At 37.6% G+C, this 144,179-nt stretch overlaps 2 protein-coding genes across 4 annotated transcripts in view; one reads left to right on the top strand and one right to left on the bottom strand.

Annotated features, from left to right (window-relative positions):
• LOC120526593 (dynein heavy chain 5, axonemal-like) overlaps positions 1-33,531 on the bottom strand; it is a 259,504-nt gene extending 225,973 nt beyond the window's left edge. Inside the window, exons 1-6 of the mRNA XM_039749755.1 lie at positions 33,141-33,531; positions 22,850-22,992; positions 19,233-19,472; positions 7,950-8,101; positions 6,961-7,134; positions 6,253-6,457 (exon numbers count right to left, since the gene is read on the bottom strand). Coding sequence (XP_039605689.1) covers positions 6,253-6,457; positions 6,961-7,134; positions 7,950-8,101; positions 19,233-19,472; positions 22,850-22,992; positions 33,141-33,276 — 1,050 coding nt within the window. The 5' untranslated portion in view covers positions 33,277-33,531. The remainder of the gene's footprint in view (positions 1-6,252; positions 6,458-6,960; positions 7,135-7,949; positions 8,102-19,232; positions 19,473-22,849; positions 22,993-33,140) is intronic.
• A 19,174-nt stretch (positions 33,532-52,705) lies between these two features.
• Positions 52,706-123,862, top strand: LOC120525486 (protein SOGA3-like). Of its 3 annotated transcripts, none has more exons than XM_039747827.1 (9): positions 52,706-52,792; positions 56,163-56,948; positions 57,255-57,479; positions 60,222-60,380; positions 64,483-64,554; positions 68,922-70,088; positions 79,745-80,071; positions 88,275-88,320; positions 97,608-97,694. In XM_039747827.1, exons 2-7 carry the CDS (start codon positions 56,211-56,213, stop codon positions 79,853-79,855), a joined length of 2,472 nt encoding a protein of 823 aa, XP_039603761.1. In that variant the 5' UTR covers positions 52,706-52,792; positions 56,163-56,210; the 3' UTR covers positions 79,856-80,071; positions 88,275-88,320; positions 97,608-97,694. The 3 variants fall into 3 exon arrangements, with proteins under 3 accessions (XP_039603761.1, XP_039603760.1, XP_039603759.1); XM_039747826.1 differs by having other exon boundaries at positions 68,922-70,097; XM_039747825.1 differs by lacking the exons at positions 52,706-52,792; positions 56,163-56,948; positions 57,255-57,479; ... (3 more) ...; positions 79,745-80,071; positions 88,275-88,320 and adding exons at positions 95,747-96,360; positions 103,878-104,129; positions 106,251-106,589; ... (1 more) ...; positions 107,758-109,108; positions 123,144-123,862 and having other exon boundaries at positions 97,608-97,775.
• Positions 123,863-144,179: the final 20,317 nt, after the last annotated feature.

Below are 144,179 nucleotides of genomic sequence, written 5' to 3'. Positions count from 1 at the left end.
TCTGCTCTCAGATCCCTCGCAGCTATCCTTCTCAGTTCCCAGTACAGACCAGACTTGCCATTGACCCGTGCTCTGCGACTGCTCTCGATGATATCCAGGGTGCCCTGTGAGATGAAACACTTCCTTCTGGGAACACTGGTAACACCAACACAGCCCTCAGCATCCTTCAGGGTCTTGTCACGGAAGATCTCCCACATCACATTAAGATTGACAGTCGCACCCAAATCTGCAAGTTCCTCACACAAACTGCGTGCAAAATTGTTTGAAACAGCTGGGTCTTGGAGTCTGGCCAAGTCCAGGCTCATTTTCCTAGTAGGTGGTAACCTACTGGACCTAAGCTGGACCCTAAGAGTAGGAACAACAAGTCTGTAGTCAGAATTCACAAACGGGGCACTTCTGTAGACCCTGCAGTTTTGCAAGAGCCTCCAGCATCTGCACACGAAGATGTGATTGAACTCCTTCAGCGCACCACCAGTATTGAAGTATCAAGTCAAACGATGCGGTTCAGGGCACTGGAACTAGGTTCAAATGATTTGCAGCCCCTGACCTTTTGCAAATTCAAGGAACATGGAGCTACTTTCACCATGGTCACCAGACCCATGGGGACTGAGACAATCCTCATAGCCAGCCCTGTCAGTGCCAGTGGCTGAGCTGAAGTCACCCATGACCAGAGGAGTGTCCCCTGTTGGGCACTTATCAACCACCAAGCGAAGCTGCGAATAAAATGTCTCCCTTGCTGAGACATCACTCACCGTGGTCGGAGCATACACTGAGACAACAGACAAAGCACCCAGGGAGTCTAATAATACAGAAGTTGAAAGGAGTGACATTGGACACCATAAGAAGAAGCCAATCAGCTACTCTCTCAGTATGACAGCCATCAGAGCGACTAGACTAATAAAAGTTGTATCCACCTACAGAGATCCGGCCAGTCCCCAGTCTGCGTACCTCAGAAAGTGCTGCTGCTGAAATGTGGAGTTTATGTAGCTCCTTCGACAGCAGAGGAAGATGAACATCTTGCCAGAGAGACAAGACATTCCATGCGCCTACCTGTATGGGCCACCTGAAATTGGGACCTGAGTGCAGATGTGCAGCAGGCGACGCCTCAGAACCACACCAGTTCTGATTCCCAACAGACCCGACCCCATTGGCTCTCCAACGGTTTCAACTCTTCCCGAGGGCTTTCCCCCATCCCCTTCATGATGCGAGCAGCAGAGCTACTCCCACAGAGAGCAAAAAGGAGTCCTTTCTGTCATCTCGGAGCTGTGTGAAGTTTTTTATGGTGGCTATAGTGCCAATCCTGCCACCAATCCCCATGATTTCCCTGCAAGTTGGAAGACCGCTTGCTGGGATGGATACAGTTTAACGGCATAACCAGGGCATTGAAAATAATCCGTTCAAATGAATTAACATAATTCTCAAGCCGTCTTGGCTGGGGATTCTCGATTTCAAAGCACTTTTTTTTCTGCACAACTAAAATTTTCTATACACAAAAATCATCCATCCTTTATTGCTTCATGATCTGGATTACTGTTAAATGAAACACTGCTAATAAGAAACGACAGAAATCACCATTCAGCTTTCCGTCAATGATAAACCACATTTCACATGTAGGTCGCCACTGACAGATACACATAAGAAAGATGGACGTGTGGAAGTGTCTCGTAAAGTCAGAAGAAAGAAAAAAATTAGACTGCAAGATATTTGTAAGGTCACCTGCTGAACTGGTGAATTCAGTTAGTATAGATCATCTGATGACAATTTCTGTTATTCCGTATTGGCAGAATTTCATTTAAGAGAAATCCAGATTAGGAAGCAGTAAAGGATAGACAATTTTTGTGTATTGAAAATTCTAGTTGTGTAGATAAAAAAGAAAAAAAATGCATTGGAATCGAGGATCCCCAGTCAAGACGGCTTGAGAATTATGTTAATTCATTGGAACGAATTATTTTTAAGTATACAATTCATCTGAGTGGATTTTTTTCTTTTCTGACACCAACAACGTACTGTAGAGCTTATGTTTATTAGGATGTTTAAAAATACAAAAAGAACATTGATAATAATTAAAGCTGTTAATGAAAAAATAATATAACTAAATATAAATGTAATATAAAATAATACATTAAATTCCAAAATAAATGATATATATAAGATAATATTGTCATTTCATTATTACATACCAGCACACTTTGAATGTTCAACTGAAATGTCTCAACTGGCTCATAATGTTTTTCTTCCTATATTAAATGTTTTCCAGAGAGGAACATGCAGGATCCAAGAATAGATAGAGCCACTGGAGTTTGCAGAAAAGTGGTTGGAGCTTTTTCCCAATAGAAAACGAAGAAAGCACTTGCTGATGCATAAGAGTAGCTGAACTTCCAGAGCACAGTCTCATCAACAAGTCACCAACAAGATGGGGTTCAAGACAGCACATCATAGAGAGATTGAACAAAAAATGCCATTTGTCACACATTCACTTCAGACAAAAATACAGGTATCTTGACCCTACCTGGCAAGATGTTGAGGTGCTGTAAATAAAGCACTTGGCCCTCTTCTGGACTTCACAGATGCTCGTTTAGGTGAGCAACTTAAAACCTGTGTTGGACTTGTTTAACACCAAAGTCCTGGCAGCAATCCATTCTAGGGTATCTGAACACCAAGTACCCAGTTTGGCATCAACACAGTTCAAAAACAGTTACAATAATGATGACAAGATTGAAGCCATTACAACAGCAGCTACAACAGAACTCATGGCTATGGTAACTGAAGAAGACAGCCCAATTGGTGCAGGTGATGACACCAGGGAGGGAGCAAAAAAAAAAAAAGTCTTTTGGCAGCTATTTAAAAAAAAAACAGGAATTCAGAGAAGGCGAGTCTATGCATATTGCCATTGGAAAAGAGATCAAGAGACACTTGATGATACTTGAGGTGGACAGTGATGTAAATCCACTTGAGAGTTGGAAAACACAAGATGTACATTTCCCCAAATTGTGGAAACTTGCAAAAAAAGAACCTTTTCATCCCTGCCTCAAGCAGCCCTTTTGAGAAGGCTTTCAGCAATAGAGGAAATGTTGTAATATGTAACCGTGCTGTTCTGAAGCCAGATGCTGTGGACAGACTGGTGTTTCTGTCACACAACTTCAAGTTTCCTCAGTAGAATTTTACAATTGCTTTACTTTTCTGATATCTTTGTGCAATATTCTACTGAACTTGAAGTTAGTAATTTGTTTAAAATGTTATAGATTGTTTTTTTGTATCTTTTTGCAATATTGGACAGAACTTGTTTAAAAATGCTATGGATTTTTTTCCTGTGCAATATTTCACAGAACCTTGGATTTTTACACTATAGTATAATACAGTATGTTAGATTTTTGTTCTGCTTGTATGCTCCACAATTCATCTTACAGCAGAGCAGTTTATATTTATCCAGACTGCAATATTGATGCCCTGTAGTTCAATTATGATTAGTATTTTATTCCCTTTGTATACATATCTTGTTTACTTTAAGGGTAAGTGTCTGTTTAAAATGCTCTCATTATAAAAGTTTTGTTGGACTTAGTCTAATTTTTTGTGTAAATCCTATAGGCCACTTTGAAATGGTTTACTTATACTTGTACTGTTTGATTTCACTAATACTTTGACTGGCAGTTTTAATGTTTTTGTGTTATTTTAATTCTTTTTTACGCAGTTTAAGTAAATAAATAAGACCTGTTTTCCTTAATTGTTCTTTCCATTAATCTAGTAAGCTACAATTAATATCATATTAACAAGGCCAAACTAGATCAAAAAGACTTTTACAAACATGTTTATAAAAGATGCAAAATATTGTCCAACTATCATTATTGTCAAAGTCCCAGAAAATATATAGTTTTATATAATATAGATATACAGTATATATATTTTTTTGCCAATATAGCAAAACCCTATGTCACCCTGTGTTCCTCCTCCTTCTTAAAATATGTATTCACCACCGCCATTTCCATCATTTTGCAAAGTCAACCACCTTCTACTTAAGCATTTCTCTTCTTAACGCCATTCCTGACCATCACCTTCTCAACACCACTGTTCCCTTCATCAATGTGCCCATTAAGAATCGCTCCAATCACCACTTTTTTTATTTGGGTATACACTTCACCATTTAATCTAATTCACTCCAGAAATCTCGTTTCTTCTCCATCTCCTATCACACTTGCAAAGCATATGTGCTGAGAGCATTTAACATTACCCCCTCAATTTCCAATTTTATGCACATCATCACTCTGTCAGATATTCTTTTCACCTCCAAAACACTCCTAACATACTCTTCCTTTACAATTACCCCTACATAATTTCTCTTCCCATCCAAACCATGGTAGTACAGTTTGCACCCACCTCTGATATTTCAGGCCTTACTCCTTTTCCACTTGGTCTACAGTATACACAGTGCATCTACCTTTCTCTGCTCTATCATATCAGCCAGCTCTCACCCTTAACCAGTCATAGTAACAACATTCAAAGTTCTGACTCTAAACTTCACACTTTTTCCCTTCCTTCTCTCCCATTCTTTTTGACCCTGCTTCCTCCTCTTGTTCTCCTTTGCCTTCTTTGCCAGGAGGTGCATAGTTTCTACTGATACCCTGCTGGACAGCAGCACTGGTGGCAGTTGATGGTAATCAGAGCTTCGACCTATCCGGTATGGATATTATGTTTCTCATGGTCACTTTTGATTTGGTACAGGTTTTATGCTGGATGCCCTTCCTAACGCAACACTCCCCAAATTACCCTGGCTTGGGACCAGCACTAAAACTGTGCCAGCTTGTGCGACCCTGTTATATATGGAATAAAAAGTTGTATTATATTGCAATGCACTAGCGCTGTCCATTTATATTTTGTGCCTTGTGTACGACAACTACCAAAATAGGTTCCAGCCTCCTGTGACCCTGAACTGAATTAAGTAAAGTTGATAAAATTATATTATATTATTATTTAGCAGGCTATGAAGCAATACTCATCAACTAAAGAAATAATGAGCAAATTAAAGACTTGTTTCCCATAGAATGACTCAGCATCACATGCCTAAGCCCCCTCTCTAAAATTTAACATTCACATAATCTAATTTTGCCTGAAGCTACAAAATCACTGTAAAGTACTTTTATTGTTGAGTGAAAAAAAAATGGATTTTTTGTCATTTAGTTACAGCGTACAATAAATAAATATTACAAATAAAAAAGGCAGTATTTGACTTTCTACATAAGAACATAAAAATATGACAAACAAGAGGAGACCATTCAGTGGAAGGATGTTACAGTAGCTACATCGTGAGCAGACTCCTAATATCCACTGAGAAGTACCCAGGATGTATTCAGGAACCAGGAAAGTCAACACAGTGGCTAACTGCCTGCTATGGGGAGAGCACAACCACACACACTCCCTTTACACAAAGTGGCAGGCACCCGACACCCCCCAGGATGGACACATGCAGAGCAAAATGGGAGTTGTGGTCCCATGGGTCTGTCCTGTTGGATTCTGTGGGGTTCACAAGTGGAAGATATTGGATATTAATGATATAAGGGTCCTGTCTGATCATGAAGTGCTTCTCCAGGGCAAAAGATTAAGCACCAGAAATACTCCCAGATCCAGAGGTAAAAAAGAGCCCTCCACTTGCCTCAGGGGAGTTGGTGTTGGGTATGGAGGAAGAACAAAGCTCACCTGGGAGGAGTGGAAAAAAGAAAAAAAAGTTCTGCTGTATTTTGAATAAAAGAACCCTGTATGAAGAAATTGTTTAAATTAAAAGCACTTTAGCTGAACTGGGACTGTTGTGGTGCAATTGTGTCTGGCAGTTTGGGGCTCAGTGGTGCCACCTACAAGCCACATTTAGCTGATAGTGAAGCAGTCCTAATATCTCATCTAAATACCTCTTAAAGGTTGTCAGGGTCTCTGCTTCAACTACATGGCTCGGTAGTTTGTTCCAGATTCCAACAATTCTTTGCATAAAGAAGTGCTTTCATATTCCTAAATACTCTTCCTGTTAATTTCCACTAGTGTGATTTACCTTTAAGTTGAAATAATTCAAGTCAAATGGCTTTATTATCATACCATCCATGCACAGTATTGTAGCATATAGTGGAGAAGGAGCAAGGTGCTAATGAACTGACCCCAGCTCTTTACAGTACAACATGGGCATAACAAATACAGCTGGAAATGTTAACCCCTTAACTGCCAGTCAAGTCAGGCTTCCTTCTCAATCACACAGTATTAGAAACTATTTCTTACCTTTGTAAGCAGCAGACCTAAATAACCATTTCGTGAAAGAAATCGGGAGACTGTATCCATTTGCTTGAAAGCAGTAAATATTCCTGGTAGAACAGTATTCATCAAATTTGCTGGGTTGTTTTCATTGGCTAAGGCTTCAAAATGACGGCTGAGTGCTTCAAGATATTTGACTTTGCCTTTAGTGTCATTTGCTATGTCTGTAATGCTATATAAATACATTAAAAAAAACTTTGCCTTAGACTTCTTACAGTAATTGCAATAATATGGGTAATAAAGGACACAAGGTTCACTTATTAAAGTTGATAAACAAAATAAACCCTAACAGACAACAAAATTTACAGCTGAATGAGGATCATTTAGTGTGACAAGTTCACTTGGTTATCTAATAACTAATATGTGCCAATAATGCATCCATATATGCAGGTATTTTAAATTTATCTAGTTATTCTTTTAACTGAATAAACTGTTAGACTGTTCAATATTGTCATCACTTTTAATTTAGAAAGATTTTTCTGGTTTCTCCATTAAATGCACCTCCACTTCATGTATTGGGTTTTTAACAAGAAATAAATTAACCCTCGGCCATTTAAGATCATTATCATACAGCTGAATGCCGTAAGTAAACAAACAATGAACAACATAGGAGAAGCTTCCAAAGTTAACTAAGATGTAGCAATCTGTAATGACATCTCTGTTATGAAACATCACCTTATGTCCAAGGCTTTCCACTTTTTCAGAAGACGTGATTTAGTGGCAATGAGCAGGCCAATGACATTTTTACATTCTTTCCCTTTTAGTTGCTCCATGATGGATTCCAGTGTCCTTTGCCTCCTCCTCCATCGATCAAGTTCAGTTATGGGAGTGGTATTTATATCTAGAATCCTACGATAAATACAAAAAGACTGTTAAACACAACAACTTTTAAAAGAGCAACAAATGTGCCATGCCTTTGTCAGTCCTACCAGGACAACATCAGATCCAACTTATAAACCAGTTGATGACAGTAGGGTATATGACCAATTTAGAGTTTAGTGTTGCCAATTAACTGAACATAAACATTTTTAGAAAAATGCTAATTGACTAATTTCCAGCAGACTTCTATAAGTAATAATTTAAGATGACTTACTTTATTAAAAGGATATCATAGTGTTGTGCTAGTTTTTGATGTGTTGTTCTTTAATGAGATACTACAGTTTTCTCTAATATTGTGCATAGCAGATTCAAAGGTGAATCAAAAATGAATTAGGATGGAGAAATGCAAGACCAGGGCTGGTCCATACTGCCAAATTGTCACAGTCTAGAAATCCCTAGGGGTCCCATTGCTCTCCATGTAAAATCTTCACATAGAGGAGCTGGACCTGAACCTGGGGTCTTTGAATGAGTAAGCAACAGTTTTTCAAGTGGAATTCAAGGAGAGCTCCTTCTGCCCAAGTCAGTAAGCAAGTCCCTGCAACTGGGAGTGTGTTATACTACACAGTAGCAAGTTCTCTCTTAGTATTGCTACCCACAAAAAAAAAGGGTAAAGACAAAGACTTTGACTAACAGGAATTCTATACTAGATTAAATAGTTTAAAAAAGAATGGATAGTATGATAAAAGTTACATTTTAACCCAGCCTTCCACTAATTTGAGATATTTAAATAATTTTGAAACATGATGCCATTTGTCTCCATTGAAAAAGCAGCTATTGAAGCTCACCTGTCATCTCCACCTTCTTTAAGGATTTCTTCAAGTGTTTTCATCCAATCCGACAGAATAGTCTCGTTTTCACTAATGATTTCTGAATCAAAGACCATCATCCTCTGTTGCATGAGCTCGGCACTCACTAGCCGTACTGGTCTCTTTAAAATCTGAAAAGAAGAAAAGAGATATATTCACAGCTGTTTTTCTAAAAAGTGCTAAGTGTGCTAATTAGCAAGAGGGGAAAAGGGCCTCAGTTTAATTAGCTCAGAAAGATTAAGCTTTTGCAGAGGTGGGTAGCTGCCAAATATTTTTTATACATAGCATAAAGAAAATTATTACAAACACAGACAAAAACATAATTAAAATAACTGAAACAATCACCATTTAATATATAACGATTTCTCACTCTTACTTGTAATAGTTTCTGAAGTCATTGTATACTCCTACAGAACAGCACATTATACTCTAACAAAAAACTCATTAAAATATATATCTTGACTTTAAGCTTGTATGTACATTTTTCAGAAACACAATCTTTTCACAATAGTCTTTTATTAATAATATGTCAACATATGTCTGTTTTTTTTGTGGTTCAACTGCAATATTGAACCCTGCTTTACAATCCAATTATTATGTTAATGTTTTTGTATATACAATTGTTTAGAACATTATAGTCTCAGTGAAAGTATACTACAACTAGTTTTACTTGAATGTTACATGTTGGAGAATCAGCCTATTCTCTGTACAGTGTCTATTTCTTACAGCTTTATAGCGAAATTGATTTGTATGAAGGTACACTAGCTAGATCTCTTCTGTGTCAGAAGATATACTAGACAAACAGACAATTAACTGAGCACATAGGAAGTGGGGAGGCTGATGGTGGTGAGAGATAGAGAGCCCAGTATAAATGGAGGCAGACTGAATAAAGAGAGAGAGATGAGGAGAAGCGCACAGCATAAGACCAGATCTAAATGAAACCCTGCAGAAAAAATAGAGGTACAGCATACAGGACTAAGAACTCACCTGTGCTTTCTGTCTCCCTTGGGGATAAGGATTTAATTAGCCTTTAGAAGCAAGTAAAATTTGTGGTTAGGGTGATAAGTGTATCAAGGTTAATGGTTTCAAATTTATAGCGCTCAGCTAGATGCCTGTCTTTTAATAAATATTCTTGCTGAATGTAAGTTTTTTTTTAAATTATCTGATAATTCAGTTGATACTACCTACTTACTTACAAAATGCCTTAATTATTTTTTATTTTATTTATTTTTTATTAATTTTATTACAATCCATACAAAGCAATCAAGTTTTTACAAAGAGAAAAATTAAGTTAAGAACAGATCGATCCCCACCCTGAGAGAGAGAGCAAGCCAAACGGCGTAAAATTTAAGGCTTTTAAACATACCTAAATTAATAAATTCTCTGTGCTTTATAAACTTATTTTAAAATATTACTGATTAGATCCTGCCATGTTTTGAAAAAGTCTGTACAGATCCTCTAACTGAGTATTTGATTTTTCCAATTTCAAATAATATAACACATCAGTTTCCCACTGACTTAAAGAGGAGAGTTTGGGTTCTTCCAGTTTATCAGAATAAGTCTGCGTGCCAAAGTGTAGTGAATGCAATCACAATTTGTTTGTCTTTCTCCACTTTAAACCCTCTGGAAGAACCCCAAACACAGCTGTTAATGGGTTAGGAGGGATTGTGAGTCCAAGGCTGTCTGAAGGTAATTAAAAATTTTGTCCAGAATAATGTTAATTTGGTGCAGGCCCAGAACATGTGACCTAGTGAGGCTGGGACTTGGTTGCAACGTTCGCAGGTTGGATCATGCCCTGGAAACATTTTGGAGAGTTTTAGTCGAGACAGATGTGCTCGATATATAATTTTGAGTTGTATAATTGTATGCTTTGCGCATATGGAGCTCGAGTGAATTCTCTGCATTGCTACTTTCCACTCCTTTTCTGATATATTAATTGAGAGATCTTTTCCCAGTGTCCTCTTGGATCTTTGAAAGGAAGGGATTGTAAAATGATTTTATATATTGTAGAGATGGAGTCTAAGTCCTTGAGATTGAGCAATATTTTTCCAGCATGGATGAGGGTGCAAGATGAGGAAAATCTGGAAGGTTCTGTTTAACAAAGTTCCTGATTTGAAGATAGTGAAAGAAATGTGTAGCTGGAATGTTAAATTTGGAATGTAATTGTTCATAGGATGCAAAGACGTTGTCTATATAAAGATCTCTAAGCAAGTTAATTCCAAATTTTTCCAGATATTAAAACTGCATATGTTTGTGAAGGTTGAAAGAGGTGGTTCTCTTGCAGGGTGCCACAGATAGAAGCTTCTCCGTCTTAAAATGCTTTCTACATTGGTTCCAGATTCTAAGTGAGTGGAGCACAATTGGGTTATTAGTGTATTGCCGATAGCGTGTGTTTATTGGAGCACAGAGCAAGGAATACAAAGAAGTACTGCAGGATTTTACTTCTATTGCGGTCCAAGCCTGTGTATGTTCCTCAATTTGTGTCCAGGTTCTTATTCCTGTATATTTGCTGCCCAGTAATAAAACTGGAAGTTAGGTAGAGCCATGCCGCCTTCTGCCTTTTGTCTTTGTAGGGTCGCTCTTTTGATGCGTGGATGTTTTGAATTCCAAATAAATGAGGTTATTGTTGAATCTAATTGCTTAAAAATGATTTATTAATGTATATTGGGATGTTTTGAAATAAAAAGGAGCTTAGGAAGAATATTCATCTTAACAGTGTTAATTCTTCCAGCTAGTGTGAGATGAAGGGTTGACCATCTATGCAAGTCTTGTTTAATTTTTTCCATGCAGACGCTAAATTTTGTTGATAAAGAGCTTTATGTTTACTTGTGATGTTTACCCTAGGTATTTAAACTGTTCTGCAATGATAAAAGGTAGGGTGTCTAATCTAATATTATATGCTTGAGAATTCACTGGAAAGAGTACACTTTTATTCAGATTAATTCTGAGACCAGAGATCTTTTGAAATTCTGTGAGTGCTGCTAAGACTGCAGGCACAGAATTTTCTGGGTCCGATATATACAGTACCATGTCATCTGCATATAATGAGATTTTCTGTTCCAGTCCTTCTCTGCTAATCCCCTTTATCTGATCAGTATTTCGACAATGTATTGCCAGTGGTTCAATGGCAATGCAAACAGCAGCGGTGACAAGGGCATCCTTGTCTAGTACCACGTTCTAGTTTAAAGTAGTCTGAGCAAATGTTATTGATGCAAACTGAAGCTTCTGGGTTAGTATACAGTAATTTAATCCATGCACAAATGTTGGGCCAAACCCAAACTTCTCCAAAATAGTAAAAGGTATTTCCATTCAATCATGTCGAATGCTTTTCTGCATCCAATGATAATAATATTTCTGGGGTGTTTGATTTAGTTGGTGAGTATATTACATTAAACAGGCGTCGAAGATTTGAAGATAAGTGCGGCCCCTAATAAATCCAGTTTGGTCTTGTGATATTACGAGGGAGCACTTTCTCCATCCTTCTAGCTATGATTTTAGAGAGTATTTTAACGTCGTTATTCAGAAGTGAAATTGGTCTGTATGATGCACATTGTAATAAGTCCTTATTTTGTTTTGGAAAGACAGTGATTAGTGCTTGGCGAAAGGTTTGTGGAAGAGATTGGTTATCTCTGGCTTCTGTAAATGTTGCTAATAGGAGGGAGCTAGCTGAGCGGAGAATTTCTTGTAAAACTCTGCAGGGTAGCCATCAGGGCCTGCTGCTTTTCCACCTTGGAGTGACTTTATAGCATCTAGTAATTCTGATAATGCCAGAGGTTTATCAAGTTCCTCCACACTAAAGCCTCTATTTGTGGTATCTGTAATGTATCCAGAAATGCATTAGATTGTGTATTGTCTTCTTTAAACTCAGTAGTATATAGGGATTTATAGTAGTCTCTGAAAGTGTGCATTATATTTTTGTGTTCGATGATTTTATCTCCGTTCGTGTTAGTGATTACGAGATTGCGTTGCACTTCTTGCTTGTGAATTTGTTGAGCTAAAAGCTTATTAGCTTTCTCTCCATGTTCATAATAATGATGTCTGGATTTGTAAATTAGTTGTTCAGTTTCTTTAGTTGTCAAGAGGTTTAATTCTGAATGTAGAGCCTGCCTCCTCCTATGTAGAGTCTCGCTTGGTAGTCTGGCATGTTCTTCATCTATTTTAGTAATTTCGCTTTTTATCTCTGCTACTTTCTTGGCTCGGATTTATTTCTGTGGGAAAGATATGAGATAATCTGTCCTCTTAAGAAGGCCTTAAGAGTTTCCCAGAGTATTCCTGCAGAGATCTCAGGGGATGTATTTGTCTCTAGAAAGAATTTGATTTGTTTGGATATAAATTCAGTACAATTCTCGTCAGCTAATAGAAGCGGTTGAGCGCCATCTGCGGGTGAGTGTATGGGGCTTAGTAATTTTAGCTCCAAGATCATAGGTGCATGGTCAGAAATAACAATAGCATCGTATTTACAAGATTTAATCTTAGGCAAGAAGTTATTGTCTATAAAGAAGTAATCAATCCTTGAGTAGCAATGATGTACTGGTGAGTAGAAAGAATATGTTCTTGAATTTGGGTTTAAAAACCTCCAGGGATCTGATAAGTTGTGATCAGTTATAAACTTTGTAATTATCTTTGCGTGTTAGATGCCGTTCCCCTGTGGAGGAAGTCCTATCTAAAAGTGGATTTAGAACACAATTAAAGTCCCCAGCCATTATAACTTTATGAGTGTTCAGATTGAGAATGGATGCAAAAAAATTTAGTATAAATTCCTTATCATCAACATTAGGTGCATAAACATTCATCAAGATCATTTTACAGTTAGTTAAGTCTCCCATAACCATTACATATCTCCCTTCAGGATCCAATACTACATCTGATGCTACAAATGGTACTGTTCTATGTATGAGAATTCCCACACCTCTAGTTTTCTTTGTAAAACTAGAATGGAACATTTGGCCAGTCCAGTCTTTTGCAGCCGGAACTGATCCTTGCTTAGTAAGTGGGTTTCCTGTAAAAATACTATTTTAGCATTTAGACCTGTTAGGTGAGAGAGTACTTTCTTTCTCTTTAATTCGTGATTCAGGCCTTTAACATTCCAGCTTACGAAGTTAACTGTCCCATCATGGAGACACTGATTCTGAGTTTTTGATGTCATTTTATAGTCTTATTATAATTATAAAGACTGAGAGGATAGATTAGGTATAGATCAGGGGCCTCATGTATAAACGGTGCGTACGCACAGAAATGTTGCATAAGAACTTTTCCATGTTCAAATCGCGATGTATAAAACCTACACTTGGCGTAAAGCCACGCACTTTTCCACGGTACCTCATGCCTTGTCGTACGCAAGTTCTCCGCTCGGTTTTGCAAACTGGCGGCACCCAGCGTCAAAGCAATGGTACTGTTCCTGTGTGATTACTCATTATTTTCATGACGCGGCTTTATAAATACACTGAAACTAACCGCATATTGTTTATTAGTGTAACGCATCTGATTGTAATTAACTTGTAACGATATAATGGTCCAGGGAACAGCCATAGTATTCCAAATACCATAACTGCTTTAGCGTTGTTACTCTCACTTCTCCTTCTTCTTCTTCTTTCAGCTCCTCCCGTTAGGAGTTGCCACAGTGGATCATCTTTTTCCATATTACTCTCACTGCACGACTCAGAGTATTTATATCACTGTATCTGAGTGTGAATCACAGCAGCAGCTGATCGGAAAGAGAATTATCGGTATACAGCTTTAAGGACACGCTGTCTCAGCCACTGCAAAACGTTTTAAAGCCTTTCCTGTACAGACCTCGCGGTTCAGAAACAGTTTAATCCCAAGAACTTTAAATGAACTCAATCAATTGCTCCTTGTAGAACGGTTTGTACTTATAAGTACAATCACCCCACTGTAAACTTGCACTACAGTTATAATATCTCACAACCTGGGCCACTTTATAAAGCGCGTATTTACATATGATGACGATATCATTTTTAAGGTGAAATGCAGCAGAATATGTTTATTATATTATACAGATAAAACTTTAACTTCATTTAAATAATCTATATTCTTCACTGGGAGTGTCGTGAAGGATAGAATAATTAAACATGTACTACGAAGATATTTCAATGTTCTTTAAACGTTTTGAAGAATCGGGCGCTAAGCTTACAGATGGCTTAACGTCTATTACAGAGCTGATTGTATGGCGAACGGTTACTTGGGGAAAGAAAAGCAAGGACTCTTGGGGCTACGCCAATATATATTGAATATAAAACAGAAAGAAAATAACAACACAGCTAAAACGCAGCAACAAATTTCGACAAAAGATAAATGCTTGTCATGAGCACGAGGCTCATGAAACACATGTTTAATAATGTGCTTTAGCTCCTATCATCATGAAAATGACATCACGTATACATCTCAGTATTTTAGTTATTCAGAAAGCTGTAATATCACAAATGTAATGGACTCTGTGTCCTGTTGGAGGAAGAGAGCCAGTTTAAGAAGCAAGTAGTGATTCACACACATAGATCACATACGAGTAGAAGATCAAATACAAAACAAAGCATTTAACGTGCTACTTTAATTACGATGTGATTTGAGAAACTGGTTGATTAAACGATTTTAAGATGAAGTTTATAATCTATACTAATAAAAGGCAAAGCCCTCACTCACTCACTCACTCACTCACTGACTCACTGACTCACTCACTCACTGACTCATCACTAATTCTCCAACTTCCCGTGTGGGTGGAAGGCTGAAATTTGGCAGGTTGATTCCTTACAGCTTCCTTACAAAAGTTGGGCAGGTTTTATATCGAAATTCTACGCGTAATGGTCATAACTGGAAGCAGTTTTTCTCCATTTACTGTAATGGAGATGAGCTTCAACGCCGTGGGGGGAGTTTCGTGTGACATCATCACGCCTCCCGTAATCACGCAGTACATAGAAAACCAGGAAGACCTCAAAAAAGCGCTCAAGAAAACATGCATTATATAATTGAGAAGGCAGCGAAACAATAAGAAGCGAGTTCTGCTACTTCGGAAACAAAGCACGATGTAAACCTACACTTTAAATTAAGTTCATAGACAGGCTGCCGCTGGCGTTTGTAATTTAGTGCCTGCCCATATAAGGCCATCCGTCAGCGGCAATCCAATAGCAAACTGCCACGGGTAAATATTCACGGGTGAAGGACTGTGCTTATGGAGAGGAAGATGAGATGGTCAGGGTGGTGTTTGACACAAACTCAGCGAAACTGCCAGAGAAAGTTTTAAGTGCCAGGACTAAGGTAACATTAAATAAAGCTATGGACATAGCACGAGATGGCACCAGCACAGCTGGGAACCTTCGATGCAAGTACACCGAGTGGCTCACGTGAACTGATGCAGTGCACAGATAAAAAGAAACAGTTCCAAAGAGTGCTGAACAAAACCGAATTACACAATTGAAAAGGCAGCAAAAATATGAAGCGTCTGATAAGCATATTCATAAATGCAGCTACTGTGGAAACAAAGCACACGGTGGAAAAAGTCAATGTCCCACTAAAGGAAGACAGCGTAAAAAAAACCCGTGCATGCAGTTTGTCACATCACAGATAAAAAGGAAGACGAGCTGTTTATTGATGCAGTAAGGAACTAATCGATGAATGAAACCTCTTATCTTTACAACGATTGACAAACACGGAATGTAACTTGAACACATCGCACAAATACGAGCCTGATTGAAAGAAATAATGATAATCAAATCCTTGATGACAGCAACATTCAATAACACTCACAAAACAATTACTGTATATTGACAATCATGTTACGTTATTTTTAAAATGTTCCCTTTTCTTTTTCATAACTTCTACTTCTCCACTGCGATACACGGGTATATATATAAATGTATATCTATAGCCCGATCTAAAATACATACTTTAGCATAGACAAGCGGTGGCGCAATTGTAAAGTCTTCGCCTCTAACGCCGACATTCGAGGTTCGATTCCCGAGAGGGGATGTACTGACTATGTAGCGCTACCGATTCATTTTACCTTCCCATCTCCTTGGTTTGGGACGTATGAAAAATATTAGGTTAACGCAGAATCATGTTACGTTATTTTTAAAATTTTCCCTTTCTTAGCACAAGCACAGTTGAGAAGCTTCGATGCATGTACTCCATAACGCGTTAAAAAATAACGCATTTAATCACACTTTCAATTCCAAGCAAACGGGAACTTTTGTCAATGCATGATTTCCTGGTACATCCATTACACTGATGCACACATCACAGCTACAAAAATGTTAGAGTCGGAATAAAGCGCGTTCCTACGACTGATCATTTCGACTACCGGCGAAGCCTTGATAAAAGCATGGTTTTGTGCACACTGAAAAGCAAGCAAAATTAGATGCATTACAGAAAGCAGACTTTGTGGCTCTTACTGGGGATCATTGGACTTCCGTGACCGTTAGTAATTCCAATTACATCTAATTACAAAATGTTCAATGATCACACTGTTTTAGCCTAATGTACAAAATAATTTTGGCTAATGTTACTCAGAGTTTAAAGAGTAAGCTGGTCAAATTACCTTTTATGTTTCTGACTTATTTTTTTAAGAAGAAAAACTGCACTTTATGGTGAAATTTTGGTTATTATTATTTAAAGACAATACTATTCTGAAAATGTACTTAAAGTACTTAAACTACCACTTTATTTTTAAGTCTGCCCAATTTTAACCAGGGATGATATTTTTGTTTCTGTTTTGAATTCAAATGCAGTTTAAAAGCTTTTTTCAGAAATTAAAACAGCTTCAGTTTACAATATTCATGTCCATGTCTATTATTTGATTCTGTCGCCCACTAAAACCGTTTTAAATAAAAAAAAAAACATTTGCGATTTGGGGCAAATTTACGTGTGCGATTACATACGATTAATCAAGATTAATTCTTACACAGCCTCTAATTAATTGGATTAATTTTTTAATCGAGTCCCACCCTAATATATATATGTAGATATATATGTAGATTTGTATATATATGTGTATATATATATATGTATGTGTGTATATGTATATATATATAACTGTATATATATATGTGTATAGATGTGTATATATATATATATGTTTATATGTATATATATGTTTATATATGTGTCTGTGTGTGTGTGTATATATATATATATATATATAAATATATATATATATATATATATATATATATATATGCCAGCAACACTCATGACAATTACAAAACAATTACATTGTCAATCATGTTACGTTATTATTAAAATGTTTCCTTTTCTTTTTACTTCTCGCTGCCAATGCAGCTTTTTTTTATATATATATATATATATATATATATATATATATAAATAGATAGATATGACAACAACACTCATATCAATGACAAAACAATTACATTAACAATCATCTTACGTTATTTTTAAAATGTTTGCTTTTCTTTTCATAACTTTTTAACACACTACTTCTCCGCTGCGAAGCGCGGGTATTCTGCTAGTGTTCTACTAAATGACAAAATAAACTACGTGATTAAAGTGGAAATGTCGAGATTGAAGTTGACATTTCGTGCTTTTTCCCCACCGTGTGCCTTTTTTCTCTGTACCCTAATAAACTTTCATATGACACTCAGACAGTGGGCTTACAACTCTTCTTTTCACGGCAACTTTGATATGTGACTTCTTTTTTATTTCCGGCACTGTGCGATTTTGTGAATGTGAGCTTTCAAGTTTCTCCAACACGCTATGTCACTCGATCAACTTCATTTTGTTGATTATACCACGGTTTATTTGAACAAATAGTATGTTTTTCCTTTGCCTCCACTTGGTATTCGCTGAAATTCTTATATTTTCCCCATGCTTTTCCCATTGTCTTTTCACAGAAGGCTGCGCTTAAGGGCGATTTATATGGATTTGCATATTCAAATAGGCGTAATTCTGGGAGGATTTGGGGCGTTACATAATGCGCGTGCACGAGCGTTAGTTTTCACGCTGATCGGGATTTATGTAGCGGAAGAATGTGGAAGTTGGAGTACGCACAGATTCCTGCATCTGGATTTTTCTGTGCGTAAACACATTTCGGCTTTTGTGCTTACGCCATGTTATAGTGCGAGTTCTACGCACGGCGTTATACATGAGGCCCCAGGCCTGTTAAATGCCTTAATCTTGATGAGACTGAATGAGGACTCTTGACAGTTGATCCTCGAGCTGAGAAATATGTATGTCTTGCTGATGTAAAATCTTATTACTGCATATACAGTAACTCTTATTAAAAGTAGCACTGCATTTATACAATAGCATTATGTTTATACTATAACAAAAATACACAATTCTCACAATTAATAGATTTTTTCAAAAGAAAAATGTGTTTTTATAATTACTTTATACAACACATACTTTACATATAGTGTTAGAAAATTGTACTAGCTTGGTATTTAGCCATTATGAACCAGCATTTGTCAGGTCCACAAAATTATTCAGTGACTTTTAAAAAAATATCTAGTATCTATGGATATATATATATATATATATATATATATATATATATATATATATATATATATATATATATATATATATATACACGTATACACACAATGTGTGTAATTATTAGTGTGCTCTTAAATGGTCTTCATTCATAGGGGCATGGGAAGTGTAACCTGTCTTTCTGTTTACTCCCCAAAGAGGTGGAAACCACTTCCATATGTGTCTCAGATCTGTAAACCCCAACAATGACTACTGGTCCTTCCATTAATAAAGGTACTTGATATTTACTATTAGTATGATGTTGAGGCAGGAAGGCAGGACAGACTCTTCAAACTAGAGAGAAACAGAAGCAAACAGAGCTTCCTAAGAAAAGCAAGAGGATTCTTAGCATGATACCTGACAGTATATATGCAAGACTTACACACTGTACAATAAAAAATAAAACAAGGCCTAACTGGTTTCCTAACTCTCTATTTATGTTCACATTTCAGATTGCTTTATTATATTTACATGTGTGTGTACGGCATGTGAACAACATACAAGAAAGGTACAGTGATATGTACTACTACCTCATAGCTCCTGAGAAAGGACACAGCTGAAAATTATTCTTAGGCATTATTTTATGAGTTCACATGACTACTACATCCTATAGATAAAATAAAGAATGTCAAACTACAGTTTTTTCCTAAAAAATAAATTTCACTGGAAAGAGAGTGAATTCTACAAAGTATGCAGTATGCACTACTTCCTACAGTATTCTTTGCAAGTGAATCTGTTCTTCTTTTACTGGAATCTTACCTGTTGCTTTTCAGATCTTGTAACAGCAGCAGAGTCATGTAGTACAATTGCATATTTGTCCAGGCTGGATAGAAACTGAGCAACATTAGGCTGGCTACAGATGCCCCAGTCTTTCTGAGCTTTCAGCAGAGGAATATATATATCATTCACAAGGGATCTCAGACTATCAATGACACTCTTCCTTATTTCTCCACAGAAAATATCTTGTTCCATTCTAATAGGGTCGATATCAAATTGTGTCTAAAAAAGAAATAAGCAGTTAAACAAACAGTATTTAATCATCAATTACATTAATTTGATGTGTCTCTGAGCTATCTAAAGTAAAGTTTGCTTTGCTCTTTTTCAATAGAGGAGGATTTATGTTTAACATGTTCATCATAGGCCATGAGGTAAAGGAAAAGAGAGGATGGGTGACATAAATTAGGAAATAATGCACAGTCAAACACAGTCCCAACCTGATCACTTTCTCTGCCAAGTCTAAATGCAGAGTCTTTCAAGCAACAATGTTTCTGGAAAGAAAAGAAGAGTGTGCAAGAAAAGAATTATACTGAACATTTAACTTATATTATCTACCTACAAAATTTTCACCCTTGACAATATTTACAGTGGAGATTGATGTGACAGGACAGTACTGCTGTCTAAAAGGGCATGTTTCTGGAGTATCTGTTAATAGTGCTAATTTGAGCTTCTTCATAGCATTTTGCTGTTTTATCTGGTTTCCCCTTGTTCAGTTTGCTCCTTTAGTCAATAGTTTATTTTATGTCTGAATAAAACTAAGATTAATTGAGTGCCAACAAGCTCACATATTAATAACTTATTGCACTTGAATCTGAACAATAATAAGTCAGGTTTACAGATGCATACGAATACAGACTATTAAAGAAAATCTTCTGGGCATTATAAAGCAAGAAAGACCCATTCCTTCATTAATAAATCTCCACTCATAATCGAGAAACCCCCAATATTCAAAAAAGGCATGCCTATATTCTACTTGAAACAAGGATTGGTCCAGTTGTCAAGACTGTGCAGCTTATATAATAATAATAATAATTCTTTGCATTTATATAGCGCTTTTCTTACTACTCAAAGTTCTCAGCAATTGCAGGTTAAGGGCCTGGCTCAAGGGCAAAACAGAGCAGAGTCCCTTTTGGCATTTACAGGATTTGAACCGGCAACCTTTCAATTGCCAGTGCAGATCCCTAGCCTCAGAGCCATTACTCCGCCAATAGTGTTAAAGGAGAGCGAAGAGGATGCAAAAGCCCTACTTCATTATTAGCCTTGCCTGCATTTTAGGTAGAGTTACATACCTAGGTTAGAGCAACTTGTAAGATGATGGTCAGGACCAGTAAAAAAAATGTATAACTCAGGTCTCTAAATTAAGTAAAAAAAAGTATCAGAAATTAAATATTGAATTCCCTATACAACTCTGTAGCATGTATCTATCCATCCATTTCTAAACCCATTTCACTAGCGCAATACAGCAGTTAAGTCAACTCTAGAAGGGACATCAAGTTACACTAACATACCAAACCACATTGAGACACACTTGTACAAATTAGAATTGCAAATCTGAAAGAGAAAATCCAGGTAAATACAGCAATAGTATGCACACACTGTTCAGACTTCAGCCAAGGCTTAAACCTGTGGTCTACGTAGCATATGACAGCAATATGGAAATGTGTGCTACTGTGCTGCCAAGCATGCCATTATGTACCAATATCTGTAAGACAACTTTTAATTTTTTGTCACTTTTTATGAATGGTTTTAAAATTCTATTTTTTTACACTATAGTGTCTATTTTTTCTGCAATTTATTCACTCATTCAAATTATATTAATAAATATATAATGTGCACCTAATTATAATGAATTAAGAATACAAACCCTGATTTTGGGACCATTCACACTTGAATGTTGTAAATTTCCAGCATTTGTTTAGTATTTTTCAAGATTTTTAACGGCTTTTTGCATGTGTTTTAGCCATTTTCGAGTGTTTTTCCTGACTTTTCAAAAAACATTCTGCAGGGAAAATATGATTGACATCATTTACATTTTGTACATTGTGAGGTGTTATGGTGTTGTGAGGTGATTGTTGAACCTCTAAAATGTCTTCTATGACTTTACTGCTTGTAATCCTGGCAGTCACAGTACTGAAGGGCAGGTGTCCTTAGCATTGTGAGTGCACATACTGGGTTCACTCTGTTTTGCATTAAAAGGAGTCAAGAGGACAATTGTGTACTCTCTATGAAGCAGGCAGCACCCCATAAAATTCCAGGGCTACATATGGGTGTCGACAAATATGTAAGTAATGAAATGAAAAAAAAAAAAAACATTGCATTATTTGCCTAAAAAGATTGCTTACTATAGTAGGTCCAAAATCATCCAGTCATCTAGGAACAGCTAGTGAGGAAGTGGTTATTGTGCAGTGGTAATCAACTCAAAAGAATTGAACATATGTTATATTCATATATACTTAATCCTACATGGGCTTAGGGGTAAATTTAAGTCACAGGGAGCGAGTGATTATTGTAGCAGCACTGGGTGAAAAGGCAAGGAGCAAATATTCTGGATGATGCACCAATACTTTTCAGGGCACAATTGCACAACCAAGTAGTAAAGAGTGTGCAGCTCATAATCCAACAACAGATACCTATTATTAAAGTATCTGTTTAGTTTTAATTTAGTTATTTTCTAACAACAGTGTGATCTGTTGGAGCAATGGCTAATGTCCTGCTAATGTTCAGTTGGGGGTTCAGACTGGGTATGGAAAAAGGAAATGGATGTTATTTACTACACGAAGGACTAAAACTTATTTTCATGAAAAGTATTACCGACATATTTCCAGTATTCAGCGTTAATATAGGTAATACTTCAAGTTAAACTTACTTACTAATACTGATCAATGCACAATTACACAAGGAGAGAACATGCAAACCCTTATACAGTTGGCTCTGTAAGGGAGGAATATCAGCTCTGCACTACCACTCTGCCTATATGTTAAAACATCTGTAGTATACTTGGAACTGATTAAAACTAAACATATACCTATAACGTTTGTTGAATTCTTGTCATTTGATTGCAAGATACGAGTATGCATGCACTTGACCTCTCCCTCACTAGCTGTCACACCAATTAACGAAGCACTTACGTGCACAGCAAAACCACCATTTTGTTTGTTTTAGTTGCAATGAATTGCTTCCCTCTTGACTTCTTGTTAAAAAAAAAAAAAAGCTTCCAAAGTCCTCTGTTTTTTTATTTAGGAGCATTACCATCGATTTCAGTGGAATAAGAACAAGCGTTTTCCTAAAATGGTCATTGCTAAACTCTCGGATGTCAAAAGTATATTGAGAATAATGTTAAATAACTTTTCAAGCGGTTTAGGAGCTTTCTGGTCCTGTATTCCAATGCCACAAAAATGCTTAGTTGTGATTGGGCCTTTAGTGTTTAGATATATATAAGATATAGTTTGCTTAAGATTAAAGCCTACAATAATACAGAAAACAGTACTTGTCTCAAAGACATGTTTTGGTGTATTCAAAGATATGTGCCTATTGTTTCTTATCTATTTCATAGCTTCAAATAAAATTACTGTAGAGTGGATATAAAATGATATGCTTACCTTGTGTCGAATAAAATAAAGTATATGGACATTCTGTGAATCTGTAATCTTATCCAAATTTTCTACAATGTTGAGACTGGAAAGTTGGATCTCCTCCTGGTTTTCAGTACTGGCATAGAAAAACAGCTTGCCAAGGCCATCAGCTGTCAAAAGATTTATAACATTATTATATGATTTATGAATAATGCTTTATTAACAACAGAGACAAAAAGAGCTTCATATAAGAAGAGTGCAGCTCCAGCCACAGAAACCTTAACCACTGTGGACCTCAACTCCTGGAGCTCTGTACTGTTAGACAGCTGACAGTGCAGAAGAAAGACCTAAACCTAACCCAAGGTCATTGATCAAGTGACTAGACACTAAAACTGTACAATGGTAAACTCTCCAAAACACTTTAAGAAGCAATTGCTTTCCTTGGTTTTCATTGATCTACAGCAAAAACTAGAACTGTAGAGTTCCTCACCCTGTTTCCAATCATTACCCAAAGTGTATGGCAACTAGTGAGGACGGGACACAGATTATAGTGTAAATTGAGAGCTGCAGCTCTTGCATTGCTGCAAGTTTCTGTATAATGCCTTTTGTATTACCACTCTTTTCCAAGGCAGAACTTTTACTTTATTTTTGAACTGACTGAATTTTAACCTAAACATTTCACACTAAACTATAAATCATTCTGCTGTACACCTGAGGTGATAGTCAAAAAATATTGATGAAATCAATAAATAATCAATGAAAATCAGAACAATGCATCATTCATTGCAGCTTTAGTCAAATTAAAATGGATTTCAATGAATGTAAAAATTTAGGCAAAATTCTGGAAGTACATGAAACAGATGACACTAAGAAGAAACACTGATTTCCCATTCTACTGCTGCACTATAGACCAAAGGGTGTGTTATTAAAAGCATTGTCAAATGTCAAAAGGCACAAGTATACGGGCAAAACTTCAACATACACTTAGATATCCATTGTGAAGCCCATGGCATGTACAGCCACCCTAACCCAACACAGACAAGCAGGACACAAGTTTCTCCACAAAGCACACATTTTATTTACAGATGGGGAAATGTTTTCTTCTATCATCACAAGAGCACAATACCTACAACACCAAAGCACAGTTCTTTTCCTTTCTTCTCTTTTTTTTTTTGTTTTCTCCTCTCCTCACAAGCTTTGTCCACCTCCTCCCAACACTGGCTCTCTTTTTATTCAGCTGCTGGGAGTGCTCCAGGTGGCACATTAATGTTACCTAGAATCACTCCCAGGTGTGATGGAAGTCCACTGTAGGACTCTGCAGCTCCCCCGGTGTCACCCACGGAACCCAACAGGGCTGTACCAAACTCCAACTCCCAGCGTTTCCTAAAGGAATCCGTGGTGCCACAGCTGCCCACAAGGCCTGCCCTCGAGCATCCTAGGAAAAGTAGTGCCTTGCAAATGCTCTCTCTTCTGGTCCTGCTATCTAGTTGAGTAATGGCTGTGGCTGCCTGTCACACCATGCAAATACACAGAGCTATTTAACTGTTTCAAGGCAGGATGGTATTTGCATTGCTCCTTCAGAATCTGATTCCATTACTGGCAGAAGTTTCTTAGGGTGTCAGAAAAATGGAATTGCTAAGTTCCTTAAAAAATACATTCCACGTTCCTTTGTGACGACGGTCACTAGAAGCCAAGTCATTCAATCCAGATAATACAACACTGAAGAGAGTTATTAAGAAAGATACCCCCAACAACCTTCAATACCTGTATTGAGAAATATATTGTATTAGACTGGAACAAAAAACTTCAGAAACAAACTGCTTCATGCCCAAAGTATTATATTACTGCTGGAGTGGCACCTTAGATCGTAGGTGCACATACTGCCTATATATACACCACCACCCAATCTGAGAGAGTGTTGCAAGGTCAACATGGATACATAAGTGGGAAACTGTGGAAAGCAGCTATTAAAGTCATTATTTAAATAAAATGAAATGTACATACAACAAAGCATTTAGACAATATTATAGTAACATACCATTCTCAGTCCAGATGAAGTAAATTGAAGGTTGCAAGAAGTTGGGGCTTATCCTGATACCATTAGGCACCAGGATAAATATTTATAATTTACACAGAATATCTTCAGAACTTGATCACTATTACTCATCACTAAACATCAACTCTGCCTGCTATATTTGGGCTAAATATGGTATTATGCAGGCCCAGGGAGGCTGGCTTTCAGTTAAACTGTGCCATAATGAGTAGGTAGTATACTGTATGTTAAGCCACTGTTTTGAACATAAACTTGGGAACTATCTTTTCTAAAGCAAGTCTGTTAATATTTAAAACATATCACATTATCAGCATTTATGAACCTGTAATATGAAATAAACAGTATGTGAATGTAAGGTGTAAGGTTAAGGTGTTATTTAATGGAACCATACACAAGTGGCACAGTGGTAGCGTTGCTGCCTCACAACAAAGAAAAGAGGGTGCAAGTCCCATGTTCCTTGTGTTCCCAGTGTGGAGTTTATGTCTCCCCATGTCTGTCTGTGCTTCCTCCAGATGCTAGGGTTTCCAACCATAGCCTAAAGGCACACAGGTTAGGTGGATCGGTAATGCTAAGATGGCCTGTGTGTGTTCACAATGTAACAGACTGGCACCCTGTGTAAGCAGGCTAAGAAAATGGATAAATGGAATCATACTTAACAAAAGCTCAAAATTTGGGCTTATTTAGTTTATTTTAGCTTTCAGTGCAGAACTAGTTTCACCTAGCCTTTTTTGATTTGTATAAAATAAGAATTTATATGGCGCAGTTGACACAACATTACTTTCAGTCCTGTATAATGTGTCATTACTTGTTAATTTATCCATTTAAAAACTAACATCACATAAAATAATGTGCTATTGTACTTTTTATTCAAAGAAAATGAGAGTCATTCAGCTCGAAAACTATGAAACACTGCCATATTTATGTGTAAAGAACAAAATCTGAAAAGCAGCACAACATCTACTCTAACGAAAGGTGGGTTGCATAAGAAGCAGAAACCATGAAATCATCAACACCCACATTATCCAAATTAAAAAACCCAAAGAATTTACCTTTTATTTATTTACTTGGCCCTTAATGTCCCCGCCGTTTAAAATTTATTAGTTGAGCAAGATCAAAATATTAAGAAAGCAGCAAAGACGAAGATATCAAAATAGGTTTTCCAGAGTGCTGAGTGCAGAGTGAAACAGAGTGCTGTCTGGAGTCACTCTAAACAATATATACGACAAATTAGAAAAGTATTTTTTTTCTTAAAATGATTTGAGTATCAAGCATTCCCAAAACAAACATGCCACTGTGGCAGGCACTTAATGAGATTGAGCCTTCTTTTGGATACATTTTGAATTACTTTTGTCTTGCCTTCAATGCAACATTGTATCATTGAATTTCACCTTGCTTAGGAAGGAATTATGATGGATTAATCTTGTCCATGGCTGAACTCCTTTCAGTATTTGAAAGTCTACTTAAAAGGACCTGTTCTCAATGCCACCTTAAATCATCTAGTGGTGCACTCTTTGAGATTATTTATGTCATTGTGTAAATGCTGTCCATTCATCCATCCATTATCCAACCCGCTATATCCTAACAACAGGGTCACGGGGGGTCTGCTGGAGCCAATCTCAGCCAACACAGGGTGCAAGGCAGGAAATAAACTCTGGGCAGGGTGCCAGCCCACCACAGGATGCACACACACACACACACACACCAAGCACACACTAGGGACAATTTAGAATCACCAATGCACCTAATATGCATGTCTTTGGACTGTGGAAGGAAACCGGTGTTCTCGGAGGAAACCCATGCAGACACGGGGAGAAAAATGCTGTCCATATATTCATTATCATTTGAAAGTAGAATTTCAATTATAAATATTGATGAGCGATTAGGAAATTCAGGCAGATTTCTTTTAAAGACATTTCTAATTTGCACACTGTAAAATATTTTGTTTAAAGAATCATTTTTCAAATGATGTCAAATGATGAAAACACATTGTCAATAAAGAGGTCTCTCTAAAGGTCAAGATACCAATTAACGTTAATGAATTAAATACTGTACAGTTTAAGGATGGCTGGAATAAATGATCATTATAGGACAGCAGCTGATAGTAGATTCTCTGTTTTAAAACATTTAAAACCTCAAAGTCATATTTTGACCAAATAGATTACTGATTTACTGTTTATCGAAATGGGCGCAATGGCACAAAGATACATCTGTATGTTTCGATCATGTTATGCATTTAGGAACCTTTGTTCACCTGATATGCTAGCCCTTATGTCCCTCTTTCTTTGTGCTTCTTGTTACCATTGTTCATTGGACATTGTAGCCCTCATGTGGACACTGGAGGACATTGATTTTAACAATATTAACTTTCCAACTAATGTTTAATTCATTCCTTCAGATGACAAAAATTTAATTTGAATAGCTCTTTAATTTTTTTGTAGCTATAACCTCTAAATATTTGATCTGGTTTGAGACAATCAAAGCCAAGCAAACCAGTTTAATTTGACATACAAGTGAATTCATAACACTGAGACTTTAAAGATCAACACCCGTGGCTATGACAAGTATGGATCAGGAATATCTATGTCATCATCTTATCATAAAAATGCATTTCTTCAACTTCTTCCTTTATAATCCCCTTACCCATTGGCTAATTATGGAGGTGGATAGTCAGGGATCAAGAGCAAATGCAATAAACAATTATTAGAAAATTGACAGTTCTGTCTGGTTTCATGTTCCACAGAAAGTTAAGAATTTACATTATTGATACAAAGAGATTCTTCTAAGCTGGAGTGTAATAATTGAATATTTGTACATATGATACAATCAATTCCTGTTCTGCACAGTAAAGTTAAAAAATATCCCCATTCAGTTCAGTAAAGAGTTTTTTTCTAAATCCAGAGACGGCATAACTTGTCAAAGCTCAAATGGAGAAAATATACTTATTAATCCTACTTTTAACAAACCAGTTTCATCATGCGATATTACAGAAGGAAGTACTTTATATACTCTTTTTCTAAACTTTTACTAAAATAAAGATATCTTAATTCAGCAGACAGAACGGTCTATATGTTGCACATTTTAAGAGTTTTTTATTCTTCTTTGGCAAAATAGCAGACACCTGCTTTAGTTTTTTGGGCAATATGTTATTTTTTGTTATTTCCTTTTACATAGTCAGCATTAAGAGAGCTATTTAAGAGAAAGCTTTTTATACAACTTCAAAAGATAGCCATCTAGATCTGTTACTTTATTACTTTGAAATTAATTGATAGCTTCTTGGATTTTACAGAGATTAAATGTATCATTTAATTCTTCTATGCAAAGTACATTGGGGTGTGACAAGTTTATTTTCTTGATAAAATTGGCACACAAATCACTTTCATTATACTACAATGTGTATAAAGTTAGATGATATTCCTTGAATATGTTATTTATATATTTATTTGTATTTACTAATTTTAGTTCCAACTGAGTTGTTAATATCTGAAATTGGGATTCTGAACTCCCCTCTCATGTGTATGTTGAGCTCAAATCTTAATAACCTTCTTCTGTGTTAATGATGAGTATTGTGTGGCTTAGGAATTAGTTTTCTGTTCCGCTTTTGTTATTAATGACAACCGTTTTTGCATAATGCAGCACTAGACTAGTTTTCATATTCCTGCTCAGTTTTGGAAATTTCACTAATTATTTTTCAAGCATTTTTTACTTGTAATTTATTTTTATGCCTTACATATAAAGTGATCTGTCCTTTGGATATACTTTAAACTTATTCCCTCAAATTCCTTCATACACCTCAGACATTTATTGGCCTCTCTGAAAATGATAGCTCACATAGAGATGAATTTAATAAAAACTTTATCCACTAGTATTAATGGGCTGAGTGGTAGTGGAGCTTTAGAATTTGACTTTCATAATAACAAAAACATGGTCAGAAATAACAAGGATATTGTAGCTGCAGGATCTGAAAGACGGCTGTAAGCTGTTACCTATAAAAATGAGTCAAACTTTGAGTAATTGTGATGGACTGGCAAAAAACGAATATTGTCTCAAAAATAGGGAGAAATGTCCATTTATCTAACAGGTTGTGATTCTTGATGAAATATAACATTATCATGGCAGTGGTAAGTTGTACTTGTAGTTGTAGTGGTTGACGTGTTGATCTAAAGCAGGCTATATATATTAGATTCAATTAGATTAGATTAAATAAACTTTTTTAACTCCAAGGGGAAATTTCGAATGGACAGTAGTGAGTTTACTTACTACAGAATGTACTGTGTCTGTTGCGATTGCTACACCTGCTGAGGACTGAGACTGAGGAATGTAAAATTCCAGCACAATGGCACGTGAAAACTCTCTCTGCATATAATACAGCTGCAAGCCCACCACAGCCAGCTAAAAATTTGGGTGGCATATTTGTGTACTAATTGTAATGTGTCTGTGGTTGCACAATTTTTAATTTACAAAAACAACTAATCCATCTACTTTTTCCCTAACATTTTCTCTCCTGCTTCTCTCAGATCTTATGATTTTAAATCCATCCAATGCAACCTAGATGTTCACAGTTTCAGATCTTTTCTGAATTTGCACTATTTTAAGAGCTCATCCATTCAATGTGTCAGTGATCATACATTGCCAATGATGACAGAAGGAAGGAAGGAAGGGTCTGTAACTTCCTCTGTTATTTTCTTAGCATCCTGGTTTCACATCTGCTAACTCTTTTACCTTCATCATATTAAACCTTCTGTTCATGAACCAAATGTAAAAGTTTCAAAGTCTGATATCCAGTTATGACAGACACTGGTTAAAACTATTGCAAGATTACACCATAATAACTGAATATTCAAATAATTTTGATGAGAACAGTTCATTCAGCCTAACAAACCTTAGTAATTTTGTTTGTCTATTTTTCCAAAATAGCATCAAGTAGTGATCTGTAAATACATAAAGTGTCACACTCTCTAAAACACTACTTTGTAGAAATTGACCCTTAACAATTTTCTGTCTGTGTCCTCATATATTTGTTGAAGACCCTAATGTAAAATAATAATTAAGATAATATAATATAATAAATCATTTCTTCAATAATTTAAAATATCTTCAGTCACGTCACCTATTAATCTCCATTTGCTTAAACTGAAAAGGATCAACCCTTACAAACTTTCCTCACACCTCATAAATCTTAGTCCTGGAATCACCTTGCCTCTCTTCTCTGGACTGTCTCTAGCACAACTGCACCTGTTTTGGAAAATGGAGACCAATACTATACAATGTACTACAGATGAGACCTAACAAGTGTATTAAACATCTTAAGCATAATTACCTCTTGGCCTGAAAGCTACACATCATGATCTATACAGTAATCTAACATCCTATCAGTTGTCTCTTGTCTGTTAGATTTAAATAAAAAGAGGAAAACAAACCCAAACAAAGGAGAACATTATCAGATATTATCGATTAGATGATACGTCATGAGGCCCAAACTGAATAAGGGATGGGTTGCCTACCAATGTTTAGAGAGATGTTGTGAAATAGTGACGTAAACAAATGCCAAGACATAATAGAAACAAGGTTTTTTACATTGTGCTAAACAAATAAAACATATTAAGTGAACTATATTCAGTTTCTCTCCTTTTTGTTTTTAACCCAATAAATGATAACTACTGCAGAGTTAGATATCATTTGTTTTTTAAAAAACCAGGATAGAAAGGAGAGTAGAGAATTTAACCATAGGCAGATCAGATGTAGGACATATGCCCAGTGGTATAGCTCAAAATCAAGAAACTAAATCAATCAGTCTGAGCTGCTATTATTCTTCTTAATAGTTTCTTTACACAGTCTGGATGTAGACTGTGATGAGTCCACTACAACTCGTAGGTCTTTCTCATAAATTGTATTTTCAAGTTTCAAACATCCCATTATGTATCTTACATTTTCACCTAATATGTATAAACCCTTACATTTACTGATATTAAATTTCATCTGCCACAAATCTGTCAGTGTCAGTATTGTGCCAAGCAATTGCTGATTCTAGATTATATCCCATTTCACCTAGTATCTGCAAACTCAGCCAGCTTGTTTTTTTATATATATTTTGTATCTATATCTTTTACTTCTATGAAAAACAACAGAGACCCTAGCACTGATCCCTGAGTGACACCACGTTTTAACGCTAACCTAATTCTGAAAAGTTCCTCTCAACATAACCATTTGCTCCTGGTGTTTAAGTCAATTTTGTAAACATCTATACAATTTGGCTTTAACTACCACTTCTTTTAGTTTAATGGCTGACTTCTCATGTGGTACCTTATTAAACTGACACTAGCATGCACCTCACCATGCTGCAGAATGCTTGGGAAGGGATAACTACCAAGTCAGGGAGACAAATTGATTCCCCAGAAACCCTGCCAACTTTATTTATTTTTTTGTTGTTGTTGATTTTATATACTTTAATAAACCCAGAGGTTAAGTTGTCTTTTCACACGACCTTTGCTGGTTAGATCACAGTGTTATCCATTGTAAAGCACCCCAGGAGCAATTTACGAGTTAAGGGCCTAATGGAGTAAGATCCCTTCTAACAGTAACAGGATATGAACCAGCAAATTTCCAGATACCAGCAAAGATCCTTAGCCACACAGCCACCACTCCATGTTAGCTGAAGTTAATTTATATTTCTAAATTAAATTTACATTTAATATACTATTATTTTCTTTCTCATACAGGAGCAGTTTTTTTTACAATTTACACAATTTTACTTAATTGTGTTAGTACATAAATAGATATGTGCACTTATATGCTTTATGTTACTATTACTATTTTACATTTATTGAGTCATAATAGTATAATGATTATTATATAGGGATATACTGAATGTAAATAGTTACTATGTTATAAATCTGAATATTATTTATTCTGACATTGGGTCAGATTGGAAAAGTGTTAGCTCTTGCCTTGAAGGATAGTCAGGGCTAATGTTAAACAACTGGACATTAACATCAAAATTTGACTGTTATATTATTTGCATAGGGTGGCACAGTGGTAGTGCTGCTCTTTCTCAGTAAGCAGACCAGTGTTCACGTTCTCTCAGCATTGTGTTTACAAATTCTCCCTGTGTTCAGCTGGGTTTCCTCCAACAGTCCAAATACGTCCATGTTAGGTGAATTACAGATTCTATTTTGACATTAGCTTATGTATGGGAGTGTGTGTGTGGGTGTGTCACCCTGTGATGGACTGGAGCTCTGTTCAGGGATTGTATCCTGTTGGGACAGGCTGCAGCTTCACTGCACCCTGCTAAGGGTAAAATGGGTTTAGAAAATGGATAGATGGAAGAACTGTACTTGCATTGGGTTAAGCTATCTTTGCCTCATCTACAAATAATGATTCGTATTCTTATTTATTTCTTGATTCCCATTTATTTATTGTCTATGTGTGTTATTTATGTCAGAGCATGTCATTTGTGTTGTATTTGCAAGAAAATGACATGCTCCCTATTAACCTGTACTGTAAATGAATGTTAGTAAAACTAATAAATGGACAGATGCCATTCCATACCTAGGAGAGACCGTGGATTTTATTACTGGCTTGGGTGTTATGCCGTAAAATCTCCCAAAATGGCTCAGTAAAACTGACATAAATGTAAGATGCATTTAAATACTTTACTTTTTTTTTTTTTTTTAAAAAAACCCACTTTGCCAACAAAAAGCTTAAGTGAGTCACAAACCCATTCGTAATAGAAATAACAGCAGGACACTGTTGCGTTGGTTTTTCTGACTGGGTTTTGTTTGTTTTTTTTTTTTTATCTTTGAGTTGGTGGAAAGCATGCAGTCCTTCCTATGTTTGAGTGGAATTTAAAAATGTGTTGCCTGTTAGATTCATAGATAACATCAAGCTGGAGTAAGCGTGTGTGTAACTTGTGATATGTGAAAGTCTCACTAAGCTTGGTTATTGCCGCACCTGTAAAGGAAAAACTGACTCTGAAGAACTACAGGTGATTTAAGACCGATGAATGCTTGCGCTAAAAAGAAAGCACCGGTTTTACCCACATATCGCTGTACATTTGTTTACGAAAAAGTTAAATGGAAAAGGACGGTTAATCACACCGCGTCCTATGAGGACATTCAGTTTTATTCGAGAGTACAGCTTTTATTAAGTACTCGGCTTGTTATTTAGTTTAATGTGGCATTAGTTATATCAAATAGAATGCTTCCAATATTAACAAACAGTTGACACAAAACAGAAGTCTGCCAGCTCGTTGCAGAGTAGTCGACTGACCTTTCAAGAACTCGTCCACCAGCTCGAGGTGTTCTGGCTGTGTAAAGAAGCTCTCAAGCTCCGTCGGGCTGTCCTTCCCACACACACGGAATGTTTCCTGCACTTTGGTAGCGATCCACCAGTGTCTTTCGTCCATTTTAAATCTTAGTATTTGTACAAGTTTGCGCTTGCCTCCCGAAGCCGGTGCTTCGGCAGTGAGTTTTCTAAGTAGGCATAGTGCGGCGGCGGCTGTTGTCAAGGCCACCGGTAAACAGCTTCTTAGCGCTTAAGGGCAGCCTGTGTGTTGTGCGTCGCGAATGTTTGAAAACGGAGTGTTAGGATACAATACAGGGAAACTGGACAGGCTTTTCAGGACAGAGTTGACGAGTCACCGCAACCGCGGGCATGTGTACGCGCGCGCAGCCGTGAGAGTGATGTGTGTGGTGTTGGTTTTTGGCGCGCGCAGGTACGCAAGTTCACGAGCTTCATTCATTTTCGCTACGTCTGTCGACCAGACCCACAGTTGGAAGGATTCATCATAGAGAACAGGACGCTTCATTCATTTTTCGCATGAGTTCCTACCAAACTAAAAAAAAAAAAAAACAAAGCCAACTGTGCACCTCAAAGTAAGATCTAAAACATTATATGTGGCAGATGACTTCCATTTAATAAACACGCCATAAATGCACCATGACTTACTGCATTCAAACAAAACAATACAAAACATTATTGCTGCGCAGGAAAAGACACTGCAATAACTCTTTCCATGCAGTACAGTTAAACTTGGCTTTTCCAAAAATCAACATCTTACTGTAAGAACATTGCTAGAACTGACGTGACATACAAATGCATCTCTCTTTCATGCCTCAGAAAAAAAACATTAGTCTTTGAACCTTTGCTGACATGATGTGTCACATGCGGCACATCGATTGACTTGGCTGATTTCATTGATATAGAAGTGGCTACATCGATTTTGCATCTGAATGAATGACTTATTTTGTGTGTCATGGCAGTGCAAGGAGTTGTACTGTAATCGTACGGCATATGAATTTTTTTTTTGATCTTCTAACTTCGTGATGAAGTTTGCATGTTTTCCCGCATTTCATACAGCTCTCTCTGGTAAGTCTGTTTTCCTTCCATAGCCCAAAGATTATTAAAGTGGGTTAATGTCATTAAATTAACTTGGTGTGAATAAGTGTATCCTACAATCCCCTGTAATGGACTGACAACTCCCTTAGGGTTAGATCTTGCTCTTGAGAGCTGCTCAAGTTTGCACATGACCTTGTAGTGGAAAAAGCAGATTTAGATATGGTTGGATCAAGTTAATAAAGGTTATGCTGATTTCGTTGTATATAATTAGGCTACTTTTCATCAGATTTTAAATGTGTGCCATAGTCTTAGAAATGCACTTGATGTGGGAGAGAAATTTGTTTAGCAATGAGTATAAGACAAAATATATTTCAATATTATATATTTCTGTATTTTATTGGGAAAAAAAAACTTTTAGTCCCTTGAGCGAGCACTCTTTAAATGGAATCTGCAAAACTGTTCATGTGGTGTTTCCAAAGTTTTGATTGCTTATGCAATGCAGTTCACTCAGACAAGTCATACAAAATGCAGTATATGCATCACATTTCTTTGAAACATTCCTGTCACAAAACATTCTAATAAGACACAATTCTCCTTGTGTTTCTCTGTGAAAAAGAGTTAAAAATGGATGAATATAAATATAATAAATATTACATTATTATTATGTATTGTATTTGTAATGAATGTAGTAATAAAATGCATTGCATTTTTCATTCCAACTAACGGCACCTCACACACATTAGCACTGCTTTTATGAATTCCATACCAAGTTGCATACAACAGAGATAGACACTTGTCCTTTTTAAGGTGGATAAGCTTATTTCTGTTCGTATTGGCAGTTATTCTTTGTTAGACAAATTTTGCATTAATGATGGAAGAGCATCATCTGTTTTAATGTATGTAGTAATAAAATGCATTGCATTTTTCATTCTGTCAATTAGCATGACTTTTATAACTCCCAAACCAAATGGTATATAATAGAGACAAAGCAACAAGATGGATACATAAACACATACAGTCAGGTCCATAAGTATTTGTACAAGAACACAATTTTCATAATTTTGCCTCTGTACATTATCACAATGGATTTGAAATTAAGGATTTTTTAGTTAATATATACTTTTTTACAGTTGGTATATAATATTTTACAATTTATTACAAATATATTCTTATATGAAGCCATAACAGAATAAACTATTATCTATAAGGGAAAGGACTAAAGGTAACTCAAGGGGTAATTAAATGTACCTTAAAGCTTAAGCACATGAGGTCTGCCTCACCTTAGAGAAACCAACAACTTGAATTTCCATGGCTAGAATGAGGTAAATTAGTAACAAACACGCCTCTTGAGAGCAAGGATAAACTAATGGGAAAGCCCAAAAACGTCTCCTATGAAGCAGCGTTAAGATCAAGAACAGTCCGCAGAACATCCCTATTAACAAGGCATTCAGATTAATTGGTGAGTTAACAGGAGTTTGAAGATACTGGTGGCACAATTTGATTAGATGAAATAATAAAGCTATGCATATTAATAGTCAGATGATGTGATGTTTTAGATGAGGTAATGGTAATAGAAAAGTGTAAAAGCAGATGAGTTGATTAATTGATTGCTCACTTGATGGACTGAGACATTTATGTATGATTTGTGTCAATAAAGAAATATTCTATATTCTCATCTGGGCTCTGTGGCTGCCTTCTTTAAAGATAGAGGAAACATTTATTCCATAAAATAATAAAGTAAAGAAGATGTGATTGAAGTATAGACTTTCAGCTTTAATTCAATGGGTTTGACAAAAATATTGAATGAGCTGTTTATAAAACAGAAATTTTTATAACTAATGGTCCCCCTATTTTCAGGGTTCCAAAGGTATATGGACAAACTAACCTAATCATAAATATGTTCATTTTCAATATTTGGTTGAAAATAATTTACAGGCAATGATTACCTGAAGTCTGAAACGCATGTACATCTCCAAATGCAGGGTTTTCCATCCTACTGATTTTTTACAATGACTTTACTGCAGCTGTCTTCAGTTGTTTCTGCCATCAATTTTATCTTCAGCAATTGAAATGCATGTCCTATCATTTTTGCAGCATTTGACTGCATCTGAGCAGATAGTTTAGCCTTGTACACTTCAGAATTCATCCTGCTACTTCTGCCAGCAGTCATATCATCAATAAACAGTAGTGACTGACTTCAATTCACAGCTATGCATGATCATACCATAACACTGCCTCCACCATGTTTCACTGATAACGTGGTATTCATCGTATCATGAGGCATTTCTTCTCTTACCTATACTCTTCTCTTTAAAACATTCTGGTATACTGTATATTGATCTCTGTTTCTTTTGTCCAAAGAAGACTGTTCCAGAAATGGGCAGGCTTTTAAAAATGTTTTTTGGCAAAGTCTAATCTGTCCTTCCTATGCTTGAGGTTTACCAGTGGTTTGCACCTTGTGGTAAGCCCTCTGTCTTTAATTTCATGAAGTCTTCTCTTCATTGTAGACTTTGGCAATGATAGGTCTACCTCCCAAAAGTGTTCATGGTTTAACTAAATGTTTTGAAGGGGTTCTCCTTCAACAAGGACATAATTCAGCAGTCATCCAGCACAGCTGTTTTCTGTTGTTTTCCAGACCTTCTGGTGTTGCTGAGTTCACCAGTGTGTTACTTCTTTTAAAGAATGTACCAGATGGTTGATCTGACCACTCTTATGTTTCTGTTGTCTATCTAAAGGGTTTGTTTTGTTTTCTCAGCCTAATGATGGACTGCTTTTACTTGCATGGACAACTCTTTGGACCTTATTTTGAGATTTCACGAAGAAGGCTTCTAGATGCAACTTCCACACTTGGAATCAATTCCAGACCTTTTGCCTGCTTAATAGTTAATAAAATAACGAGGGAACTGCTCCAATCTGGTTATGGAACAGCTTGTCATTTAAATTTCTATATAATTTTGAGCCCATGGAAATGGGGGCTGCTATGCTGAAAAATGACTGTCATTCACAAATGGCTCGTGTGATGTTATTGATAAATACCTTAAAAAAAGTTGAAAGTCTACTCTTCAATCACATAATGATTGCTTAATTTCAAATCCATTGTGGTAACGTACAGTACCAAAATTATGAAGTGTGTCACTGTCCAAATACTTATGCACCTGACTGTATACAGATACTTGTCCTTTAATTAAGGTGGATTTGCAGTGTTTAGTTCTGCTGTCTCACAGATCCAATGCCTTTGGTAGAATTTCTGTACTAAGTTGTTTTCTGTGTTGAACTTTGAATATTCTCCTCATGTCTGGGTGTGTTTTCCTTCCAACACAGTAGCTTTTTCTCCCACATGCCCAAGATGCGTTTCTTGTATTTTGTATATGCAGTGGTAGATCCTAGTATGGGTTTGATGGGAGCTCTTTTCAAGCCATTAATTGGATGTCATCAAGAATAAAGGACTGAAATCCCTGCACTTCAAAACAGAAAAAGGTGAGAAATTGGTACTGTAGCATTGGTTCTCAAGTTCACTCTAGCGGACCCACTGTGGTTGCAGATTTTTGCAGTTTCACAAGCATAAGCAATTTTTGTTGTAAATTCACCTCATTGATTAATTAGCTGCCTTATTTATTTTTATTTTTATCTTATATTTTATTTATTTTTTATCCTATTGATTTTGCATATAGAAAAGTTAGTGTTAATTATATATTTAAAAGAAATATTTGTTTATTTCCCATATTTTTAGATGTTTAATATTTTACTTTGTTTTTCTGTGGTGTTTGCTTTCTTAATTGCATCCAGCGATTAATGAGAAGCTTAGCACATGCCAGTGCAAATAACACAAAATGCTAAAGGGCAGCTATTCTATTGTTGCCCTGGTGTGTGCTTATTAACAAATAATGGCATAAATAACCAAAAAAATGCAAAAAAGAAAATATTTTAAATCAAAAAATGAATTCTTATACATCTAATACACATATTCCTGCTTCACTGAATAAAATCTGAGCATAAGTAATTTTTAATTTATGGATTTATACAAAAAAGAAAAAACACAAACCAGGAAGTTACGGCTTGCTTAATGAAGGCTGAAGTCCGATTAAAAGAATAGATTGGTTGAAATGAAAATTTGCAGCCTTGGGGCTTTCAGGTGTGATCTTGAAACCCCCTGCTGTAGAGAATTTTCTTTTTTTCTTCAAATAAATAAAAAAGAGAATTTTTTTTTCTCTTAACTTGTCAAAAACTTTTCAAATATTTTCAACTTTTTGTCTTGTGGGATATACCCTGTTTATAAAATGTAATATATATAGTTCCACGTATCCAAAGAGCGACCCTACAAAGACCTAAAGCGGAAGGCGGCATGGCTCTCCCTAACTTTCCATTTTTTACTGGGCAGCAAATATACAAGCTATAAAAACCTGGACATGGACACAAATAGATGAACATACACAAGCTTGGTCAGCAATAGAAATAAAATCCTGCAGCACTTTTTTATATTCCTTGCTTTGTGCTCCAATAAATGCAAGTTATCGCCAATATACTAACAACCCAATTGTGCTTCATTCACTCAGAATATGGAAGCAATATAGGCTCTGTGGCACCTCTACATGATCACCTTTTTCCACCCTCTCAAACATATGCAGTTTTTAATGTCTGGAAAACGTTTGGGATTAAATCACTTAGAGATTTGTACATAGACAACATCTTTGCATCCCGCAAACAATTACATTCCAAATTTAACTTTCCAGCAACACATTTCTTTCACTACCTTCAAATCGGAAACTTTGTGAAACAGAACCTTCCAAATTCTTTTCACCTCCCCCCTACCTCTATGTCAGGAAAAATATTGATCAGTCTTGAGGACTGAGACAGCATTTCTGCAATATATAAAACCATTCTAGAGTCCCTCCCTTTCAAAGATCCAAGAGGACAGTAGGAAAAGGATCTATCACTCAACATCTCAGAAAAGGAGTGGAAGGTAGCAATGCTGGGAATTCACTCAAGCTATATATGTGCAAAGCATACAATTATTCAACCCAAAATATATATTAATAAGCACATCTGTCTCGCTTAAAATTGTTCAAAATGTTTCCAGGGCAAGATCCAACCTTCAAAAGTTTCAATCAAGTTCCAGCCTCATTGAGCCACATGTTTTAGGCCTGCACCAAATTAATATCATTCTGGACCAAATCTTTAAATGCCTATCAGACAGCCTTGGTGTCACAATCCCTCCTAACCCATTAACAGCTGTGTTTAGTGTACTCCCAGATGAATGTAAAGTGGCGAAAGACAAACAAACTGTAATTGCCTTTATTACACTATTGGCACGTAGCCTTATCTTGCTCAACTGGAAGAATCCTAACTCTCCTATTCTAAGTCACTGGGTAACTGATGTTATATACTATTTGAAACTGGAAAAAATCAAGTTTGTACTTAGAGGATCTGTGCAGAACTTTTTCAAAACCTGGCAGGATTTAATCAATAACATTTTAGAATAAGCTTTTAAAGCACAGAGGAAGCAGATTCTCTCCACTTTTTTTCTCTCCATTTATTTTTATTAACTTATTAATTCATCTATTTACTTATTTTTACTTATTTGTATGGAATGTTGTGTGATTTCAATAAAATTAAAAAAAATAATATACGAGGTGTGGCAGAAAAGTAATGAGACTGGCAACGCTGCACTGTTGTCCTTGATAGATCATAGCTCAGTGCGAGTTTCAACTCCTTCCGTTAACTACGTGATTTTTGTGACTGCTATTAGCGAGTTGTGTTTTTGGTTGTGCGTCAAGCAAAATGGAACAGCGGAATTTGGAGCAACGTTGTGTCATTAAACAGCAAGTGTGACGTTTGAAAAGTTAAAACAAGCCTATGGGGAACATTCTTTATCCCGAGCTCAAGTTTTTCGCTGGCACAAATCATTTTTGGAAGGCAGAAGACACGTTGAAGATGAACACCGTTCAGGCAGGACTTCAACTTCGAAAACCAATGAAAACATCGAACGTGTGAACACTCTTGTGAGATCAGACCGTCGTTTAACATTAAGAATGTTGAGTGAACAATTAAATTTGAACAGATTTACCGTTCATCAAATTTTGACTGAACATTTGCACATGCGAAAGGTCTGTGCCAAAATGTTGCCGAAAAACTGCCCTCTCCATAACAGAATTTTTGACCTCAAAAGGCATTCCTGTGGTTCCCCAGCCCCCTTATTCACCTGACATCAGTCCGTGTGACTTTCTCCTAAACTGAAAAATGTCCTCAAAGGACGTCATTTTAACTTTAAAAAACATCCAAAAGAGTGTAACGGACATGCTGAAGACCATACCGGTTGAAGACTTCCAGCGCTGCTACCAACAGTGGGAACAATGTCTCCATCGGTGTGTAGCTGCCCAAGGTAACTACTACGAAGGGGATAACATTGATGTTTGAAAAAAATAAAAACTTTGGTAAATAAAAAATCAGTCTCATTACTTTTCTGCCACACCTCGTATGAACATGGATATGAGAACAGTTGTTCCAAAGTGTTAATATACATGTATCAGAGGTACAGAGCAGTTAGAAGTAGATTCTGGTCTTTCTGCCTGGTGTTTTATTGTTTTGTGTCTCTGACCCTGAATTGCGATAAGCAAGCTTTAGACTTACTGTAGATAACATGGTTTTGACAATGATATGTTACCTACAGTATATAATGGAACACTTGTAATGTTATACTTAATCTAGCTTTGTCATATAATGTATATTGTGTTTTTGATTGTGTTTGCTTTAGTTATGTCTATGTATGTAACATCAAGCGAAATTCATATCCCAGTGAAAAAGCTCAAGTTCAATTACGTTTAATTAAAACAGTAATATGATTTTATGTAAGACAGAGTTCTCTCATTTATGACTTTAACAGTGACAGTGGAATTCTCCACCACTCCATAAACTGATCAGAGGAGAAACCAGTTACAGGATACAAAAATATATTATCAAATTTCTGAAGCTGTTTTTTAATTATTGGGATGTGGGTTTCACTAGGAAGGAAAAAAATCCCTGTGTGAAAATTAGCTCACTAATCTCCAGTAAATTTAAATCTTCAACTAAATTAACATGAACATTTTTAGAAAATGTGAAAGGTCTGGAGTATCTGGACAAAATGCACATGGATAAAGAAAAAATATGCAAACTCGATGTGACAGTGCGGTGGCTGGAAGTTGAGCTGGAGTAGTAAGACAGCATTACTTATATTGTAATACTTTAACAACTCGCATTTGATTCCCAGCTTCTTATGGTCCAAATACATGCTATTAGGTTGAAGTAAGTGCAGCTGTGTTTGTGTTTATGTTTCTCATCATAGACAGGAAACATATTTAGAGTTGGTTCCTGAAACATGGAAAACATGAGATTGAGAAAATTGATGGATGAGTATACTACAAATGCACGGAACTACAAAGTGATACAACAGTTACTGCCACTGATGCATAGCTCCAGGAGCCTAGTTCTGTTCCCAGCCTTATAGAGTCTGGTAGATATTGAATAAACCTCCTCTTCAACTGTGAGCGGTATTCCAAGGACATTTCAGACAGGTTCAAGGTACAGGAAGCTTGTTGATGTATCTAAATTGGCTTACTATGGGGTGTGGGTCAGTGCTATTTGATAGACTGGCATTCCATTAAGGTTTGGTTCTGGCATTGTACCCAATACTGAAGAGACAGGCTACAGTTGTCTGCAAATTGGTAATTGAAAGTTTGGTTACAGAACATTGATGAATAGTTTCCAAAGTATTCAACAATGTCAGCATTTACAGCTTTAAATGTTTTTTAGTTGGTAACAATGGCGGAAGTATGGGAAAACACTGAAAGAACTACACTTTAAAACATTTTGCATTAAATGAAATTGTTAAAGACCTCTCCAGTAAAACTTTATCTTCTGTGGAATATCGGGACATACAGCTACCCAAACACAAACAGGCAGAGAGACTCAAGTCCAAAAGCAATACACCCTTTAATTTTTTTTGTTGCCCTTACAGCACACAATGCACATAATTCTTCACAATAAAGCTCTGTCTCTTCTTTCTCTTTTCTTGTCTCTTTCTCTTTCTCTCGCTTTTCTCTGCCACCTTCACTCCTCTCCCAGCAAGTGTTGTCCTCCACCTCCCAACTCTGAGGCGGCCTCCTTTATAGTGCACCTGGAAGTATATAAAATCCTAAGCCTAAAAGTGCAATGATTTAATGTTACGTTCTTATGTCACGTTTTTTGTCATGCTTTAAATTGGTCATATTTTAAAACCTACATACAGTGGCTTGCCCCCTTGAACTTTTCCACATTTTGTCACATTACAGCCACAAACATGAATCAATTTTATTGGAATTCCACGTGAAAGACCAATACAAAGTGGTGTACACGTGAGAAGTGGAACGAAAATCATACATGATTCCAAACATTTTTTTACAAATAAATAACTGAAAAGTGGGGTGTCCGTAATTATTCAGCCCCCTGAGTCAATACTTTGTAGAACCACCTTTTACAGCAATTACAGCTGCCAGTCTTTTAGGGTATGTCTGCTTTGCACATCTAGAGACTGAAATCCTTGCCCATTCTTCTTTGCAAAACAGCTCCAGCTCAGACAGATTAGATGGACAGCGTTTGTGAACAGCAGTTTTCAGATCTTGCCACAGATTCTCAATTGGATTTAGATCTGGAGTTTGACTGGGCCATTCTAACACATGGATATGTTTTGTTTTAAACCATTCCATTGTTGCCCTTGCTTTATGTTTAGGGTCGTTGTCCTGCTGGAAGGTGAACCTCCGCCCCAGTCTAAAGTCTTTTGCAGACTTCCAAGATTGCCCTGTATTTGGCACCATCCATCTTCCCATCAACTCTGACCAGCTTCCCTGTCCCTGCTGAAGAGAAGCACCCCCAGAGCATGATGCTGCCACCACCATATTTGACAGTGGGGATGGTGTGTTCAGAGTGATGTGCAGTGTTAGTTTTCCGCCACACATAGCGTTTTGCACTTTGGCCAAAAAGTTCCATTTTGGTCTCATCTGACCAGAGCACCTTCTTCCACATGTTTGCTGTGTCCCCCACATGGCTTGTAGCAAACTGCAAACAGGACTTCTTGGTATCTATCTATCTATCTATCTATCTATCTATCTATCTATCTATCTATCTATCTATCTATCTATCTATCTATCTATCTATCTTATGGTTTTCTGTTAACAATGGCTTTCTTCTTGCCACTCTTCCATAAAGGCCAACTTTGTGCAGTGCACGACTAATAGTTGTCCTTGGGACAGATTCCGCCACCTGAACTGTAGATCTCTGCAGCTCGTCCAGAGTCACCATGGGCCTCTTGGCTGCATTTCTGATCAGCGCTCTCCTTGTTCGGCCTGTGAGTTTAGGTGGACGGCCTTGTCTTGGTAGGTTTACAGTTGTGCCATACTCTTTTCATTTCTGAATGATCGCTTGAAAAGTGCTCCGTGGGATGTTCAAGGCTTTGGAAATCTTTTTGTAGCCTAAGCCTGCTTTAAATTTCTCAATAACTTTATCCCTGACCTGTCTGGTGTGTTCTTTGGACTTCATGGTGTTGTTGCTCCCAATATTCTCTTACACAACCTCTGAGGCCGTCACAGAGCAGCTGTATTTGTACTGACATTAGATTACACACAGGTGCACTCTATTTAGTCATTAGCACTCATCAGGCAATGTCTATGGGCAACTGACTGGACTCAGACCAAAGGGGGCTGAATAATTACGCACACCCCACTTTGCAGTTATTTATTTGTAAAAAATGTTTGGAATCATGTATGATTTTCGTTCCACTTCTCAAGTGTACGCCACTTTGTATTGGTCTTTCACGTGGAATTCCAATGAAATTGATTCATGTTTGTGGCTTTAATGTGACAAAATGTGGCCGAATACTTTTGCAAGCATAAATATATGTATATATGTTTGGTATCATTTGGTATATGTTTGGTATCATTCTTTTCAGAATTTATCGAACTTTAATGTGATGTTGTTAGATTTAGAAACTAAAAAATATCAAGAACTCATGTCCCGCGAGACAAAAGAGCCAAGAGATTTAACCATGCCCAGGGCCGTAAATAAAAGACAAAGAGTAGGACAGCTGCTGTAGATGCTTTTAAATGTTCGAAGCACCGTGCAAGATTCAGATCATGCAGCACAGCAGCAGCAGCAATCCAGCTGCTGATCGAGCAAAGAGGAGGTAAAAAAAAAACTGCATTTGTTTCCCATTGTGTCACCGTTTAAGAGGAACGACCGCATCTCCTTGGGGTACGTTCAGCCACCCTCTTCACAACGCAAGCGGCAGAGATGCAAAGTGCCTGGCGCAAAGCGCAGGCCTGGGGGGGTTGGCAAGCGAAGCGAGCAGGTGGCAAACCCCTAGTGTGTATATATATATATATATATATATATATATATATATATATATATATATATATATATATATATATATATATATATATATATATATATATGCTGTATATATTTTTTTTAAAAGCACATATACGTTTATTTTAGAAAAAATATATACAGTATATGCATATTTAGACTTGTGATAGCTATATGTAATGCAAGACAATGATGGATTGCTATCTAGGCTGAGATGGATGATGTTCCCTTACACAGACAAGAGACCAATATAATGGAAGGTCATTGGGAAAATGCACTTTGGGACCATGCCATGTGCTGTTCTGGTACGATGGGTGGCAGCATCCTTTCAGTGTGGCTCAAATTTGGACACCCACAGTGTTACAAAAGGTCCATTGGTGCTACTGAGAAGAGATATCAGGCCCCCAATCACATGAAGGTACTGCCTAACCCTGGAGTGCTTGTCAGATGATAACCATTATACCAGAAGGTCTTCTAGGTCTGACTTGAAAGGTATCCTCTCTGCTTCAGCCATGTGAGCTAGGAGTAGAGTTGGAAAAGTTTCATAAGTAGTGGAAAAGGAAAAGGTAAAATAGAAGAGAATTACATTGACTTGTATTGTTTTGTGTGTAGAAGGAGGCTGTTTGAAGGTATATCTGTTAAATAAGAGTATTTTGAACTTGGTACATGTCTTGGGTTAGTTGTGATCTGAGTTTGGTGTGTGGGACACCCCCTATTTTCCACAACAAATATATTTACAGTCAGCGATTTTAGGGATTGAATTTGCATATCTGAGGTTTATAATGCAACTTTTTAACCGCTAGACTAAACATGAAGCAGATTTTTTTTACTGCTTGAGGGAGGCTTGTGCTACTGTAGTCACGATATCTTGATATATTTTGATGAAATTGCCCTGAAAAATAAAATTACTCAAAATGCATAATGTATGAATCCTGGACTAAATTGCACTTAGAGCAAAATAGACTAGATACACATTGTGTGAAGCAGTCATTTTTTTTTGTGCTACTTGTACAGTAAGGGTCAGAATGAGGTGATTTCAAGTCACCTGTTTCAGGCAGAGAAATAAATAATATGCTCCAATGAAAAAATTAATCCCAGTTTTGAAAGAGGCTAACTCTGGCAAAAATCTATATTTCAAGGTTGAGGCTTCCTATACACCAGGGGTGGTGAACTCCAGGCCTTGAGTGCCGCAGTGGCTGCAGGTTTTCACTCTTACCATTTTCTTAAGTAGTGACCCGTTTTTACTACTTCTTTTAATTAACTTGATTCAGGCAAAATAATTGTTTCTTTTTCTTTAATTACAAGCCAAACAATAATGAGACACAAAACAAGCCACCACATGACCAGCTCCCCTGTGCCCATTACACAATATCTGAAATTAAAGAGAGGTGATGGTCTTGGTAAGGTTGATCTCTCAAGGCACCAAAAGATTTTGATGGTGCTCTTTGAAAGAACAGAAAAACAACAGTTTTTGAAATGTGTGCTGTGGCAGAATGAGAGCAGCAACAAGCCATGGAATTAAATAATGGGTTTAATTAACAGCAAGAACTGGCTTTTCATTAAGAAAGTGATTGGAGTGAAATTGGTTGGAGTTTGAAGCCCCAGTTTAGCTGGTCATCTGTTAGCTCGTTTCACCTCTCATTTCTGCTTGGCTGTCATTTAATGAAGAAAGGAATCAATTCAGAGGGCTGAACTCTTCTAAAAGGGCTATTAAAGTGATGGGGAAATAGTTAATTAGCAGTGAAAACTGGTCACTGATTAGGAAAAGGGTTGGAATGAAAACCTGTTGCCACTGCGGCACTCCAGGCCTATAGTTCGCCACCCCTGCTACACACCAATATGTGAACAGCGGTTATTTGCCATTCTGTGCACACACTTTTGTCTCTTGTCTGTTCTGTTGAACAATTCCAGCCCATTAGCACTTGTATATGTAGATTTAGGTTTAGTGTTCATTCACAATTAATGGCAACAGCTACTCATTATGACAAATGCTTCAGTGTTTCCTGTATGTGCCAAGTTAGGTTGTACTTAATGTATGGTGTCATAAATGTTGTCTGTTATTTGTATTGCCTTACTATCACTAGTTTATGGGAGACATGCGAGTAACAGTACCATAGTATTGCAAACACCACAATAAATGTGGCTATGTAATTTAAGATAATTATTTGTTCTGTCTTTTTGACTCCATTAAACTGTTTCAATTTATGAAATAGTTACAAAAAACAAAGAATGTTTCAGATGAAAAAAAGATAAAACAGAATACTATAATGCTGCCATGTGAGGCTTCAGCCTCCTATTGCAATGCATTGGGTTAGGCAGGTCTGAGAATGAATGCATGTACTGTATGTCTGAAATACTGTATTGGATTTGAGTAGATAGATAGATACTTTATTAATCCCAAGAGTAGCACATTAATGCAAACTGGTTTTAATTCAGTAGAATAAATCATTACTGTTTGTATCTCTCTTAAATGTCCAAACATAATACAGAAGGATCGAATGAACAGAGATTGCTGTAAAAACATTATAAACTGCTTAGTTTCTGGATAACAGATATCAGTATCTCTAGTCATTTCTGTCAAGACATTATTAATTCACATAAACTGTTATCATCCTCATAAATTCTACTCAACTCAACTGATCCTTTCCACATTTGCACTTAGGTCTTTGGAGCCTAAAGTGCTTTCACAAACATTACAAGTTTGGCAGAGATATTTAGTTAGTGTTTCTTTTATAAGCTTTTCAGGAGAATTGTCAGGATGTAGCAGCATTTTGTACACTAAGAGTTAAGATCAGTTGCCAAATTTCACAGAGCTGCTCATAATTTGAAGTAGAAATACAAATCTAAATCAAAACTGTATTTTGCTAGAGCACAAGAATCTTATGAAGTCTTCCATTTATTTTCACAAAATTTGGACATTACATTAATTGCGCAGCCATCTTGTATAACATGGCTAAAATGATATCATGAATCAGAAGGCAATTGTATCATGTGCCTAGCAACTATGTAGCATCATATCAATCAAACAAACCTGTGACAACCAAGAAGACAATAAACCCAAAATGGCAGCACCTATTAAAATGAAAATATTTGCTCTGAGGATGTTGATGGAGAAGTTTAGAGAAGGCCAGAAGGAGTTGCATTGCGTCTTTGTGGACGTGGAGAAAGCATATGACAGGGTGCCTCGAGAGGAGCTGTAGTATTCTATGAAGAAGTTGGGAGTGGCAGAAAAGTACGTAACAGTTGTACAGGATATGTATGAGGGAAGTGTGACAGTGGTGAGGTCTGCGGTAGGAGTGACAGATGCATTCATGTTGGAGGTGGGATTATATCAGGGATCAGCTCTGAGCCTTTCTTATTTGCAATGGTGATGGACAGGTTGACAGTTGAAATTAGACAGTAGTCCCTGTGGACTATGATATTTGCTGATGACATTATGATCTGTAGCGATAGTAGGGAGCAGCTTGAAGAGACCCTGGAGAGGTGGAGATATGCTCTACAGAGGAGAGGAATGAAGGTCAGTAGGAACAAGACAGAGTACATATGTGTAAATGAGAGGGAGGTCAGTGGAATGGTGAGGATGCAGGGAATAGAGTTGGCAAAGGTTGATGAGTTTAGATACTTGGGATCAATAGTACAGAGTAATGGGGATTGTGGAAGAGAAGTGAAAAAGAGTGCAGGCAGAGTGGAATGGGTGGAGAAGAGTGTCAGGAGTAATTTGTGACAGACGGGTATCAGCAAGAGTGAAAGGGAAGGTCTACAAGACGGTAGTGAGACCAGCTATGTTATATGGGTTGGAGACGGTGGCACTGACCAGAAAGCAGGAGACAGAGCTGGAGGTGACAGAGTTAAAGATGCTAAGATTTGCACTGGGCGTGACAAGGATGAATAGGATTATAAATGAGTACATTAGAGGGTCAGCTCAAGTTGGACTGTTGGGAGACAAAGTCAGAGAGGCGAGATTGCATTAGTTTGGACATGTGCAGAGGAGAGATGCTCGGTATATTGGGAGAAGGATACTAAGGATAGAGCTGCCAGGGAAGAGGAAAAGAGGAAGGCCTAAGCGAAGGTTTATGGATGTGGTGAGAGAGGACATGCAGGTGATGGGTGTAACAGAACAAGATGCAGAGGACAGAAAGCTATGGAAGAAGATAATTCGCTGTGGTGACCCCTAACGGGAGCAGCCGAAAGAAGAAAAAGAAGAAGAAGCAGCACCTATGAAGAAATAATCTTAACAAAATGAATTTTCTTATTCCTGGCTAAAAATAACCAAGGTGAGCACTGATTCTATCTGAGTCGTGCATCTTCCTGAAATGTGTGAAATCTTTCCATTTCTTTTTTTTACCTGTCAGATTATGAACAGGAATACCACAGGTCATAATAAAAACTATAAAGTTACTTAAATGCTTATTTGTTGATAAGACATAAATGGTTGATGAATCCCTTTTATTTTTCATCCATCCATCCATTTTCTAACCCGCTGAATCCGAATACAGGGTCACGGGGGTCTGCTGGAGCCAATCCCAGCCAACACAGGAACCAATCCAGGGCAGGGTGCCAACCCACCGCAGGACACACACAAACACACCCACACACCAAGCACACACTAGGGCCAATTCAGAATCGCCAATCCACCTAACCTGCATGTCTTTGGATTGTGGGAGGAAACCCACGCAGACACGGGGAGAACATGCAAACTCCACGCAGGGAGGACCCGGGAAGCGAACCCGGGTCTCCTAACTGCGAGGCAGCAGCGCTACCACTGCGCCACCATGCCGCCCCTTTTATTTTTCAAATATTACTTAAAGATAGAGTAAGAGTGAGAAAGAGATGCTCATCTCCTCCAGACATCTACATTTTGTGCTGCTGTCATTCAACCAATGAAGGTAAGTGATGTTTTATTAAATGCCTAATTTTAATTGCCCCAGAGGATGGTAGAGCTCAGTCTCTTTAAATAAATTTGAAACAGTCTATAGTGCAAAATTATTTAAAGTTCAATCACTTTAGCAATAGCAGTAATTTGTCTCAAAACTGTTCTGAATATGTGATTTTTTTTCCTCCACCATTTTCAAAACCTGTTTATCAGACATAAGTCAAAAATAGCCTTGAACAGAGCATTAGTCTATTACAGAGGACAGTCATTCGTGAGTCACCGATTAATCTGCAGTGTAGAAGGGAGAACTAGAGTACACAAACCTAAACAGACATAGCTGGAAGTAGAAAAACACACACAAAAAATGACAAGGCAGAGATTCATACTCCATCTCTTGGGTCTGAGAGGCAGCATTGCCAACAACTGCACCATTCACTGAGCCACCCTTTTAAAAATGTACTATCAGTTTATTATGATACTTCTGTAATGAGTCAATGATTTTTTTACTTTTGCTGTTTTTTTGAGTTGTAATAATCTGAAAGTTGTCATAGAATATGAGAATACGTATTTAATTTCAGGTTATTTTTACATAATTTCTCAAGTTGCTATGAAGTGGAGGACATTTCTGTAGATCACAGAAATTCCTTAATTGAACAGTGAAAGAAATCATAGAGTGAATCAATAACATTGTTTTTGGTGCAAATAGTATTAACAGATTTACAATTGCTTCCCATAGACTACCTCCATAATCCAGGATTGGTTCATGCCATTCTCCAGGTACTGCTGTGATAAGGTAGTGTTAGAGGTATGTGCCTTCAACACTAAATCGAATTGAGAAAATTCATCAACTGAGAGGATGGAGAGAGAGTTATTTTTTTCTAGTTTTAATCCAGAAATAATATTGTACAGTATGGTTATAAGAGAATGTGTACATCCAGTGGTTTGTGCTAGAAGAAGTTAAGCAGTTAAATTAACATTTATGATAAGAGGTTTGGGAAAGAAGAGGAAACAATTCAGTCCATAAAGCTCATCTGGATAGCTTATAAGTAAGTTCCCTAATATCTCCAGTATCTCATCCAGATACTTGTTAAAAGTGGTCAAGATTTCTGTTTCAGACACTTTGTCGTTTGTTCCAGATTCCTTACAACCTTTTGTCTAAAGAGATACTTCCTGAATTCAGTCTTAAGCACATTTCTTTCCATTTTCTCTGTTTACTTGAGTACTCTATTCACCATTTATAGTAATTCCTAGAATTTATGGATAAACTTTATTCATGCCTTTAAGAATTCTGAACCCCTCAATTAGATCCTTCTCACACAGCGTTCACTACTCAAAGACAAAAGAGCAGGGCATGCTCATTTTTCAAGGCTGCAGCCACCTACTCTTTTCTGCAAAATTTCTAGTAATGCAATTTGATGGTTGTAGCATGGTTACCAGACCTGCACACAATAATCCCAATAAGGTCTCATTGATGCATGATATAGTCTGAGCATAACATAACTTGATGCACATTAAAATCAATATATATGTATATGTATATACTCGGCAAAAAAAGAAACGTCCCTTTTTCAGGACTGTGCATTTCAACAATAATGTTTTAAAAATCCAAATAACTTTACAGATCTTCATTGTAAAGGGTTTAAACAATGTTTTCCATGCATGTTCAATTAACCATAATCAATTAATTAACATGCAAATGTGGAATGGTCGTTAAGACCTTAACAACTTACAGAAAGTAGGCATTTAAGGTCACAGTTCTAAAAACGCAGGACACTAAAGAGACTTGTCTACCGACTGTGAAAAACACCCAAAGAAAGATGCTCAGGGTCCCTGCTCATCTGCGTGAACGTGCATTAGGCATGCTGCAGGGAGGCATGAGGACTGCTGATGTGGCTAGGGCAATAAATTGCCATACCCGCACTGTGAGACGCCTAAGACAGCGCTACAGGGAGACAGGAAGGACAGCTGATCATCCTCGCAGTGGAAGAGCCCGGATCTCAATCCCATTGAGCACGTCTGGGACCTGTTGGATCGCAGGGTGAGGGCTAGGGCCATTCCCCCCAGAAATGTCCAGGAACTTGCAGGTGCCTTGGTGGAAGAGTGGGGTAACCTCTCACAGCAAGAACTGACAAACCTGGTCCAGTCCATGTGGACGAGATGCACTGCAGTACTTCAAGCAGCTGGTGGCCACACTAGATACTGACTGGTACTTTTGATTTTGAGCCTCCCTTCATTCAGAGACACATTGTGAAACATTTTTAGTTTATGTCTTATGCTGACTCTTTTAGTGTTCATACAAATATTTACACATTAAATTTACTGAAAGTAAAAAGTTAAAAGTCAGAGGACGTTTCTTTTTTTGCTGAGTATATATATATATATATATATATATATATAGTGGATGTGTGTGTGTTTTTACAGTAAACCAAACATTGCTCCTGCACATTGCCTAGTACTAGACAATGAACCGCCACCCCACCCCAGATCCATTCCTGTAGATTAGCTTTGTCCGTTTTTTTGTCCGTTTCTAATCAATATTCCTTTTGTCTGTGTTTTTCAATTTGCATTTTTTGTTTAACAATAATAAATCAGCTGTTGTTTTCAGTTAAGTTTTCTTAGCTTTTTATTTGTATTTTTGCATCCATCCCTTTTCTGAAGCTGTTATCGAGTGCACAAATGCCTATTACAGCAGCAAACAGTCCAAGGCGAGGTAACGCCCTTTTATTTATTGATCGATTTTATTATATATTCCAACAATTATTAACAGTAAATACAGAATAATTCTCTCAGTAATCAATTCACCAATCTGCACTTCATAAAACTGAACAAGAACCTTAAATGTGCATGTGCATTACTAGAAAATGAAGCAGATATATATGCAAATGGTAACTAAATTCGTAAAATCAATACGTGGAACATGTGTTTCTCCAATTATGATGTCTATAATTTCGCGAAGGGCAGCACATTAAAAGGATTATTTCTCCTAGGGTGAATTCTCAGTTCTAGTAGAAACTGAAGTGGCAGGACTGAAATGACAGATGGAGCACATGACTAAAATATGCATGTTTCACGTTTGAAACGAGACAAGAGAAAACGAGACGAGAGAGTACTGCACATAAGATTAGAGGAAGATTTTTCCCTGGTGTCTCGTTTTTTTTTTTTGGCATCGCCTCCTCTGTTGTCAGGGCGCTTTGCTCGTTGCCAGTGACGCCCACTTCCGATCATGACGTCATGTAATGAATATTAACGAGCCTTTTTTTCCTGGTGGTCATGCAGTGCCTGGTACCTGGTGTCAGCATCTTATCTGCCTCCTGTCAGTGCTGGAATAAAGCCGGTAAGTGCCTTTTAAACCTATATGTAGTGTAATGTAACACACTTAGATAAGCATGAATAAATGGGTTATAGGATCCCTAAAACAAAACCTTTTTTGTATATATATTTATTAGGCAAAAACTGACCGTACAGCGTGCACTGCACTTAACTTTATAGCGCGCAGTAAAAATATGAATACCTAACTACTTCAATGCTGTAGTATTTCGAACAATTATTGTTTTACTTTATCTTTTTTATAGTTTAGCCTCTACCCTGGGAAACCTGCAGAAAAGCAACGTCATGACATTTTGTGTCACGTGACGTTCACAAGGGGTTGTTCAACATTTAAGCAAAATCGCATATTTTAAATGCCTTTATTGAATCAACCGTTAGCTACTTATTTATAGCTTTTGTCGAGAGGAGTTCAGCTGTTGAAATCATATTCATTGTTTTAGACTCTAGATACGAATACAGTTCCGTAGCGATGGTGACAGTTTAGACCTGACAGCCGCGGTATCAGTTTGTTCTTTTAGCAGCAGTGTATATTTTGCCAGTTTATCGGCATGTACAATTCCGGTACCAGTCTAGAGTGATCATCCCTACGCTAACCAGTGAATCTCCAAGCAAAACAGAAATTTACACAAGAAAGTAAAAGGCAAAGTATACAGTTAAGTCTGCAATCTCATTTTACGTACCTGTTTTTTAAATTAAATTAAATTCTGCAGTCAGTGGCCATTGACAGGGCGATATTGCATAACCCGTTATAAAATCGAGTGCTGCCAAAGGAGAAATGGTATTTAGCCGAGCACTTAAGCTCTTGAAATAATGTGCCTTTTCTTCCTGGACCTGTTCCAAGCATAACGGAAAATTGCGTAACAGAATAAAGTGAATTACAAATCTCTCTAACTCAGTTTTCTTTCCGAAATTAATACCAGTGTAATACTATGGATAACATTTAGTAAAAATCAAAACAAGGTGGGTAGCACTGCTACTAACGTGCATGAAGTACAGTTCAGGTACTGAACTTTCATTTTTTATGTGCTCCCTTTGTTTGCTTGGGACTTCGGTATTCTCCAGCGACTCGGAGACCTGCCCTTAGTTTGATTGGCAACTTAAAATAGATGTGGTGTGTGTGTGTCTGAATATGTGTGTCCTTTCATTATAGATTAGTATTCTGTTCAGTTTTGACTGTTAACCTACACTGTAAAAAGTGTGTTTAGAACTGGAACAAATCAAAGTAATCTGTTCTAATCTTTAGTTATAGTCATTTGATCTTTAATTGAACTTTTTTTATTTTATAAGAAATTGTTATGGTAATTAAAAATAAGACACAAGCATAAATTAAACATAGAGCATATGTTTTTGTTTTTAAAATATGATGTTTATATGTTTAAGTTACAATCAACTGACCTCATGTTAAAAATAGTAATGCAGTTGTATGGATGGTTTCTTGTAGAACCACTGCCTGATAAAGACCCATTTCATTCTGGGATGTGTTTTTGGCATTTGGAATTGGTCCTTCAGACTTTGAGAAGGTTCCTAATATTTGGACAGAACAAAAATTTTTAATGTATAGTAGTCTACCTAACAGGATGCTGACAGAGTAAGAAAACCTGAATTTAGTCCATGGCATTGTGTCCTTTTAAAATCATGAATCCAGTGGTATTTGACAAATAATATGTTCATGGCTATTTATGGAAACTGTTAGATCTAAATAAAAATAAAGGTTCTTTCTGGGTCATTCATGTGGATGGTTCTTGTGGGAACAAAACATGATGCATCCTATTGCCTCACTTCTAATAACACTTGGGCATTTTTATTGTTAATAGCGTGGGAGCTATGCCTACAACACCTATTGAATAAATTGTAAATTGGATTGATGAATGAATATGTTTAAGCTAGTTTGATGTCCTACTGGGTTGGTTTGCTCCAGTGCCTAGACCTTAATTATATTCTAGTGTTTGTGTTGCTTTCTTCTTGGGGTGCCTTGATTTCCTTCATGACACATTTTGTAGGGTTGATCAACAACTTTAACTCACCCTGTTTAATAAATCTGGGTACACCATGCACCATTGACTCCAAGCTATACAATTTCCTTCCTTGGCTGGAAGAGACCTTGTACTGGGAAAGTATCAAATCAAATCAAAATTTATTTATAAAGCACAATTTTAAAACACCATAAATGTAAAACCAATGTACTGTACAATAAAATAAAAAATATATCAATAATAAATCAGTAAAACAAAGTGCAGAAATTACATAAATACTAAAACAAATAAGTTAAAAGAACCGATTAGAAGATAAACAATTTACAGAAAAACTATTTATATGAAAAAAATTAATACATTATTAATAAAATTGATACCAGAGTTACTCATATACAGTTAAAAGCAATTGAAAACAAGTGTGTTTTAAGTCTAGATTTAAACTTTTGGGTTGATGATGCTGACCTAATTTCAATTGGCAGAGCATTCCATAACTTAGGTGCTAGAACTGCAAAGGCACAATCACCCCTTGTCTTCATCTTAGACTTTGGCACAACCAACAATTGCTGTTGAGAGGAATGTAAAGAGCGGACTGGTGTATATGGAACCAGCAACTCAGCCAGATGGGATGGAGCAACACCATTTAACGACTTATAAACCAAAAGTAAAATTTTAAAATTAATCCTAAATTCAACTGGGAGCCAATGAAGCGAGGCCAGAATTGGAATAATGGACACAGCTTTCTGAGACCCAGTAAGAAAACGAGCAGCACCATTCTGAACCATCTGCAGCCGAGAAAGATGAGATTTACTGATTCCAGAATAAAGTGAATTACAATAATCAAGGCGCGATATTACGCAAACATGGCATACCTTCTTCAAATCAGAGTGCCCCAGAAACGGTTTGACTCTAGTAAGCAGTCTAAGCTGCAAAAAGCAGCTCTTAACAATTATGGTTGTTAGAGGATAGGTTTTCAGAGAGTATGTTAGTAGATGGTAGCTTTTTAAAGACTGAAGCATTTTATGTCAACATATGAAACCATTCCATTTTAGTTTATTCTAGTTTCATTATGGGTACTTTTTCCAACAAGGAAGTTTCATCTTTCACTATATAATTTTCACTAGGTTTTGAAGTAAATTGAAAATGTCTCTCTCCTTTTTTATTTTAGTCTGAATAGTAAATGGTCAGAATACAGGAACACTCTTTCAATTTATAAATATTGTGCTTGAGCTATGAGGATCCAACATAATCATTCCTTTAGATATGAAGTTTCACGTTTTTATTTCGAGTTCCATCTCTGTGACTGTAAACTTAAAACCGTCAAATGTCCATTTGACCATATCCAAAATCCAACGGCTTGATTTTTTGAAAGTAAAACATAGTCTTAGAGTTTTCCTTGCATTTTAGGTAAATTTGGGATGGATGACACACAGCTGACTGTGTTCAGATGACAACATGAATTCGGCCGCAAGCGGCGCTGCTGATTCTCGTCAGCCAGACAATAGCAACAGAAAACAACAGCGAGCTTCATCACCCGCCAGATTAAAGGATGCTACTTCAAGATTAGCCTCTAAAAACCCGGCAACGCCTAAACCAGGTAACTGGAAACAGGGGCTTAAGCAACAGCGTGCTTCTGCCCTTGGAGCTGTAGCTGGTAGTAGATTTCAAGGCAGAGGTGCCACGGCGGCTGTCCAGAGTGCTGGTGCTGAAAGCGGCGCATACAGCAACGCTACGTGCAGGGCGGAGGCAGGAAGGAAATGCAACGACGAAAGAAATAGCTGCCTTTCTGAACCTCGGAACACAGACATCATACCTGTCAAAGGAGATTACAACAACCGTGTCGTGTCCGATCAGCCAGCTGGTGCTTCTAAACCGTTAAAAACCAAGCCAAAAATCACGCAGAAGGGCGGAGGAGATACGGCCGCTAACAGCAAGCAACACAGTAGCACCGTGTTGGGATGCGGAGCCGGCTTTTGGAAGGAGGGATGTCTGCAATCTGAACTGATCCAGTTTCACATAAACAAAAGGTTAAAAAAGGAATTCAAAATGCACACCAAAACGGCGAACGTTCAGGAAGGCGACCAGCAGCTGGAGGCGCCACATGAATCTGGAAACATGGAGACTGTGACAGAACAGGAGCAAAACCTGCAAAATGAAATCGAGAAACTGGTGGAAGAAAATGAAGAGCTCAAGGTATGCATTCGATTTATTCCAGTGTTTGCCCTTTACTTTGCAACGAATATGAAATAAAAAGAGCATTAAGTTAAGGTGGCTTTGCAGTTCAGCCATTAGGCATAGTGTGATGACATGGCAGTATTCTGCGCTCTGTTATCTAACACTCTTCATTTGTATTTTACGCACCTTTGCCGAGGCGAAATTAATTATGAACCACTCATGCTCTGTTTAAATTATATCGAAATATATTTGTTTATTACTTGTGTGTCCGTGATTTGGGAACCTGGCTAAAATATGTCGGAAACTGCTTTCTTCCTGGATCAGAGTGAAATCGAGGAGATGCGTACAGAGATGGACGAGATGAGGGACAGCTTTTACGAGGAAGATGCGTGCCAGCTGCAGGACATGCGTCGAGAGCTCGAAAGGGCCAACAAGAACTGTCGAATTCTGCAGTACCGTCTACGTAAAGCAGAGAGGAAACGCCTACGCTACGCAGAGACGGGCGAGGTCGATGGGGAGCTCCTGAGGAGCCTGGAGCAAGATCTAAAGGTAAAGAGGAGGATCCTTCCGCCAGCCCGCGTCATCCGCAATAATATTTTGGTGTTATCCTTTTCTTTTCGTTGTTAATATTTGGCATTTGGTAGCGAATATACACTAACATAATATCATAACTTGATTTATGTGAAAAAGAATAGTGCGGAGCAAAAGAAAATGCACTTTTTAAAGAAATTTTATGTTTGCTTGCTTGTTGAAGCAGCAGCAATAACCACTGCCACCAAAGGGTTGGAAAAATAATGCATGCTGTACACTGACATTACTTATTTTAAAAAGTCTATTCGTTAATCTTGTGTTAAAAATTGTGCGCGTTATCCAATAACTTGAGACATCCACTTCAGCAGCAATGACTTGGGAAAGCATTATCTGTAAATGCTGCGACTTTATGATCTACTTTTGGTATACAATTACCTCAAACTCTGTGATTCTGAATGCATTCTAATACTGTGTGTATAGCTTTCTTTAGCTGTAGCACAGATCAGGAATTATTATCAAGCAATCTCTTCATTTCCAGCTATTCTATGACAGAATTGCTTGTACTGTTTTGAAGTTGATTCTATTGTGCGATGCCATTTTGGTACAGCTTTTGTTTTAGTAATTGTGCAGATAGTCTCACACTGTTCTCACTCTCCTCCAGGTTGTCTTTCAGTTTTTCATATTTACTTTATTCTTATTTGTGATAAAAAGTATTGTGTTCATGAGAGAGAAAAAAAAAACAAAACATTTTTTCTGTTTTTTAAAGGAAAAACACATTATGATATCCCTGGAGCATGTTTGGAGTATTTTTGAAAAGATAGGTCTGAGTGTCTGTCATAAAGATTACGTGGACTCTGAAATGTGAGAATGAATTGATCAAGTGTTAAAATCTTAGGAGTAACATGCACTCCTTAATTGAAAGAGCTGATTAGGTTTTAACTGAATTCTTGCTATTCAGCTTAATGCTTTTAAAGTTCAAAGTTTTTAACCACTGCTCAAAAGTTTACAATATTTGGCAAATGCATTTAGGACTTTGAAAAGAATACTTTTTTGAATTCTGAGTTCAGCCTAAACACCAGGCTTTGAGGTTTTAAAATTTAATATGCTGTATAGTGCTAGTGTATCTTGCATATATTTTATTAAATTCACACAATATTCTGTATCCATGTCATAAACAGAGAGAATTTTTCATGCTGGCCTCATCAGATTTTTTGTTTTGTTATGGTATTTTAGCTGTATTGATTAGTTTGCATATAGAATTCTTTAATTGTTAACTTTTTTGCTTTATAATAATAAAGTAGAAATGTTATATAAAGTAAAGTTGAATGACTAAGGATGGACTCATGAACTCATGATGTTTTCATAATATCTTCTCCCTCCCATCAATGTGAACAAACAGAAACCCAAATTTACCAGACGAGTTTATGTTTTGACATTCAATATTAAGTGTCACATGCGCAGAGTATAGTGAAATTGTTAGTTGAATATCTGATCAACATGGCAAACCTCAGGTTCTTGAACATTAAGCATTTACTAGTAAAATTTGGGCTTTACTTTGAAACCTGTAGGTTACTTCTTTGTCAAGCATGATTTATGAAACATGAAAATCTTAAAAAAACTGGCAGCCATCACAGTCCCTTTTATCCATGGCCCGTTTCGTAACAAAGAACGGTTGTTGAGTAGGAGTTTTTCTTTTGCAGTAACCTATTACTGATAATCCTGTGACACTATGGTGCATGAAATCTCCAGTTAATTTTCTATTTCTGATAACGCTCATGCTGGCACCCCCTACCATGCTGCGTTTAATGAGACTTGCCCATGTCACTTTTCTAACACAAATGACTGACTGTTGCCTGCTTATATGCTTTAACTTGTCAGCCTACCTACTGACTGGTACCTGCCTGCACATATGACATTGTTACTGACTGAGCAGTCCAGTCACCTGGAAGGACAGTACTGTCTCATGGCTTTTTTCCAAGGACAACAGTGAATAATTTACTAGTTCTTCTATTTTTAAACCCCCACATGGCCCTGTTATTAGATTTTATTTGTAATTTATGCAACAGGATAGGTCTGTTAATTTGTGTTAAATTATGGTGGGTGAAGTGCTGCTCAGCAAGTAGAAAACCTTAAATATTCAACATTATAATGACTTTCAAAATATCTGTTTTCTTTTTAGACCAGGATTGACTTCACAAAATTCAATACTAGGACACATTTCACTTAATAATTCCCATTTACTAATACTGTACTGGAAGCGGATGAATTCTTCTAACTGAGAGCATCTCAACATAATTCACAGTATACTGCAAGATGATCTGTTAAAATAAAGTACAAAAGAGCTTATTATATTTAAATATTCTTAACTAAATTTTTCTAAGAGCATTATTGATTTTGAATCGCATTGTGTATTTTAGTATAAGACTATGAGTTCTACAATTTTATGATAAGGTTTTATTTATAAGGACTATAAAAGGAAATGTCTAAATGGCCAACCTGACCCATAGAATAACACAAGTATGTTCAATGCAGGTGCTGGATTGCTGCAAAAGATGACTCATGCATTTAGTTCTATAAAAGCTGGCAGTTCATTTCTCTGGATGGAGTCAATAAGGAGATGTATAATTGAGCTGCACTTGTAGGAGAAGTGAGAAGAATTAGACAAACCTTTTAGTAGTTTGTGTGCCTCTATACCAACTCACATAAAATTATAAGAAGTAATTTGTGTTTCTTGATGTGAGTATTAATTTGTTTTTTCAGGTGGCCAAAGATGTGTCTGTGAGACTTCATCATGAATTAGAGAATGTAGAAGAAAAACGAGCAAAAACTGAAGAAGAAAATGAAAAACTACGGCAACAGCTCATTGAGGTGGAAGTTGCCAAGCAGGCTTTGCAGAATGAGTTGGAGAAAGCAAAAGAAGTAAGTGATTTCTAAAGCAACTGGAATGAATGTTGTATGTTTTATGATAATAAACTGCATACTTTGTTTGGGGTGCTTGGCAAACAAGGAAATATGATAACAGAATATATTTTTGAACTCAATCATGCTTGTTGTATTTATTTAAGTTTTTCTATAACTTCAGTTAGTTCACTTTTTTACAATTAGCAGAGACAGCGAATGGCTAGAAGGTGACTCAAAGAAATTGTATCTGTCCCTATTAAGAAACTTAGTAGCATACAAATTCAGCATTCAACTGTCTTGCAGACAAAGGTCTTGTGCCTTATATTAATTATAGGCTAATTGCCCTTCCTCTTCTGTTGTCCCGCCATGTACTTCTTTAGGGCAATATGATCAAAAGTGCAGGCTTTTCACTAAGCCGTTGAAATTCCTGGGTTAGGCTGGTACATGTAAGAACTGTGCATTTTTGGAAAGTGTCATGAGTAGCTCACTTCTGGTCCCTTCCTTAAAAGACAGCAGAATAGACTTTGAAGTATCCAGACTTCTCCATGTACCTTTGTTGGCTGTTTGTCAACCTATTTTGCACAAAGAGACAGACTGACACGGGGCCAGATTAGAGTTCCCATTTATAAACAAGTTTTTGGGATGTTGGAGGAAATCTGGAGTGAAAGAGAAAATCTAATCAGATGCCAGGGGACAATGCCATTTCCACATACCTGTAGACGCTGACTAGACCTGGTATTTGAACATAAGACTCTAGAATACTTGAGACACTAAAGCTAGTCATTTTATTACATATACTGTATATTGTTTCATTTTTGTATTCATATGTCAATTTCATTGTAGCTGGAGAATTAGATTATTTGGAATTTATAATGTAAAAACTAAGTACATTTAATTCATTTTCATTTGACTATTCAACTATAATTCAAGTCATATGAGCACAAAGATCAATCTTCTGGTAATAAAACAATGTAACATTATATTCTTATGCCCTTTCAATTTGGTTTAGTGCCGTCAGGGCCAGAGCCTATTTTAGCAGCATCAGGCACATACCAGACACCAACCCTAGTCAGAGCAACCTCTGTCACAGGATCATGGGGCCAATTTAGTTTTGAATATGATCCTAAAATGCATGTCTTTGGGATGAAAACCAGAGTACACAGAGAGTAATCACTGCAGACATGGGGTGATGATGCAGGTATTCGAAGAATATGCAACGGCACAGACAATGACTGAGCATGGGATTCAAACCCATTTGTAAATTGACCCTATGTGTGAGTCTTGGTGCATGTGTGAGTGGCCTTACAATGGACTGACACCCAGATTCATGAATAGTTCCTGACTCATGCTCAATGCTGTTGGGATAGTCTGTGACCCTGAATTGGATATAAGTTTTTTTGAGACTTTTACATTAAAGAAATACTCTGCTGAAAACTGATGTAATTTGTAATATTCTGCTTACCCTGTTTTCTTATTGTTGCATCCAAAATCCAATTTTAATCTTAAGTTTTCATGGAGAATGGAGATTGCATAGTCATGAAACTTATTCAAATGAGATCAAACTTTTGAAATGAACACAGGTCTCTTGACCAATGAACGAGGGAGAGGCAGATCTTCAATTCAAAGGTTTGATCTTCTTTGAACACATTCACATTCATGATGTCATACAACCGGACAACTGATATGTGGATTATGTAACACAAGTAAGTAGCTTACAGTTTTTTTCATGGACATTTTAATATTGTTTACCATTGTTCAGTATTGGCTCCACATTCTCCCCATTGAAGCCCGTTGTATCATAAACTTTGTGATCTCTGTTCTCCATAAAATTGTTAAGCTTTCTTGCTTATCACTACAGACAACACTGGGCAAGTAACAGATTAAAAAATATTTAAAGCAGAGTATTCCTTTATGGTTGAGACTGTCATCCTACAAATATGTAAAATACATTAAGATTAACTGCAAGTCCTCTCGCCCCACATTTCTACTTAACTGATATCCCGAAATTTGTGTTTTAAAGCAGATAAGAAAAAAATTACAATAACATGTTGTTTTAACAGATTCATTTTAGTTTGTTTTTCTTCAGAGTCACTTTATTTAAATGGAGACACCAGACGATATCTGCTAAGTGAGTGAAATGCACAATGACATGCAGATGCTGTTAATAGCATCTCCAAAATGCTTGACTGACACTAATTAGCACAGGCTCATCAGACAGTGTGAATTCACACATAGTCAATGTGATAATTCAGCTCAGCTTCGTTAATGAGATTTGATCACCACATAAATGAATTGAAAAACTGCTTCTCCAAAGTCTGCAGCATAGCGACTGGCACTATCTTTATAAAGGCATCAAAATAAGTACATAAGGATTTTGAAATTTTAGAAATTGGCTATTGCTATTGTAAATTGTAAAGATCTTCGATCAAAATTTTGAAATTTGCTATTTCTGTGAACGATTATGGTAATGATGAGCAACTGCAGCAGCCTGACCTAGATAAGGTAATTGACGACCATCCAAATTCACATATGACAAAGCTTATCCTAGATCATCAAGCGATGAAAAGAAAGACAGCAATTGGCAAGGCACATCAATACACTCAACCCAACAAGCTAATTTAGGTTAATTAATTATTATTACATATTCAGCCAACAAGTCAATTTAGAAGCATTAATTAGTAGAACTCATACATCTTTAGGATTCAGCAGAAAGATGAAATAGCCAGATAAAAGCCACACCGACAGAGGAAGGCCATACAAACTCTACATAGATAGTGATCGGGCTGAGAACTTTTAATGGGTCTCTAAAGGTGTAAGGGAGCAGTGGTGTCTAATGAACTACTACTGACACTACAATTATTATTTAATCAGTCTGAAATTCCAATATCCATATCAAATTTGGTGCTTTTAAACTGAAGTTTGCATTTTGCACATTTTTTACAGTGTTCAGCCAAATAACACTCAGAAATATTCATGCACAAATGTACAATATAGTATGATATGGTGTAGACCTTTCTCATCCCACACATTTATTAAAAACATCAGTGCTTTTGTCAGAATGTGACTTGTACTTGTATAGTTAAATAACATGAATGTGGATAGTACATTGGTGATGTGGTTCTTCAAATCCTGAGCCAGGTCATTGTTTTTGTGTAATTTCTCCTCTGACATCTGGATGTATTTTCTCAGGGTACTGAAGTTTTCCTCACACATCCCTAAATATGTGGGTGCTAGGTGAATTGATGATGGACAATTGGCTCAATTAAGGTGTATACATAAGGGGAGTCTGTGCTAGATTAGTATACCTCATCCAGGACCTCTTCTTTCCTTGCCCCTGATACTGTCTGGGTAACCGGAACTGGGTTGAGTGGGTTTGATAGTAGTATTATACCGGTATAACATTATGGTGTTTGTGAAACAATTGTAATTTAATAATTGATAGGCTCCATCTGTTCTGCCACCTTGCCCTGGATAAGGGGGTTAAGAGGATGAAAGGATGGATGAAGAACATATAATTGACATTGTAAATCATTTCAGAACACCTTTACTGTCTACATAACATACTGTGACTTTCAATCGACCAGGTTTAAAGTAATCAATTCATGGTTTCCATCATTACCAACACAAAATTTAAATAGGTCTTTCAAATTCATCAATCAATGAAGTTAAATGATTGATGAATATTAGTGATAGTTGATTAAAAAATAATTAATGGACTCATTTGATGAATCATGGCAGCAATCTTAAAAGTAACTTTATTTCATAATGACAAAGTGATTAGTACTGCTGTCTCACAGATCCAGCATTGTAGGTTTATGTTTCTGACCCTTGTCCTTGTGGAGTTTTCAGGTTCTTTTTGTGTCTTTGCTGGTTTTTCCTATAGGTACTGTGGTTTTCCAGCCACATTATCAAAGATTGTGCATGATAGGTTAATTAGTTTACATCCCTGCAATGGGCCGGTTCCAGTCTTGTGTCCCATCTCTTGCCTTTTGTGACCTTGAATAGCATTAACCAGCTTTTAGTATGTTTCAGAATGTTATCTCATATTTATTTCATTTTAAAGGTGTATTTTAATAGATGACATTTTGTGCATTTTAATTTTTATTACTTTTGCCTTTAGTTGTCTCTTAAAAGAAGAGGAAGCAAAGACTTGCAAAAATCTGACAAAAAGAATGTGCAGACACCAACTGAGGTAAGCTGAGTTTCCTTATGCATCTCAAAGGGTCATCTCTTAGGGCAATTAATGACTGTTGCATTTGTGAACGTGTGTGGTCTTAAATGGTGTCTCCTGTGGTTAGGGTTGCTTCCCCTGTTGTGCCTAACACTGCTAAAATAGAGTCGTACTCCCCCTAGTACTGTAACATACAAAGTATCATCTGAAAACCAATGGATAGACATAGAACAGGTACAGTATAAAGCACATAGTGACTATATGTATTAATTTACATGTTTATATGCATATCTGTAATATCCACCAGTGTGTGTTTTGATGCAACATATAATGTGCATATTGCATGATGAGTAAATGGGGGGGGTCTGCCTGAGTGTTTGCTTTGATGGTCTGGTACCTAATCTAGAGTTAGGTATCCTGACCCTGAGCTAGGTGAGCTGGTTACAAGATCAAATATAAATGTGTTTTTCTTTTATTAAATGTTATACCTAAACTAAATTACATTTGTAAATGTGTTTAAATTTAATTTATTCTTTGGTATTTGTCTGTGTTATTTACCTAGGGAATAAGCTATATCATCTTTATTAATGTTTCTGTTCCTCCCATGCAAATGGGGACTCAGCAATGGAAATACTTAACTCTGTCCCCTATACTTTAATGATGACTCATTATGGCCCTGCAGTTATAATATGTGGTGACTTCAACCATGTGACTTTGGAAGGAACTAAGGTCAAATTCCCATCAGTTTGTGTCATGTTCCACTTGGGAAAATAATAAGCTGGACCTGCTCTATTCAAATGGTAAAGATGCCTTTTAGTATATACTATAGGCACTTTTGGGTGAATCTGAACAAAACCTGATTCACTTCATTCACAGCTAAAAATATGTTATTAGACAGAAACCTGTTAACACTAGGGTAGTGAGTGGATCTTGGAGGTTCAAATGGCTCTGAATGTTCACTTCCAAATGACAGACTGGGAAATAATGTACAAGTCACATCGGGATGATATTGAGGGACTCTGTCAGTGAATCATTGACTATGTTAACTTTTGTGTCAACACTGTGATACCCTCAAAGAAACTCATTGCTTTCCTAAAAACAAACTCTGGATTACTAATGAGCTAAATCTCCTGAATGAGAAAAAGAAAGTACTCAAATCTGATGACAAAGAGGCTCTGAAAATGCACAGTAAATGATGAAGAAAAATCTGAGTTAAGGAAAGGAAGATTACAAAGCTAAAATAGGAAACAAACTCACTCAGAACAACATGAAAAATGTCTGGAAGGACTGGGCATAGTTACTGGACTTAAGCTATCTTCGGCTCAGGTCCTAGAAGGGGATGTGGACAAAGCTAATTCCCAGGTCCAATTATTTAATATACTTTCCCACCCACTGCCACCTTTTTCCAATAACCAGTCCCCCCACACCATCCCTACTATATCAACAATTCCTACCACTTCAACTGTTAATGACCAGTCGAAAGTCCATGTCTGACAATCAGTATGGGGTGTCCATAACTAATGACCATGTAAGGAGACAACTGAGGAAGCTACACATAGGAAAAGCTATAGGACCAGACTGACAACAACAACAACATTTATTTATATAGCACATTTTCATACAAACAGTAGCTCAAAGTGCTTTACATAATAAAGAATAGAAAAATAAGAGACACAATAAGAAAAACAAAATAAATCAACATTAATTAACATCGAATAAGAGTAAGGTCCAATGGTCAGGGGGGACAGAAAAAACAAACAAAAAAAAAACTCCAGACAGCTGGAGAAAAAAAATAAAATCTGTAGGGATTCCAGACCATGAGACCGCCCAGTCCCCTCTGGGCATTCTACCTAACATAAATGAAACAGTCCTCTTTGGATTTAGGGTTCTCATGGAAGGACTTGATGATGATGGTCACGTAGACTTCTGCCTTTTAATCCATCCATCATTGTTGGAGCATCATGAAACTTTGAGTAGGTGGAGGTGGCGCAGGCCACCACCACAAAGAAACCGGAAAAAGAAACAGAAAAAGAGAGTAGGGGTCAGTACGGATTTTAGAGCCACCATGAGTAATTATTATGAGGAAATTGAACATACAGAGTATCAGGATTAAGTTAAATTGAAGTTATAAAAAGGCCATGTTAAAGTAATGTGTTTTCAGCAGTGTTTTAAAGTGCTCTACTGTATTAGCCTGGCGAATTCCTATTGGCAGGCTATTACAGATTTTAGGTGCATAGCAGCAGAAGGCCACCTCACCACTTCTTTTAAGTTTTGTTCTTGGAATTCTAAGGAGACACTCATTTTAGGATCTAAGGTTACGATTTGGAATATAAGGTGTTAGACATTCCGATATATAAGATGGGGCGAGATTATTTAAGGCTTTATAAACCATAAGCAGAATTTTAAAGTCAATCCTGAATGACACAGGTAACCAGTGTAGTGACATCAAAACTGGAGTAATGTGTTCAGATTTTCTTTTCCTAGTTAGGATTCTAGCAGCTGCATTCTGCACTAGTTGCAAACAATTTATGTCTTTCTTGGGTTGTCCTGAGAGGAGTGCGTTACAGTAATCTAGTCGACTGAAAACAAATGCGTGAACTAATTTCTCAGCATCTTTCAGTGATATAAGAGGTCTAACTTATGTTTCTTAAGTGAAAAAATGTTGTCCTAGTGATCTGATTAATAGGCGATTTAAAATTCAGATTACAGTCAACAATTACCCCTAAGCTTTTTACCTCCGTCTTGACTTTTAATCCTAATGTATCCAGTTTATTTTTAATAGCCTCTTTGTATCCATTATTGCTAATCACTAAGATTTCAGTTTTCTCTTTATTTAACTTGAGACTATTCATCCATTCTGAGATACAAGTCAGACATTGCGTTAGTGAATCAAGAGAGTTGGAGTCATCAGGTGCTATTGATAAGTACAGCTGTGTGTCATCAGCATAGCTGTGGTAGCTCACGTTGTGCCCTGAGATAATCTGACCTAACGGAAGCATGAGTTCTTAAAGCCTTTGATAATCAACTTTGTGGTATTCTATGTCTTCTGTTGAATCTGTCCCTAATGCTCCAGAAAGTGCAGCTGAGGTGGAAAACATCTTGCATTGTTCCTATTCCAAAGAAGGTGAATACCTTTTCACCTAATGGGTACAGATCAGTGGTACTAGCATCTCACATCATGAAGATAACATCAGCAAAAGCAAGGAACTGGTTATTGACTTTTGCTGCACCAAAGAGCCTCTAAATCCAGTCACTGTTTAGGGCGGCGTTTCTCATCCTTTAAGTATTTGCAACCCGAGTTTTCATAACAGGTTCAATCATGCCCCCTAACGTTTTTTTTTTAAAGGAGCCCACTAATACCAATTTGTTCTTTTTTAATTAATGATATATCATAGATGCATATTTTATTATACTTACTTAACTTTTATTGACATTTATCTAACTCTATATTTATTTTTCTAGTATCAGAATGTAGTTTAAATTAATTTGTTTTGGTTTCAATAGATATATTTTTGATTCTTGTTTTCTTTTTTCACATCTTTGTGCCCCCCCTCCCCCTAGGGTGGCCCACCCCACAGTTTGAGAACCACTGGTTTAGGGAATGGATGCAGAGGTGGTGCACTCCTACAAGTACTTGAGGGTCTATGTCGATGACAAGTTGGAGTGGTCTTATTACACAGAGGAACTATATAAGTTAGGGCACAGCAGGGTCTTTTCTTTAGGAGACTGCATTCCTTTAATGTGGGTGGTAGCATCCTTCACATCTTCTACAACTCTGTGATGGCTAGTGTGTTTTTCTACACTGTAGGGTGCTTGGTGGGCTTGTAACATCACTTCAAAAGATGCCCATCCAATCAACAAGCTAATTAAAATGGTAGTATCAGTTATATGACTTACTCTGGAGCCCTGGAGGTAGTAACAAAGGAGAGAGTTAAAAAAAAAAACTGAGTGCCAGTCAGACCATTTTCCTTCAAATCTTATTTTACTTTATCCATCCACTTCTGCTTTGGCATCTCCCACTTTCTCTTCCCCTGTAATTCCCTCTTCACCACTCTTTTGCCCACATATTCATTGTCTCTCCTCATCACATGTCCATACCAGTTAAACCTAGTGTCACAAGAGCTCGTGCCTATCCCAGCATCATTGTGTGCAAGGCAAGAACAAATTCTGGGTGGTGGGCTTTCAATCACTCATTCTGGGCCAATTTAGAATTTAAAACTATCATATGTCAAAGCAGAAAGTACTTAGGCTAGAATCTAAAACTGGTACCCAGGAGCTTGAAGCCCAAGTGCATGAAATCATTTGTAAAGAGTGAAAAACATTCATTAGAGATTTTAATATTTTAGATGAATGCATTAATTTTATATTGTCCTTTTTCATTTTACTAGGAGGACAATGAAGACTTAAAATGTCAGATTCAGTTTATCAAAGAGGAAGCTACTCTAATGAGAAAGAAGATGGCAAAAATTGATAAAGAGAAGGATCGCTTAGAACATGAGCTGCAAAAATACAGATCTTTCTATGGTGACCTAGACAGTCCATTACCAAAGGGCGAAGCTGGTGGTCCACCCACCACCAGAGAGGCTGAACTAAAGTTAAGGTTAAGGTTGGTAGAGGAAGAGGCCAATATTTTGGGCAGGAAGATTGTTGAACTAGAAGTTGAAAACAGAGGCTTGAAAGCAGAACTTGATGACCTTCGAGGAGATGAATTTGCTGGCACCTCCAACTCCTCTTTTCGGGAGCAGAGTGAATCCATTTCAGAACTGAGACAGCAACTTCAATTGGTTGAAGACGAAGCAGAGCTGCTGAGAAGGAATTTGGCTGACCTAGAGGAGCAAAACAAAAAGATGGCTATTGAGATCAACAAGTATAAGTACAAGGCTGGCTCTCATGACTCCTCCAGACACACAGACAATGCCAAAACTGAGGCCCTCCAGGAAGAACTGAAAGCAGCCAGAATGCAGATTAATGAGCTGAGTGGCAAAGTGATGCAGCTGCAGTATGAAAATAGGGTGTTGATGTCTAACATGCAACGTTATGACCTTGCCTCACATCTAGGTATCCGTGGGAGTCCCCGAGACAGTGACGCTGAAAGTGATGCTGGGAAGAAAGAAAGTGATGACGATTCTCGCCCTCCTCACAGAAAACGGGAGGGACCTATTGGTGGAGAGAGTGACTCAGAAGAAGTGCGTAATATCCGGTGCCTGACTCCAACAAGGTCCCTTTACTCAGTTGAAAGCCGTTTTTTACAAAAAAACTTCAAGGACCGCCAACAGATGATAGACATCCGCATGGAAGCAGAACGCCTTGCCAGGACTATAGACAGACTGATTGCAGACACCAGTGCCATTATTAGTGAAGCCAGGGTTTATGTAGCCAATGGCGATCTCTTTGGAAGGATGGATGATGATGATGATGGCAGCCGAATTCGTGAACATGAGCTTCTTTACAGAATCAACGCTCAGATGAAAGCCTTTAGGAAGGAGCTTCAGAGTTTTATAGACAGATTAGAAGTTCCCAAGTCCGACGACAGGGCTGCGGAGGAGCCACTGTCTGTAAGTCAGGTAAAAATATTTGTAGATGTTGTTGGCAAACATTTGAATCCATGTCTATTATTTAAAGGATAAGTTTAGTATTTTTTAAGTCAATGTTATTTCTTCACAATTGTAACATTTATTAATCTGTCACATAAAATTGTGTTCTAAAGTGTTTTTTTTTATACATTTTAAAAATGTCTTACAATGGAGCTCTATAGAATGCAGCATCCAAGCATGATAGAAAAAGGCTTAAAACTTACCAAATGTGTCCCCTTGAAGCAGCAAAGGTTACAGTCTAAGAAAACATGCCTTCTGCATTTGGAAGGCATTCTAGTGATAATGGAAAGAAAAAAGAAATAATCATTTTGTCACAGATTCTTGGTCCTATTTTTTTGAAGTTAAGGATACATTTTTTGCTCATTTGTATGCATGCTGTGGCAGGGGAGTTATGAAAATGCAATGCCCCCACCCCATTACAATCTCTGTAGTTAATTTACACAGCCTAAAGACCAGGATGTAAGTAGTGAGTGGCAGCATAGTGAGAAGAACAAATAAAGAGTTTTATTACACTTTGTACAGCTATTTTAAAATGGCTAAATCTTACAGCAGTGGTTTGCTTTTTGCTTTTTTTCCTTCTAAAAATGATAAGGATACACTTGTTTGCAATATGTGCAATCTCAAGATGTGGATCAATACTCAATAACATTTTTTTGGATTATTTTGTAAGTTTTGAGGCTTTTCTATCACATATGGATGTGGAGTTCCATAGAGCCCTATTTTAATTTACAAGAATAGACCGTGGTTTTAAAAAGTATAAAAAAAATTCTTCCCTTTAGACTAAATTAATATATACGCATACCATGACTGTGAAGAAATAACTATATAAATACAATATCAAAGTTATCCTTTAAAATTTATCAATTTTTTTAGCATCCTAATTTTTTTAGTTTTACAAAAATAATTGGTGTTTGTTATATACTGGACTGCTCAAATTTATGTTAATATATGCGTAAAGTTAACTGGTAATTCTGGCCAGGTGTGAGCGGGCCCTGTGATGGACCAGTGCCCATCCGTTTGGTTCCAGACCCTCTGTAATCTTAAATTGGATTAAGGAGATTTGAGAAGTTTATTTTAGTTTGTTATTTTTTCATACCTCCTCCACCCTCCTATATTGGAATGGGGGTCAGAAAAATCAAGAAATGAATATGAATCTCATATGTATGCATATATTTCCCCTTGGGATTAATAAAGTATATATATATCTATCTATCTCTATCTATATAAAAAAGTCTTAAGTATCTGGCTTCACAGAAATTATTTGTAATAAACTATATTACAAATATTTATGCTAGTAATAGTCACATATTTGAATGAATATGCTTAGAAAAGCATAAGTGAATATACGTGGAAATTTTTATTTTTAATAAGACTGGGTTTTTAGCTTCCTAGAAATAATGGTAATGATAATGTGCTGTTGTGCCAAACAACAAAAAAATTTACATGAAACATTGTCTAACCCAAAATTCAAGGTTCCAGCAGGCCATAGTCTATACAGGCACCACTAGACACAAGATAGGAAATAGTTTTGACATGGATGCCAGTCTATCGCAGTGCCCACTCATGCACACAGGCTCAGAGTCAATTTGCAATCCCCAATGAACCTGCTCTGCATGTCTTCGGAGTAAACCAGAGTGCCTGGGAGAATACTGCTGTAGATAAAGGGAGAAAATACAAACTTCATATGAACAATATGTGTCCAGGCACAGAATTCAAACACAGCACACTGAATCTGTGATACAGCAGCATTAATCATTGTGCTACTCTTCTTTTTGAAACACATAAATACATTTCAAAGTGGCACTATGCAGTGTCTTGAATATGTCATCAGGGTGCTTTAAATTACAGAGACCAGGCCATCTAAGACTATGCCTGTTGCCCAATTCACGAAGAGCATACTGCTGGTTAGTGCATTTTCAGTTTAGAAAACATCAGGAGTTTTTTCAGATACTTTATCAAACCCCATCTAACACCAGTTGGCAGCTTTGAGGGGAATCTCTTGCGTTTTTTAAATATCACTCCTAACAGACCTTCCTGGTGATAATTAAGTGAACAAGATTATTGGGCTAAATGGCCTGTTTCTGTCTAAACTGTTCTAAAGTATAAATTTTCCCAGATTGGCATGTGCACTTGCATGTGTAAAGGAGCAACTGTTTAGTGAAGGCAGTCTGTCTCCAGTGTTACTCACAGGTGCCTCCTTGTGGCAAAGGAGAGTACATGGCTGCTACATAATATAGGGTGGTCCAGATCTAATTATGCAATTTTTTATTACGCTATAACTTATTAAGTTTATTACATAGAGAATTCACAAAAAATAATTTTTGTTGCTGATAGATGGCAGCACCTGCCCTGCATTCCAAAATGGTGGGGAGATGGTTGTCAGTCTAACAACGGGTGCAATGTGTTCACCTTTTCATAATTGCATAATTAGATCTGGAGCACCCTGTATAGTAGATAACTCATAATAGCTATGCTTAGTATGAATATATTAGAAGAATTCTGTTAAATCCAATTTTCAGTTTAATCCCCCTGATTTGTGACAAGAAAAAAAAAATAACATTTAATGGCAGGAGACACATATATTACTCCTATCTGTCCAGATATGCAACATAGTCATGTTTATGAAATGGCTAAATTTATTAAGCTGAGCCCAAGTTAGTGCTGCTGGACTATTATCTGTACATACCAAATTTAATTTGTTCTACAAGGCATCTTCCTCAAGATCTGAGAAAACTGAGTGTTTAAAGTATTCAGAGATAGCATGCAATGAAATTCTTCACGTAGGCAAGCATTTAAAACATTGCAAAATTAATTTAGCAGTAATTGGAAATGGCAGACAAAACCAATGATTAAAATGCACCAATCATATGGACATAAACATAAAGAAAAAGTACTCTTCATAGACAAAATGAAGAAAAAACAAACTATAAAATAATCTAACACACATTTTCATCTATTTAACTAGTTTTTTTAATTAATTTAATGAATAGATGCAGGTGGCATAGCGGTTTGGGCTGCAACTGTTGGCTTACAGCTCTTTAGATCCAATATCAGTTCTCTGCCCAGGTACAGGTAATGTACATGTGGAGTCTACATGTTCACATGAGTTTTCACTGCACATTCTGTTTTCCTCTTACTTCTCATAGATGTGTGAGTTGCATGATTGCGATTGTTAAACTAGACAAGTGTGTGCATGAGAGTGTGTCCTGCTTTGGGTTACCCTTTAGGACAGACTTCATTTCTATCCTATACCTGATACTGTCAAGATACACTATAGCTGTCACACTCTAATGGCATTGAAAATAGTTTGATGGGTGGAAGGGTTTTGTAAAATCTAGTTTCTTAACAGAGATTCTTTGATTTTGAAGTTTTAATGCTTGTTCTGCAGTGATAGTCTATAATATATGAACAAGTACAGCATCAATATTGAAGTGCTGTTAGAAATGGCTGAGTAGTACTGACCCTCCTTCACTCACTTTGCTTTCTGCACCCAGCCACTCCTTAATATCCTTTATATAATTAACAAAACTCCATTCATATCAAATCAGTGAACATTTTTCTGAGGCTGGAGGATGATCATTTGGCCTAGCAGGTAGGATATAAAATAAAACATAAGCTGGAATAGCCAGATTGATGTACAAGGCTTTTAGGCTGAAAAAAAAACACCTCATTAGTTTAAGCTTGGCATTCATTGTGACAGGAGGCTTGATACATTGTGAACACCAAAGAAATTGACTTTGTCAAGTGCTTGGGGGCATTTTGAAAATGCTGTATTACGTAATCCTGGGTATACAAGCTGTACCTCACTGATGTTTCTAATTATCATTAAACAAATAAAGCACAGCAGAATAGCACTGAGTTCTGTACAAGTGGAATCCCAAATGTTAGAAACAACAGAATCATTTTAAAGGGGGGGTTGGCAATGTGCCCCTTTGGTGCCATATGCTGATTAATTAATACCTCATTATTTCTCAAGCACTCCTCATTTAAAACCAACTGTCTATCACTGAGTGTACCACATAATTTGCTAGGCACACTCAGCACAAATGAAAGCAGTCATCATAATAAAAAACCTGAAAGATATGTAGTAGCTCAGTCATTCTAAGAAATTTTATAATCTCTATTCAAATGTGCCATGTAAAGTAAGGATTGGTCAGAATATAATATTTTCAAACCTACTTAATTTGGTTTAGTGTCTTGGGAGGCCAACACTTTTTCTGGGAATAGTATGGACAAGGTAGGATTTTATTGGACTGACAAACTGAGGAAGATGAGTTAATGGACATTATTAAGAATGTCATCTTCAGGTCATTTTTGTACTTATTGATTGGTATGGCATCCTACCGTCCATCCATTATCCAACCCGCTATATCCTAACTACAGGTTCACGGGGGTCTGCTGGAGCCAATCCCAGCCATCAAAGGGCGCAAGGCAGGAAACAAACCCTGGGCAGGGCGCCAGCCCACCGCAGGGCGTGCACACACACACACACCAAGCACACACTAGGGACAATTTAGAATCGCCAATGCACCTAACCTGCATGTCTTTGGACTGTGGGAGGAAACCGGAGCGCCCAGAGGAAACCCACACAGACACGGGGAGAACATGCAAACTCCATGCATGGAGGACCCGGAAAGCAAACCTGGGTCTCCTAACTTCGAGGCAGAAGTGCTACCCACTGCGCCACCGTGCTGCCCTGGTATGACATATTGTTAATAAAAGTCTAGAATTTTATTGAATTTACTGAAAGAATGATCATTTAGATTTAGCTATTTTTTCCTTGAACTAGTTCTGGGTTTGTTTCTCCCACAAACTCTTCTGATGCTTATAGAACATCTAGCATCCAGCCATAATTTGAACAATTTTTGAAGAGCCTGTGTGGGCTGAATTACTTCATAGCAATCACTTTTCTTTTTTCTAGTTTTCATTTGTCTGTGCTTTGTTCACCTTACTCATTTTATTTAACAGTAGTCATTACTGCCTATTAAAAGCTGGAATTAGTGCTGTCTGCCAGTTTCATATATGAGGCCAATTTTTAATTTCCAAATAATTAACCAAGCATGTCTTTGGGATGTGTGGTAAAAAAGTGAGTACCAAAAGTAAACTAAAATAGACATGGGGAGAACATGCAAACTCCACACAGACAGCAATGAGGCACTGGATTCAAACCTGGTATACTAGATCCATTGTACTACCATGCCACCCTCTAAAGAAATATAAATAAATAAGTAATAATAATAGATAATTTAATTTATACTTAAATAATGCTTATAGTAAGTCCATAAATTGCATATTAAGAATCTACAAATTAAGTATTCTCAAAATAATTTTTAAGTAACTGAAATTAAATAATATGTCTTATAGCATGTATCTTACACTGATAAAAGTAACCAGTTTATTTTGAATATTTTTTTTTCTGAAACAATATTAGATAGATAGATAGATAATTGAATATAATAAGTTATATAATATAATATAAATAATAATAATAATATAATAATAATATATAATATATAATAAATAATATAATAATAAGTTGTACAATATATTACTAAATACTTGTTTTTTCAGGTATTTCAAATAAAAGTGGGTAGTTTACTTATGGAATGTTTATTGTTTATCTGAATATATATAAAAAATCTCATTTATCATTATAAGGCAGTTTCATGATCTTTGTTTAAATCTATTCATAGACATGATCTCGTAGTCTTCAATAATATGCAAGTCAGATTATGTAATCGTCATTTTTTGAGACAATACATTTCCCTGCAAAGATTTACATTCTGTTGTATGATCAGTAACATGCTAGCAATAATTGTGATCAAAAGCAAGGTCCGTTCGCGCCCATCAGACAGATCACGTGTATTATCATCAGAAAAAAGCACAAGGACTCAATTACCATTAATTGGTTATCATTTAGCAATTGTATTTCATATTAATAGTCAGTTAGGATACCTTTAATTCATTATGAGAAAAATGTCTTGAAAATAAAACATGTTTTTCAATATGTTAGTACTCAGGACAGTTTGTATCCACACTAGCTAGAATCCTTACTGTTTGGACGGTGTTTATTTAAGAAGTTTTTGTTCTGTTTATGTGACTGTAAGTCACTTGAGCAGATGGTATAATTAATATGTAAACCATGTTAGTAATGTGTTACATTGCATAATTTATAACAACTTATTGTATTTGGATATGTTGTTTCAGGATTAAGCATTAGAAATAATAAAATTCTTGTTTAATAGGATGAAATACAATGTATGCCATAAAGAATATTATAAACCTTGATATAAAATCATGCTAAATGACAATAAAACATTTTAATATGTACACTACAGTAAATCCAGTTAATATTTGTATCGACTATAGCAAAATTAATAAAAAATTTATAGGCTATCAATAGCTTCTTTTAATGTGTGCTTGAACTAAAATGTTACCTTTATTTTACATGTCCCCTATCTGTACATGTGTGATCATATAGCTGAACAAAGCCAGAATATCCATATGTTAGGATGATTGACGTGCTCACTTTTAACATACCCCCATGTACCTAGATATTACTTTTGACTTCTGTACCTCGTCTGAAAACTGAGATTGCACCCTTTCACACCAGAATGCCTCGTCTGGAAAAAGGTTGATATAGACAGCACTTCTCACATGTCAGTCACAGACAGACATGTTTGCATTTGCAGCACCAAAGACACAGTCCAACCACAGAATAGAGAAAGACTGTCTGGGTGTATAATCTTAAAGAGAATGATCCTTTTCTATTTTTAAGTTAAATCCAACTGCCTATTTCTACCTGACATCTACTATAGCACTTACTGTACTTCAAAAGCAGTCTCTTGCAAAAATATATTTTCAGTATGCTTTATCCAGTTGATTCACAAAATGCATAAAGAAATTGGAAAATTTCAGACCTTTAGCCTTATTTTCTCATTCAATATTGTTTTTCTATACTGATTTCTATAATAACAACCATAAGTAGAAAACATCTAATTCTAGGCCTACATTTTACACTGACAGTTTGCATCATTCACAACTGTTAATTACATTTTTGTAAAGTTAGGATGCTATTTAATAAAAGAGACATAAACGATTCTACCTCTCACTGACCAGCCCCTCAACTTTCTTCTGTTTTTTGAACATGCATGCAAGTACTATATTAAGTTTGTAGCACAAAACAAAATAATTACACTTACATGAATCTAGTCTTTATATACAGTGTACTGTACGTCTTTCAGCCCAAGTACAGGCAATTTTATTCTACCAGACTGTTCATTTTAATATAATTATAAAATAATTTTTGATTATCACACAAACATACACATATAAGTACACACTGTTCCAGCCATAGTTATTCTCATTCAAGTGCATTAAATTCAAACTTTAAAGACCACCTAAATTACATAGCATCCATACAACAATGGTTCAGTCTTAAAATCTTATAACTAAATAGAATGTATAATTCCATATATTTTGAATAAAAATGAAGAGATATTATAATTTTTTCCTTCTTACAGTAATTTTGCTCTAATCTCTTTTCTTGCTTGGCAGATTTAAAAGTAATTTATCTTTTCTGTCCACATCCTAATTTGTTATTTGGTTTATCAAGATAACTCATGTTAAAGAGTTTTTTTCTAAGTGGACAATGCATACATCCACCTGAAAAAATTTCCAATAGGTAGTACAAAGATGTACCAAAATTTTCATGCGAAGATTACCATGTGTAATGTACAGTACTTTACTTCCCTAAAACTTTATAAATCGTTGTATTCATTTATGGACACTTGTCTCTATTTCTGCTTGTTTTGTCCAACTCAGGGTTGTAGGAACTGGGACATGCTTTGGTAGCACTGAGTGGTGGGCAGGAACCACCTCTAGATGGAGTTCCAGTCCATTGCAGGGCACATTTATCCCATGTACAAACTGGGTTTGAGTCAGCATCATATGTAACACACATGCCTGTGGGGTATAGGAGGAGAAGAGAGAAAAAACTCACTTGGACATAGAGAGACTCTGCATAGACAGTAATAAGGCCTGGGTTTCCAACCTAGTTGAACTTATTAGAGCAGAAATGCTAACCTCTATACCACTCTGGACAACATGCTGTGAAGTAAATATTTTTCATAAAAAGTCTAATTTCAAATGAAACATAAAATAAAATGTTGGGGAATTCAACACAGAAAAACACAGTATTAAGACAATTTCAAATGAAAGGGTAATTGCAGGCAAACCCTTGTGATTTAGTAATTTTCATAACTGAATTGTCAAAATCTGAAGCATTGTCAGAGTATGTTCTGAGCTTGGAGAACAGGCTTAAAACATTATTTATTTTAAGGTAGATCTAAAATTTTTGAAAGAGTCATGCTAAGACATATTAGCCAACAATACCTGAACCTCCTTAAATAGAAAATACTGGACAGAAACTGGAATTCACAAGGCACTGGGAAGTGCAACATGATTTAGGTGAGAATTGTGAGAACATGTGTTAACCAATAATCAATTTAAAAAACTTTCAATCCTTACACTTGGTTAATGGCCAATGGAACAATAGTTTACTTTAGATGTCAACTGACTGAAATTACACTCGCCATAATACTTGCTATCAAAGGCCATACAATTGTTTGCATTTTAATGAAACTCTATATAAGTAAATTATTCAGTAAATGGACAGATGTATTAAGCTAAAAGATGATGTAACTATTCAGTAATTATAGTATGAGAGTGCTGTGGGTGGACGGTCTTTACCAGTCATTAAGACATTTAACTGTAAGCCATGAGGTTGAGGGTTCAGCGCCAGCCATGACACAGTATGTGACTGAGGGAATCACTTTACTAGTAACGCTCACATTGTAAGAATACAAAATCAATCTTTCACTTGTTATTTTGGGGAAAGGGTACAGCTGAATAAACTCATAAGTACTTTGTATAAAGAGAATCAGACAAGTTTGATTAAGTAATGTTCTTTTCTTTTTTTGCTATAAGGTTGATGGCAGTAATTCATGTGACACCAACTTCAACTACTTGGTGTACCTTTATGATTGACAGATGGATAGATAGATAGATAGATAGATAGATAGATAGATAGATAGATAGATAGATAGATACAGTAGATATTCATAACCTTTCTCTACTACTTAATGGGTAAAACAATTATTGCTCAAAGTCTGCCATATTTTATTTGCATGTAGTGTTTCCTAAGATAAAATTGAACTGTTCTGTTTAACTGTAAGTAATAATCATGCATACTGTACTTCTAAGTGACTGCGGCAAATAAACAGTGCAGCTCAAAAAGAAGGTTAGGAATTTTTACATTGCTGTGGGATGTTTGCCATATTATTTCAGGCCGCAGTACTGCAGCACCTTGATGCGGCTCTTAATCTGGCATGCATTATGTAAAAAATAAATTATTTCCAGAGTTATTCCAGAGTACTTGAAAGAAAAATCAGAATTGAGAAATTGAATGTGAAAAATAACTGTAGAAAAGTTAAATCAAAGGTTATTTAAAATAAAATGTAGAAAATGGTCTCTGCCTTAAAATTCTAACTTCTGTTTTCTTTCTTTATTTATTTATTCTCCATTTTTAACAATTCTTTCATCCTTTACTTACCCAGATGTTTCAGCCTATTATTTTGCTTATTCTCATTCTCGTTTTGTTTTCATCGCTGTCCTATGCCACCATATTTAAATTGGTCTTCCTTTTTACACTTTTTTTTGTACTGTAAATTTCATTGAGTTTTGCATAGCTTTTTGTTTTTGCTTTGTTTTTTTTTATTTTTGTTTTTATTTTGCTTTAAACACATCACTAAGGGTACAACATGCAAGAAGTACAGGGGATAACTCATTCCTTCATGGGCCATAATTCAACATCAGACTTTATGTTTAAGAAAAGCACTGGAGACAACTGATTTTTGCACAAATGGCGCGACTTGCATATTCAGGTATGTATTAGAAATCATTTATTTTGGAACAATACTATATATACAGTATGTCAAGAAATCCAGAATAATTAGCCAGTTGTAAGTATGATTTTGTACATATAACTTCTGTGATAGCCTGCAGCATGGGTGACCTGAAAAAATGATTAAGCAAAAATATAATTGCATTTTGAAATATCTGAAGACTCAGAAATGTCTCTCTTTATGAAATATACTGTAAACTGTTATTGATTTTAGTCATTATAAGTGAAAGGCTGAGAAATGTTACAGTGCATGCTTATTATTAAGTGCTGCTGTTTCATAGCTCCTGGGCACAGTCAATCCCCAAGAAATACCTGTATGGGTTTGCATTTTTCTTTATTTTAATTTTTCCTTTGGCTGCATATTATGCTACTGTAGGTAGGGTTAAAAATTGATTGTTGTATGGCTGGATATGCCTTTCACTGTTTAAACTGAGCAAATGTCTCCAGAGTGATCATATAGGAATATAAGACAAATCAAGTTAACACAAGATATGACCAGTAGGCCTCTGAGAATATGAAATGCTTCAGGGGAAAACAAGACGTCAGTTCATCAGGAATCTGAATTTTATTTTAGTTTTTTTTTTTCTTTTTTACTTCAATTTTTTACAATTTTTTTTGTTTTATTCACATGTTGTTGCTTGTGAGAGTTGCACTATAATGACGTTATCAGGCACACTGTTATGTTTTTGTTTTGCTGTAGCATTCCTAACTACATCATCATTGCACAAACCTACCACATCAAATCATAAATGAAACAAAGGGATATAGACAAATAATTTAAAAAAGTACAAAAACACACTCAAACTTATCTAGATACTAATAACGTTGGGGCTTTTAGTATAAACAAAGTTAATGTTTGTTTGGCCTAATTAATCCCCTCATTCTTAAAAATATGATGATGTAACTTATAGATTAGCTTTGGTAGTTAATACATTATTAAAATGTTTAAGACTTTATGAAGAGTCACATTACTCTTTTTCATTCATCTAGGAAGTTTTAATTTTAGAGCATGTAGATAACATTTTTTCTTTTGATTTTGCAATTTAGTTTTCTCTGGTATTCATACAAAGGTTGACACTCTTTTCCATAGATCGTGTCCTGAATAAAAAAACAAAGATCTAGGCCTTTAATGACCTCTTGGGCACAGCCAAACAACAGTGTGTCTGTCTGATGAAAGAGTATCGACATTATCGAGAGGTTTCTTATCTTAGCGGCGACATTCATGAAGTCTGTAGACGGTTTGGGGGAGCATGGGGGGTTGTGAGGTTGCTGGAAAGGGGTGTGTTGGGCTCCCGATATCTTTGCAAAAGGATGAAGGTCCAAGTCTTTATAGTCCTGGTGCTTGATCTGTTTTGCTGTATTGTTGCGGGACATGGACACTATCCAGTGACATGAGACAAAGACTGGACTCCTTCAGTAATGTGTCTTTTCAGAGAATCCTTGGGTACTGCTGGTTTGACTTTGTGTCAAATGATTGGTTATTCAAGGAGTCCCAAATGAGGCACATTACCTGCATTGTGATGGAGCATCAGTTGCGGCATTACGGCTATGTGGTGCAATTCCCCGTGGGTGATCTGGTTCACAGGATCCTCATTGTTGAGGACCCGAGCGGTTGGACCAGGTCAAGGGGACACCCACATAACATCTGGCTGCAGCAGATAGATGTTATGTGGGACTAGACCACATGTCTGCGTAGGAGGTTGCCAACTAGGATCCTGAGCTGGTTTGTCGTATGGTGGGTGTGGAAATGCACTGTACCAGTACATGCTCCCCGGCCTAATCTGACCTGACTTGGTATTCGTACAGCACAAATAATACATACAGTAGAGTTTGAGAGTTATTGACCACTAGGATGAGTTTGTGGCTCTGTAATTAAATCTAAAACTGCATAAAGATGATTTATTAAATAGAAAAGACATCTGGTAAATAACAGACAGGATCATTAAAAGCATACATACTATATTTAACCAACCTTGCACATGAAAGAACTCCGTGCCCATCTAGTGCCCTTTGGTTCTTTTACAGCTTCTGTGAATTTAGTCACAACATAGGACAAAGAAGCACATATTTTTCCCTTTCATACTCTGTAGAGAAAATTAAAAACAAGCAGCAAGATATGAGAGAGAACACTATTATAGATATTGTGTTAGTATACTTGACCTAATAACATTTAATCCTATCCTAACCCAAATGTTCTAGAAATAGGTCAGAGCTTTCTTTTTAAAAATGACAGAACAAAATAAAATAATAGAAGCATAAATTATTATCAATTTTTAACTTATGTTTTAACACAGCATCGTTTGCTACCTCATTGTGTCGTGGGCTTCTTTTATCCTAAACTTATTTTCTCTTTCTATGCCATTGGAGTGGTTACACAACTGGCATAGACAGCCTGCGGCTCTGCAGATTCATATATTAGGAGCCATTTTTCCATATATAGGTGTATGCCTTTCTAAACAATGTCGAATCAATTCAATTTTCCACAGAGATTATCACAAGATAATTAAAGCAAACAGGGTGCACCTCACCACAATTTGGAGTGTCACAGCAGATGGTCTGCTTATATAAATGAGAGATTTTAAGTTTTTGTTTTTTAAATTTATTTGAAAAATCTTGAAAATCCTTTCTAAAAATACACTTTCAGCTTGTCATTTTGGATTATTAAGTGTAGATTGATGGGAAAAATGTCAATTTTATCCATTTAAAAATAAATCTACAATAATGTGTGCAGAAAGTGAAGGAGTCTGAATACTTTCTGAATCTATCCATTGACTTTTAATTCTATATACAGTATATGTTTATCTATTTAAAGAGGCATATAGAGACAGAGAGACAGATAGACAATGCTTGTTTACATCCTTAATCATGGGTTTATTTGCATGGAGTATTTAATGAAGTATTAATTTATTTACACATATATGCATTATGCTAACAGAAAGCACATTTAAATTGCTTAACATTGTTTTCCTCATTATTTGATTGTTAATATATACTGCCCTCTCTTTCTAATTGAAATGTTTTCCACTGTATGCATTATTTTTTATTTAATGTTTATATATACAGTGGGGCTTTCATTTGCAATCACTTTGCTTAAGGAGGTGTCCTGATAAGGACACTAACAGTTATATAATTCACAGTGGACTAGTGCCTTTTAGATTGATAAAATGTCCAATAGAAAAACAGTGGATAACATCAAGGTGACATTGATTGTCCTATTATACAACAAACATAATGAAATTGATTACATATGTATAATGTCTGTATTTTCACAGCTCTCACTGTTGCTAATTCTTTCTTTTAAACTAAAAGCATCTGTTGTTTTGCTTCTCTCCCTCTTTTAGTATCTGGCTCACTGCACTTCAGAGAAAATTAACAAACAGTTTACTCAGGGTTCCAGCTTTCAACACAATCAGTTATGGTGTCTGAGATTTAAAATGATTTGTATTACTTTCTCTGTGCAGTCACTAGATATGTGCTATTTGTTCTCCTGATCATTCACCCAGGGCCTTTGCTTTTGAATAAGGCAGCATTAGTCTATATCAGTGGTTCTCAACCTGGGGGGCACGAAGTAACAAAAAGGGCGGCGCATCTGTTGAAACCACAACACATTAACTTAAACTACATTCTGATACTAGAACAATAAATATAGAGTTAGATAAATGTCGATAAAAGTTATGTAGGTATAATAAAATATGCATCTTCATTTCAAAAAAATGTTAGGGGGACGCGATTAAAACTGTTATGTAAACTTGGACTGCAAATACTTAAAGGTTGAGAAACTCTGGTCTATATAGTATGCATTCATATTTTTGAGGAGTTGAATATTTATGCCATCAAAAGGCAAAGCATTTAGGAGTGGCCTTTGTTTTCGACTTGTCTGTCATTTGATATCTTAACTAGCTATGCAATCCTGAAAATGAAGTGCTGAAACCACTATTAAGTAGGCCTGCAGTGATAAATTTGCTTGGCATAAGAAAATCTCAGGAAGCCATTGCCCTGAATTGAATTTGTGATGATCAGTGTAGCCTAGTTCCTGTCTTAGACCTACGTCTGCTGAGATAAGATTTCACTGTTTGTGACCCTGTCCAGCAAAACATTAATTCTGGCAAATAGCTGGCTTGATTAAAAAATCATGCTAAATAAAATAAAGATTGACAGACACGAGTGCTATGTTAATTGACAATCTAAAGTAACACCCATATGGTTCTGCATGGGTGTTTGTGTGAATAAGGATTATGATGGATTGGTTCTGTCAGAGGTTAGTTCCATTTTTACACCTACTGGATAAGTAGGTTAGAAATTATTCATTCAAAAGACAATGCTGAAGTAAATGCTTTTTGAGGCTTTCTCATGGCCAAACTTTAAAGGTAATGTTTTATAAAGCTTTATGTGAAATTGTATAATAATTTGTTTGTGAATTGTATACAGCAATATATGTGTATAAGATTACAAATGTAAACTAAAGGACAATATAAGTAATTTCTTATGCATTTTAGCATAATGAATATTACCTATCTGATACACTTTTAGTCATTTGATAGCTCTAATTGTGGTATTTTCTTGAATTAGCAATCGGTTTGTCCAGTAAACTAACTAGCACATCTCTGGGATGTTAGAGGAAAACTGGAATACAGTAAAAAATAGAAAATTTATACCTCATGAACCTGTGTAACACATATTTCTGGAGCTATCATTCAGTTCTATGTTAGTCTACTATCCATGTTGCATTTTCCTGTTTAACATATTCCAATAATCATCTTCATTCTTTACTGGACCTTGAGATCTCTTTATTCCTGAAGTCTCAAATGAATAGTTTGGAAATTTAAATGAGTAGATGGATGTAGGTAGTTGTTTACGTCTGCTGCAGAATGAGATACCAAAATTGGAGTTGCTGACATTGTAATTACTATTATTTTGTTAAGCTGGGGCCTGGTTTTACTTGCTATTGACTCAGACTGAGTATAGGTGCTGTACTGAATTATTGTTTGCTTAAACCTTTAGAATGCAGGGGCTGCCTGAGTTCTTTTGTTCTTTCTAAAAGAATAACAACAGTAAGGGGATTTATAAACAAGTTTCAGTTAATCAAAGTGTTAGCCTTGTGTGATATTTCAAGTGTTATAGACACCCAGATTGATAATGACAGTAGTCTGCTTGCTTTTGAAAATACAAAGCAGAATTTTAGATGTCAAAGTGTAAAATGCAGACTTGCAGATTTTAAAGTGTATTGCAGTTGAACATTCTTACAAATTATTGCATAAAATGTGTAAGAATTTCACATTGATTATTAAGTGCAATATTTCAGGCACGGTGGTGCATCAGTAGCACTGCTGCCTCGCAGGTTTTGCACCTGCGGTCCCCCCTGTGGGGAGTTTTCATGTTGACCCCATGTCTGTGTGGGTTTCCTCCCACACCACAGCCCAATGACATGCAATTGGATTGGTGATGCTAAAACGGCCCTGGTGTGTTTGTGTTTGCTCTGTGATGGACTGGTGCCCTGTCCAGGGTTTGTTGTTATCTTGGTCCCTATGCTGGCTGGGATAGGCTCCAGCTCCCCTCGCGACCCTGTTCAGGACAACGTGAATTAGACAATGAAAAAATATTTCATGCTAAAGAACATGAAAGTGCAGCACCATGTTTAATACAGGAGTCGATATTTAGCAAGTTACAGTGACTTCCTTAGTAATTTGGCATCTCAGGAGTGCCTCTAAAATTCTAAACTACATTCTCCAATTTCCATAAAAGTCACCTGGTGCAAATGTGTATGTTTTAATTTTAAATGTAATGCCACGTGCAAAAGTTTACAAACGACACTGCTATTGTGGGCTGCATCAGGAGTGGGCAGGAGGTGGAGTATAGGAAACTAATCAAAGACTTTGTTAAATGGTGCGACTCAAACCACCTACAACTGAACACCAGCAAAACCAAGGAGCTGGTGGTGATTTTTCTGAGGCTCAGAACCCTTATGGACCCCGTGATCATCAGAGGTGACTGTGTGCAGAGGGTGCAGACCTATAAATACCTGGGAGTGCAGCTGGATGATAAATTGGACTGGACTGCCAATACTGATGCTCTGTGTAAGAAAGGACAGAGCCGACTATACTTCCTTAGAAGGCTGGCGTCTTTCAACATCTGCAATAAGATGCTGCAGATGTTCTATCAGACAGTTGTGGTGAGCGCCCTCTTCTATGCAGTGGTGTACTGGGGAGGCAGCATAAAGAAGAGGGATGCCTCACACCTGGACAAACAGGTGAGGAAGGCAGGTTCTATTGTAGGCACAGAGCTGGACAGTTTGACATCCGTGGCAGAGCGACGGGCACTGAGCAAGCTCCTGTCAATAATGGAAAATCCACTGCATCCACTGAACAGGATCATCTCCAGACAGAGGAGCAGTTTCAGCAACAGACTGCTGTCACTGTCCTGCTCCACCGACAGACTGAGCAGATCGTTCCTCCCCCACACTATGCGACTCTTCAATTCCACCCTGGGGGGTTTAAACGTTAATATTATACAAAATTATTGTCTGTCTGTTATACCTTCATTGTTATCACTCTTTAATTTAATATTGTTCTTTATCAGTATGCTGCTGCTGGAGTGTGTTTTCCCCTTGGGATTAATAAAGTATCTATCTATCTATCTATCTATCTATCTATCTATCTATCTATCTATCTATCTATCACTAATGGGCGGCATGGTGGCGCAGTGGTGCCATGGGTAACGCTGCTGCCTCGCAGTTAGGAGACCTGGGTTCGCTTCCCGGGTCCTCCCTGCATGGAGTTTGCATGTTCTCCCCATGTCTACGTGGGTTTCCTCCCACAGTCCAAAAACATGTAGGTTAGGTGCATTGGCGATTCGTAATTGTCCCTAGTGTGTGCTTGGTCTGTATGTGTGTGTCCCCTGTGGTGGGCTGGCGCCCTGCCCAGGGTTTGTTTCCTGCCTTGCACCCTGCTTTGGCTGGGATTGGCTCCAGTAGACCCCCGAGACCCTGTAGTTAGGATATAGCAGGTTGGATAATGGATGGATAGATGAATTACTAATGTGCTGTGAATTAATCTACTGTAACAACCTCAGGTGAAGACTCTTTGAATTTGCAGTATAATTATAATAAACAATATTAAAATGTAAATCTAGTGTCATACTGAGTGCTGTTGGTGCTGTTGGTAATACAACTAGAAGATTTTCATAGGAAATATCTAATTCTGTAGTGACTAAAGCATCAGAGTTAAGCGTTTTTTGTGAATATTTATAGCAGGCTTTCTGACTTAATGTGTAGCCCTGTTGTTTGTAAAGATTATAAAGTATATATTTTTTTATTTTATGAACACTCTCTTTGCCTTTCCCTTGCATCAGTCAAACAACATATACTGCATGAAATTATTGACTTCTAACCAATTAATGGCAAATTCTTTGAAAATGTTCCCTGGCTGGCACAGGCCAAAGTGCTGTAACCTTTAGCAACTGCAATTTACGATTTAAATGTTCAGCAAGCAACAAAGAGACTGCCACCTACAAATCATCACCATTGGCTAGGAGGTTTTCTAATATCCTATTAGTACTTTGTGGTCTTTCTCTCAATTTAGACAAAGGATCTGGAAATTCTGGCACTTATTATTTCACTCCCTCCTTGTGTCTTGGGACTCATTACTCTATTCTTTTCAGGCTGTATTTCCATTTCTCTGTTATGGCCTTGCTGGTTCCTGTCCTTTTCCTGTGCAACCATTTTTGAAAGGACAATCACAAAGTATCAAATGATGAAATTGAGACACAAAAGCTGAGCAGTTTATTAAATGAGAGGAAATTATTGGGACATGTGGTGCATGTCTAAGAACATATTTAACAATTAACATGTTTTATTAGTGATATTGGTTAGCAAGTAGTGGTTAGAGATGGGATGGCAAACAAAATATATAACTGCCATTATACATTTTTAGAATACACACTGAAGGTCTTTCAATGCTAATCGATATGTCAAATAAGTAAAACAGTCTCAAAAACTGACTTCATGAATGTGCATTATTATTAGAACAGATGGTGGCCTTGCTCATTGTATCATGAAGAAAACATGTAATTCTCCATCACATGTTTCTTGAGTCTCTTAAAGTGCTATTTTATTAGTGGAAGCAAGCTTTGTCAGTCTTCTTTCTGTTTTAAGCAGCCTCTGTTTTCCTTTCTTTTTAATTCCACAGGTTATAAAAGCTTGCTTCCTCTCAGTTTTTACCAGCATTTAGATAGGTAAGTATGTATTCAAAGACTTTTGCTTCAAGTTTAGCTTAACATGCATGCCACATTTAAATGAGTAAACTTTGTGAGTTTAAGAAGATGCTATTGTTAATTGTGCAAAATATTAATTTAGACTTGTACGTATTTACAAGTTCTCATTCTATCTGCTGGCTGAATTTTTGTACAGTTTACCAACAAGTTGTCTGCTGCCTCCCCAGTTACTTGTTTATTCTTAAGAAAGTAAAACCATTTACAGTACACATCAATGTTGCTAGTCCTAGAGAAAGGGTACATTTTTCCAAGCCAAATATTAGCTTTGAGCCTGCATGCAATCAACAAGTACAGAGAACGACTCCAGGACTCCCTTCCAAACTCCCCTTAGTACTATAGTTTGTACCGTGTTAGCCATTATGAATGTACTGAAAAGTCAAGCAAAAAGACACCATTTATTGGCTAACTTTAAAGATTACAATATGCAAGCTTTCGTAGTAACTCAGGCCCCTTCTTCAGTTTATACTGTATCTTGCCTGAAGAAGGTGACTGAGTTGCCTAGAAAGCTTGCATATTGTAATCTTTATAGTTAGCCAATAAAAGGTGTAATTTTGCTTGACTTTTCTCAACTCCCCTTATGCTACTCAGAGATAAAGAGACAGAGTGTTGGATCCTGAGAATATGCAGATGCCACATCTCAGCATCCTAAGGCATCCTACACCCATTTTGAATGTTTTCTTTTAATTCAGATTCCCAGGCCAGCATTTTCTTCTGGTCTTCTGGTCCCACAGTTCTATACCTCCAGCTTCATTCTAGTGTAGTAGACCCCTGTACACAATATGACATTACTCACTGTCAGTTTCTATGTTCTTCTTAGAAGTTGGCTCCAGATTGGAGAATTGAAGTAATATGATGTGGGTCTATCAAATAAGACAGCAAACCTAGAACTGTAGAGTTTAGACTGAAAAAAGATTAAAGCATCATCTTGAATAATGAAATGGAGGTAGCTCTAACAGCTAAAGATAGGGTAGACAGAAAGAAAAGATGGACATGCAGCAGAACTCATTCAAATGCTTAGACAAAAGGTACAAAGCAGTTGAATTACACAGATAAATTTATAAGATGGGAGTGTCCAAAAAACTTCACACTAGAAAAGGAAACATATATGACAGAAAGTATCAATTAAATCAGAGAAAACAAGCATTAGCTATCTCAGTGGGCTTGACTACATAGCATCTAATCCCTATTAGCTGTGATGGTTTGCCCAATGGCCCAATTAAGAATACTCTCTGAAAGTTCTGGTGTTAACTCTGGGTATTCCTGAATTCTTTATTTCTAATTGAATGACTGTAGTTGTACCTTGGTTGCCTGCTACCTAATGTGGCACAGAGCTGAATTTGTTTCATGAGGGAGTACGTGGCTAATAATTTTGCTATGGGAAAATTCCACCATTGCTCATTGACCTATTTCTCTCTTTTGTACTCTCATATTAACTATTTCTGGGGTATCATTTAAAGGAATATGGTAAACCACTCTGCAATAAACCTCCCATTTACATACACTTTAACCTGGTTAGTACTTTGGTTACCATTGAGGTGTCTGATGATATCTGACTTGTCTTTTGCTCTGTACCACTCCTCTGTCCCTTATACTTAATTCTGGCAGTACATACTTTATACTGTATGCAGAAGGTGTGTTATTCAGCTTTACCCAACTAAGTACTTTTATGTATACAATATTTGTTTTGGGTTTTTTTTTTACCAAGGGGTAATATTGTTGGCAGGGTTGTGTTCTAATGGTTACAGCTTTGAATCTAGGCCTTCAGACCCTGAGGATGTGGATTCAGGTCCTGGTATTGTAACTGTGTAACCATGAGCAAGTCACTTCACATGCCTGTGCTACAATTATAAAAACAAAAGAAATGCAGCTTAATTGTATCTCAGATGTTGTATGTCACCTTAGATAATGGTATCAGTCAAATAATAATTATATTAAGTCATTGGTTTTGCTTATTGTTAAACATGCTATGCACAATTGCACACGAGTAAAACATTCCTGCATTAGATCAATTCCTGCTTTTTCTAGTGACTTGTCTTTTTTTGATGATCATTGCAAAACACAATTGTACAGTAAAGTGTATTTTTTTTAATTGAAACAGGTAATCAGTAGGAATACTGTAAAGTGTTAGTGTGTATTATTATCAGTATTACCTGTTAACAATTTTCAGTTATTTACTTCTTTCACTCAACTATTTCTTTTTGTGTTTTTTGTCAGTTGTATGTGGTCCCACTTTAATGTCTTTAATATAGTATGTAAAGAATTCTGGAGAGCAGAGGAGTGTGGGGTCCCTGTTCAAAGTATTCAGCAAAGAGCATGTATGTTAGCATAGCACAGCACAGAGCATGCACATTAGCATAATATGAATAAATATTGACAAATAAATTCTATGAAGTCACCAAATTTCAATTAAATCATTTAAAGCATTTTTGAGATTTCGGGGTATTTCATTTTTTTGTTGGGGGGGTGACGGTTTACCACTAAATACTGATATATCAAAATGCCCTTTCTTAGTGAATGACTACTAACCTAGGCGTACCATCCTGACAAATTTTTATTTTTTAGCTAAATGGGAAATAATTTTTTTTTTGATAAGTGAGTGAGTGAGTCAATTAAATTTTCATTATATATTTATACAGTATCTTGATAGATATACCATATATACTCGCGTATAAGTCATGCCTTGAAACCTGAAAAATTGATCATAAAATCAGACTGTGACTTACATGCCCGTTCAAAACTGCGACACTTAATTTTTTTTTAACATCTTCTTGCTTCCTCAAATCTTGCATCAGTTTCTGAGACACATCGAATTTTGTTGCAGCAGCACCGTTACCAATTTCTTTCGCCACTTTAATCACTTTTAATTTAAAACCAGCTTCATATTTTCCTCTGTTCGAACACTCCATCGTAGATAAGGGATGCTCTAACGATAAAGGTGTATGAGAGTGTGAGATACAAAAAACACAAAACAATGCAAACGTCGCTTCGGAATAGTACGGGTATTACCGTGTGGTCACGTAGGCACAGTACATTAAAAAAGGCAGTGTGCTCAGTGGTTACTCCCTCAGGTGGGCGTTAGCATATCATTATCTCTTGGACCAATAGCGTGAGTTTTCTGCATTCGACTTATACAACCGACATTATAAAATACCTAAAATTATATGGTAAAATCAAACCCCAACTTATCTGCACGCGAACTTATCTGTTAGTATATATGGTAGAATGGAACAAATAGAAACTTAACCAGTTAAACAATTAGTGGGTGCCCCATTTGATGTGGTGCAATGAAACAAAATAACTAGTTGTAAAGAATTTTCCAGGGACTGTGCTGTTCTTTAGCTCATTGAGAGTGCATCTTGGTAGAAGACTCAATCCTCTCCAGTATCAGGATCACGACTGACTTCCGGTCAGAGTTACCAGAAAGGGTAGGAGAGGAACATCAGAGGTCCTTCTGGGCATCTTACTCCATTAGGAGGTAAACTATGGAAGTGAAGTTAACTGTTCCACCTCTTTATTGCCCCCTTCATTTGTATCTAGACAGAGCCCACAAACTGCTCTCTAGGCATGCATGTCTGACAGTATAACGTTTATACATTTTTAGTTGCCTAAGTAAATCAAAAAAGTTAGGGAACCAACCATGCCACCCCGCTTAATTTTATAACTAAAGAAAACCAGTGCTAATTGGCACCATATAAACAAGCAAAAGTCGGCTTTCAATGGTCATCTCTTTATGTCTCAGTAGACCAGTGGTTCTCCACCTGTGGGGCGGGCCCCTGGGGGCGGCACGAAGTAACAAAAAGGGGGGTGTGAAGATGTGAAAAAAAGAAAACAAGAATCAAAGATAAGAAAAAAACATTTGTTGAAACCTAAACAAATTAAATTAAACTACATTCTGATACTAGAACAATAAACATAGAGTTAGATAAATGTTGATAAAAGTTAAGTAGGTATAATAAAATATGCATCTACGTTTCAAAAAAATGTTGGGGGGTGCAATTAAAACTGTTATGAAAACTCGGGTCGTAAATACTTGAAGGTTGAGAAACGCTGCAGTAGACTGCTTTTTGACAAAGTAGCTCAGATTTGTACTGGGTCAGATTGGAAGATTCATCCTATTGCAGGTTTGGGTCCAAGAATAACACCTCCTTTTGGGGACGTCCATCTTTATAAGGCTTGTACCAGAAGGGGCGAGGCCTTCTCTGGGTGTGTCATATGCCCTTATTGGGCATCTTCTCAGAGCTGCGGAGTGGTATTACCTGCCTGGCTTGAGCCATGAAGGTGATCCTCAGGAGCCAATGAGTGATAATTTATATATTATATATAATAATATTATATATATACAGTAACTAATATGTATGTGCATGTGACATATCCCCACAATCAGAATAACAATGAGCAGTAGGCTATAAACAGTGGTATTTATAAAGTGCTTATATTATAAAAAACATTTAAAGTACATAAATATGCAAAACAAAACTAGATCCCAGCTGCTTCATTCAACCTGGGTATCACAGAGTTTTAACTCCTATCTACTAAAAGGGATGGCTTCTTCACTTTCCCAACTCTTTAGTACCATGGGTTTGTTGGTTTAATAGGCATCCCTAGCATCAGGTAGTTTCCTCCAGAACTGCCATTCTCACTTTTGCTTTGGTGCCCCTGATCGTTGTACTAATGGGGAAACATACATGATAGAGTCTATACTGCACCTGCCTTGTTGCACTGGCATGCCAAACTGTTTCCTTGTTGCCTGCATGTCTTACTTATGTGGAGGTGTTCTTGAGTGCTGCACTCTCTTCATTATTTCTTTAATGGTGGGCTTGCTCCTATCAGGCACTCCATTATTCCCTCTCCCACCTCCCTCTTGCTCTCTCTATCGCTCTCTCTCTCCATATGCATATATATGTGTATATATATATATAATACTTATGTTTATTTTACGTAGTATATGCGTGCACTTTGTTATGATTACTATAAAGGTTTATGCTTATTTTAGTGGTTGACCGTCTTGACAAATAGTAATGCAGCAATGCCGTTTTAAAGCCCACGATTAAGGAGGCGACAAGAAATAAAATGTGATATGTGCGTGCTTTTGTATGTTCCCAAAGCTTATATAAAGATAGTGTCCGAAACACAAGACTTTAAATGCTACTAGCATTCCCTTCGATCGCCGTTCCTAAGCAGACAGCTTAACATATCCCCTTGTTGCTGTATGCCACAGTACTAAAATAGACATAAAAACAATCCAGTGTTTAATTAGGTAAGCGCAGAGTCCCATGACGTCGAAATTAAAAACCGGAATGAAGTTGACATTGTGACACCGAATGCTGGCACCTAATGGCACTACCCACTATAAAGCCTAAACATGTCTTGGAACAAGAAATGTTTACCCGCAGTGGTAACAGAGAGGAGGGGGAAAGGGGAGGGGTTTGGGTGAGCCCTGAGCACTGACGTCATTGGCCCGCCAGCTGATGCGGGGATGCTCGCCTAAGTGTTTTTAAAAACTGCGCGAGCGTGTGAGAGAGATCAGGAATGTTGTCAGTTTGTCAAACAAGCGTTTCAAGTTAACTGCGCTCGTCTTATGTGCTGCCTATCTGCGTCTTGAAAGGAGCGGCGAAAAGTTAGAGGGATCCTAGCGAGCTGAGGAGCAACTCATTCCCAACGGGAGCATCTTCTTTAGGTAAAAGAAAAAAGAATAAAATAGATAAATTAAATACATTAAAGAGAGTTAGGGGTCTTCTTAATTTCTTAGAACGAGAGCTTTGTTTCTTTCCTAACGCGTTTTGGATAGTTGGAGGAAATAAGTTAACTCCAGCATTAATTAATCAGTTTTCTAATGCGTAAAGCACAGTGAAACATTTACTTAATGACTAAAATTACAGGTTACTGAAAAATATGTTTCCTTTAACCTAAGCTGTACCTTAAAGTGATATCCAAAACATAAAACTAAAGGTTCCTGTCTTTAGTTTTCTGTTATGTACAGCAGCAGGTATTGTATGTAGCGGAATGCTGTTAATGATCTGAAGGTAACAACATTAGAAATGGAATTAGAATGTGCTATATATATTCATCAAATAAATTAAATTAGGATTTTGTTTAAAGCTGGAGCGGAGCGAATCACTTACGTGAAAAATAGAAGAGCATTCAAAGCAGAAAAAGTTGGGCATTGCTAAGTCTTCGTATAGAGAGTTTTCAGAAATGTAGTTTAATTCTCAGGTTTAAGGATGGACGCATACTTTTCTGTGTTATTCTTGCTTCTTTTATTTTGTATTACACCCTATCGTTGCTCGACATCCCAGCGATTAATAGGCAAGCCTTCGGGAGTCGATTGCACAGGATGCTGCCTAGATAGGCTCCGTCTTCCCGCGAGTTCTAAAAGTAGATTAAGCGGGTTCAAAATCGATGGAAGAATGGCGTTGTCTGTTTTGCAAAACAATATTAGTGCCAGGTTGAAAATATGACTGATGTAATGCTATACAAATGTTATATAAATAAATTATTATTGTTATTATTATCTAATTTTGACATTAATTTTAGGTAATTCCATCCTGTTTCGTTGACACATTGAGTACTTGTACATTAATCTTAGCCTCAGTTATTAAGCAGCACGTTACCAGGTCCAGATGAAACCTAGTATAGCCTTTCATTTGATGCTAGGAATCCGCTCGCTCGAAATATTTAAAGCGATGTCAGAAAAATAACGGCTGGATGAGTGTATTGAAATATTTAATAAAGCCCCCAATAAAACTAATACCTAGATGCTTTATCCTAGATTCTCCATTTTAATTTCTAGTTTTGCATCATATTGACGCCACAGGATCCTAAATGAGAGCAAATCATTTCTGAAAATGGATATATTAAAGGATGCCCAGCAGTAGCGCACACATCCACATCGTACAGATTTAGAATCAGAAGCCCACCTAAAACAAAATTAATGTTAAAGGATGCGCAGAATCCGCACAAAATGCTCTCCAAGAGACAGACTGTTAACTTTAGTGCATTATTAAAGTTTTATAAATGTATGTGAGTAAGAGCTTGTTAAAGAAGAAATAAATGTTAGGGAATCTGAGAAGATAATTGTATCAATTTTAAAAGAGTTTGCCAAACAAATTTCCGTTAGGATGCAAAACCGTCGCCACTCCGCACAGCCATATCCTCAAACGGTTTCTGGTGGGTACTCGCAACTCAATGCTGTGACCTCCATAGTTGCGGGTTAACATTGGTCATACATTTAGAGTCGTGCTGGAACACGTGAGAAGGTGAGAAGGACAGGGCATATAGTTTCTAGAGGTTAAAAATAAACTCCGAGCCCTTACATCACCAGCGCAATTTCGAGAATCCACATTCCCTGGGGCGACACATATTGGACGTTCGCTTTAGTTTAACTCAATGGAGTTTGTGGTCTGGCGTCGTGCTAATATGTATCGATAGATAATTATAAATCCTCGTTATATGAGCAATCGAACGGAGTCTCCTGGGTTTAGGATGCTAATATAGGAAGAGCTACAAACGTGATTTTAATAAATGCAATATAGATCGTTATTTTTTCATCGCCTCGATCACATGGGAAAAGCTTGCTCTTGCTGTATAGAATCCGTGTCCGCACTTAAGGGCAGGTGGGAGAAATGCCTGGATTCAGTTCAGCTCTAACGATTAATTGTGCCGCCGCCCACGAAGATGTGGGGCGCTTTTGGTAGCCAGCGTAGCGGCGGCTATGTGTGCAGCGCTCCCGGTTGGGAGTTTGTGCCCATGCCTCGGGGTGACAGCAACAAGCATCGCGGACGAAGTCGCAGTCCCCGGGCGCAAAAGAGCTCGACTCCAGAAGAGGCCAGACTTAACCAAGCAGCGACGTCGGATCAGAGCCCCGGTGGCAAATATGAGCTGCAGTGGCAGCACTGGCGACTGAGGAAAAGGTTCGAGGACCTTAAGAAGCGACATGTGCAGGAAAAAGAGGAGTGGACCGTGCAGAAAGAAACTCTTCTGAGAGAAGTGGCAGAAATACAAGTAAAGAACACAAACGATGTGACCACCATAACATACCCTCGAAGATATGGCGTTGGCAGGGCATTAGGAAGCATGTGTAAAAGATGAAACAATCGGCATGCATTTGAGATGATAAAGAGGCATGTGTGGAATTATTAAAAACCGGGGTGTAGTGGAAAAGAGGGTGTGGTGGGCATGTACTGTAGGAAAGGTTGAATATTTGGAACAGATTAGGCATGCTTGAGATGAACAAAACAAAGAATTGGCATGTGCTTGGATGGAAAAGGTGGTTTCAAACATGCATGAAATCGACATAATTTTGTTGACGTGAATGGGGGCGCCAAAATGAGTGAAAGTCTGTTCACCCAATGGATGACTAAATGTGCATATGGGGTGGAGTAGGCTGCCAAGGTATAAAAAAGACAGAGTAAATATTTGACGTTAATAATACAAATATCTGCCAACTATTGGTTTAGACATTTTCAGAAGATAAAAGTCTTTTAGGATAAAGTAGGGTATGTTTTGCAAAAATAAGTAAAGAAAACAAAGCAGAATTTCCCTTAATAACTTAATAATAAAGTTTCTCTTAGTTATTGAAATGATCATTCTGGCAATGTATTGTTTCCATGGTTTAGAACAGAAGTTGCATTTAGCTATATATAAGTTTTGTAAGTAATATCAGTGGTATCATTTACCTACAGGTGTGGAAGATACTAAAATTACATCATTATTAAAAATATATTTTTATATCCAATGTCAAATCAGGTCCTATAATGGAATAAGCAAATTTACCCTCTTTGTACAAAAATGAAAAGAACCAAAGCATAACCAGCTAGCACTGACAGTCTTGACGTTGCAGTAACTTTTTTTAGCCAAGATTCAGAATTGCTGTCATAGTACTTTATTGCCATACAAATGTTTGTTGAACAAGTCATGAATTTGTCATGCTCATACAAGTAAATAAAAAAAGTAATAAAATATATATAGATCAGATAGTTGAAGCTAATAATTGAATAATGAGTGAAGTTTTTTTTTTTAATAATATGAGTAACTGAAGCTTTTTTTTTTTTTTGTAATGGATGTGCTTTAGTCTGTTTAAATTTTTGAGGGATTGCATTATTCTTATTTTAATTGTTACCTAAAAGAGGTATCTGGTAAACATTCTTTGGGCTTGTTGTCACCAGTAGCCAAGCATTTAAAAGATCTGTATGACATAAAAATATCTTGTTCTGATCTAAATATACTGTATATATGTTCTATATTTACAGAGTGGTGAAAACAAGAGAATTTTATTAGAGCTGAAATCTTCATTGAAAGAGGTTCAGGCAGAGCTTCGAAAGGAGGAAATCAGAAGGTGTGATTTGCAGGCACAGTACACTAAAGATAGATGTGCCTGGGAGCTGGAGAGAGCTGAACTGAAATGCAGAATTGCACAGGTGACGTAACATTTGTACAGTCTCAATCTGAGCACAGTTACTTATTTTAGTGTACCATTGTTCAATAAAACTGTTGATTATCCTTTGAATAGAATAAGAAAATTATTTTAATTGAAATCAATTTGTCAGTATTGTTGAAGCTTTGTGCACATATAGCTCAGTCCTAAGTAGTTTTAGGATGGAGTATATTGCTACTGATACATATTTTTGTTAGGGGTACTGGAGTGTTTCAAAAGGTCAGGCCTCCTAGTTTGAGTCCAAAGGGTAAAGGAGGCCCTGCTTTCAAGTTGACACATAAATAGTACACTGAAATTTCATGTTAGTAATGTTTGAACAATGCGAACACTCCAGAAAACAGAAACTATTACTGGTATTCTTCCAAAAGAAATATACTTTTCTAATTAATCTGCACGATGTCTGTATATTAAAGTTCTTTGCTTATCAGTATTTCTCATGGTTTTTGACTTGGCCTCTTTATTTTTAACCTGATCATCAGTATTTCTCTCATATGTCATCCCGCTGCTTGTGTCACAAAGTGTTTCTTTGGGTTTTTTTTCCCAGCAACTATGTCTCTTGAGTTTTAAAATGGAAGTCTCTGTGCTACTATATTAATAATATTCTTAGCTTCATATTTGTACAGTTGATATTTTCTGTCTTTTTAAAACCTTGTTCTGGTTTTACCCTCATATTTGCATTTTCTTTTGTCTGGAATATGACAGCCTACGTAACAAAGCTTTTAATCTGCTTGAAAATCTCTCCATTGCTTAAAGCTGTTGCTTCTTCTTGTTTGCTGTCTTTGAAATTTCTTTGCTACTCATATTTCTTCAGACTGACTCTGTGTGTGTCTCTCTCTCTGCAGTGTTTGCTACATTCAATAATGTATGCAGTCATTTTTTAGCTTCTGTCAACTTGATTTAGTTTATCCAAAAACTTTCCATTCTGTCTGCAGCTCCTCTCCTGCTCTTGTTTCTTCATTGTCATCTTCCATCGCCTTGGTCCGATCATTTCTGTTTGCATGAAGTATAGTAATGCCTCTTCTTTGAACTTTTGAGGTTCGGTTTGTTTGTTTCAGATGCATGGTGAAATCAAACACATTTTTTTGTAATTCTGTATCCTGCCTGAATTGCTTTCTTTTTAAGTGTCATGGTTATTGACTAGTGACATCTTCTAACCACACTCCTTTTTGGATATTTATTATTATTATTCAGTGAACTGCCTTCATCCTTTCCCTTTATGTGCCTTTAAGAGACACAGACTAATACTCTTGTTTACTCACATCTTTAAACCTTTTATGGCTGCCTCTGCAACAGGTACAACTGTTTGCTTTCAATATTTTCTTTTCTTTAAATACAAATTTAATTTTGTTCTTGGAATATCACTCTTATCATACAGATCATTGGTATACCAGAACATAAGAATTATATTGATGAGAACAGGCCATTCAGTTTGCAAAGCTTAGCAATCCTGTTGGTCTGATTTTTCCAAAATAACAATGAGTCAAGCTTTTAATGTTCCAGAAATACTATTGTCTGCCACACTGCTTGGTAATTTATTTTCTGTGTCAATGGCCCTCTGTGTGAAGAAAAACTTTACAGTGTTTGTGCACAATCAACTCTTAGTGAATTTACATATGTCCCTATGTCCTTGCTAAAGAATTAAATTAAGTAATAAGTGGGTTCTGCTGTACTAATTCCTTTCACAATTTTAAAAAGTTCAATCATATTGCCTCTGCATCTCTGTTGTCTTAAACTAAGAAAGCTTTACTCTTTCAGTCTTTCTTCACAACTTGTACCTTTTACTCCTGGAGTCAGTGTAATTGCTCTTTTCTGGACTTTATTTAGAGGTGCATGTCTTTTTTTGTAATATGGAGACCAAAACTGTACACTGTATTTCAGGTGAGCTCTCACAAGTGAGATACATACTTTAAGCATATCCTCCTCTGGGCAGCACAGTGGTGCAGTGGGTCGGGGGTTCGCTTCCTGGGCCCTCCTTGTGTGGAATTTGCATGTTCTCTCCATGTCTGCGTGGGTTTCCTCTGGGTGCTCCGGTTTCCTCCCACAGTCCAGACATGCAGGTTAGGTGCATTGGCAATTCTAAATTGTCCCTAGTGTGTGTTTGGTGTGTGTGTGCGCCCTGCTGTGTGCTGGCCCGGGGTTTGTTCCCTGCCTTGCACCATGTGTTGGCTAAGATTGGCTCCAGCAGACCCCTGTGACCCTGTAGTTAGGATATAGGGGGTTGGATAGTGGATGGATGGATATCCTCCCCCTGACATGTACTCTTTGGCCATCCCATAAGTTCTATTTTCAAGCTTTATAATTCCCATTCTGTATTGAAATATTATATTTTTACCCCTTACGTGTAATGCCTTACTTTTACTTACAATTCTGTGCAGGTCCCTTTTTAATGATTTAGCTTATTATGGATTATCTTCCAATTCTCTTAGTTTGTTATAATTTGCAAATGTACTGTAACTATTGTGTTGTTCATATTCTTATCCAGATCATGTATGTCCCATATATTAAAAAGAGCCCCAAGCACTGGTCCCTGTGCGATATCATTTTTAACATCTCCTAATTCTGAAAAAGTTAATCGCAGCATAACACTTTCCTCCAGGTATTTAAACCAATTCTTGCACCAATCTACATACCTTGATGTGCCTTGAATAACCTGTGCCTTCTTTTAACTTCATGATTAACCTCTCATGTAGTACCTTATCAAAAGCTTTCTAAAGATCCAGATAAAAAATATCATATTCACCCCTATGGTCGATTTAGTTGTTTCCTAATAGAATTCGTTCGTATTTTTGAAATATGATCTTCTCCCTTTCTTAACCCATTTTAAGACCGTTGGCACTTTATTTTTTCATAATAATCATTTCCATCAGTTTACATGTAATATCTTTCAACTTTACTGACCTATAGTTATTGAATCAAATCAAACATCCTTTTGATATAAGGAGATAATATTTTGTAGTTTCCAGTCCTTAGAAATTTCTCCCCTTATGACATTATTTTCTAAAAATAGGTGTGAATGATTTATATACTGCATGCACTCACCATCCCCTTTAAGAACTCTTGGATACATGTTTTCTTGTCCTGATACTTTGTGTGATTTCAGCTTACTTAATTTAAGCAGTACTTCTCCCTCTACAATTTACAAATCCCACTATATTTTCCCACTATATTTCTCTCTAACTGCCTCCAACTCTCCTAATATCCTATTAAAATAATGCTCTCATACGCTCATAAGTCATGCATTTAGCTGTGTGCCTTGTATGCGTCATACCACTGTTTATTTCCTTTACATTTTCATTTTAAGACCCTTATTTATCAACTATAGAGTTCTTTTTAGTTTTCTTACCGCTTTTAAATTTTAGGATGAACTTTTTTGAACCTTTTTCACTGCTCTTTGACTGACTCTACTCGTAAAAATTAATCCCAGTTTGTCTTTTTTGAAATTAGAAGAATTTGCTTAAAATTTTCCCTACTAAAGATAAACTTAACTGTTTTGTTTTTAAATATTCTCTGTTCCAGTTCATTGTTAAATGTATTATATTATGGTCAGTAGATCCTAATGTTCAATCACATCAAAACCCTGAATTATATTTTGATGATTAAAATATAGCAAATCGAAACAGGCTTTCCTACTCATTAATGCTTTAATATACTGAGAGAAAAGACATCTCTGATAACGTCTAAAAATCTCCTGTTAATCTTCAATGGGGCGTCCTTAACACACTTTCAGTATCAAATCCCATCCCTACTGCTCTGTAGTTGACTCCAAAAGCATTAGTATGATGTGGCTCATCTTCCAATTAAAGAAGACCTGATTCTCTTTTTGTTTAAATTGAAACATCCCCTCCTTTGCAGTTTTGCATATCTTACTTTAAAAATGCATAGCCATCTTTGTTCCATTCACCCACAACTGTATTATATAGTCAGGTTCCTGTTATTGCAATGATAGTTTTTTTTATCCACAATTACATATAACTGCAATTCACTTGTTTTATTCCTGATAGTTATAGCATTAAGGCAAACAATTGTTAATATAGTACACATTTTACTTAGGCTTTACTTAAACCTTTGGTCAGAAATGTCCAGGTTATCTTGCTTATATACTGTATATATTTATGCTACTATGCATCTCTTTATTTGAAGTTATGAACCTGGCCTGTCCTAAATTCTCAGCCCCCAATTCCCTAGTTTAAAGAATCCCCGATTAACCTACTCATGCACCCTCCAGTACCAAAGTAATCCATATCAGCAGAACAGGGCACTTAGGTGCCAGAAGGAACCCCAAGTCCCTTAAATGTATGCTCCTTTATCCTTAATTAAGGTTTGAGTCAAACTTTAAATGTTCTGATCTCCACAGTCCTACCTGAACTGGCACCTGGATATTCCTTCTGCCTTTGAAGTTCTCTGGGTCACTTTGTATAGTTCTGTCTTTATGCTGTTTTTAACCCATCATTTTGCTTTTCATTTCAGTTCCTTTAAATATGCATACATTGATTTTATCTTGGCAGTCAAATGACTTGGGATGTACTGTAGCATTATATTTCTGCTAACGCTGAAGATATTGTCTTTTAATTATTTTGACCCCTAGTTCAGTGAACAGTGCTTTTTATTTACTTTTTGATTTTATTTTATAGAGTTTAATTGCTTTTCCTCGCTTCTGTCCAAAACTCTTCAGATCATCTCTTTTTATGCCCTTTTTCATTATACTAGTTTGTTCTTAATCCTTCTGTTCTTGGTAGGTAGCCAAGGCAGTTTCCCATTGCTTTCTTTGGCAGCTGTGTGTAGCCTTCGTTAGGTATATCAGCCACTTGCAGCACACCATTGACCCACTTGGCCTGCACTGCCGCCTGCATGCTTGTAATGCCCATTTGCTGTAAATGGGATCTTCGACTTGCTTATTAACAGGCATCACCTCCAGCTCATAAGAACCCATGGGCTCACTTTTTATGGCTGCAATCCTGTGGCCAACCAGACTAAAAGCTGTCTGAAAGCCTCCTGTATTTATGCCAAATTAAGACTCTGTTCACTTTCACAGTAAGTCTGTCTTCCAGTGTGTTGTAATGTCAGTTGTGGCCAGACATGTATGTCATTTGAGACCGCACTTAAAAAGCTTTCTGTGTTTGTTTTTTATTTTTTTTTTTTTTTGTGGACATAGCGAACAATCCACCTTCAATTTAACAAGCAGCTGATGGTGAGTTTTAAGGTCAAATTTTAGTGAAAGGTTGTCTCTTTCTAGTTATTAATTTATGTTACCTTAAATCAGACATGAGTCAGTGATGGAGTACAGCACTGAGACACCTCAATAAGAGATTTAAAGAATCCTTTTAAAGAATATGCTCCAAACACAAGTACACCACAACAGTGCAAGAAGTATAATATGTTATTAAGAAAATTATGACTTTGAGGAGTCTTTCCATGTAAATTTAAATACAGCATAACCAAATATATAATCATCATGTTTTGCTTAACCACGTCTCAGAAGAAGTAACATAGTCAGTTGCCATTTTCAATTGGAAGTATTTCTTGATCTATAACAAATGTATTTAATTTACACTTTCATTGTTTATCTACAAAACCTTCTACAACAGCCCTAGTTTAACTGTACAAAGGAAGGGTTTGCTTGATGGAATTCATGGCAAAATTCCTCTGTGGCGCTACTGTGTCCTACAGTCGTCTGTTGTCAAGCTATAATGCGGGATTGTAGCGTGAAGAAGCTGATGATGAATCCCACATACACTGCATTTCTAAAATGGTCTGACCTAAGAGAATTTTAAGTAGAAGCTACTTCAAGAGACCCATAGGAGTTTTAATTTATAAAAAATGAGAGCTTATGTTACAGTATCAGCGATAAATATAGACTGCAATATATTTGACAACAAACTCAAAAAAATATGACACACTTTAAAAATGTTGTTAGTCTTAAATTTAGCTACTGCATTTCACTTTCTTTATATATCACTTTTCCTTGATTTTTTTTTTTAATGGAAGTCTTGCCAACAAGAAAACAGCATTGTTTTAACAAAGAAATAATCCAGACATCTCAAAATGTAATTGACATGTTTTGTGATTTTTTTTTTTTGCACTGCAGTTGGAGACAAAAAGAAGCAATTGCTACATTAACAAAACAGCTCTTGAGCCAAAGGGAACTTTTAAGAGAGAACGAGAGGAGCAAAAGCGGCTGCTGGCAGACACACACACTGCTGCAATGGACCTGAGAAAGCAGCTGGAGAACAATGAGCGGGGTTGGTTGAGAGAGAAGGGAGAGCTGCTGGAGCGTTTTGACTTGGAAAGAAAAGAATGGGAAGGTCAGCTGAAAGATATGCAGAGAAAGATAGAAGAGGTAACGCACTGGACAATTTACGTGTGTCATAGAAAATGCCTTAGAGCTTTACTAAATTAGTGTTAATCTTTATGCTGCATAATCTGCCTTACAGTAAGTAAGCATTTTAAAAAATACACAAGCTTTTGAATAAGAGATTTCTTTGCCTTATAATTAGCAAAAGTGTTTCCCTGTGCCTTTAAAGAACAAGTTGTTACAGAACAGTAATGGCAATTGATTATACTTTGTTACCCTGGCGTGTTTCAATTTTTGCTGTAATCATTTAAAAAAATCAACAGTAAGTAATCTTAATATAATAAAGCCAAGTACCACTGACTCACAAAATCTCCCGAACCATGAGGACTTGGGATTTGAAATTTGGAATGTAGGTTACCCTTGCCCCATAGGTGCTCACTAAGAAACGGTTTTAAAAATGTTGTGGTCCAAGCGCATTCAGTCTGTATGTCTGTCCACATTCACGAGAGAATTACTTAACAGATTTAGATCTGGTTGTTTTCTATAACTTGCATGAACTTTCTGGTTGATTTTGCGACTTCTCTCATCACTCTAAGTGCCATAGTTCGCTTGCAGTGCCGATGTATTTATGCAAATCCAAGAAAGTGGCTGTGAGATGAGAACAGGGGGGCGGGGCCTTCCTCATTCACTCGCCAGCCTCTGTTCGAGTTAGTCTACGTCTCGCCACGTGTTGGAGTGCACCTTGCCTCCACTTAGCTAGCAATACCAATTTGTTCAACAGACATTATCATCTACGGATTGTTAAGGAGTAACGTTTGACGTTTTTGAGAGAGAGATCAGAGCTACGTGTGTTTCAGAGGGTAGCTGCTGATTGCCAGAGATATCACGGCTACATGCTTTTCCCCCCACACAGGGAACGCTTTCCAGTCGGAGCTGAACATGATCAGATATAATGCCAACATCTATTGATTTTTAAAGTTTGTCCTGTTTCATTACTATGTGGGCAAAGCCACGGGGTACAGCTAGTTAATCCATATTTGTAAAAAGCTTTGTAATATATTGGCCTTGTTGTTTCTCAACTGATTATGTAACACAGGTGCTAAATGGATGGATAGTGAGATTAGTGAGTTTTGAAGCATTTGTAGGTTTCTTCCAAGGATTTCCTGCTTTTTCTGTATTAAAAAATTAAAAGTACCATAACCACCCAATGCGTAGATGTAATGGAGTAGAAAAGAAAGCTTGTTTCATCTCTCAGCGTTCTTGCCTTGCTGACTAGCTGTCATGACCACTTAAACTTCCATTTTTAACAGTTAACCTTTCTTCAGTCTCCAGAACACTTCCGTGACACCACCCATCATATGTGGACAGGTGACAAATGCTGATGTGCAGTCACCTGCAGATAATTTTGTTCTTCAACATTCGAGTGTACTAAAGCACTTTAAGTATGTAAAACAAGCTTCTAGAAAATTTGATTCTACAAAGTATTTGTGTGGTAGAAAGAGTAGTATAAATTTATAAAGACATGCGGTAAACATAAAGCAGTTTATGGAAAGACATCCTACAGTGGGCTGGCGCCCTGCCCGGGGTTTGTTTCCTGCCGTGCGTCCTGTGTTGGCTGGGATTGGCTCCAGCAGATCCCCGTGACCCTGTAGTTAGGATATAGCGGGTTGGATAATGGATGGATGGATGGAAAGACCACAACAGTGGCACAGTGCGTAGAGTTGAGGCTTTACAAATGTATGTCCCTAGTTTAAATCCTGATTGCTGTCCATTAGGAGTTTGCCTATTATCCATGTGTCTACATGTGGATTTTGTGCAGCCACAAAATATTATAGAGGTGACTTTTTGATTGTATTCAGATTTATTAAGGGTGCCTCTTCAGACTTATAAGATGATTAAGAAGTAAAGTGACAGAAACAGGATATTGAGCTCACCAGTGCTTATCAGTGTATCCTTTATTAAGTGACAGAATCCAGCTGGGCAGACTTCCACTTGTCAGCTCCCATATCGAGTCATCCCAAGATAATCTGACACTTTGCCATTAAAGTCGATAAAAATTAGTTGCTAGCTATCTTCCTGTTTTTCTTTGCATTCTTCTAGGATGGTAGTGGAGATCTTTATTAAGTTGTGAACAATAAACCTTTAATGCTTTTTTTTTTTTTTTAGTTATACAATGAAGTTAAGGCAAGAAGGGAGAATGGAGTGAATGGGCAGGAGTACAATACCGGTAATGAAGGATTAAGGCTCAGTTCACATTCCTCCAGTTCTGATTCCAGCAGTCTGAATGAGATAAATGACCAGGAAAATCAAGGAAATAATGAAGCTGATATGACAGAAATGGAGCATATTCTTCATAAGCATGAAACAAAACATATTTCATCCTCCAGCCCAAATGAGCCAGCTTGGATGGACTACTTAAACCCAGGGCGTTCTATGGATAATGACTTCCCTAACAGTAATACCACTGGAAATGATAAAAAGAAATATACCAGTGCATTAAATGCAGTAAGTGATAACACACTTTATTGTATTGAAATATTATGTTAGACAAGATCTCAGTGCTAATGTTTTCCAACTGTTTTAGGCCTTAAAGGAGATTGCTAAAGTAAGCGCAGAACTATGCAGTTATCAAGACGAAGTTAGAAAGAAGTCCATTCCAAAAAGGTAGGTCGCAATATTTTAATATTTTGTAGTTAATATATATTTTCTGAAAAAATAAATGGTAAACTTATTATGTATGATGCGACTAGAAAAAGAGTGAATTGGGGATAGTAGTTTGTGTTTTGAGAGCTAGAGATGAGAATTATTAATCATTTGATCCAGCAATTATAGTCAAGAGTGCTTAGCAGGTAACTTGAAATTCTGTTCTTTGAATTATTTTTGTTAGGAGTCTATCCTAAATTTAAATGTAAAATACAGGTAATAATTTAAGATAGCATTTTACATATTATCCATTGATGCATGTGCCAATGTTGAAACAGGAGAGCATCCCTGATGCTAGCCATGATGTTAATTAAATACAGATTGAGTACTGTGGCTAAAAAATAGAGAATCAATAAATAAAATTTTATTTTACAAAGACAGAAATATGCAAAAATTACCCAAAAGAAAGATAAATGTAACTCTTAGAAGGTTTTAACAGCAAGGCATAATGCTAATATACTCATTTTAGTAAATATCAGTATACCCTGAAGCTGAGAACAACTAGCAATATTTTGAGCCACTTTTTGGTTAATTTGATTTAAAGAAGCACTATTTATAGGAGTTAAAAGTGTTGCATCACAGTTCCAGGAAGCATGGATTCAGCTCCTGAATTGGTGAGTGTCTGTGCGGTGTCTACTCATTGTCCTGTTATTTTCTTCCCAGTTCTGTGGTTTCCTACCACATCCAAAAGATGTGTGCATTATGTTAAATGAGCACACTGTGAATGAGTATATTCATGTCTCCAACAAGACACGGCTGTGCCATCCAGTCTTGAGCTCAATGTTGCCAAGATAGGCTGTGATTTGCCGTGACCCTGTAATATAAAAATCAGGTGCAGAAAATGAATGGGTGGGTGGAAGGAAGAACTGTAGATAATTATGATCCGTTCGCTTCTATTCATTTGCTGATGCGGCATTCGTCATTTAAGAGTACATATTATTTCTTTTTGTCCTGTTCGTCTTTTTAACAGGAACAGAACACTTTCTTCAACAACTGTAGAAGAATCAGAAAAATTACAAAATGAGAAAAACAAAGCTGACATAAATTTTGCCTTAAACTTTGAAAGGCTTAAACTCAGCCCAGAGATGTCAGAAGACAGCAACACATTGAACTGGGCGTTTGTGGACTCGCACATAAATGAAGCTTACAGAACCAAGGATGATAAAGCAGAGATGTCTGTCTTGAATAAGAAGGAAGCCCCTCCTGTTCCTCCACGCACTACATCTTGGCATCTGTCAAGTTCTCCTGTGTCACAAGCCATCAGTTCACCAGTAACAGAAGTAAAGTCGGAGTCTGTTACATCTGTCTCTGACAAGAAGTGTAATAGCCCATTAGTTTTAAAAAAGTTTGGAGCTCTGTTACAGGAGAATGAAGGAAAAATGCTCACAGATTCTGGGTTCTTCACTAATACGATGCCAGTGTATTCAAATTGTACTACTAACTGCTGTCAGAGCAGGTGGTCTTGTGATGCTAGCAAGCTTGGAAACAAGTCTTCTGTTCATACATCGGTCCAAAAGTCCTATTCAGATTTTGATATATTGTCATTTGAGAGTGAATGTATCCTAGACAAGCCATCTAAGAATCCAAACCATCCTGATTCTCATTATAATTCTGCAAAAATGGAGTTCGCAAAGGACTCTAGCAGTCCATGCAGTCCAATAAAAAATGGAGAATTTACCATTGACTCTTCTTCATCCTTTCATGGAAATTACCGGGCTCAAAATGAAGACACTTTAAAAGTAATAAATGCTCAATTCAACAAAAGTTTATTTCATGATGAAAAGGGTAGTAGAGCGATGTATAACAACTCCTTACTTGAAGAGACTAAGGCAGCTGGTACACCATTTGATGCCATTCACAACAATGGACTTTCCTGTACAGTGATGTGTCATGAAAACGGTAAGCGTTGGCCAAAGAGCAAAGGTTCAGTCCTGTTGGAATCCATTCTAAATGGTAAAGCAAAAAATGCAAAACTGAACGTACAAGATATGAGAAATGGATTCACTAGCCAAAATGCAAAAACAAAAGACAAACAGATTTCTGGCGAGCACTGGAATATAAACAGCCTGGCTTCGTGTCCTAGGTCAGCAGATTCACGATCGAACTATGGAGCCTACGAATATTCAGCTGGTGACTGCCTGACTTCTAACTGTGACTACTTCCATGTACAGCAGAAATCGAGATTTGCCTTTACACACAATCAATCAGAAAACCTCAGTGAACTGTTAGATATGCTTGAGAATGAACAGAATCAGAGACTTTCAGCTGGCTGCTTCTCACAAGCACATCTGTACAATGGAAATCAGCTTAGCTCAAAAGAGGTTAGTGCAGTGTTCGACAAATTCTGTGTTAACACATTAGCTTTTGATACTTGTGTTTAAATGTCTTGACAGGATGAAGCACATGAAGTGCATCATGCAAAAAGTCTCAATATTTTAAAGTACTGGTCTTTAACAATGTAAAAAAATTCTGAAACTACAGAAAGTCTTCACTACTTTTTATATTTGAAGATTATAAGCAAAATACCATAATCTCTATATATGTAAAGTCCAACATATGTCTGTCTCTATGTCTGTTCACTTTTCACGAGAGAACTACTTATTGGATTTACATCAGGTATAATTTGCTTGAACATTCCGGTTAATTTTGCAACTTCTCTCATTGCGCTAAGAATCATAGTTTGCTTGCAGGATCGATATACTTGTGTTAATCCGAGACAGAGGCTGCAGGCCAAGGGGATGGGCAAGCGTGACTTTAGGAGTAGAGAGCCGGGCAGGGCCCTCCTCACTGTCCTTTTTCTATAATACGCTGCCAGGGCCGCTAGGGACGGCTAGTGAAAGAGAAAAGCATTACTGAGACAATATCCCTAGCAACAGTGTATATTGAAAATGTAATTTTCATACCACTTATGTTCATACTACTCAACAGGTATTTACTATATATTGTTTCTCATTTCTCTTATTGAGCATAACACAGCTCAAGGAAACTTTGTCTTTCTGAAGTATTACACATTCTCCTAGGAATTTGTGGGTGTTCTCCCACACCCCAATGACGTCCATTTTAGCTTAACTGGGATCTCTAATCTGAGCTCTAATAAGTGGCCGTGTGTGTGTGTGTGTGTGTGAGTGAGTGCACCCTGTGACGGACTGTGTCCTGTCCAGAGCGGATTCCTGCTAAATGCTGCAGAACTAGGCACAGAATTGAACAAGTTGATGTAGAAAATGAATGGACTGATGAATGTAAAGTGATTGCTTTTAGTCAAATCACTTGTGAAAATGTATGTTGTCTTCTATCACATTTTATGCACTTGTATGTGTCTAATCGGGATTTGTCCGTGACAACAAGGGAAACATTAAAAATTTTCAAAATCTGCAGCAGTTTCAGACATCACACTTTAAATGAGTATAATATGAAAGGTAAATGGGTAATTATATTGGCAGGAATAAAAATTATATCTCTAAGTAACAATTTTAAACCATAAAGAACGTCACAAATAACTGATAAAATAATACACAGGTGGAAAAGAGGCCTAGATTCTAAGCACCTTGAGGGAAATACTGTAAGTTAATCTGTATTTCATACTGTATACTGAAAATAAAAATGGACATCAATTCAGAGGAGAAAGAGAAATGTCATAATTTGGTTTGGATTTATACTCCTCACTAAGTATTACTTGTACAATCGTCAGTTTGGCAAAACCAGTAATGTTCCTGTGTCACAAAGCCTGATCCAAAGGTTAATTTATGGCTGGGTTGCCATTGTATGGGGTTGAAAAAATCTCCACCAACTACCTTCGGTTTCCCTGGCAGACTTCACCTTTTTTCTTATAGTTCAGAGACTAGCTTTCAGGATGGCTGTCCTGTCTAAATTAAACTGGTGTGGATAAGTGGATGGCTGTTTTTATCCAGTCCAGCGCTCATTTCAGCCTTATATGGAGAATGTGGGTTCACTTCCTGGGTCCTCCCTGCTTGGAGAGTGCTTTGAGTAGTGAGAAAAGTGCTAAGTAAATGTAAAGAATTATTATTATTATTTTTATTATTACTCTTGATATTACTGGGGTTGGCTCCTGCTTAGAGACTGAATTATGTAGGTATGTAAAGAAAACAAATGCTGTGAGATTTTTTGTTTTTTTTAACTTTTTATCAAAACACTAGCCTAGCGAAATGCCCATTTATTAAAACAATGGAACAATGAAAAGTCTGTGTTTTTGGATCGTGTCTTGCATTTACGAATCTCTGTTCATCAGATATGCCTTACATCTATCTTTCTTTCTTTATTGGACACTCTAGCACTGTTACGGGCACCAGACAAAGTGATGCATGGACATATGCTGCATGGTTTATTGTCTTACGCCAGCTACTAGCCTTTGTTAATTGGACATTCCCACCCTCATGTGGGCTCCAGATAACATTACACCTGTGCAAGGCCATGGACATCAGGTGGATGGATGGACATCTAGTCTCTTTTTATATATCCAGTGTATGTTTGTGATTGTGTGTACCTTATGATAGACTGGTGCCCCATCCACAAAGTCCTTAACATGGTGCCTAATACTGTCAGGATAAGCTCTGCGTCTAGGCAGCCCAGGACAGGGCGTGTGCTTTAGAAAATAGAAGGGTGGATGGATAATTTGTACATAGAGTATATATATTTATTTCTTTACTTTATAACTGCTATCAGTCAGGGCTGTCGGTTCCAAATTTTGTTGTTGCATGACTCTTGAAACTCTAGAACCTTTTTGTGTGATACAATCGGTCAGATCAGCTCTATTTACACAAAAAAGGTCAATGAAAACCTGCACATAAGGTAATAAGTATTATCCTCTTATACACTCACCTAAAGGATTATTAGGAACACCATACTAATACGGTGTTTGACCCCCTTTTGCCTTCAGAACTGCCTTAATTCTACGTGGCATTGATTCAACAAGGTTCTGAAAGCATTCTTTAGAAATGTTGACCCATATTAATAGGATAGCATCTTGCAGTTGATGGAGATTTGTGGGATGCACATCCAAGGCACGAAACTCCCGTTCCACCACATCCCAAAGATGCTCTATTGGGTTGAGATCTGGTGACTGTGGGGACCATTTTAGTACAGTGAACTCAGTGTCATGTTCAAGAAACCAATTTGATATGATTCGAGCTTTGTGACATGGTGCATTATCCTGCTGGAAGTAGCCATCAGAGTATGGGTACATGGTGGTCATGAAGGGATGGACATGGTCAGAAACAATGCTTAGGTAGCCCGTGGCATTTAAACGATGCCCAATTGGCACTAAGGGACCTAAAGTGTGCCAAGAAAACATCCCCCACACCATTACACCACCACCACCAGTCTGCACAGTGGTAACAAGGCATGATGGATCCATGTTCTCATTCTGTTTACACCAAATTCTGACTCTACCATTTGAATGTCTCAACAGAAATCGAGACTCATCAGACCAGGCAAAATTTTTCCAGTCTTCAACTGTCCAATTTTGGTGAGCATGTGCAAATTGTAGCCTCTTTTTCCTATTTGCAGTGGAGATGAGTGGTACCCGGTGGGGTCTTCTGCTGTTGTAGCCCATCCGCCACAAGGTTGTGCGTGTTGTGGCTTCACAAATGCTTTGCTGCATACCTCGGTTGTAACGAGTGTTTATTTCAGTCAAAGTTGCTCTTCTATCAGCTTGAATCAGTCGGCCCATTCTCCTCTGACCTCTAGCATCAACAAGGCATTTTCGCCCACAGGACTGCCGCATACTGGATGTTTTTCCCTTTTCACACCATTCTTTGTAAACCCTACAAATGGTTGTGCGTGAAAATCCCAGTAACTGAGCAGATTGTGAAATACTCAGACCGGCCCGTCTGGCACCAACAACCATGCCACACTCAAAATTGCTTAAATCACCTTTCAGTTTGGAGTTCAGGAGATTGTCTTGACCAGGACCACACCCCTAAATGCATTGAAGCAACTGCCATGTGATTGGTTGATTAGGTAATTGCATTAATGAGAAATTGAACAGGTGTTCCTAATAATCCTTTAGGTGATTGTATAATATGCTACCGTGGCTGTCCATTTGTCTGTCCAGGATTTTAAATCGCCTGTAGCTCGCAAACTGTTTGACCTATTGACCTAAAATTTGGTACACGTAAACTACGTGACGTCTACTATTTGCTTTCGGGGTAATGATTGACCTCCAAGGTTATTCCTCTTTTTATTTTTATTTTATGTTATTGTAGAATCAACTCTCAGCAATGGCCAGTAGGGCAGCCATGCGGCACATGTGTATGTGCTCCGTTCTCCTCCCTACCACCTTCGCTGTCACTTCCTCTAACTCTTCATATCTTAAATCATTCTTGAGGCAGATTGGAGACTTAAATGCCAGCTTAAGTGAAAAATTAAGGAAAATGTATGACGTAATTGCAACACAAACACCGATTTAATTAGTTTTAACATGAAAAGATGCTAACGAAAGAAGAGAAGAAGCGGGCTGCTAGGGTGGAGAAAAGAAGAGCTGCTCAGGAAGTAGCAAGTGCATCAACCTCTGAGCAAACGAATGCTAAACAGAAACAGAGAAAGAGTATGAAAACTAGGAAAGTCAAGTGTAACGTGCAGTGCGCCATTTCTGGTGGTAATATAATATGTGAAAGAACAAAGTACACTATGGTTTACACCCAAAATCTTATTGACCTAATAAGCACTACAATACCATTCTAATAGATTAAGTTATTTTCCTTAATACTTTTTTTTACCAAAAAAATAAAAAGCATACAAATGTTGACTGTTGCTGGTCAAGGATTTCTGTGAGGGAGTCAGCTTTCCTGAAGTTCAAAAATGAATTGGCAGATTGTTACTGGGAGGTGCTTAGAATTGGCTCAGTGTGAGTTTATATGTGTGAGTGTGTGTTTGTGTCCTCTGGTGGATTTGGGTCCCAGCCAGAACTGCTTTCTGCTTTGCTCCTGTTCCATGTTGGCCAGGTTTTACCTTTCACCGATCTACACTAGGACAAAGTATACCAAGAAAAATGGATCAACAGTTGGATAATCTGACTTATTTATACATTGTGAGGAAAACAAAAATGTTAGAAGCAGAAGTAGTACAAGAGAACACACAAAAGAGAAATCCCCATATTGTTGAATTACCCATTCATTTTGAGTTTATGTGCCACTGTGTGAAGACTCATCACTGTTCCAAAAATGTAAGCTGACATAGATCTTAGAGTAAAAATTTGTTTCCGCAGAAATTCTGATAAATCACAGAGATAATAATTTGAAATTTTATTTGAAAAAGTACTACACATTGAGAATTAGGCTTAGCATTAAAAATATGCAGTTATTAAATGGCTTTCTACCAGTTTACATTACTTCTTGTTTTATTTTTTCCATGTATTTGTATGATGTAACCTTTAATAACCTTTTTAGATACATGGTGGTTCTTGAAGATCAAAACTTCAGAATAAAATGTGATCGATTGTTGCCATATTGAAAATTCAACTGCATTTTGAAACTTTATGGAGTTAATGTTTGTGACACAGTGGGTAGCACTACTTCTTTACAGCTCCGAAAAGCAGTGCTTGAATCCCAGCTTAGTCACTATCTCGGTATTCTTGCAGATCTTCTCCACACACTCCATTTCCTTCTGACATTTCAAAGATTTTCGTCACTTAGTGACTTCAATGTGACCTGATACGAGTCCGTTAAGGAGTACGTGAGAGTGCCCTGTCATGGACCGGTCCCTTATTTTCATTAGTTGTTATCTTGCTCCTGTTAATCTAAACTGAATAAGGCAACTGTATAAAATAAATAAATGTATATATTGTATGCGCAAATAATCACAATTAATTAGAGCATTCAAAAATATGGCTCGGCATAATTCATAAAGGCTCCCAGCCTGCAGAAAATCGGAAGCAAATTGTGTTCAACTTGGACATCTGAATGATGTTTGCTGCATTACTGTTTGTCACACAGTCTGTTACTTCTGAATGTAAAATAAATGCATGATTCAAGTATATGCATACATTATATATATAAAATCCAGTGCTTTAAATACAAAATATATATTCAATGGCCTGTTTATTAAATTGCAGTGTCTAGTACCTGATAAGACCCTGTTGTTGCCTCCTGAAGAACCTGAATCCTTAGGGGCATGAGAATAAGTACTGGAAACATTCTTTAGGATTTTGCTCAATGCTGACTCAATAGCATCGTACAGTTATTGCACATTTTAAAGTCACAAATTCATCTAGCAGAACTTTTCTGCAACATCCCAAATGCGCTTAGTTAGATTTCACGCTGGAGAGAGATTGCAACCCAGTCACTGACATGTTTGTGGAACAATCATGAGATAATGCATTCTTTGTGATATTGCACACTGTCCGCTAATAATTAAGATGTACATGGTCAGCAACAATGTTTAGGTATGCGGCGGCATTCATATGATACTCAGTTAGTGTTAGGATGCCTAACATGTGCCAAGTAAACTTTCCCCACACATTACACTACAACAAACAGCCTATACCACTGAGGCTTAGCGTGATGATCTTTGGGTTCATGATGTTTATGCCATATTCTGACTGTACCATCTGCATGTCAGGGCAAATATCGTGATTAGTCATACCAGGTGACATTTTTTAAATCTATACAGTTGTAATGATCACATGACTGACATGGCCTCACCTTCTTGTTCTTAACTAACAGAAATGGAACTTGGCAAGTTCTCCTATTGCAGTTGCTGACCAGCTTCAAGATTTATTGTTTTGTGCATTTAGAGATGCCCTTCTGCACTCAACTGTTATAAAGAACAGTTATCTGAGTATGTATGGCCTTTCTCTTAACTTAATCAAGTCTAGCCATTGTCCTCTGACCTCCCTCATTAAGAAGGTGGTTCCTCCTTCAGAATTGCTGCTTGCTTGATGTTTTTTGTTTATTGTACTATTCACTATAATGTGTAGTGGTGGAAAATCCCATGAAGGAAGCTGTTTCTGAAAGGCTGGAGGCACCATGTCTAACAACAGCAATCACACCCCAGAGTCGCTTAGATCAACTGTCTTATCCATTGTAATGTTTGGTTGTGTAAGAACTAAACCACTTGCCCTTGTCTGGATGCTATATATATATATATATATATATATATATATATATATATATAGTTTGCTTGGAGGAGTGCATTAATGAGCAGGTGTAGTTGACAATATGGCCACTAAGTATAGTTTTCTATTCTCCCATCTGCTTTGTGCAGCCACTTCAATGTGCTGAAGTGTGTGGATTTGTCACACTGTGCTTCAGTCTGAAGCAGCAACTTTTAAAGCAGGTTCTAAAATGCCCCAAATGTTCTCATAAATATATTATTATTATTATCGTTATTATTATTATTGTTATTATTGTTGTTGTTGTTAATAATAATACAATAATAATTCACCAAATATAGGAGACAGGAGTGAGGAAGTGAATAAAGATTGTGAAAAATGATGCTTATGTAGGCGGTCACCAAAGTTCACACAACAGAGAGATAAGAGGTTAGCTGATGTTATGTACACTGTATGAAATTCTTGGAAGAAATTATTAATGTCTACTAATAAAGAACCCTTAGTCATTTCTGACATTGATTTGCCCTGTGTATCTCACAAGACTTTTTTTACGGCAAGATAAAAAAAATAAATTAATTTAAAAACCGCTATTGAGCAATATACATCTCTGACTCATGCCTAAGATTTGGTTTCTGTTTTTTATTTTGGTATAATGTACCAATGACTAGTTTTTTTTAATTTATTGCAAGTACTGTATGTGCCAGGTATTTGTGGAATGTCAGTTTGGTTCTGTTCAGTACTGTAGCTTTCATTGCCTTTATTTGGTAAAATGTCAGAACATCAGAGGCAGAGCAAATTAAATGGTTGCAGCCAAAACTACAAGCAGACATCCAATAAAGTTTATTTATGTTTGTTGTAACAATTAATACTATGATGAACGTTTGGTCTTCCTGGAACAGAATGTGGATTAGAGAAATGCCGGTTACAGTGACTAAGCAAGGACAGAAAACATGTCTAACAAAGCATCTATTCATTTCTTTATCCAGCTGCCTTTTTTTAAAATAGGGGACAATGCAGGATTAGAGAGAAGACTGGAAATCAGTTGATTTGCACACACACACACACACACACACGCACACACTCTACCACGTGGCCAATTTCAAACTGCCACTCAACCCAACACTTAGAGATTAGGATGTGTATTACAGTAGTAACTGAAGAAAGAACCACACATATTTGGGGAGAATGAGCAAACTCCATGCTGATAGTGCCTGTATTCAGATTTAAACCCACAAATCACCAGTTATTGTGCCGCTATGTCATTTTTTTGTTAACAGCTAAAATAAAACGTTCTCATAATTTGGCAGGTAGGCAACAACGATGATTCAGTGGTTACTACTGATGTTTCAAAGCTTGAGGATCCTAGGTTCAACTGTGAACACAAAGAGAACATGCAAATTCCTCACAGCCGATATCCATGCAGGAGTTTAAACCCCGGAGCTATGTGACTCCTGCCGTAAAACCTCACAGTTAAAATAAAGTGCACCTTTGTGCATGTAAGTGACAACTTGAGGATATTTCCTCAAACATTACATTCTCTCCCATTCCACTGTGGCTTGTAACATTTGTCAAGAAAAGAACAGGATGGTATATGGAAGAATAAAAATGGATTATTGTAACCAAGAAGGTGGACCCAAATGCAGGTGGTGCTGGACATATAGTATGTAACATCTTTTAGAAAAATAGCAAGCAGTAAAAATCTGACACTCGATTTACATATTGGATAGTCAAAACCCACTTACCCGTCATATACAAGGCCACGGCACTCTTTTGCTTTTTAGTACAATGCATTCAATAAAACACCATATGTGAAATATGGCAGGTGCTCTTCACTTACTGCAGTTGCCATGTCTGTATGTTGTCACAGACGGCCGAGGTCCTTGTCCGGCCGGGACCCCTTCTCACCTCAGGGACCAGGGGAGCAAGCATGGACAGAACAGTATCTCCCCAGGGACACTAGATGGCAGCCATCATGGGTAGCAGTGGTGCTTCGGATTCCCGCAGGGCTCCATGGAAGATGGAGTTCCCTACAACCCTGTTGGGATCTGGGGGTGCCGCCAGGGGGTGCTGCAGCTGTTCCTGAGCCCGTGTGTGCAGCCATCAGTGGGGCAACGAGTACCTGGAGAGTTTCTGGGTGGGCTATAAAAGGAGCCAGCAGCCACCATTCCGAGAGCCAGAGTTGGGAGGAGGAAGACGAAGCTTGTCAGAGGGAAAGTGGAGGAGAAAAGAGAGTAGGAAGAAAAAGAATTATTAGTAATGTGCTTGTGGGACTGTTTTGTGCCTGTGGGGAACGGGGAAGGCGTTGCCCACAGGTGAAGAAAAAGAAATAAAAACATTTATTTGTTTTATCAGTGTCGAGTGTCTGCATTGGGTTGAGCACTGGTATAACGTCATTGTCACAATGTCTGTCTACATGAAGTAACTCAGCAACCAGTGAACCAATTTTGTTGAAACTTGCCATACACGATATCTTTAATACAGAGCACTGTATGCATTTTAAAAATTTTTAAATCTCTTATTGAGAAGCATTAGACAATTTGTGAATTTGTCTGTCTTAAGACAGCAAAACATTCTGTGCAGTTGCAGCTATGGATTAGTCTACCATCTCGGTTTTACCTTGAGAGCAGTTACTTCAATATTTAGATTTTCCATTACATTAAAAACAACTACACAGCTTTATTATCTAAAGATTATAATGATTCAGTATTACTCTGATACTGTCATTTAAAGGCAAATCCTTATCTATCTTATCTATCATTTTCGGATGCAGCCAAAAATTTTAACTTTAGTCTATAGTGCAGATTTTAACTCTCCATCAGGTACTTCTGCGAAATCTTTGATGTTGAAGAAATTGGAACTACAAGTAGACACAGATGCACCATATCCATAACCAGCAACAATTAACAATAGTGCATGCATATTTTTGTCACTTGAGTTGAAAGCAATTTCAGCCACATGATATACTGATACATGTGATTTCATTTTGTTATCACTGTTATTTTCAAGTGTGACTTGCTGTTACAAAAATATGTAGTAAAATTGTGGTAAGAAACTCTTTGATGATATGACTAAAACTTAAAAATCACTCTAACTTAAAAAAACAATACATACATTTTCCTACTTGCTTAGTTGCCTTTTTAACTTAATCAAGTAATTAGTTCATTGTCAAATCTGAATGGAATGTGAGGGTGGGTTGTCCTCTCAATGGGCTGATGCCTTGTCTTGGGTGGAATCCTACGTTTCTGACTTGAACCAGGCAGTTCTGAGAATGTTAGGTTCTGTTAAATGTAGGCAGTAATGGTGGAGACCTTGATTTTCCAATGCAATCAAAAGTGAATTTGCAGAGTGAGCTAAAGTTTATATTACATCAAACTATCCATCATCTCATTGTGTATTTTGTAGGGCCCTTAATAGTGAGCTCCACCAAAATAGCATTACGCACAAAATTGCAAATGTGAGCAGTGAATGCAATAAAGGACAAAGTTCAAACTCAGACTTAATGTAGGTTAAGACAGCATAATCAGAACATTACAACTTTCAAGGAAACGTGGTATACATTTAATATTTCAATTTCTCTAAAGAAGAAGCAAGCATTTCCAGTAGCTGCCATTATGATGTAAAGCTGCATCAATGTAGACTCATGTGGAGATTTCAAGAATTTGGGCTCCATGATATTGTAATGATCTGTGTCCACCACATGTCACCTACTCATGTATTGCTGCTGACCAGCCATTTGTTAAGATAAACTCATCCTGCTAAGGGGAAAGAAAAAGCCCTGTAGTACTGCTTTTCATTAGCACTACACTAGTGACTTCACTGTTCCTCACTTGCAGCATCTTGTCACCATGTCAAGCTACTAAATCAGTGAATATCTGGCTACCATTGGAGATGGAATGGCACAGCGCCTATGGTTGATTCCTCCTTAGTGCCTTGTGCTGCCAAGATTGGCTCTCACATCTCTCAAACTTGAAATAGGTAAAACATAAGAACAAAAGAAATTTGACAAATGAAAGGAGACCGTTCACTCCATTAGACTTGTTTGTTTGGCTAATAGTCAAGCTGTCCCAATATCCCATCCAGATTCTTCTTGAAAGTTGTCAAGGGTTCTTCTTCAACTACACAATTTGGTAGTTTGTTCCAGATCCCCACATTTCTTTATCTAAAGAAGTGCTTTCTATTTTTAGGCCTAAATGCCCACGCTCTTAATTTCCTCTGATGTCCTTGAATATACGATTCATTATTAAATTGAAAGATTTGAGAACGGCACAGATACAATCATGCCCATCATTTATTTTTAGATAATTGGGAGTACTAGCAAGTGAAGTGAGGTGGAGTGGGAATTGAACCAGCATCATTGTAGTTTAAATTCCAATGCAAAGACCGAGCTGTCACACCGTGTCATATATTCTAGAAGGTCAGCTTTGCCTGATATCAGTTGTTTTGTTCAGAGCACTGAGCACAGTCAAGTACTCTCGCTCTTTAATTTCAGTTTTATCAGTAAATGGCTTATAAAGTACAAATCAAAAACACAAGAGCCTACTAATGAGTTACACGGGGCATCAAATTTACACACACTGTCAAGTCAGATCTTTAATTTTTGCTCTCAGAATCTCACGGATGAAACAATACTTTATGAAAGCGGAGCGATGAAAGGTGTAAGAAACAAATGAGGTATGGTAGGTCGAGTGCTAAGAAGTGAACAGCCTGGAACTAACAAAGGAGGAGGTCAGATTTGTTAAGGGTCAGAGCACAAAACAAGAAGAACAGCAGGTCCACGGCAAAGGAAGCTGGCAAGCATGAAAGGCAGAAAGTATAAATAAATAAAAAAAAAAAAAATAGAATTGAAAGTAGGGAAGAGTAGAGTAATAAGCACAGCAGAGTGAAGGAATCAGAGACTACAGTATATAATGTAAACTCAAGGACTGTGCACCCAAAAAGAGAATAAATAATGTGTGCACTTCTACTGGTGTTGTGGAAAAGCCACAAACACCACTAGTTGGAACAGATGACGTGGCCTTGAGAAAGTACTGTAGACAGGCAAGACTTCAATTCCATAGGATACTAGAAGCAGCCTTTTCTAATAGTCACAGTTTATTCTTTGTTTCATACATTATTTATACATCGATAGATTTTCCTAACCCGCTTGTCCAAGGCAGGGTCAAAGGGCAACCAGAGCCTATCCCAGCAATTATTGAGCCCCACACAGGAACAGCATCTGGAAAGAGTGTCAGTCCATCAAAGGGTGAACATAAACACACACACACAATAGGCCCAGTTCACATAAACTGCATGTCTTTAGACTGTGGAAGCACAGAGGGGAAAACCTATAAGGCCAGTAGCATCGGACACAGGGCAGGAAGTAACTCCAAAAGTGACTCACTTAAGTCTATGACCTAACCTGCACATCTCTGTGATGTGAGAAGAATCCTAACATGGAAGTGGAGACAATGTGAACTTCCATACAGGTTGAGCCCAGGCTGAGACTGAAGCCCAGGAAGCTACAGTTGTGAGGCAGCAGCACAAAATAATGTGCTGCACTATTATGTTTCCTATGAACAAACCATTTTATATGTGGTAATTTTTCTTTGTGAAAATGTTATTCTACACCACTTTGAAGAATATTGTCAGTATCATAGGTAGATTATTTGTGTTTCAGTGCTGTCTTTGGATTTTTTCCACATTGTATTTCTTTAAAAATTAATTTTAAACATTGTTTTCATTTGTTTCGTTTTCACCGCGCTGATGGTACCATACTGTGTTTTGAGGCCATGTTATACATTGAATGGTGCCTCCTTATTGCAGCTTGTTGCTCTGCACATACAAGTTCATGATATATAGAATGCTTTACCTAAAATCAAAGAAAAGATCTTCTTAGAAATAATAAAGTAAGTTTTTTGTTTAAGAATCACAAGTTACCAACTAGCCACATAAGACAAGATTTCTTGTTTGTCCTCATAATGAAAGTTTTCTCGATCAATTGACCCTCACTTATCCCAAAACAATGACTTCTGTTTAGTGTTTCCAAATCTCTGCCACCCATTACTGATTTGAGTTTCATTACATGGCCTTCCACTGCACAGATTTTCAACACCCCACATTTTGCAAATATCCGTTGATTTGTTGAATTATTTCAGAGGGACTTGGACAGCATACAGGCTTGGGCCAATAAAAGTTAATGTAAGTAAAAGTAAAGTATAACACGTTGGATTTAAAAATGTCAAGATATAAATACACTGAAAACTGAAAGTACATCTTATGAGAAGGATTTAGGAGTCATAGTGGAGTCATTACTATCAACTTCCGGAAAGTGTTTAGAAGCCATTAAGAAGGCTAACAGAATGTTAGGTTATATAGCACGATGTGTGGAATACAAGTCCAAGGAGGTTATGCTCAACCTTTATAATGCACTGGTGAGGCCTCATCTTGAGTACTGTGTGCAGTTTTGGTCTCCAGGCTACAAAAAGGACATAACCGCGCTAGAAAAGGTCCAGAGAAGAGCGACTAGGCTGATTCCAGATCTACAGGGGATGAATTATGAGAAAAGATTAAAAGAGCTGAGCCTTTTCAGTTTAAGCAGAAGATTAAGAGGTGACAGGACTGAAGTGTTTAAAATTATGAAGGGAATTAGTGCAGTGGATCGAGACTGTTAATTTATAATGAGTTCATCAAGAACACGGGGGCACAGTTGGAAATTTGTTAAGGGTAATTTTCGCATAAATGTTAAGAGGTTTTTCTTTACACAGAGAACCATAGACACTTGGAATAAGCTACCATGTAGGGTAGTAGACAGGACTTTAGGATATCACTTTAGATTAAGTGTCCCTAATTACATCGTACCTACCATGTAATAACCTGTATAATTGCTAGGTGTTATTACCTTGTATTTACTGAGTAACACAATGTAGTACTGTGGTTAAGCACTCAATTGTAATTGTTATTCCACAATTTATATACAAATGAAAAATTGTGGAATAACAATTTCATTTGAGTTCCTAATTATAGTGTTACACAATATTACACAGTTGTACAAGGTAATAACGCCTAGTTACTCTGTAATTATGCAGGTAACTACATAGTAAGTACAGAATATTAGGGACACCTAATCTAAACTGATACCAACTTTAGAAACTTTCAAAACTAGACCTGATGTTATTTTAGATGAATTAAGAGGATAGGACTGGTGAGCTTTGTTGGGCTAAATGGCCTCTTCTCGTCTAGATCGTTCTAATTTGTAATCAAAATTTTGACATAGACATAAAGAATAACACCCTTTTTTTTCTTCCTAACAGACATCCCCAGCTTCTTCAGCTAGTTTGGTCAAGAGGAATTTTCCACGTCCAGCTCAACCGGCTAACAAGAGGCTGCCGTCACGGTGGGCCACCAAATCAACTAGCACTCCACAGACACCAAGCAAATCGTCACACAAGCAAACGTATTCCTGTTCTTACTTCTCAGAAACGGCGATAATCTGAAGCTCAGCAAATGGACTCTTAAAAATGGAGTAGAAGCTAATGTTGTGAAATGTATCGGTGACTGACCTTTCGAGAAAGCGCTAACCCTTTGTGTCTATTAGACTGTTATATTCAAGCTTTCTAAGTGCTTTACTTGTGTAGAAATACACAAAATGTTAAGTATGCTTTAAGGTAAAACACAAAATGTATACGCTTAAAGCATCGCCGGTCTCCAGTGTTTTGATGGCCTAATGTACTTCTGTACTCAATTTTTCCATTTCATTTTTCATACATTTTGTTTACTTTTTTTCATGTGCATCTATGTAAATGATCAACATTCTGCTGGCAGTAGACCTTTAATGGTTGCTTGCATGCGTATATATTTACCGTTGCATGATCCAGGATTTTTCTGATTTATTAAACGATCGTTTATTATACTTTGTAAATTGTAGACCAATAGTGTAAAAGTGATGGGTTATTTTGTCACCCTCATTAGCATTAAGGAAAATGACAATAAAATGAAGTGCAGTCGCTTTTGACACTGCAACATGTATTAAGTGAGAAGTCCTTTTGTCTATGATTAGTGACACCTTCATTTGACCTGGATTTTTCTTATAATAAATATTTCAGCAAGTTTTTGAAACAAAAAATGTATATACTGTATATATTTATATATATATATATATATATATATATATATATATATATATATATATATATATATATATATATATAGTGCACCTGGAAAGTATTCACAGCACATCACTTTTTACACATTTTGTTATGTTACAGCCTTATTCCAAAATGGATTAAATTCATTTTTTTCCTCTGAATTCTACACACAACACCCCATAATGACAATGTGAAAAAAAGTTTACTTGAGGTTTTTGCAAATTTATTAAAAATTTAAAAACTGAGAAATCACATGTACATAAGTATTCACAGCCTTTGCTCAATACTTTGTCGATGCACCTCTGGCAGCAATTACAGCCTCAAGTGTTTTTGAATATGATACCACAAGCTTGGCACACCTATTCTTGGCCAGTTTCGCCCATTCCTCTTTGCAGCACCTCTCAAGCTCCATCAGGTTGGATGGAAAGCGTCGGTGCACAGCCATTTTAAGATCTCTCCAGAGATGTTCAATCGGATTCAAGTCTGGGCTCTGGCTGGGTCACTCAAGGACATTCACAGACTTGTCCTGAAGCTACTCCTTTGATATCTTGGCTGTGTGCTTAGGGTCGTTGTCCTGCTGAAAGATGAACCGTCGCCCCAGTCTGAGGTCAAGAGCAGTCTGGAGCAGGTTTTCATCCAGGATGTCTCTGTACATTGCTGCAGTCATCTTTCCCTTTATCCTGACTAGTCTCCCAGTTCCTGCCGCTGAAAAACATCCCTACAGCATGATGCTGCCACCACCATGCTTCACTGTAGGGATGGTATTGGCCAGGTGATGAGCGGTGCCTGGTTTCCTCCAAACGTGACGCCTGGCATTCACACCAAAGAGTTCAATCTTTGTCTCATCAGACCTGAAAATTTTGTTTCTCAGGGTCTGAGAGTCCTTCAGGTGCCTTTTGGCAAACTCCAGGCGGGCTGCCATGTGCCTTTTACTAAGGAGTGGCTTCCGTCTGGCCACTCTACCATACAGGCCTGATTGGTGGATTGCTGCAGAGATGGTTGTCCTTCTGGAAGGTTCTCCTCTTTCCACAGAGGACCTCTGGAGCTCTGATAGAGTGACCATTGGTTTCTTGGTCACCTCCCTGACTAAGGCCCTTCTCCCCCGATCGCTCAGTTTAGATGGCCAGCCAGCTCTAGGAAGAGTCCTAGTGGTTTTGAACTTCTTCCACTTATGGATGATGGAGGCCACTGTGCTCATTGGGACCTTCAAAGCAGTAGAAATTTTTCTGTAACCTTCCCCAGATTTGTGCCTCAAGACAATCCTGTCTTGGAGGTCTACAGACAATTCCTTTGACTTCATGCTTATGTTTGTGCTCTGACATGAGCTGTCAACTGTGGGACCTTATATAGACAGGTGTGTGCCTTTCCAGATCATGTCCAATCAACTGAATTTACCACAGGTGGACTCCAATTAAGCTGCAGAAACATCTCAAGGATGATCAGGGGAAACAGGATGCACCTGAGCTCAATTTTGAGATTCATGGCAAAGGCTGTGAATACTTATGCACATGTGCTTTCTCAGTTTTTTAATTTTTAATAAATTTGCAAAAATCTCAAGTAAACTTTTTTCATGTTGTCATTATGGGGTGTTGTGTGTAGAATTCTGAGGAAAAAAATGAATTTAATCCATTTTGGAAAAAGGCTGTAACATAACAAAATGTGGAAAAAGTGATGTGCTGTGAATACTTTCCGGATGCACTGTAAGTAGCTCGTTCTTTAAAGGACACCCCCCCGTATTGCATATACAGAGCTATTTGAGTTGTCAGCTTATTCATTTTCTCTGACTCCTCTTTTTTCAGCATAACTAGGCCGAGATGTTGTGCCAGCCTGTCATTACTCTTATTCTTATTTTTTTTTCCCCCTTTTCTTGGCACCAAACCGGTAAACTTGTATATAATTAAGTGAACAGCAACATGCTGCTTGGTAACAGAAGCACCCAATCCTCTGACTACAGCGTGAAAAATCCAAGAAGATTCCAAAAGCAGTGCTGCCATTAATAGTGAAGGATGTTTGGCTGGGGGATGGATTTGTTTTGAAGGAGTTTAAATAGGCCATGTTGCTGGGCAAGACGACAAGTGACACTGTTTTAATATGCCCTCTCCGTGCCTTCAAGTCAGAGCGCATTTGAATTAATTTTTTTTTTTTTTGACATTGCAAATTGAGAAGAGGATGCTTTTGATTCTGTAAACATAGACACTTAATATCGTTAGCAGGCTGAGAACAGAATCACAAACACTTTGTTTTCAGAGGTCACCGCAGTCAGTGTGCACCTCCATGTAAGCTCCAATTTAAATAAGGAGATGTCCATGTTTTAAAAGACATTACATAGTATTGTTTTTTGGAGTTGGTTTTATATGATGTTATAAATAGTTTTGTGTTGAATGAATCTTATTTCAGTATAACTTTCTGAATGGCACTGCACTCCAGTTTTTAGTTGCCGGTAGTTATTATATTATTTATTTATTACATGATATAATTTGAGGTTGCACAGTGGGTAGCACTACTGCCTCGAGAATCCATAGTTGTGAGTTTAAATCCTGCAACTGTTTGTCTGTTTATATGTTCACTTCAGTCTGTGCTCATATGGATTTAATTTTAAATGGATAAATTTGTCATTTGTGCCCATCAATCTACACTCAATAACCATCCATCCATCCATTTCCAAACCCGCTGTGGGCTGCTGGAGCCAATCCCAGCCAACACAGGGCAGGAACCAATCCTGGGCAGGGTGCCAACCCACCGCAGGACACACAAAAACACACCAAGCACACAATAGGGCTAATTTAGAATCACCAATCCACCTAACCGGCATGTCTTTGGACTGTGGGCGGAAACCCACGCAAACATGGGGAGAACATGTAAACTCCACGCAAGGAGGACCCGGGAAGTGAACCCAGGTCTCCTAACTGCGAGGCAGCAGCACTACCACTGCGCCACCATGCCACCCACACTCAATAACCCATAATGACAAAGTGAAAATCTGTTGAGAATCAAAAACTGAAATCTACCATTTATATGATTCAGACCCATCCGTCCATCCATTATCCAACCTGCTATATCCTAATTACAGGGTCAAGGGGGTCTGCTGGAGCCAATCTCAGCCAACACAGGGCGCAAGGCAGGAAACAAACCCCAGACAGGGCGTGATTCAGACCTTTATTTTCTCCATCCACTGCCTTTTTAATTGAAAATGATATTTATATTGTTGGCCCCCAAGTGCTTATGAATGAGCCTCACATCCACAGTTGCTCATCCAGTGCTATTGGGAAAGGCCCCAAACTACTTTCATTTTATATATATACTAGCCAACCCGCGGTGTACCATTCACCACATAATCAGGCCGGTATTTTAATAATTTTTAAGCACAGGGAGAAAATTTAACATTTGCAAAATCGGTAATGTAATAAATCAGCAAGAAAAGCAACATTGTAACAATGCACGGAACGAACCAACACACAATCGTCCGTGCGGCGTAGCGAGGTGGGGGTGTGTACAAAGTGCAGGAGCATCTAAGAAGATGCAGGTTTGTCGCGGATGCGAATTGCTGTATGTAGCGTGTACAACACTTTGCTATGCTGCACGCGGTCGTGCGTCGTAACCGAAAACTCGTTTTTTAAAGACTGCTCACTTCATTGTGTTTTAACCTCAGTTGTAAAGGAATGTTTTAATGATCCCATGGGATACCCCTCGCAAACAGTTTTACACGCTGCATATGGCGATTCACCTCCGCGAGAAACATGCCTCTATTAACAGTCAACGTGTGGGAAGGGGGTGTGTACAAAGGGTAGGGACAAAAACAGTGGGAGCGTATGAGTCACACTTAGTGGCAATTCCACGGTTTGCAGACCGAATGGGGTTCAACGGCTTACCCACGCCTAGACACATGCTCAATCTCATGCATAACTATTTATTGAAAGCTAAACACTTCTAGAAAGACACGGTTGTCTAAAACAGGTTAGTGTGGGAATACAACAGTAAGTGAATGAAAAGATGAAACTCTGGAGAGAGCAAAATACAACACAATAGTGAACCCGCGGCATAACAAACGCTGCATAATTATTTATTGATGGTTGAACACTTCTGGAAAGACACAGGGACACCCCTCGCAAACTGTTCTACACGCCGCATACAGCGATTCACATCTGCAACAAACAAACTGTTTTACACACTGCATACAGCGAATCACATCCGCGACATGATTTTTCCTAGATGGTCCTGTCGCGCCCACCCTCACACTCGAAGCATACACACTGCCTGCTCATGTGCCCGGTCGCAAGCCGCGTCCAGCCTCGTTCTCGAAGCATACACACCGCCTGGTCATGTGTACACTTGCAAGAGAAACTCATGGAGAGCCGCCCACCAGCTGCCTGTGTGTGTGCCTCTGTCTGTCTCTGGTGCGGCTTTCTCTTGCGCTGCCTCTGTGTGAACCGGTCAGGCACAGAGAAGGTCAGCTGCTGAGAGAGCGTCTCGACTGTTGCAGGGCCTGAATTGGTGAAGCAGGTGAGACGGTAATGAAACAGAGGCACTGGGCTTATTGGTTTTTAAAGACTGATTCCTTCATTGTGCTTTAACCTCAGTTTTAAAGGATTGTTTTAAGGATCCCATGGGATACCCCTCGCAAACCGTTTCACACGCTGCATATGGCGATTCACCTCCGCGAGAAACATGCCTCTATGAACAGTCAACGTAGCTCGGAGATGCATGACATTAACCTGACCTGCACTGCATATGGCCTCTACGACAGACGAACATAAATGACGGAATTTTTTCGAGTTGTCGTCGTATCCAATGGTCTTGGAGTTGGTGGGCGTGGCTCCTTCCTGTGTGTGCCATAGGTGTCTCACTTGTCGGCGGCTTAGTGAATCCACGCCCCTTCCGGCGTGCTTTTCATGGTTGTCTTGCCTTAGTGAATTATATATTATTATGAATTATATATTAATTATAATATACAATTCACTTTCTTTGCCTTATACAGTACAAGGTATGTAAAATATACTATATATATACATATGTGTGTGTCTGTGTGTGTATGCGTATATGTGTGTGTGTTTATGTGTGCACACACTGATCGGCCGAAATATTATGACCACCTGACCAATATGCTGTTGCTCCTGTGTGTGCTGCCAAAGCAGCTCCAGATCTCTGAAGGTGTTCTGTAGTATCTAACACCAGGATGTCAGCAACTGATCCCTTAACTCCTGTAAGTTGAGAAGTGGACTGGTCACGGATCGATTTTGTTGCTCCAACACATTTCACAGATGCTCGATTTGATTGAAATCTGAGGAATTTACAGGCCAGGGTAACACCTTGATCTCTCCATTATGTTCCTCAAACCATTCCCAAACAATTTGTGCAGTGTGGCAGGATGCATCAATTGGGGAATACAGTTTCCATGCACCTGTTCCGCAATGATGTTTAAGTAGTGGTACACCTCAAAGTAATGTTCACATGAATGCCTGGACTCAAAGTTTCCTAGCAGAACACTTCTCAATGCATCAAATTCCCTCCATGCGTTTGTCTTCTTCCAACAATGCACTCTGCTGCTATCTCTTCTCCAGGTAAATGACACACACACACACACACACGCGTACCCGTCAACGTATCCACATGATGCAACAGAAATTGTGATTCATCAGCCCAGGTCAACCTTCTTCTATTAATCCAAGGTTCAGTTCCAACATTTGAATGTTCACTGTAGGCACTTTCAATGGTAGACGGGTTAGCATGGGCACTCTGACTGGTGTGCTGCTACTCAGTCCTATATGCAGTAGGGTTTGACGCACTCTGTGTTGTGACACATTACTCCCATGACCATCAATAAAATTGACTGAGATCTGAGCCACAGTAACCATTTTGTTGGTTCTTACATGATGAGATAACCTTTGTTGACCTCACACATTGATGAGTCTTTGCTATTTAGTACCCTGTCTGTGGTTTGTGGTTTTCCCTCCTCATGGCTGATTTCAAGCATCTCACAAGCCTTGCTGTTTCAAAAATGCTTTGACCCAGATATCTGGGTAGAACCATTTGACACTTATGAAAGACATTTAGGTGTTTACACCTGCCCATACTGTATCTTCTACATTCTAATGCCAACTTACCATCTAATGCAGTATATCACTGACCTTAACAGACACCATTGTTACTAGGTAGGCAATGTCATTTGATTCACATGAGAATGGTCATAAGGTTTTGTTTTATCTGAATATATGTATGTGTGCATTTAGTTAAATAAGTGAGGGCTACAACATTATATTTGTGAATTCCTCATCAGTGAGAAGAAATGGGAACTCTGTGTTTTACACTGGTATCTCACAGCTCCATGGAGCTGGATTCATATTTCAGGCCTAATCACTCAGCTTCTTTGTTGAGATTGCATGTTCTCCCCATGCTAATTTGTGCGTTTTCTCCCAGAATGCTGTTTTCCGCCACTCATCTTAAAGATTAAATCGATTGGTGCTGCTGGAACATGTTCATGCTGCTAGCCACACTGTTTAGGAAATTAATGAACTGAATTCCATATAACATTTTGTGATCAGTTCCTTTACTCACAAATACATCATAAGAAGTAAATCTGGAGCTGTTAGTGTGCCACTGTAAACATGTTTTTTTAATGTTTAAATTGCAATAAGACCATGAGTTTCAACTACTAAAACAAACACAGGCATAAATGTGTTAGCCTCTGCCATTTTCCTTATTGACACATGGCATGTCATCCACTTGCATAGAGAACTGGGCATCTATTTTAGCTTCCATGTGCCATACTGCAGTACTGACTGTGACAACAGATTTATCAGCGTATGAGTCACACTTAGTGGCAATTCCACGGTTTGCAGACCGAATGGGGTTCAACGGCTTACCCACGCCTAGACACATGCTCAATCTCATGCATAACTATTTATTGAAAGCTAAACACTTCTAGAAAGACACGGTTGTCTAAAACAGGTTAGTGTGGGAATACAACAGTAAGTGAATGAAAAGATGAAACTCTGGAGAGAGCAAAATACAACACAATAGTGAACCCGCGGCATAACAAACGCTGCATAATTATTTATTGATGGTTGAACACTTCTGGAAAGACACAGGGACACCCCTCGCAAACTGTTCTACACGCCGCATACAGCGATTCACATCTGCAACAAACAAACTGTTTTACACACTGCATACAGCGAATCACATCCGCGACATGATTTTTCCTAGATGGTCCTGTCGCGTCCACCCTCACACTCGAAGCATACACACTGCCTGCTCATGTGCCCGGTCGCAAGCCGTCCAGCCTCGTTCTCGAAGCATACACACCGCCTGGTCATGTGTACACTTGCAAGAGAAACTCATGGAGAGCCGCCCACCAGCTGCCTGTGTGTGTGCCTCTGTCTGTCTCTGGTGCGGCTTTCTCTTGCGCTGCCTCTGTGTGAACCGGTCAGGCACAGAGAAGGTCAGCTGCTGAGAGAGCGTCTCGACTGTTGCAGGGCCTGAATTGGTGAAGCAGGTGAGACGGTAATGAAACAGAGGCACTGGGCTTATTGGTTTTTAAAGACTGATTCCTTCATTGTGCTTTAACCTCAGTTTTAAAGGATTGTTTTAAGGATCCCATGGGATACCCCTCGCAAACCGTTTCACACGCTGCATATGGCGATTCACCTCCGCGAGAAACATGCCTCTATGAACAGTCAACGTAGCTCGGAGATGCATGACATTAACCTGACCTGCACTGCATATGGCCTCTACGACAGACGAACATAAATGACGGAATTTTTTCGAGTTGTCGTCGTATCCAATGGTCTTGGAGTTGGTGGGCGTGGCTCCTTCCTGTGTGTGCCATAGGTGTCTCACTTGTCGGCGGCTTAGTGAATCCACGCCCCTTCCGGCGTGCTTTTCATGGTTGTCTTGCCTTAGTGAATTATATATTATTATGAATTATATATTAATTATAATATACAATTCACTTTCTTTGCCTTATACAGTACAAGGTATGTAAAATATACTATATATATACATATGTGTGTGTCTGTGTGTGTATGCGTATATGTGTGTGTGTTTATGTGTGCACACACTGATCGGCAAATATTATGACCACCTGACCAATATGCTGTTGCTCCTGTGTGTGCTGCCAAAGCAGCTCCAGATCTCTGAAGGTGTTCTGTAGTATCTAACACCAGGATGTCAGCAACTGATCCCTTAACTCCTGTAAGTTGAGAAGTGGACTGGTCACGGATCGATTTTGTTGCTCCAACACATTTCACAGATGCTCGATTTGATTGAAATCTGAGGAATTTACAGGCCAGGGTAACACCTTGATCTCTCCATTATGTTCCTCAAACCATTCCCAAACAATTTGTGCAGTGTGGCAGGATGCATCAATTGGGGAATACAGTTTCCATGCACCTGTTCCCAATGATGTTTAAGTAGTGGTACACCTCAAAGTAATGTTCACATGAATGCCTGGACTCAAAGTTTCCTAGCAGAACACTTCTCAATGCATCAAATTCCCTCCATGCGTTTGTCTTCTTCCAACAATGCACTCTGCTGCTATCTCTTCTCCAGGTAAATGACACACACACACACACACACACGCGTACCCGTCAACGTATCCACATGATGCAACAGAAATTGTGATTCATCAGCCCAGGTCAACCTTCTTCTATTAATCCAAGGTTCAGTTCCAACATTTGAATGTTCACTGTAGGCACTTTCAATGGTAGACGGGTTAGCATGGGCACTCTGACTGGTGTGCTGCTACTCAGTCCTATATGCAGTAGGGTTTGACGCACTCTGTGTTGTGACACATTACTCCCATGACCATCAATAAAATTGACTGAGATCTGAGCCACAGTAACCATTTTGTTGGTTCTTACATGATGAGATAACCTTTGTTGACCTCACACATTGATGAGTCTTTGCTATTTAGTACCCTGTCTGTGGTTTGTGGTTTTCCCTCCTCATGGCTGATTTCAAGCATCTCACAAGCCTTGCTGTTTCAAAAATGCTTTGACCCAGATATCTGGGTAGAACCATTTGACACTTATGAAAGACATTTAGGTGTTTACACCTGCCCATACTGTATCTTCTACATTCTAATGCCAACTTACCATCTAATGCAGTATATCACTGACCTTAACAGACACCATTGTTACTAGGTAGGCAATGTCATTTGATTCACATGAGAATGGTCATAAGGTTTTGTTTTATCTGAATATATGTATGTGTGCATTTAGTTAAATAAGTGAGGGCTACAACATTATATTTGTGAATTCCTCATCAGTGAGAAGAAATGGGAACTCTGTGTTTTACACTGGTATCTCACAGCTCCATGGAGCTGGATTCATATTTCAGGCCTAATCACTCAGCTTCTTTGTTGAGATTGCATGTTCTCCCCATGCTAATTTGTGCGTTTTCTCCCAGAATGCTGTTTTCCGCCACTCATCTTAAAGATTAAATCGATTGGTGCTGCTGGAACATGTTCATGCTGCTAGCCACACTGTTTAGGAAATTAATGAACTGAATTCCATATAACATTTTGTGATCAGTTCCTTTACTCACAAATACATCATAAGAAGTAAATCTGGAGCTGTTAGTGTGCCACTGTAAACATGTTTTTTTAATGTTTAAATTGCAATAAGACCATGAGTTTCAACTACTAAAACAAACACAGGCATAAATGTGTTAGCCTCTGCCATTTTCCTTATTGACACATGGCATGTCATCCACTTGCATAGAGAACTGGGCATCTATTTTAGCTTCCATGTGCCACACTGCAGTACTGACTGTGACAACAGATTTATCAGCTGATGCCCTGACGGTTCATCGATTTTTAGCCTGTGAGCTAAGATTAAGACAGAGGATGGCTATACACAAATATCCACTGAAGTAGCTCAACCATATTTGTTGCAAACAGACACACAAACCAAGATAAATCCAACAGATCAGCCAACATGGCAGATAACCAAGAGCCATGTTTCACCCAGTGTTCCCCGAAATGCTTATTTTTAAATAGGTAGTGAGATTCTTCAAAGAAAATAAAGTAATTGCTCATTGATGAACAAGAAAAGACAACAAAATGCTCAGTTGGAACAAAAATACATTCTTCTCAGAACAAATTAGGCTGGGAACAGAACCCAGCATGTCAGTTTTTAACATGCTGGCGTTGACAACTGGAATCCACTTTGAAAAAGTTTTTGAAACATCCATCCATTATTAGGGTTGCTTAATCACATTCAGGGTTGTTTGGCCTGCAGTCTGTTCAGGCAGCATCGGGTATGGGTGGGATGGGCAGACGTGTACTGGGTCAATTAAAAATAACATTCTCAAATCAGTTTAACCCAAAGATGGTGGAGAGTGCTGGCCTATCCTAGCCGCATCAGGTCCAGGGTAGGAACCTGAATGGCATGTCAGTCCATCAGAGTACCCAGCCACTCACAAACTGCCAATGACCAATTTAGAGCTGCCCATCTTTAGTTAGTGGGTACACACAGAATTAAGGAGAATGTGCAAACTCCACACAGCAAGTACCCACACTGAGATGTGAACCCAGCATCCTAGAGCTGACAAAGTGCACCACTCCAACTTGAAAATAGCCTCAGATCATTTGTTATCATATTGCACATGATGAAATATATTGGATTTTATAGTGATTAACATCATTTTACAAGTAATCGCATCATCCAACATAATTAAGCAATGTTCAGAACATGCATTAAATCATCTCCTTCTCTAACTTGGCAGCCCCCTGTTGTGGAGAGTAGAAACTGAAAGGGAACTCCATTAAAAGTGTCTGTGAAGGTGACTCAATTAACAGCCAGGCGCTGCTTGCGATGGTTTCAAGCAATATTATCTCCAACTGAAATATTGCACCATGGCCTGAAATAGCAAAGGAGACTTTGTTATGGTGCCAGAAATCTTACCCTGGTAGTAATATAAATACACCTTTTTTTCCATTCCAACATATTTTTCTTTTCCTGTTTATACACACTGCCTGTGAGGATGGAGAAAACGTGTTGACTGGTAGTTGTGCAAAGCTTCTGAAACATTTAGGACAAGGACGAGATGCCGTTGCCACAGAATATGACAATATTTTATAGAAACTTTGGAACAACGCAGTGTTGTATCATTTTAAAATCATTTTGTTTGATATGTTCAGCAGCAGAGAATTAAAGGAAAACAAATCCGGGATTTCTGATAAACACAATGACTCGGTCACACGAATGCTTTGTGGATGTGTTGTAAGTTTACCTTATTTAAAGCATTGTTGGTGTGTGTATGCACCTCTGTTTTGTTGTTTTTATGTGTATTTCACCGTAAAGTCTTCAAGATGTTAGCCAGTTGTTGGGGGAGCTCCTTCACACAATGCAAGATGTGAAATCATTGGTGCGACATGGCACTATGCTCATCTTGTTTTTCATGTTTAGATAAGCAAAGGAACAACCTTTGCTTCGTATCGCACTTCTTTATTCTAATTCTCTGGGTTTCGATTCTCCAGTGTGACCTTTTTGACAATGAGTTTACTTTTTGCGCTTTACGTTTTTGCCTTTGTGCTTCTGATATCTCTCTCTCCTCCCAGTAGCCACTCTTGTTTTGTTTTGTTTTCCAGTCTTTCATTTCCTGGTTTCAAAACCTAGCCTTTATTCACCAGTTTGGCTCATCCATAACGGGGTGGACTTACACTTTGTGTCCTGTCTTAAGTACCTCTAAGGAACTTGGCTTTCCTCTAACTAGTTGGAGTGTCACACATGAACATCAGGGGGTCACCTTCCTGTCTCTACTGAGGTTTGTAGTACCACCCCGAAGCGAGAGGGGGCACTGTCGCTAACCTTGTCTCCTGTTTCTGCCTGCACAGTGCTGAGAATCCGCCTACTGAGGATCAACTGACTCCTCCCCTTCCAGGACTATTCCTATAAAGCCCACAGAGGGAGGGGTCTCACTCTGAGTTGACCTAACTTCAAAGACAGAGCTTCACAAAAGGAAAGGACCCGCCCAGCAGAGCAATGAAAAATGGGAAATCACTTGTATTTTCTGTTTTGGAGTGCCATCACACATTTGTGTTTTAACAGAATTAAACGGGATGACCCCAATGTCCCAACATTTCTTCCTTGAACCCAGGTTTCACTACTGTTTGACCACATGGAGACACCATATCGCACTCATGTAAAGTGTACCTTTCTGTATGTCCACATGGGAAACAATTCTGCAGATGGATCTGCTGTTATGTTTGACAATTTTTTAAATATGTTGTTGACTGCTCTGCCCTGCGGTGGGCTGGCGCCCTGCCCGGGGTTTGTTTCCTGCCCTGAGTTGGCTGGGATTGGCTCCAGCAGACCCCCGTGACCCTGTAGTTAGGATATAGCGGGTTGGATAATGGATGGATGGATGGATGGAGGATGGCACAGTGGTAGCGCCACTGCCTCACAGTAAGGAGACCTGGGTTTGCATGTCCTCCCCGTGTCTGCGATGAGTTTCCTCCAGGTACTTTGGTTTCCTCCCACAGTCCAAAGACATGCAGGTTAGGTGCATTGGCGATCCTAAATTGTCCCTAGTGTGTGCTGGGTGTGTGTGTGTGTGCCCTGTGGTGGGCTGGCACCATGCCCGGGGTTTGTTTCCTGCCTTGCACCCTGTGTTGGCTGGGATTGGCTCCATCAGACCCCCGTGACCCTGTAGTTAGGATATAGCGGGTTGGATAATGGATGGATGGATGGATGTTGACTGCTAACGTTTAATTACTTTCTTTAATTAAAACATTAAATGCATTGCAACAGTGAACAGGATTGTCAACAGGTAGCTACATCAGGGAGACACAGGTAATCCTACAGCATTGTTTCCGAGTTTTTATTGCAATTAACAGGAGATCCAATTTGTAAAAGTCACTTTTTATACTGTGAGGATCCATTGCTCCATCTTTTCCCACTGATGCAGTCTGAGCAGTACATTAACATCATGATAGAGGTAGTTTATTTACAGTGTATGAGATATAAAGGAAAGAATGTCTTAAAGGCAGAGGCCCCTGTTCTCATCAGGCTTTCATTCTCCAATACATACCAGCAACATTCTGATGTTTTCTCCTGGCTGTAAAAAACAAAGTCAAATTCTCAGAGGCTTTTTCATTTTAACCTCAGAATGTTCAAGTTCAAACCTAGGGCAGACGACAAGCCCCCCTTGTGTTGTTTTGTTTATGAGCCTTTGATTTGTGCTGTTTATTAACCCAGATTTTTATTCTGAAGTCACGTTTTTTTTTGTTGGTCATTAGTCACAAGCACCTTGTGACAAGATAGCTTTTTTTTTAGCTGAACATTTTCATGCTGTCATCGTCTGTGACATCTGATGAACTGCAACCAGAAGGCCAGAAAGCCCAAATCTGTTTTAGGCGAGTATTTCCAATGTGTAAGCAACTCTTTAATTGTTTTCTCTTACAGGGTTAAAGGAGATTGAAGTGTACCCTTAGGAACAAACCCTGCATGGGACAGCAGTTCACAATAAAACCTCAACATCTTTAAGTAAATAACATCCTATTTTTGTCAGGATTCTGTGTTTTGATGCTTGTTCTTATGTCTGTATGTATTATTTTTGATTCCCATTTGTTATTGCTTTTCATTGTTATTTCAGTAATAAAGTCAGAAACACATTTTACTATAAGCCTCTTAAATAGGTGTGTACTTTATACACCAATAAGGAACCCAGTACTTTTGATTTGGATAGTGTTTCGAAAGAATTCACCAAAATATGTAATATCCCTGCTGGAACACATACCACATGTAATGCTTTGTCTAAGAGAGGAAAATAAAATAATTAAAGAATGTATTATTTCCTTCCAAATTTTAGTCGCAGATTCAGATTGGGATAACTTTGGTCACAGTATTTAGAAGATGACTGCAGGATGGAATTCAAGGTGAAATGGCCAAATATGATATTAAGGGAAAAGTAAACAATGCTTTGAGTTTTACGCGAAAAATCAGTGTTAGTGCTGAAAAAAGAGAAAGAGCACAAAACATTGGTTCCTATTAGTCCACCATAGCAGAACAACCACAACCGATGGAGACTGGGAAAGGAGGAATTAGCCCAAAGGAACATCAGCACAGAGCCGTTCCTAAGCTATGCTCCTATTGTGATGAACCTGATGACTTAGTAGCTGCTTGTCTTAAGCTCCAGGGAAACTAAAACACCTCATAAAGAGGTTGGTGGAATGCACATTTGTAGTCAAACCCAACCAAAAATGAACCTTTATCGCAGAGAATTTTTTCAGCTTTGAGTTTAGTAAGGAGTGTTCTTCAGACATTAAGTGATTAAAATTAACATTCTGCATCACTAGTATTCAGTAGATGGTGGCCCGATTGGTAAGGGCTTAACAGTTGTAACTTCACCTGCTATGTTATGTGTTGGAAGTCTCCAATCGGAAGACAATTTATTTTTTATTTTGCCATTTTCAAAACAACAGATTATCTTGGGATTCCTGTGGTTGAAAAAGCATTCTCCTGTTATTATTTGGGAGGACAAATGTTTTCAGTCGTGCGTGACTCTGCCTACTCACCAGCGGGCTGATTTACTGTGATCAGGTGTGCTACCACACTTCTACACTGACTTTGAAAATGTGTTTAACTCTTTTGAGGCAGGTGTCGACTTATCATACAGTAGTGTCTTCACGCAGCGGCCGGCTGCTACACCAAAGCGTTCAGCACTACGATCAGCTGATGCTGATACAGATCCCTCACATCAAAATCTCAGTCCGATTTAGCTATAAAATGCCAAACATTGTCCATGGAGTATTTTGCTTTCTGCATACGCTTCGCTCTTTCGTCAGATCCGCCTTTAGCTCCGGTGGCTGGCACCTGTAAGAAGACAGGTGAAAAAATATTCAGCCCTCAAAGAGTTAATAAGTAGCAGTAATTCCATCTCCCACCCTTTCCTTCTTTTGGTTGTGTGACAGAAGTTGTAAATGGAGCACTTTTACGTAAAAGTAAAATCTACCTATTATCTTGTGTTGAAAGTAAAGATATGGATGATCATTTCCATGTTCATCCATCAGGGAAGTCTGGTCAGTCTGCTCAGGGCAGGTTTTTTTGTCTCATACAAAGATGGTATTCTTTGGCCATGTTTTGATTATCATAACCATAATAAATTCACAATAAAGAACAACTATCCTAAACCCTCGATTTTGCCCCTTCTTTTTCCCCTGTAGGATATAGTGTGTCCTTTTTTGGAACTGGGAAGAACTCTTCCCTTTTATCCAAACATTTTTGGTCATGTGTCTAGAAAAGATGGGTGGAGGTGCGAGGTTAGGTGTTCTGATGTGCTTATGAGGCAATCAGCCAGACCGTACGTGTCTGTATGTGAATACATGACCTGCTGACCACCTCATCCACACTCTGGAGCTGCTGCACCACACGATGCCATACCTGCATGCTGCCCTCCACTGAACTTCACTGCACTGTTTTTTCTAAAACTTTGCTCAGCCACAGACTCGCCACATGACAATAATATCATTTGAATTGTAAATTTTAAGCAGTTTTGTGATATTACTAACAATCAAGTCAGTGATTGTTATAATACTGTGTCAGACTGGAAACTTAAATAGGTTTTGGCTCCCTGTAACATTATTGAAATTTTTAGTATAAGCTATTGCTTAGAATTCAACAAGATACTTACAGCAGGGAAACACTTAATCAAGGACACTGGCCTGTACTGCAGGTGAAGCAAAGACTTTAATGGGCTTTTAAAAATCAACTAAATCCAGCTTGAAGCAGATCTAGTAGATTGTTGTCAGAGAGAAATGTTGATAGATGGATTCCACAAGGGTCACTGCATTGAGACTGCTTGGATTTCTGTCACTAATGCTCTTAGATCTGCTTGAGCAGCTTCTCTCTCCTCTGTCCTTATCCTCCTTGACCTTTCATCATCTTTTGATATTATTAACAATTTCCTGATTCCCTGAGAATCTTGGAATTAGCAGTTCTACTTTAGACTAGTTAAAGCTCTGCCTCTTGTACTAATCCTTTTGAGTCTCCTCATCTAACTCCTTGTCTTCTGCATAGAAGCTTTCTACAGATATGCCTCAAGGATCAGTCTTTTTTTTCTAAATTCACAATTCAGGCAATGTTTTTTCTTCTCATGGCTTCTACTACTCCCTCTGTACTTGACACAGATCCTCCTCTCATTTCCCTCTTGCAACCTACAGGATTCAGCCCAAATCAGTTGTCTTTCTGCCATCTCATTATGAAAGAATGATCATTACTGTAAGCTTAAACTTTCAAAGCCAGATATCTTGTACATTCCATCTGATTCTCCTTCTTTAGATTTGCTGCTAAGTATTGCTCTTAAAGAGGTCACCCTTTCACCATCAGTTACTGTCAGGAATCTTGAAATGACTCTGGACTCCTTATTTTCATTCATTGAACAGATATCTTCAGTGACCCGTCCTTTTGTTTCTTTCTCCATAAATCCACAGGATTCAACTCTTTTTCACTAATTATGCCACCCAACTCCTTGTTGAGGCACTGGCTCTCACTTGGCTGGACTATTTTAACTCTCTCCTGGCAGGACTTGCTTCAGTTGCTATCAGACCTCTCCAGCTCCTCCAGAATGTAGCTGCTCAAATGGTGTTCTAATCCTCTACTTCAGTCTCTCCAATGGCTACCTGCTTCTGCAGTAATCTTGTAATCTTGCAGTAACTCTTGTCTTGACCTACAGTTCTCTGATTAGTTCTGCTCCTCAGTATCTCCAATCCTTGGTCTCTCCTTATGTCCCTGCTCTGTCTCTGTCTTCTGACTATCCCTTCTATTACAAGACATGCCAAGATTGGACAATGTTTCTCTTTTCTTGCTCCTAAGCTGTGGAATGATCTCCCTTTATCCATTTAAAATGCACCCATCTTACTTGTGGTTTAGGTGTCTTTTGATAACACACCTTTTCATTAAACATTTTGGATCTGCTTAGCTTCTCTCCTACAAGATAGCTGCCATTGTGCTGACAAAGAGTTTAGCATACTGATTTTTGTTTTAGGTCTAGTTTTAGGTGTAAATATATAGGTGTTCTACTTCCTTGTGTTCACGTTTTATCTTGTCCTCTGTTGCTTTGTTGTTTGCACCTTCATTATCCTATGTATTATAACTTGCTTGTAAGTTGCCTTGGGTAAATGCATTTGCTAAATAAATAATTATAATAAGAATAGCTAAATGACAAATCAGGACTGTATTATCATGGAGGACAGAGTGGGAAATATGAATAGAGGGATCAGGAGAATAATGCATGTAATCACCAGTAAGTTTATCCAGTCTCAGGTAGTTTGGGGCTTATGAGGAGCAATTTCTACACTGTTGCTGTTGGTGACATCATTGATGACAGATGAGGTAATAGACAGCATGAAGCTCAAAAAATGACAGCACACATTACCAAAACAAGATGGTGTCGCAAGTAATGCTTTTAAAATACCTGCTATTAAATAAAGGTCCCAAAGAAAACATTAATATAAAAAATGCATTATCTGGGTAGGGTGGCATGGTGGCAGACCCGGGTTCGCTTCCCAGGTCCTCTCTGCGTGGAGTCTGCATGTTCTCCCCGTGTCTGCATGAGTTTCCTCCCACAGTCCAAAGACATGCAGGTTAGGTGCATTGGTGATTCTAAATTGTTTCTTAGTGTTTGCTTGGTGTGTGTGTGCCCAGCGGTGGGCTGGCACCCTACTCGGGGTTTGTTTCCTGCCTTGCACCCAGTGTTGGCTGGGACTGGCACCAGCAGACCCTCGTGACCCTGTAGTTAGGCTATAGCAGGTTGGATAATGGATGGATAGATTATCTGGGTAAGAAAACCCCAGAATAGATGTTAAGATCATTTTTGAACTTAAGGAAAGCTCTAGAAAAAAAAATAATCACAACAGGGACGATTTATCTGATAGCAAATGAAACAAGCCTGATGGATCTCATTCATAAAAGATATTGTTTAGTATTGAATACTGAATCAATGTTCTGGCAGCAAAGTTTAAGTTCTTGGTGATCGCTGAAAGGATGAATCACACAGTTTTGGGTGTTCCAATGGAAGACACTCTTTACCAATTCTGTAACATTTAACAGCATACATAACCTTCCCATAGTCCCTGCTACAATTTCTTTTTCCTTATTGGCCCAACTGTTAACATACAAGTAGAACAGCTGCCATTTAGGACCATCTGGTGGACAATAAGCATTCCAGCATTTCATTTGCAAACACCTGAATGTGATCCTGTAAATAAAAATCAGAAATGATGGTAAATTGTGAAATTTGTGCAGCGTTAAGTGATCCTGCTAGTTGCTCTGCTTTAAAAGCAGATGAGTGGCTAATTCCTGATGAAGTGTATTGGGCCACAGTTGGAGACATTTGCTTTAAATTAAAGTTGTCCTGCTTTGAATGTGCTTCTTCTTTACTCTCCCTCTCGGCTCTCTTCTCACTCAGACGTGAAGACACTTCAAGACTTTAGCATTGCTGTGAGAAACCCTTGAGTGCCGGAGGTCAAATAATAAAGCCCAGACAGTACAATCTTTTTCATTAAACTGTAAAAGCTAACAGTTATTTGACTCTCAGCTAACTCAAGTACAAAGTAGCCTTTTCTTTTTCTTCTCTGTCATTAAAATGTTTATGTGTAAAGTAAAATATTTCTGCAATATAACCCATACACCATGATCTATTGTCAAGATGGCCAGCTTTGCTACTGTATAGTATTACTATACTGTTGTGCTATCACTTTTCAGCCCACCCTGAACTAATATCCAGATGGAGCATTTTTTCTGTCTGCTCACACGACTGAAAAGCAGACTTTGACCTCACGTGTAAATACATTGCCATGAATGATTCACTTCCCTCCCTGATGTCCTCTATTATTGCAATGTTTTGACAATAAACTCTTTCAGGTCTTCCACCAAAATCTAATATTAAAGTAAGTACACCTGAATGAACTGAACAAATAACTTATTTAACTGTCTAATGAACAACTGTCACTGAGAAACATTAATTGCCACTTAGTTAAATCACCCAATCAAAACGATGATTAAAGTCAGCTGACTGAACACATGCCTTCCTGCTCAATATAAACCTCTTTTGTTTAGACTCCAATTGAAGTTGTCAGGATATATTACTTCAAAAGCACATGATCTAAGAAATTCCTCAAAAGATTAGAAATAAAGTTACTGATATCTATCAGTCTGGAATGGGCTACAAAGCCATTTATTTCTACAGCTATGGGACTCCACCATAATCTACAAATGGAAGATGAAAAATACCTGACATTGTACTAAACCTTTCCTGGAGAGACCTGTCTGCCACAATAATTCTAATGGTGGACTATTCAAGTCATCCAGGAAGTCACAAAGGGTCCTAATAATTTTCAAAGGGCTGCAGACGTCTCTTCCTTTACAAAGAGCTGTTTTCGTGACTCAATAATTAGACACCCACTGGGCAGAATAAGGGCTTCATTGCAGAGTAACAAGGCAGCAGTCCCTGCAGATGAAGAAGGACATAACAACAATAAATACTCATTTCCCATTTGCTAGGAAGCACCTGGATGATCAATGGACAGATGAGACAAAAGTGGACGACATGTTCCACATAAAGCGAGCATAATATACCGACGGTCAAACATTGTGATGTCAACATGATGTACTGCTGCCTCTCAAGCAGAATGACTTGCCATAAGTGAAGGATCCAGGAATTCTGCTCTATATCAAAAAACTACTAACTGGAATGTTCAGTTACCTGCATGTGAGCTAAAGCTGAGCATGTTTGAGTCCTTCGGCAAGGCACTTATACAAAACACAAAAGCAAGTACACATGAAAATGGCTAAAAAAGAAATAAGTTAAAGTTACAGGCTGGCATCGACCCAAAAAAAGATGCTATGGTAGGATGTGAAATGAGCAGTTCATGCATGTTTGTTAATTTAGGACTTAAATTGAAGTGTTTGGTCACAGTCATTGTACCTAAAGAGGGCACAATCAGTTATGTGGTATTAAGGAACAATTATCATTGGATAACTTTGTTATTTTAATAGATGACTGGTATTGATCAGCAAAATTCACAAGTGTTTTTCACAACGAATATGTTATATGTTCACCGCTGACATTGCTTGTCGCTTATTTCCCTGGAAATTTACTGTGCGGCTAGCTTAGATGAGTATTTTTTTCCCAGCGCCCCATGATGCTTCCAAGGCCAGCATGACATCATGGAGCTGTAGCAGCAATGTACAGAACTTTCACACA

The sequence above is a fragment of the Polypterus senegalus genome, chromosome 3, assembly GCF_016835505.1.
Source record: "Polypterus senegalus isolate Bchr_013 chromosome 3, ASM1683550v1, whole genome shotgun sequence".
In the NCBI taxonomy this organism is placed as follows: Eukaryota; Metazoa; Chordata; class Cladistia; order Polypteriformes; family Polypteridae; genus Polypterus; species Polypterus senegalus.
The sequence above is the reverse complement of the archived record's forward strand: the minus strand, read 5'-3'. Positions and strand labels throughout refer to the sequence as shown.

Coding starts and splice junctions, on each gene's coding strand:
- LOC120525486 (XM_039747825.1), top strand. CDS start 96,034: ATGTGGGGCGCTTTTGGTAGCCAGCGTAGCGGCGGCTATGTGTGCAGC. Junction 96,361..97,607: donor GAGAAGTGGCAGAAATACAA/GTAAAGAACACA, acceptor CTATATTTACAG/AGTGGTGAAAACAAGAGAAT. Junction 106,749..107,757: donor AAGAAGTCCATTCCAAAAAG/GTAGGTCGCAAT, acceptor TCTTTTTAACAG/GAACAGAACACTTTCTTCAA.